Here is a 128,037-nt window from a genome sequence, read left to right as displayed (position 1 = left end):
GGGCTCGATCCCAGGACCCTGGGATCATGACCTGAGCCGAAGGCAGATGCTTAACGACTGAGCCACCCAGGCGCCCCTAAAGATAAAATTTTAAAATATATATTAAAATTGACCTCTCGATATCTTGACATCAGTTTTGAGCTCCGTTATTTGGGGTATTTGACTGGCCTAAATAGTAGAAGAGAATTTGAGAGAGTGGAGATAAGTTGTCTTGAATAACATAGAAAACATTTTATTATAAGGTGCAAAGGAAGAAAAGTAGAAGTACAAGGAACCCTTGCAGATTAGCCCATAACCAAGTTCCCCATTTATATGGCATTAGCCATGAAAACCAATCTGAAATTTCTGGGGTCTCTAACAGTATTTTGGTGGACTTGTAAAGTGTGTTAAAAGCCTAAGTTATATTTTTCACGACAATACTATCTTGGTGTATTCCTTGGGTCAAGGTGGGAGGTTCTGCAGTTATGTTGTTGAAGGGAATGAACTGATAGTTCAGTAAAATGTATTTAAATGTTAGTGGTATTTGTTGTAACCAAGGGGAAGGGGTATTTGTGGTGACCATTGATGGAGATGCAGGGTGAGAGGTCAGGTGGCAAGCCGGAGTTGGGGGTGGGGGAAGGATGCAGTGGGGAGCGTGAGGTCCTGTCCCCCGGGAGTTGAGGGGTAGACTAATAGGAGGCGGTTGCACACTGGGGAAAGCATTAATTTCCATTAATTTTTAGAATGGTACAGATGGTAGTAAGCTCTCCATAATTTCCCCTTAGGCATGGGAGTATGAGGGCAGAGAGCAGAGAGTACACTAGGATTGTGGGCTAAGTAAACAGCGAGATCAAGAAGCATAATGGAATCCCTCCTATTGAAGAGGAAAAGCAGTAAGTGACCTGTATCTCATCTGTCAGTACCTTAGCGGAGGTAGCCCATGGGCATTGCTTGCACTGGTCTGAGGGCCTGGAGTGCAGCCCTCGCCGGTGGGGGGATCTTGGACTGGGGTGATGGTATCAGTCCAAGGCAGTGTCTTCTGCATGGTGAACTCCTGGGCCAGAGCAGTGTGATCTGGGACATGGGACTGGTGTATCCTTTCCAAGTGGATACCCACTCAGATTGATATGGGTCATGGGTTTTTTTGTTTTTGTTTTTTGAGTGTTTTATTTCCTGAGAATAGAAATTACAAAATTGAACTGAGAGGAAAAAAGCAAACTAAAATCCTGAGAATCTGATGACCATTTAATCCTTTTAAAGTCACTAACTCTTTTTTTTTTTTTTTTAAAGATTTTATTTATTTATCTGAGAGAGAATGGGAGACAGAAAGCATGAGAGGGGGAGGATCAGAGGGAGAAGCAGACTCCCCGCCGAGCAGGGAGCCCGATGTGGGACTCGATCCCGCACATCGGGCTCCGATCCCGGGACTCCAGGATCATGACCTGAGCCGAAGGCAGTTGCTTAACCAACTGAGCCACCCAGGCGCCCTAAAGTCACCAACTCTTGGGGCGCCTGGGTGGCTCAGTGGGTTGAGCCTCGACTCTTCATTTTAGCTCAGGTCATGATCTCAGGGTCGTGGGATCGAGCCCCACGTCAGGTTTGCGCCAGGCCTGCGTCAGGCTTGCTTCCGCTCTGCGTTCAGTGAGGAGTCTGCTGGAGATTCTCCCTCTGCCTCTCCCCACCCTGTGCTCACTCTCTCTAAAATAAATAAATCTTTAAAGTCCCTAACAGTTTTAATAGAAGTGCCTTAATTTTACATTCACAAAGCTAATTACAATACACTATAATGAATTTGGGGTGTTTTTTTTTCTGTTTTTTCTTTCTTCCTTTCTTTCATCAGAGGGTATAAACGTCCCTCCTACAACCTATAATATAATAAGGCTGAGCTGCTTGTGGGATTTGAAGGCAGTGTTGCGCCCGCGAGCTTGACTCGCGAGTACCCGGTAAGTGCGGGGCTCTGGGCGTCCGGGCAGCCAGCGCGGTGGCTGGCGGCGCCCGTGAGCCTGGCGTGACTGGGCCGGAGGACGGGAACCCAGCGCCTCAGGGAGCGCGGCCAGACCTCCGGTCTCCCCAGCAGCCCAGGGGTTTGCCCGGATGGGTGATGAGGGGGGTTCTGCAGCAAATGGGTTTCAGGCCCCACGGCCTGACTCCGGGGCACGTCCGGCCCGTCCGATCTGTGCGGCGCAGGGGGTTGCAGCTGCAGCGTAGACCGTGTGCAGACCCTCCGACTCGGCCAGTCCCCACGGGCCCCGTGTCCGGGGTGTTGGTTTGATTGCTGGCAGGCAAGCTGGCAGGGCCTTCGGGCTGCAGAACTTGCGTTAGCCACGCCCCATGTCGCGTGGGCCCCAACGTTTGCCCTGTTTGAAACAGTGACCGACTCGGAGGGTTTGGGCCTCCGGGTCACGAACCAGTGAGAGCGCTCAGCCCGAAAGCAACCAGACCGACGGCCTGTGGGATGGTGCGCGGCTGCCCCTGGCAGGCTTTTGTAGCCCCGCGCCGGTTTTGCTCGAGCACGCAGGACTGTCACCAAGGAGGGGCTGTCTCGCTTCATCGGCGTGGGACATGGTGTTGATTTTATTATTATCTCTGAATGTGCTTTTCATTTGCAAAGTGGGATTTTCTGTCTTCCTTCTTGATAGTCCACACTGTCCTGTGGCAATGGCCCTGGACAACTCATTTTTATGTCCTTGAGGGGTTTGGGGGGAGATCCCAGAAGAATTATGCACCTATTTATAATCTGAATACTGAAGGTTTTCTGGGTGGTGGAAATGCAGGTTCAAATCCCATATGAGATGAGATGAGATGAACAAATGTCTGGCCTGACAGAAAATGTGTGGTTAACAGGTCCCAGAAGACAGTGCACCCTCAGTCTAGCTTCTTGCCCTTACGGGATGGAGGCAGGATTGAAAATCCTTAAAGACAGCGGAGGCATTATCCAAGGACCACATACATGAGTTTTCATACATACATAGAGGCTAGACATGCCCTCTTTAAAGATAGGAAAGGGCATTGGAAAGTTGTTTGTTTAGTTGGTGTAAGTTATGAGTTACCCAAGGAGTCTTAAATTAAGAGAGAATAGGCCTGGGGCAAGATAGAGACCCATTTATGGGTCCATTTGCAGACTAGAGTTTAAAGAGAAGTTATTTGAAGAGACCATTATAGGTCTCATTTAACTGGCTGGCTGGGACCTTTTGGGAAGGTCAAAGTTCAGTTGAATGCCTTTTCTAAGAGCCCACTGTTGTGTAGTCTGAGAAGTGAAATGTGTGTCTTGGTAGCTATCAGTAATTTCTAGAACTCTGAAGGGGATGAGGAGTGTCTGGTGAGGCGTTGTATTTTGGCCTTAGCATACAGAGAGGCATGTGTGACTTTGATTTATATCTTGGTTATCTGTGAGGCAAGAGATTTGGAGTTTTTTACCTTGAGGGGAGGGGACCAACTTTTAGGCAGTGGCCCCAAAGTTTGTAAAAATGTGCAGATGGTGCTAAGATGACTGCCTGAAATTCGGCCACATGTGCTTACTCTTGTGTCCTGTCCTTTATCAGGGACATCCTGGTTAAGGGCCGAAAGCAGCAACATCTCCCTGGGCTCCCTCCCGTATGGTGGTGGCCGTGCTCTCCGTACGCTGTGAGCTTGCACTGCTGTTCACTCAGTTAATCGCAGGCAGCCCCCCAGGTAGTCCAGGGTCCGGAGGAGAGGTGGCATCTGGCAAGGGGCTGAGAACACAGGAGGCCATTTCTCTTGCAATCGGAATAAGCCGCAGGGCCCCCGTTTGGCTCTGTCCTACAAGGAGGCCTCAGTAGCAGTGCTGAGCCTGTGGAGTGTCACTGCCATGAGCCAGGGCGTGATGGGCAGCTGGGTACAGAGAGTCATAGGCTCGGGGTCTGTGGGAGCCGCTCTTTCCAGGGCGTCTCAGGATGTGGCCAGCAATTGCTGCTCTGGTGGTATTACAGCATGAGACTGAGGAGGGTGCTTCCCGGCATCAGAGGTGGTCCAGAGACCGGGGTTAGGAGGGGAGGTTGTCATAGCCCCTCCAAGGAAGTGCCTGTTGATTTTCATTTGGACAGATTCTAGGGCCTTTTGTTGGAGGGAGCCCCATTTAAGATGGACTGATTTGTAAGTAGTAGCGTCAGTGAGATTAAGTAACACTTGAAATGAGGATTGTGTTGCCTCCAGAACCCAAAAAGGACTAAAAAATGTTGACTTGTATGTCCTTAATGAGTGTGTCAAATGAATCTCCTCGGAGATGGATGTCATCAAACTAAGGTAATACCTGTGCCCCCGGAGGAAGGTAAATGCAGTTAGGAGCTTTTCTGCAAACATTGTGCGTGATGGCAAAGCTGCCGAGGTGCCCCATGGGTGGTCTGGTCATGGTGTATTGTGTTCCTTCGAAGGTGAAGGCAAGCTGGCGGAGGGGCTGTGTGAATAGGCACTAAATTGAACATATTAGCCGGTTTCTGATTGGATGACGTTAGTAATTTCAGTAATACTGGGTATTGAGTGTGGGGGCCTTCATGGATGGGACCACAGCATTTAAGATTGCAGTGATCCAGGGGCACCTGGGTGGCTCAGTTGGTTACTTGTCTGCCTTCAGCTCAAGTCATGATCCCAGGGTCCTGGGATCGAGCCCCACATGGGGTTCCCTGCTCAGAGTCTGCTTCCCCCTCTCCTTCTGCCTGTGTCCCCAGCTTGTGCTCTCTCTCTGAAATAAATAAATAAAAATCTTAAAAAAAAGAAAAAAAAAAAAAAGATTGCAGCGATCCAGCATGAGGCATCATCTATTCTCCTAGATTTAAGAACAGGCAGAAGTGGGCTGTCAAGTGGAGAAGCAGTAGGTAATTGATGAATCACCCATTCATCAATTGGGTCATATATAAGTTCCCATACTTGAAGGACCTATTTTAACCCTCATTGGACCATATTAACTACTTTATTTTTTTTTTTTAATTTTATTTACTTATTTGAGAGAGAGTGCAAGTGAGCACAAGCAGGGGAAGGGGCAGAGGAAGAGGGAGAAGCAGACTCTCTGCTGAGCAGGGAGCCCAGGACCCTGGGATTATGACTCGAGCTGAAGGCAGACGCCTAACCGACTGAGCCCCCAAGGCGTCCCCGTATTAACTACTTTAACCAGAGATCTGTGGGGTTCTATTTTGTCAAACCAGTTTGTTCAGTGTCAAAGACTTAATTTAGGTTTAATTTATTACTCATGCTCACTGTGGAATGTTTTAGGGCAGTGGGTACTCGCTATGGGGAAGGCAAGGCTGTAGTTAAAGTGAGGCACACCTATGTTTTCTCCATATTTAGTTACTCTCCTCAAATTATCAGGCTACCATATTCAAATTTATCCTCAGGTATAACTGAAATTTGAGTCCCAATATTGAGTCCATGAAGTTTTACCAATTGGTGTATTTTATTATTTTTTATAAGATTTTATTTATTTGAAAGAGAGACGTGGGTAGGGGGGGAAGCAGAGGGAGAGGGACAAGCAGACTCTGCACTGAGCACAGAGCCGATGTGGGGGCTCGATCCCATGACCCTGAGATCATGACCTGAGCCGAAATCAAGAGTGGGACGCTTAACGGACTAAGCCACCCAGATGCCCCCAATTGGCATATTTTAGTACATATTAAGTTAATTCAGAACCTTTACATTATAGAGACATAAGACCTAATCAGTGCCCTTTTTATCTTTTTGTTATGTAAATTCTTTCAGTAAATTTTGGATTTCCAACTGGCTCAAATTATGAAACTTTGTTTCATTTTTTCTTTTTTAAGATTTTATTTGTTTATTTGACTGAGAGCCAGAGAGCACAAGCGGGGCTGGGGCGGTGGGGATGGCAGAGGGAGAAGGAGAAGCAGGCTCCCCGCTGAGCAGGGAGCCTGATGCGGGACTTGATCCCAGGACCCTGGGATCATGACCTGAGCCAAAGGCAGACACTTAACCAACTGAGCCAGGCAGGTGCCCCTGAAACTTTGTTTCAATTTAATAGTGTGTGTGTGTGTGTCCATGTCCATTTATTTTATTAGCTTTTCCTGTATCCAGGCTTTTTTCTTTCTGTCTTTCCTTTTACCGTTCTTTCCTTTTCTCCTTCCTCCTCCTGCCCCAGAAACCCCTTCTCCCTCCTTCCTTCCCTCCATCATTGGATATGGCGGGGGAGCGGGGAGAGGTTCTTTAGCCTGCTCATTCATCATTTTCCTCTGGAGAGCCTCAAATCAGTGTTGTTGTATTTAGGGACCTCCCTCATAGTGACAGTTGTATAAGGTCTAAGTACGTCAGGCTTCACGTAGATTTGCGCTGATGCCTTGGTCGTGCCACATGGGTACCATGGGTATTTTCTTCTATAACTGAAAATTAGATTTTTCATTGCAATGCAGCATAAGAGTGCTGGCCCCACAGCCCAGAGGTTGACGGATGGAAACTTCTTTGCTACAGATCTGCCATTTCCCGTATGGGGAAAGTCATGGTTTTCGGTTTCTCTATTTGGAAAATGGAGGAAAATGGAGGAGAGGGACATGGCCTGCTCCTAAGTGGCTATCTTTCATTCCAAGGCTTCCCAGTCCCCCTCCAAGGGATTTGGGTTGGGACTTAGAGCTCTAGGAGCCTCTCCTTGGGACAACGCAGTAAGCCCCTTATCTGAAGTATCAGTCCCTCGGCATTTGTTATGCAGTGAACCTTACTATAGCCCAAGCACGCTGTCTAGGAGTCTTGCATCATTCGAGCAATTGGGTAACCTTGGTAGGTTATGCTAGGTGGGGTGGCCTGAGGGTACAGCGATGGGAAATTCCTCCCCTAGCCCGTCCCTCGCTCTTCATGGTTGCTTTAAGATTTTCTACTTAATCACTGGTTACAGCAATTTGATTATGGTGTGTTTTGGTGTGTGTGTATTTTCTACTTGTGATTTGTTGTTTTAATCAAATTGGAAAATTCTGGCCATTTTTTTTCCTATGGCGTTTCTACACTCTCTTATTCTGACACTTCATTTACATGTAGTTTTGAACTCGATGTTCCCTTAGAAGTCATTGAACTTTTATTTTTTCCATTCATTTTATCTTTGTGCTTTCATGTTTACTAGTCTTTTCTACTGCAATGTCTAACCCACTGTTAATCTTATTGTGTGAAAATTTTATTTCATACATTGTTTTTTATCTCTAAAAGTTCTATGTGGGTTTTTAAAAATGAGTTTCTCTCTTCATTATGTCCTTATTTGCCTTTGAATATGTGGATACAGTTCCTCGTCTGCTAATTTAACATCTCTTACCATTCTTTTTGAATTTTCTCCTGCTTAGGGAGAAAATTCTTCTTGGGTCCTGGCATGTCTAATAACTTTTTATTGGATGCTGGGCATTATGATTACTGTATCGTTGAATGTTTGGATTTTGCTGTTTTCCTTCAAGGAGTATAAGGCATTTAAGTTATTTGTTGATCACTTTGACAGATTTGAGCTTTGTTTATAGATTGTTATGGTGAAGCTAGAATAGATTTCATTCAAGAGATAGTTCAGTCATAGTCCTGTGGGATAGCCTCGTTGTGGTTGACAGTGAATGCCCTAGTTACCACTCAGAGCTCAAGGCTTCAGTTCTTGCCCTGCATAACTCTGGGAATTGTTCAGTTTGAAACTGATACATATTTTTTTTGCTCAACCACATGAGTTTCATTTCATGCGTGTTTGGCCTCATACTAAGCACAGATTAAAGGGTACTTATATGGAGCTCCCTTTCTGCGTCACTCCCTTCTCTCTAGAGCTCTGTCCTGCAGCCGACATCTCTTTTCATACTCAGCATTCTGGGCTCTGATTAAGTTCCCCTCCCTGTACCACTGTTAGGAAAATGCATCCAGGCAAGAAGATGGAGCAATCCTAGAGCTCACTTCTTTCCTTCTCGTCTCTCAAGGATAACAGCCCTGCTATGTCTGTTGTCCATTGTTTGAAACAGTTCCTTTATGTATTTTGTCCAGTTTTCTAGTGATTTATGATAGAGCAAATGTGGCCTTTGTTATTTTATCCTTTATTGATAAATAGTGACACACAATAAATTACCCATAAACACTTGGTAAATATTGACATATACAAGTATATATCTCCATGAACTTCTACAATAATCAAAATAAAGAACATCCAGCGTTCCCAAGTTTCCTTTTGCCCCTTATCATCCATTCCCATTCCATCCCCATGCAACCACTGATCTACTTTAAGTCCAGTAGATTTATTTGTATTTTCTAGATCTTTATATAGAGAGTGGAATCATAAATACAGACTCATTTTTATCTGGCTGCTTTTACTTACCATACTTTGAGATTCATTCACATTGTTGCATGTATCAGTAGTTCATTCCTTTAAATTGATGACTAGTACTTCATTTAATGGATGAATTACAATCTGTTTATGTGTTTACCTGATAATGGATATTTGGGTTTTTCTCAGTTTTAGGCTCTTTCAAATGAAGTTACTCTGAATATTTGTGTAGAATTCTTTACGTGTACATATGCCTTCACATCTTGTGGGTAAATAAGAGTGTGATAGCTGGGTTGTATGGTAGGTGTATGTTTGACTTTTCAAAAATTGCCGAACAGTTATTCAAAGTTATTCATGTCAGCAGTTTAAGAGTTCCAGTTGTTTCACATCTTTGCCAACATTTGATATTATCAAGCTTTTTAATTTTAGTCATTCTAGTGTGTGTGTAGTGGTATCTCATTATGGTGTTAATTTGCATTTTCCTATGATTAAAGATGTTGAGCATCTTTTCATGTGTTTATTTACCTTCTGTATATTTTCTTGGTAAAGTGTTCACACTTCTGCAAATTTTTAATATTTTTCCTTATTGAGTTGTAAGATTTCTTGATATACAATACATGTCCTTTGTTAATATATATTTTGGAAATATTTTCTCTTCAGTCTTTAGCTTGCCTTTTCATTTTCTTAAGTGTCCTTAGAACAGAAGTTTTAAATATTGATGAAGTCTAATGTATTGGCAATCATGCTCATAGATTAAGAAATTAAAGACTAAGATGTCATTGGCAGGTTCATTTTTAAATTATATAGAAATGCACTTATATTTTAAAATTATATAAAAATGCAATTATATAGGACCTGTAATAGTCAAAACAACCTTGAAGTTTCAGAAAAAATTCTAATTACTCCTGCTACATGATTTCAAGACATTTTATTCAGCAACAAGAATCAAGATGTTATGGTACCGACATAAAGATAGAACAATAGATAAATAGTATCCAGAAAATAAAAACCTGAACATTTACAATTAATGATTTTGACAAAAGTGCCAATATAATTAAATGGGAAAATATAATCTTTTCAACAAATAGGACTGAACTAATGGAACAGCCATATACAAAAAATGAATTTGGATTTTCACCTCACACCATATAGAAAAATTAACTCGAGGGACATAAGCATCATAAGTCAGTGTGAGTCCTTTCCTTTTTCTCTCCCCTTGATTTACAACTCATCAGACATCCATAACTAGGGCAAAAAGCGCCTCTGGCCAGAAGGGAATGGCATTATATATTCAAAATGCTGAAAGAAATATTCCTGCAACCAAGAATACTCCATCCAACAAGGCGATATATCATTCAGAAGGAGAGAGAAAGAATTTCTCAAACAAAAGTTAAAGAATTTCATCACCAATAAACCAGTCTTACAGGAAATATTAAAGGGGACTCTTTGAGTAGAAAGGAAAGACCATAAGTAGAAGTAAGAAAAGTAGGACGCACAAAAGCAGTAAAATTAAGTATATCTATAAAAATTAGTCAAGGGATTCACAAAATAAAAGGATGTGAAGTGGGATGGAAGAGGAGTAAAGAATGGCTTCAAACTTAAGGGGCCATCAACCTTATACAGACTGCCATATGCATAAGATGTCATATATAATCCTAATGGTAACCACAAATCAAAAAAAACAGTAAGGGACATGCAAAACAAAAAAAATACAGAGAAAGGAGTCCAGGTATATCACTAAAGAAAGCCAGGAAACTATGAAAGCACAAGAGAAGAAACAAAGAACTATAAAAACCACCAGAAGACAAATAACAAAATGGCAATAAGTACATACCTAGAATAATTACTTTGAATGTAAATCGACTAAACACTCCAATCCAAAGACATAGAGTGACAAAATGGGTAAGAAAGCAAATTCCATCCATACACTGCATACAAGACACTCCTTTCAGAACTAAAGACACCTGCAGATAGAAAGTGAAGGGATGGAAAAGCGTTCATCATGCAAATGGAAGTGAAAAGAAAGCCGGGGTGGCAATATTTATATTGGACAGAATAGACTTTTTTTTAAATTAACATATAATGTATTATTTGCTTCAGGGGTACAGTTCTGTGATTCATCAGTCTTACACAATACCCAGCACTCACCACAACACATACCCTCCCCAATGTCCATCACCCAGCCACCCTGGACAGAATAAATTTTAAAACAAAGACTGTAATAGGAGACAAAGACGGGCACTATATAATCATAAAGGGAACAATTGAACAAGAAGATATGACACTTGTAAATATTTGTGCACCCAACATGGGAGCACCCAAATACATAAAGCAGCTTATAATAAACATAAAGGAACTAATCAATAGTACAATAATAGTAGGGGACTTTTATACCCCACTTACATCAATGGATAGATCAAACAAAATCAACAAGGAAACAGTGGCTTTGAATGATACATTGAAACAGATGAATCTAAAAGATATCACCAGAACATTCCATCATAAAACAGCAAAATACACATTCTGTTCAAGTGCATATGGAACATTCTCGAGAGTAGATCACATGCTAGGCTAAAAATCAAGTCTCAACAAATTAAAAAAGATGGAAGTCATACCATGCATATTTTCTGACCACAACACTATGGATCCAGAAAACAACCACAAGAAAAAGTCTGGGAAGAACACAAATACATGGAAGTTAAATAACATGCTACTAAGCAGTGAATGAGTCAACCAAGAAAGTAAAGAGGAGATCAAAAAAATACATGGAGACAAATAAAACTGAAAACACAATAGTCCAAAATCTTTGGGATGCAGCAAAAGAGGGAAGTTTGCAGCAATACAGACCTACCTCAAGAAACAGGAAAAATCTCAAAAAACCCGCCTCACACCAAAAGAAGGTAGAAAAAGAAGGGCAAAGAAAACCCAAAACAAGCAGAAGAAAGGAAATAATAAAGATTAAAGCAGAAATAAGTGAAATAGAAACTAAAAAAAAACCAGATCAATGAGACCAGGAGCTGATTCTTCGAAAAGATCAATAAAATTGATAAACTGTTTGCCAGACTAATTAAAAAAAAAAAGACACAAAATCAGAAATGAAACGAGAAATAACACCAAAGAAATAAAAAGAATGACAAGAAAATATGAAAAGCATATGCCAACAAACTGGACAACCTAGAAGAAATGGATAACTTACTAGAAACATACAACCTTCCAAAACTGAATCAGGAAGAAATAGAAAATTTGAACAGTGATGAAATTGAATCTGTAATAATAATAATAAAAAACTCCCAACAACAAAAATCCAGGACCAGACGGCCTTCCTAGGTGAATTCTACCAAACATTTAAAGAAGAGTTAGAGGGGAGGGGGGTGGGAGGATGGGTTAGCCTGGTGATGGGTATTGAGGAGGGCACGTTCTGCATGGAGCACTGGGTGTTATGCACAAACAATGAATCATGGAACACTATATCTAAAACTAATGACGTAATGTATGGGGATTAACATAACAATAAAAAATTAAAAAAATTAAAAAAATAAAGACAGGAAAAAAATAAAATAAAAAAAATAAAGAAGAGTTAATACCTATTCTTCTCAAACTATTCCAAAAAATAGAAAAGGAAGAAAAGCTTCCAAATTCATTCTATGAGGACTCTGATACCAAAACCAAATAAAGACACTACAAAAAGAACTACAGGCCAGTATCTCTGATGAATGTGGATACAAAAATCCTCAAAATACTAGCAAACTGAATCCAACAATACAATAAAAAAGTCATTCACCACAATCAAGTGGGATTTATTCCAGACATGTAAGGATGGTTCAATATTCTCAATGTGCTACATCACATCAACGAGAGAGAGGATAAAAACCATATGATAATTTCAATAGATGCAGAGAAAGATTAGACAGAGTACAATATCCATTCATGATAAAAACTCTCAACAAAATAGGTTTAGAAGGAAATTACCTCAGCATAATAAAGGCCATATGTAAAAAACCCACAGCTAACATCATGCTCAATGGTGAAAAACAGAACTTTTCCTCTAAGATTAGGGACAAGACAAGGATGTCCACCCTCACTGCTTTTATTCAACATAGTACTAGAAGTCCTAGCCACAGTAATCAGACAACAAAAAGAAATAAAAGGCATCCAAATTGGTAAGGAAGAAGTAAAACTTTCACTATTTGCAGATGGCATGATACTATATATAGAAAACCTGAAAGACTACCAAAAAACTTAGAACTGATAGATGAATTCAGTAAAGTCACAGATACAAAATCAATATACAGAAATCTGTTAAATTTCTATATACTAATAATGAAGAAGCAGAAAGAGAAATTAAGAAAATAGTCCCATTTACAATTGCACCAAAAATAATAAAATACTTAGGAATAAACTTAACCAAGGAGGTGAAAAACCTGTACTCTGACAACTATAAATCTGATGAAAGGAATTGAAGATGACACAAACAGAAAGATAATTCTATGCTCATGGATGGGAAGAACAAATATTGTTAAAATGTCCATACTACCCAAAGCAATCCACAGATTTAATGCAATCCCTATCAAAATACCAACAGCATTTTTTCCCAGAATGAGAATAAATAATCCTAAAATTTGTATGGAATCACAAAAGACCCTGAATGGCAAAGTAATCTTGACAAAGAAGAACAAAGCTGGAGGATTTCTCCTTTTTGGAGAACCCAAAAAGAAACTGATGATTATATGGTCAGTTAATCCTTGGCAAAGGAGGCAAGAACATACAATGGGAAAAAGACAGTCTCTTCAACAAATGGTGTTGGGAAAACTGAACCACTTTCTTACACCATACATAAACTCAAAATGAATTAAAAATCTAAATATGAGAACTGAAACAATAAAAATCCTAGAAGAGAGCACAAGCAGTAATTTCTCTGACATCAGCTGTAACATCTTTCTAGATATCCCTCTTGAGGCAGGGGAAGGCAAAAGCAAAAATAAACTTTTAGGACTACATCAAAATTAAAAGTTCTTGCACAGCAAAGAAAATGAAACTAAATGACAGTCTACTGAATGAGAGGAGATATGGGCAAATGACATATCTGATAAAGGCTTAGGATCCAAAATATATAAAGAACTTATAAAACTCAACATCCACAAAACCAAATAATCCAATTAAAAATGGGCAGAAGACATAAACAGACATTTCTCCAAAGAAGACATACAGGTGGCCAACAGACACATGAAAAGATGCTCAGTATACTCATTATAAAGGAAATGCAAATCAAAGCCATAATGGTATATCACCTTACACCTGCCAGAATGGCTAAATTCAAAAACACAAGAAATACCAAGTGTTGGTGAGGATGTGGAGAAAAAGGAACCCTCTTAAACTGTTCATGGGAATGCAGATTGGTACAGCCACTGTGGAATACAGTATGGAGGTTCCTTAAAAAATTAAAAATAGAATTACCATATGATCAGTAATTCCACTGCAGGGTATTTACCCAAAGAATACAAAAACACTAATTCAAAAAGATAGATGCACCTCTTTGTTTATTGCAGCATTATTTATAATAGCCAAATTATGGAAGTAACCCAAGTGTCCATCAATAGATGAATAGATAAAGAAGATGTGATATATATATATATATTTTTCCCCCTTGCCCAACTTGAGAATATACATATAAATATATACATTATATATATAAAAATATACATATATATTTATATTATATATTATATGTATATACATAATGGAATATAATTCAGCCATAAAAGGAATGAAATCTTGCCCTTTGCAACAACATGGATGGAGCTAGAGGGTCTAATGCTAAGTGAAATAAGTCAGAAAAAACAAATGCCATATGATTTCACATGTGGAATTTAAGAAACAAAGAAAAAAAGAGACAAACCAAAAAACAGACTCTTAACTATAGAGAACAAACTGGTGGTTGCCAGAGGGGAGATGGGTGGGGGTTGGGTGAAATAGGTGATGGGAATTAAGAGTACACTCAGCATGATGAGCATTGAGTAATGCATAGAATTGTTGAATTTACTATATTGTACACCTGAAACTAATATAACACTGTGTTAACTATACTGGAATTAAAACTTTTTAAAAATGCAAAAAATAATAATAATAATAACGTGCCTTTGCACAGCATACCGGGACACCTGTGAGATCCAAACATGCACCTGAAGGTGGGTGGATTGGACTGTGGAGGAAGTTGCAGGGAAACAGGTGTTGGCTGTAGAAGGCTGGGTCTGGCAGTGAGCCAGCATGAACTTTTTGGCAGAGGAGTTGAGGGTGAACGTGATGAGCGGGGGTCTCCCTGGCCACAAGTGCTGCAGCTGGGGGACCAGCTGTCTCTTCATTGAGTCTGTGGTGACTGAGAGGAGAGCAAGGAAAGGGTAGTAGGCAAGGGCAACTGAAGGAAAGCATCTCCTGTGTCTGCTCCAGGAGGCAAGATGACTATGCACGGACCTCTGGGAGCCCCTGCCCCCAACTTGAGAATTCCCCTACTGGGCTGTGGGCACAACCAAAGCTACAAGGACTGAGTACACACCTACCCCCACTGTGCTGCAACTCTTTGCCTTTTTTTCTTAATGCTGGACTCCCAACCTTAGTGGTGAGTCAGCTCTGGTGAAAGAAATTTAAAAATTTTGGGCTATAACACCACTTTCTGGAAAACACAAGGAAGGCTCCTAACTACCAACCTGCTGACCTGCAAAGTAAAAACAGCCTTACTTTATTAGGTACTTGCTACTTGAAATGCAGCAGCAGAGGCACTTTTCATAAAATACCATGAAAAAACACAAAGTGGCTGGATGTATTAAAAAAAAAAAGACCGAACTATATGCTGCCTAACAGGAGACTCATTTCAGCTTTAAAGACACACATAGGCTCAAAGTAAAAGGATGAAAGATGATATTCCAAGCAAACAAAAACAAAAAGAAGGCAAGCATAGCTATACTTAGACAAAATATATTTCAAGGCATAAAGGGTAACGAGACAAACGTCTCCTGTTTATATAATGGTAAAGGGGTCAATACTAGCAGGAATATATAACAGTCATAAGTATATATGCATATATAAGCATATATATGATCAAAATCATATCAAATATCTTTTCTGACCACAGTGCTATGCAACTAGAAATCAACAATAGGAAAGTGAGAAGATGTACAAATATGTGGAAACTAAATAACATTCTTCCAAGCAACCACTGGGTCAAATAAGAAATCAAAAAGCAAATTAAAAATTATCTTGAAACATATAAAAAGAAAACAAAACATCAAGTATTGTGGGATGCAGCAAAAACAGTTCTGAGAAAAAAGTTTATAGCAATAAATGCATATATTAAGAAATTAGAGGGGTGCCTAGCTGGCTCAGTAGAGCATGCAACTCTTAATCTCAGAGTTATGAATTCAAGTCCCATGTTGGGCATGGAGCCTACTTTAAAAAAATTTATATTTATCTATAAATTATTATACATTTACATATAATATATATTACATATAATATTAATATATATATTTAGAAATTAGATCTCAAATGACCTAACTTTACACCTCAATGAACTAGAAAAAAAACAAAACCAAAGTTAGCAGAAGGAAGATAATAATAAAAATCAGAGTGGAAACAAAGATCAGAAAAACAATAGAAGGATCAACAAAACTAAGAACTGGTTCTTCAGAAAGATGAACAAAACTGACAAACCTTTAGCTACAATAACTATAAAGAAATTAGGAATTAAAAAGAAGACTCAAAATTAAAAATGAAAGAGGAGACATTACAACTGATAATACAGAAATTAAATAGAGTCATTAGAGACTACTGTGAACAATGATATGCCAATGAATTACATAATCTAGAAGAAATGGATACATTTCTAGAAGCAACCTATCAAGATTGAATCAGGAAGAAATAGAAAGAGATTTAATCAGTAAGCCAAAATCTCTCATCATAGAAAAAGCTAGGACCAGATGGCTTCACTTGAGAGTTCTACCCAACATTTAAAGAATTAACACCAATCCTCTTCAAACTCTTTCAGAATATCAGGGAGGAGGAGGGAACACTTCCAAGCTCATTCTATGAGCCTGCATTACATTGATACCAAAACCAGATAAGGATATTGTAAGAAAAACTACAGATCAATATCCTTGATGAATATAGATGCAAAAATTCAGCAGTATTAGCAAACTGAATTCAAGAATACACTAAAAGCATTATACACCCTGACCAAATGGAATTTATCCCTGGGATGCAAGGATGGTTCAACACACAGAAATCAATAAATGTAATACATTCACAGCAATAAAGTGAAATACAAATACCATATGATCATCTCAATAGATACAGAAAAAGCATCTGACAAAATACAACATCCCTTCATGATAACAACCCTTAACAGTCTGGGCATGGAAGGAACATACCTCAACATAATAAATAGGCCACATACTACAGACCCACAGCTACCATTATACTTAATGGAGAAAAAAGTGAAAGCATTTCCTCTAAGATCAGGAACAATGGAAGGATGTCCACTCCCACCACTCCTATTTAATATAGTACTAGAAGTCTAGTTAGAGCAAGTAGGCAAGACAAAGAAATAGAAGGCCCAAATCAAAAAGGACTAAGTAAAGTTGTCATTATGTACTGATATTATCCTATGTATAGAAAAATCCCAAAGAATCAATCAAAAAACTGTTGGAATTAAGTGACAATTTCAGTAAAGTGACAGGATATAAGATCAACATACAGAAATCAATTGCATTCCTTTACATAATGATGAAGCATCTGAAAATGAATTAAAGAGAAACATCCCATTCACAGTAGCACCAAAAACAATAAAATACTTAGGAATAAATTCAACCAGGGAAGTGAAAGATCTATAAATAACCTTGCTGAAAGAAACTGAAGAAGACACAAACAAATGGAAAGACATTCTGTGTTCAGAACAATTAATGTTGTTAAAATGGCCATACTCAAAGCCATCTACAGATTGAACAAAATCTCTGTCAAATTTCCAAAGGCATTCTTCACAGAAATAGAAGAAACAATCCTAAAATTTATGTGGAACCACAAAAGATCCCAAATAGACAAAGAATTTTGGGAAAAAAAGAACAAAGCCAGAGGTATCATACTTCCAAATTTCAAAGTACAGTACAAAGTCATAGTAATAAAAACAGTATGGTACTGGCACAAAAATAGACACACTGACCAATAGAATAGAATAAAGAGCCCAGAATTAAATCATGTCATATGTAATATTCAACAAGGGAGCCAAGAATACCCAATAGGGGAAAGGATAGTCTCTTCAACAAATGGTGTGGGGAAAATGGGATTAACACTAGCAGAACAATGAAATTGGACCCCCGTTCTCATACCACTCACAAAAATTAACTTGAAATGGATCAAAGGGTTAAACCTAAGTCCTGATACCATAAAACCCCTAGAAGAAAATGTAGGGAAAGAACGTCATCAACATTTGTATCGGCAATAATTTGGGAGTGGGGAGTGAGGCCAAATGCAAACAACACAAAAATCAACAAATAGGATTACATCAAACTCAAAGCTTCTGTATAGCAAAAGAAACAATTAACATAATGAAAAGACAACCTACAGAATGGGAGAAATTTTTGCAAACCATATATTGGATAAGGGGTTACTATCTAAATATATAAAGAACTCCGTCAACTCAATAACAACAAAAAATCTGATTAAAAAATGGGCAGAACTATGTAGACATTTCTTCAAAAAATGACATCAAAATGGCCAACAGACACATATAAAGATGGCTAACATCACTAATCATCAGAGAAATGTAAATCAAAACTGCAAAGAGCTATCACCTCACACATGTTAGAATGGCTATCATCAAGGGGTGCCTGTATGGTGCAGTCAGTTAAGTGTCCCAGCCATGGTTTTGGCTCAGGTCGTGATCTCAAGGTCATGGGATCGAGCCCCATGTCAGGCTCAGCGCAGTCTGCTTGGGATTCTCTCTCCCTCTCCCCCTCTGCCCTTCCCCACTGCCCTCTCTCTCAAATCAATAAATCTTAAAAAGAAAAAGTTAAAAAAAAAGAATGGCCATCATTAAGAAGATAAGAGACAACAGTTGTTGGCAAGGATGTGGTGAAAGGGGAAGCCTTATACATTATTGGTGGGAATGTAAATTGGCCAACAACTATGGGAAACAATATGGAGGTTCTTCAAAAACTTAAAAATAGATCTACCATATAACCCAGCAATTCCACTTCTGGGTATATACCCAAAGGAAATGAAAAGAGGATTTTGACAACAGATATGTACTCCCATGTTTATCACACTATTATACACAACAGCCAAGCTATGGAAACAACCCAAATGCCCAACAACAGATGAATGGATAAAAAAGATGTGGTACATAAACACAATAAAATATTAATCAGCCATGAAGAAAGAAGGTATCCTTCTATTTTTGACAACATGGATGGACCTTGAGCACGTTATCCTAAGTGAAATAAGTCAAAGGATGACAAGTACTGTATGATATCACTTATATGTTTTATCTAAAAAAGTTAAACCTGTAAAAAACAGAAAGTAAAATGGTGGTTATCAGAGGATAGGGGTAAGAGTGATAGTCTTTAAGGGTACAAACTTTAACAAGTAGAAAATAAGCCTTATAGATCTAATACACAGTATGGCTATAGATAATACTATTATACTATAATTATGTAATGTGATAAATAGCACTACATCGGCAATCCTATAAATGTATCAACATGCTGCGCACTGTAAACTTACACAATGTTACGCATCAAATTTATTCAGTAAAAAAAAGAAAGTTTAACTTGAAATGGATTACAGACCTAACTGTAAGAATAAAACCATGACACATCTAGAAGAGAAATCTTATTGATCCCAGATTTAAATTTTTGATTGGATACCTGAAATGTAGATGAAAAATTTCAGAAATATAATAAGTGGCTTAAAAAGGAAGGAGGTTATTAGAATATGTTAGGTATGCAAAAGCTTACTGAATTTTGTGGAATGAAATCTTTATAAAGGGGCATAAATCTAAAAGGCAGTGATTAAATACAAACAAGGCACATTTTAATTTGGACTCCAAATCCTATCCGTAGAATAAACCACCTCTAGAAACCTGCAGTTTTTCAATTTGACTGAAACTATTCTTTTGGTAAATCAAAACCACAGAAAGAGAAGCTTCAGAAAATTTCAGGCCATACCTTTGACCTTTTAATGGATGATCTAGTACCCCAGTTCCACCCCAATGGAAAAAAAACAAAACACTGATGAGGCAAGGTTTCAAATGCTTAGTCCCAGAATGTGACTTTAAAGGATTTCCTGTAGCCTCCCTATGCTGAGACTCGGATTCTGTCAAGGGTAGTCTTAAACAAATACTTAAGTCTAGGAGGACTGATAACTACTCTCCACATTAAAGGAGTCAAGAATGGCATGCAAATGTGTGACTGCTTCCATAATTTTGAGGTAAGAGAACAGGCTTTGGAGTAGGACAGGTTTAGTTTTAAATTTCAACATTGCCAGTAGCAGTGACCTTTTGCAAGTTGCATAATCTTTCAAGTTTTGTTTCTTTAACTGTGACAGTATCGGTCTCCTAAAACTGTTATGAGGATTAAGAATAAGAAGATAAACAGTGCAATGTCTGATACATAGTAATAGCCTAATAAATGTAGAGTATGGTTGTTATAATAATTAGTAATAACCAGTGAGCTCCGTTCCAAGGACTAGGACATTCAGTGGAATGCCAGGATTCAGGGGCTACTATATTTCATTTACCTTATCACCTTTTATTTATAGTGACTTATTTAGCAATGTTGGCAGTCCAAAGAAAAGTCCTCCAAAGAATGAAGACTTCATTAGAGGCCTCTGGCTGGCTCAGTCAGTATAGCATGAGACTCTTGATCTTGGGGTCAAGAGTTCAAGCACTACAGTGGGCCTAGAGCTTACTTAAAAAAAAGAAGCAGCAGCAGCCTTCTTTAAAGGTGATGTGTCAGCCTTTGCCTGAGTTGCCTGAAGGGTAACAGAATATGCCACCCCAAAATATGCTTCTTTGTATTATTTTGAGCTGATTATTTTGAGAAACAGCAGACCCAGGAGTTCTGAAAACAGAATAGAAATTACCCTTTTGTAATGGAAATTTAAATTTATAAATCTTCATTTCAGAAAGAGAATGACTAAATCATGAGAATCTTGTCAGTAGAGAAGACACCAACTTAAAAATTTTAATATGCATAACAAACCTTACTTTCGTTTACTATACTTTTCCTGGTTACTTCCCCTGACCTGATCTCCCCCACACTCTTCTTTCATCTTTATCTGGAATGGTATTTAAGCCAGAATTCTAAGCAACCTCTGAGAGTTAATGCATCTTTCCCTATCTCCCACGTGTACATGAGGTACACATGTTAATAAATGTTTTATTCTTCTTAATCTGTCTTATGTTACAGGGGCCTCAAGCTAAGAACTTACAAGGGTAGAAGGAAAATTATTTTTTCTTCCCTGACCCTTTGTTGAAGGTGCTGACTTTGGTCTGGCTGACTCTTTGTCCTCTGCTCCTGACTTGTGCTTACTTTTAAAATGTAACGTCAGGGGCGCCTGGGTGGCTCAGTCGTTAAGCGTCTGCCTTCGGCTCAGGTCATGATCCCAGGGTCCTGGAATCGAGCCCTGCATCGGGCTCCCTGCTCAGCAGGAAGCCTGCTTCTCCCTCTCCCACTCCCCCTGCTTGTGTTCCCTCTCTCGCTGTGTCTCTCTGTCAAATGAATAAATAAAAATCTTTAAAAAAAAAAAAAAAAAAAGTAACGTCATAACTTTAGTCCAAATATGGTCCTTCCTATAAAGTCTAGGTGCCTGGGTGTCCTGGTATATTTTATTCTTGATAAATGCATAACCAAACTAGTCTTCAAGGAGAACATGCCACAATTTCCAGTTTTAGAATTCATTATTATATTATTCTATGTATTAAGTTTGCTTGTTGCACATTTTTCACTATGGGTCATTCTGAGTGCAGGTTGATTCCAGCCCTTATAGCAGGATCAGCATTATATCTGGAGGGGAAAGAAAAATGTTTGCTTTTATGGGGCTTAAGTAGCCTTCTTAAGCTCCTTAATCAAAGCCTTTCTTAAAGTTCTTGGCTTGGTTAAAAAAAAAAGAAGTTTCCCCTAGTCTGTTATTGTTACAATTTATTATTTGTTATATATCTCATACTTTATATGCAGTAACTTTAAACTTTGTAACAAGGTATAAATTATGACGTTTTAGAGATAAGAAAACAGGCTATGTAGTATTAACTTGCTCCAAGACTAGAGAGTACAAAAAAGGCCTGATTTTTCAGATCTCTGCAGGTTTGAAAAAGATGTGACTTCAAAAGTCCAGGGTCAGAATTTGAACACAGACCTGGCCTAGACCTGTATGTCCCCTTCCAGATGTATTTGTGAGCACAGCCTCTGGAGTCAGACTGCTTGGCTTCACATCTCAGCTCCAACAAATTCATAGGTGCCTACTTCATAGGCTAATATCGAGTGAGGAAAGAGACCCTGCAAGGGAAGGTATGAAACAGGGAAGAACAATGCTGCTTACTCTAGTTTTGTTGAAGCTGCTGATCCCTAAGCATTCTTCCATTGACTCTGGGAGAATGCAGGATGATGCCCAAGGAAAATCAGAGGCAGGGATAAAAGATTAGGAATTTTAGTTCCCTCTATCTACATAACTTTATGCTATAGGAGAAAACCAATTCAATAACTCGATTTACTTATTTTACTTAAAGGACAGGCAAGCAATAACTATATAATAGAGAGATCTTTAAAAATTCCTCTAAATAGATATTCAAGTTCATTTCAAGTGCCAATGATCATGTAATGTGCCAAGAAAATCAAGATGAGTAAAATTTGATTCCTGTTCTTAAAAGGCGCACAGTCTAGCTTAAGTGCTATAACAAGGGGAGGTCAACAAAACACTATGTGTAATGATTAATTCTGCTTAGAGGGCTGTGGTGTCTAAGAAAACTTTCACAGAAATGTCAGACATTAGCCAGTCTGGACATTAAATTGTTGGACAGAAACTTTACATTAGGGTTGGCTTGGTATAAAAATAAAGTGACCCCTTCTCAGCTCTAACTTAGTCTTCCAAGAGGATAAAAGTATCAGATATAATGAATCTACCATTGGGATCAGGTAGTTAACTAGTGTACGGTTTAGAGTTAATTGTGTGTGTGGTTTTTTAAAGATTTTATTTATTTATTTGACAGACAGACACAGCGAGAGAGGGAACACAAGCAGGGGGAGAGGGAGAGGGAGAAGCAGGCTTCCCGCTGAGCAGGGAGCCCGATGTGGGGCTCGATTCCAGGACCCTGGGATCACGACCTGAGCTGAAGGCAGACGCTCAACGACTGAGCCAACCAGGTGCCCCAAGTTAATTGTTTTTTTTTTCATTGCCTCGGGTGGGTAAAAATCTGTCTTTATCAAGAGATAGTCCAAATATTCTATCCTAGGTAAATGTGAATCAATATGTCAATTCCCCATCTCTCCATTTCCCCACTTTGTAAGAAGTACCGTAATGAGATGAATATACATAGCAGAAAGACTGTTTGGTCTAAATATCAAAGTTTATTGAAATAAAATATAATCTATAATAAAAAATACTAAGGGTGTTATCACTGGTTACAGTTTTAAGTACATTAACAAAAAAATCCAACATTTTAATCCAAGAATGACACTATCCTTGTGGTACAGTAACAAACATGAAATTAAATGTTGAATAATACTGAATAATTGTCAGAAATATTTTATACTTTCCCATCTATGTTCAATATGCGTTTTTTAGGAATATCCTCCAAAAGTGAAACTTTTGAAACTTGTTTAAGACATAGTTTTTAGAATTAAATAGTTTTAACATAATTAGCATTTAAAACAAGTAACTTTCTTTCATAGAAATTCAGTTCAATTCTAAGTTGCGTAGATGCTTTTAGGTGTCATTTGAAAAATGTATTTCAACGCTGTTTTGTATCAGTCTCTACAGTTGCTATTATTCTCACATTGCAATTAAAGCTGGTCATAAAGCAAAATGAATGAGTTAGAAGTAGAAAGGGCGTTAAGAGAGCAAAGAAAAGGAGGAGGATAGAACAAGCACTCATACCCTGTATATTTAAACTCTTTAAGAACTCTATTTCAATTGGCCACTCTTGGCCTAACCCAAGAGATCTATGATATGTCATAGCAACTTCCTGACCCAAGTAGTCGGACATTAAAGTGGAGGAAGAAAATTTGTTTCTTCTTACTACATTTCAAGATCACTTGCTCTGTAGTCATGATACTACTTCACTTGCTATTCCCCCCAAAATTGGCCACATCCAATTATTCTGCACAATTCAAGGAAAAAGACTCACATGCACTAACTTTAGGAAATGACTTTCAGGTACCTCTAAAGTGTCACAAGTGAAGATTATCCCTTTTGCTGACTGTTGTGTAGCTATCATGCATCAGTCTTCTATCATATTGTCCTACTTGTGATGTGTGGGCCTGTGAAAACAGTGGTTGTCATTTTACTAAGGAAAATTGCTTTTTAACAAAAACCATTTTTCAAATTCCCATCTTTAAAAATCTGTAGAGCTGTGATATCCTATGTACTCTGGGGAAAAAAAATGATTACCTCATACAACTAAGACTTAAAAGGAGGGCGCCTGGGTGGCTCAGCAGAGAGCCTGCTTCTCCCTCTCCCTCTGTCTGCTGCTCTGCCTACTTGTGCTCTCTCTCTCTGTGTTAAACAAATAAATAAAAATCTTAAAAAAAAAAAAAAAAAGACTTAAAAGGAATAAAAACTGACAAAATTGAGACACACCAGACAGATCTTCAAAGATTAAATGCCAATCTTAGTCTTTAAATATATTGTTAGTTAGAACTACTCTATAGTGGTATTTCAGCGATAATGCCCATTTGGACAGGTCACTGATTTGGGAATTTAAATGGGCATTTCAATTTCCTGACTTCCTATTTAAAGGTGTGACTACTAGATCCAAAGAAGCCAGCATCACCTTCAGAAGAATTTTGCTTTGTGCATCCTCTAATCTAGGAGGCATCTCTGCCTCTCAAAGCAGTATACTGCAGTGAGGAAGGATATAAAGTTTTTAAAGTTAATGACAAATTATCAAGTGACTTGAAAAAAATTCTTAAAATTAATATCAAATAAAGTAGATGCATTGTAGAATAATACTAGAATTTTGTCTTTTAAATCTACAGTGATTTATAGTTTAGGTTTTGTATTTCTGCCATGGTATTTCAATACCTTATCTGGGATAGTACCATGTTCTCAAAAATACCAGTTATAGGCAGAGAAGTCTAAATCTCAGGACAGTAGGACAAAGCTGAACTTGATAATAGTTCAGCTATTATTGAAGACTTAGACCCAATTTTTTGAGTTTAATTTTTTCAGATCAGAAAAGTGAAATTAGAAACTAGGATACTTTATGTAAAAATATATATGCATATTCACAGTGTATTAAACTCTAATTTCTAATAACAGAGACACTGGGATTAAGTAACAGACATGTGTGAACTAAAATTCAGACAGATCTTCAAAAGAAGTTAAAATTACCTGGGTCCTGCAGTCTGTCCCTCAGACTCCATTATCTCTATTTTGCAATTTTTTTGGCCAAGAAGGCTTCGATTTTAAACTTCAGTTTGTTTTAAAGTGTGACCTGAAAAAAGCTACCTCAGTTCTTCATAAGATTTTCTCAGCAGCTGTAGAAGTGTTGGATATCACAGTAAAACAAAACAAACACCACTATATTCCCAGAGAACCAAAGAACTCTGATTTTCAGTCACTTTCTAAAAGGAATTTATCTGCACATTATCAAATAACATTTTATACTAAAAAACAGATATAATTCAAATAGCTCTAAAAGTGACAGTACTTGACAGACCTAAATGAATTCCATCCATGCACAAAAGTTTACATATATGTATTAGTAACCTGATACCACTGTACTTTGGGCAAAGGGAATCTAAGTATTTAAATATATGAAAGATACTGGAAAAAATAGACTTTTAATGCTTCTTATACTCTCAAAATAATCTCAATTTTGATCAAAACACAAAAGCAACCACAAAATACATTTTGGGAAGAGATGATGCCATACTCAAAGACAAGATAATTCTACAAATTTTAACAGCATTAAAAAAACTGACTTTAAGAAATATTGTCATTGGGAAAAAGATCTGCACACTCAAGAACAAAAACTATAATATTTATGATTATTTAAGTCATATTCTGAGCTTATACTATGCCCTTTATTCAGGAGTATAAAGCACTAAAAAAATGAGCATCTTTTACATATTTAGAATAAACTGAGGCACAGAAAGTTTGCCCCTTTTGGAAAGATGAAAGCCAGATTTTTAGACCTAAGACAGTTCAGACTTCCAACATTTCCACATTTGTAGTTCCTTAAAATACAAATTATGTACTATCTTTAATGTCTCCATGTTATTTTATCAAGCATTAATAAGTTTACAATGATAGTTTAAGTCGTATGCCCAAGTATTGTATGATAGGTAAAGCCTGTTAATTTTTCCATCATATTTTAAAATAACTGGTATATTTAATAGGAAATTAAGTGAAATATAATAATCAATTTGCTTTTTTGCTTAAAAGAATTTTTTTTTTAATAAATGAGTTAGAGGACAGCCCTGGAAATTCTCGCCTTGATTATTTCTCCAGTAAGACTTGACAGATATCTTCTTCATATGCCAACATTAATATAGGGACTATAACAATTCTTTATTTAAATATCTATTTGACTTCTAGTCCTCTTTCCTCTCAAGATCTTTCTTAGTGACCTGAGCTGGTGATTCAGTAAAAACAAAGTATTAGGTTTTTGTGCAAGTACAAAATGGCATTTAATGTTGGGTTCAGTCAACTAATCTCTGATACTGATTTGCTTAATTAAGCTAAGATCAAGAAGTATGAGGAAGAATTTGAAATATAACATGGGATAAGTTGTCAAATACTAGAAATATGAGACACTAAAACAAAATATATTCCAAAACCTAATCCTAAATTTAAATCTATGCCTCATTCGATTGCTAAACTGTCACCTTGAAACATGGAAGAAGTTACATCACCTAAGCACATTGGACCAGCATATTACAGGAAGCAGCCAATGCAAATTTTAGCTGCCTTAAACTGCTTAGTGTATGTATGTACATATGTATGTGTGTGTATTCTTAAATGGTAATTCTTAAATTTGAGGGAAAGTTCCCAGATTCCTTTGATAATAGAAATCATGGATCCTTGCTTCAGAAACACACACACACACACACACATACTTTTAAGTGTTGATAATCTATTGTAAATCACAGCATTATTAATTCAATGGGATTACACATCAGGACAATTTTCATACTGGTAAGGAAGATTGGTCACTAAACTTAAGAAATAGCCTTTGAAAGTACAATAAAGTATAGTGACCATATCCACTCATTCGTATCTCTTTTGCTAAATCTAATAGTGATTAGTTGATGCAAATGTGTCCCTAATCTAGCCTATAAATATTAACAACAAAAATGTTTAAGTTCTAATCTAACTTCTGCTAGCAGTTCATGTAACAGTTTTCAAGTACTACAAAACACTGAAGGAAAGACTTGAATCTACCACTATCAAATTCCAATGTACCCAAACCAGCAATGAAATGTCTGAATATATAATTTGTTGCCTTGAGCAAAATATAAGAAAATAAAGACACAATGGCTCTAACCTTCAAGGATGGGAAAGCAGTATCTCCAAGAAGTTTGTTTTAATAGAACTGAACATTTAATTTTTTCCTCACAGTAATCAAAGCAAACATTTTATCATTATTACTCTTGGTATATTAAACTGAATTCCAGGAATGTAAGAAAGTCTGACTTGGAAATATTACATAGAAAAAAGGTTGAATTAACAAACACATGACATTTTTTAGTTATTTTTTATAAGTATACACTGACATCTACTTATCTGATAGCAGCACTGCTGGTTTTGAGTGAGTTTTTTTTTCTTCCAAAGGGAATGCAGAATGGCAGTATTATCTTTGGAACAAATTAAGAAGATAGTAACAAATAACAGAAGAATAACTTTTACACATATATTTTTCAAGGGTAATAAATAGATAAGTATATAATTATGGAAAAATATGCCTCAAATATGCTTTTTAAAATTTCTCAGGATTTACTGTTTTGCTTTTTCTTATTAAAATATAATACACTATCACTACTATCTGTTCTAGGAAAAACAAACCCTGAGGTTTGAGTTTCCTCCTTCAACCAATAGAGTGATATCAAGAGTAAACTTGGACTAAGGTCAACTTGCTTGAGCCAACAGAGAATTCTGTAGTACATTTGATTACTTTACCAATGTACACATATTGTAGGTTATTAACTAGAGACTCACCAAATATTTTGTATCAACGTTTTATACCCCAAACAGATTCTATGATGATTTATCATGCTAGCATAGGAAATCTGAAGGAATAAACAAATGGTATAACATAACCAGACATGCAATGCAGAAGGACATGACATAAAAGATATAGCTTGACCCTGGATTTTTCCCTTAGAATAATTCCTTCCATAAATAAGACTTTACTTTTTATTTTTACATATAGACTCATCCTATAAGTGGTCTTGGATCATGGAGAATGTTAAGGACATAGCTTAAGAACTCTAGACCACATGAACATTCTCCAAGTGGATGCTCAGGTTAGATTAAGATGCTCTTAAACAAATTTACTGAGGCTTAGAATGTGAATCACATAACTACTTGCAGCAGCAACAGTCTTTTCAAAAATAACTAAAACAAACTTTTAAATATAAAGCATATAAAAAGGACTATTAAGGATAGTAGAAATACAGGAAAATATGTGTTGCCTCATAATAAAGTTCAATAAATATTTCTTTCTGAATCCTATAAACACTACAAGATGTTATAGGTCTATTTGGTTCCCATAAGTTAAAAAAAAGTCTGATTGCTTTTACATAAATTCCTCCCAATTCTTATCTATTTTCAAACAGATTTTTATTAATGCTTTTTCACTAGACTCAGAGATTATTTCTCTTCCTTTCAGAAATGTGCTTTTTTGTTGGCTTTAATAAGTATACTTAATTTTCCAGCAAATAAACATGATTTAAATTTTAAGGTTCAAGGTAATTCTAGAAAAAGGTAGACATTGAACTATCTGCTTTTCTACATCCCATATTTACAAGGCCTAGCATCCACTCTGGTTTCCTTCTTATACTCGTTATCACACTGTCAATAAATAGTAACTGTAGTACAAGTTACCTATATTAAAGATTTCAAAATTCCTCAAAATTTCACAACACTACAAAGTCATTAATATCTGATTTTGATAGAATATGAGTATTAGTGTTATGCAATTTTTTGCTATTGGAAAAGAAATACAAATTATTTTTTTCTATCTAAATTAAACCCAAGCTCCGTTATCAGTTCTCAAGATAATATCTAAAATGTACATTCCTAAAGAAAGGTAAAGCTGTTCAAGGGCTGAACTAGTCCAATACAGGATGAAGGGTTATTTATTTGTTATTTTTTGTCTCGGTTCTTTTGTTGTTTTTGTTTTTGTTTTTGTTTCTTTTTACATCCCTATATTAAACCCCTGGTTTCTCTTGGATTAGATCATAATTTAACATTGTAAAAATTAATTTCAGAAACTATTGTGCTAATATTTAGATTTCAGGAAGGAATCAGACAAAATAAGTTACCTCCATTCATTGTTAGAACAGAAGATAAAATAGCTTACTAACTGATATGAGTTATGAATGTCACTATGACACAAAATTTGCTGTGATTTGCTTATTTGGCTACAAGTGCAGTATTTTTCATGAATAACACACAGCATTTCCAACTTGTAACATGAAACTCCAGCTCATAAAGAGTGTACTGTGTGACTTGAAAAAGTCTGATTGTAACTAAGTAACAACCTTTCCCCTGAAAAACATGAACAAAATCCATTGGGAAATCAGGCACAGACGGTATTTATCGGTTTTTCTTCCTTTCCTCCTGTGGTTTTGTTTCTCAAGACATATAGATGCATCCAACAGAATCCAACACTTGTTACAAAATGACACAGCTATTTTTGTCCTTTTCTTTCTCTTTATCTTTTTCTCGAGGTTCCTTTCGTTTACGTTCACTATTCCCAGGTTGTCTTCTACTTGGAGAGGCTTGTGCTGGCTGGCTTTGCTTTAAGAAAAATAAACAGGAAGAAATTACCTCAACTTTCTAAGGTGCTTAATCATAGTTATCTAGAAGGAAAAACCACAAGAGTGAAAGGAATCATTAATGGAAAAAAAAGTTATTTGTATACAGATTTGTTATGTTACATGGTATCTGAATAACTGCCCCTGTCATTTTAGATAGATCTAATTAATGTATCCATTATTCTAAGTAAATGGAATTTCAAACAATAAATAATATATAGGATTATATTCCCTGAAACCTCAAATTCAAGAAATATTTATGTTAAAGTTTAGAAAATGTTAAAGAAGGTGACATTTGGTAAATTAAGTTCCCTAAGATCTCATTAAACTATAATAAACCTCATTACTATAAAAAACAGATTTTAAAGGAGAAAAATGAAAATCCTGAGAACTCTGAGTGTGAAAAAGTGTATTCTGTGAAAAAAGAGAATGTAAGAGAACGTTTTTAATGAAAAGCTACTCATAATGTGGTAGGTTTTAACTTTTAAGCTTGGAATAGTCAATATTTGAATTAGGAATAGAAATACTTAGGTTAATGGAGACCTCTATGTTTAAAGTTTCGTCAGACCTTAGAGTGCACCTTGTTTTCTTAAATACCCAAGTCAAAGGAACCGTTCTGGCATGGTACAGTTAAACATAAAAGAAGGGAAATATTTTTTTCATTTAATAAAATGAGATTTAATATAAAGTAACCCACTTAATAGTCACATTTTCAGTGCTTAATACGTTTAGGAAAAGTGGAAAGGTACTAATAACCTTTGTTGAATACTTAGTACATGTCAGACATTGGGTTAAGTACTAACATTATTTGTTCTTACCCACAAACCTAAGAGTTAAGCATTATCTTTTATTTTCAAGATAGGGAAAATGGGGCTAAGAGAGGTAAAGGACTTTGTCCAAGGTGTTACAACTAGCAGGGGTAGACAGAAGCAGGAAATGCAATCCATTTCTATCTGGCTCTGAAGTCTACATTCTTCCCAGCAGTACTTCATACTGCCCTTTAATTGTTACAAAAGACTTTGTTCCCGTTGGTTTATATTCTTTGGATATACAATTTAAAAAATACATTTGATTCGATTGCACCAAAAATAATAAAATACTTAGAAAAAACTTAACCAAAGAGATGAAAGATGTGTACTCTGAAAACTATAAAGCACTGATGAAAGAAATTGAAGACAACACAAAGAAATGTAAAGACATTCCATGCTCATGGATTGGAAGAACAAATATTATTAAAATGTCTATACTACCCATAGCAATCTACAGATTTAATGCGATCCCTATCAAAATTCCAACAGCATTTTTCACAGAGCTAGAACAAACAATCCTAAAATTTGCATGAAACCACAAAAGACCCTGAATAGCCAAATCAATCTTGGAAAAGAAAAACAAAACTGGAGGTCTCATAATTCCAGACTTCAAGTTATATTACAGAGTTGTAGTAATCAACAGTATGCCTGGCTGGCTCAGTCAGAAGAGCATGCCACTCTTGATCTTAGGGTCATGAGTTTGAGCCACATGTTTGGTGTGGAGATTACTTAAATTAAAAAAAAAAACAAAAAACCAGTATGATACTGGCACAAAAATAGACACATACATCAATGGAACAGAACAGAAAACACAGAAATAAACCTACAGTTATATGGTCAAATAATCTTTGACAAAGGAGGAAAGAATATGCAACAGGAAAAAGTCTCTTCAACAAATGGTGTTGGGAAAACTGGACAACTGCGTGCAAAAGAATGAAACTGGACAACTTTCTTACACCATACATAAAAATAAACTCAAAACAGATTAAGGACCTAAATGTGAGACCCGAAACCATAAAAATACTAGAAGACAGCACAGGCAGTAATTTCTCTGACATCAGCCATAATAACATCTTTCTAGATATGTCTCCTGAGGCAAGGGAAACAAAAGTAAAAATAAACTATTGGGACTACATCAAAATAAAAAGCTCTGCACAGCAAAGGAAACAATCAATAAAACTGAAAGACAAGCTACTGAATGGGAAAAGGTATTTGTTAATGCCATATCTGATAAAGGGTTAGTATCCAAAATATATAAAGAACTTCTACAACTCAACACCAAGAAAACAAATAATCCAATTAAAAATGGGCAGAAGGGGTGCCTGGGTGGCTCAGTCGGTTGGGCGTTTGACTCTTGGTTCGGCTCGGGTTGTAGTCTCACAGTCGTGGGATAGAGCCCCACGTTGGGCTCTGCACTCAGGGCAGAGTCTGCTTCAGATCTTCTCTCCCTCTCCCTCCCACTTGCTCCCTCTCCTTTAAGTAAATAAATAATTAAAAAAGTTAAAAATGGGCAGAAGACATAAACAGGCATTTCTCCAAAGAAGACATACAGATGGCCAACAGACACATGAAAAGACACTCCACATCACTCATCATCAGGGAAATACAAATCAAAACCACAATGAGATATCACCTCATATCTGTCAGAATGGCTAAATTAAAAAACCTAAGAAACAACAAGTGTTGGTAAGGATGTGGAGAAAAAGGAACCCTCATGCACTGGTGGGAATGCAGACTGATGCAGCTACTGTGGAGGTTCCTCAAAAAATTAAGAATAGCACTACCATATGACCCAGCAATTACACTACTGGGCATTTACCCAAAGAATACAAAATACTAATTCAAAGGGATACATGCACTCCTATGTTTACTGCAGCATTATTTATAATAGCCAAATTATGGAAGCCTCCTAAGTGTCCATCAATAGGTAAATAGATAAAGAATATGTGGTATACACAATGGAATATTATTCAGCCATGAAAAAGAATGGAATCTTGCCATTTGCAACAACATGGATGGAGCTAAAGAGTATAATACTAAGTGAAATAAGCCAGTCAGAGAAAGACAAATACTGTATGATTTCACTCATATGTGGAATTTAAGAAACTAAATGAACAAAGGAAAAAAAAAAAGAGACAAACCCAAAAATAAACTCTTAACTATAGAGAACAGACAGATGCTTCCCAGAAGGGAGGTGGATGAAGAGGGGGGAATGGGGGGAATACATGAAGGGGATTAAAAGTACACTTAGCTTGACAAGCACTGAGTAATGTATAGAATTGTTAAATCACTATTTTGTACACCTGAAACTAATATAACACTGTATGTTAACTACACTGGAATTAAAATTAAAAACAAAAACAAAAACAACTGAAGGGGCGCCTGGGTGGCTCAGTCGGTTAAGCTTCGACTCTTGATCTCAGCTCAGGTCCTGATCTCAGGGTCGTGAGTTCAAGCCCCGCGTTGGGCTCCACACTGGGCGTGGAGCCTACTTAAAAAACAAAACAAACAAAACAAAAAACAAAAACTGAAAAATCTTGCCATCAGAAACTCAGGAAAAATAATTTCACTAAATGAGAAATATATTAAGATAATAAACTTATGACAATGCCATAAAACCATGGGTGCTAAAATGCTAACATAACTCAAGAGTCAATACCTAATTTAAAAATATTTATCTCAGTACAAATTTCTTTGTTGCTAAAGTGATCATTGTATTTAAGAATCAGAACAATAGTTTTTACCTGGGCCTGTGTAGAAGTAGAAGCAGCAGCTGCTGCTACTTGTTCCTGTTCCTGATAATATTGAGAAGCCCGTCTATCCTCTTCTTCTTGGAGTTTCTTTGCTAGTTCTAAATCACTGATTCCTTCAGGTATTTGTTCCCAATTGATCTCTTGGCTCTGCTGCTCTTGTTGTAGAGATAATGCCATAAGGTAGTCCTAAGAAATTAAATTATAACCATCTTTAGCTATGAGATTTTACTGAAGAACTGAGGAGTATAAATATAGAGGCTATACCTACAGAACTATGAGAAAGGTTTTTTAAAAACATACCAGAGTTTAAATATAAAAACTAAAGTTACCTAAGTATTTCTGTTTGAGAGCTATAATTTCAGTGATGCTGCCATTGTTCTAAATATTCTTGGAATTCATTTAAAATTATTTCTAGAACTAGAATATAAGGCATTCAAGAAAGCTTTAAAAACAACTCACCTGAAAAAACACCCCCCCCCCCCGCCCCCGGCAAAACTCTCCCTAGGGGCACCTGGCTGGCTTTGTCTATACAGCATGCAACTCTTGATCTTGGGGTCATGAGTTCAAGCCCCATGTTTGGCGTAGAGTCCACTTTAAAAACAAACAAACAAAAAAACCAAAATAAACCTCCCCCTATTTATGAAAGAAACATGTCTGTAGAAAATTGAGACAAAATTAAAAAGTGTAAATAAGAAAGTTAAAATTACCATATTATACAAAGATAACTATTGTTAACAACTAATATATACCCACGTAGTTTTTTCTACATTCACATACAAACTCAAACACATTTCCCAACCTCCATTTAATGTCAAAAAAGTCTTGTTTTTTTAAAAAAAATCTTAAGAATTTCCCAAATCATTTATTAAACGTTCTTCCAAAACATTATTTTTAAAACCAACACAGTTGCCCATCATACAGTGATATTCAATTACTTAACCACCTCCTGCTTCCTCCCACAAACACCCCCAAATTATTTCCTATGAGAAAATGTGATGCTTCTTTGGTTGAAGGTTATATTATCTAACTTCACACCCACATTTATTAAGAATTAGTACTGAATGGAACTTGACTATTCTGTGCATCTCCCCCAAACTATCCTCAAAGTAAGAGAATTTTAATTACCCACAGAGGATATCTAAAAAGTTGTTGCCTAAGAAGACTTTGTACTATCCAGCATGAATATCTTACCAATATGAAGAATTTGTCCTTCAAATTTTTCTCACTTCTTCAAACTGCTCTTTGCCACGTCCCATGGTCTTAAATCCACTTTCCTTGCAACTTCCACAGACACTATCCTATATCTTTTTTTCTCAGCATCTTACAACTTTACTACTGTAGCAACCAACTGCTTTACCTTCATTCCCTCTGCTCTAGTATTTTTTACATATAGTGTTAGAAAAATCTTGTATATTTCTCTCAAGTAATCTTTTTTTTAAATGCCCCTATAAAGCTTCTGAAAGAAAATGAGCATGTTATTATAACTATTTGTATACTTAACTTCCAAGAGTCCGAGAAAGATCAGCATTTGTTTGAATCAAGTAGTCTTCCGTACACTCACAGCTTACTATTCAAAGTGCCCTATAGAACTTAACATATAATTATTGGTTGGTCAAATATTCGCCTCTCTGTTAGACTGTAGAATTTTTGAGGACAGGACTAAATGATTTATCTTTGAGTCTCCAGGACCTTGTTAATAGTCCCAGGAACACAACTACTCAATGAATATTGGCTAAATGAACAGTCTCTATGTACTTAAATTATCAGTATCAGAAACATGTGCCAACTGTTCAACATAATCGTATTTCTGCCTCAGTAGGGGAAGAAGTCACATCACTGTTATACTTCTAGTAACAAATACACTTGTGGCTCCAAGACTGCCCACCTATAGCAGGTGAAGATCTTATCTGTCGCAGTTCTAAATGAGAATTCCACTCATTAGTGCAGTTCTTGCTCTAAGTGTCTGCTTACCCTGGACGCTAAGGCTTAGAACACCTACCTACTTTTTTACCCTCTCTTTTTTCTACTTTTTCTGACTAGCTAAATATATCTCTAATCTGTGCTCAGCTCATCTCTACCACCATGGCTAAGCCGTCATCACCTCTTGCTTGAATTGCTAGTCTCTGCTTATACCTGTGTCATCTGTTCATACCTATGCATTCTTCACATAGTAGCCTTTAAAAAAGGTAAAGCAAATCATCTCACTTCCATGTTTAACACTTGGCATATCTTTCCTATTACAGTTCAGAATAAAATTCAAACTGTACCATGGCCTTCACAGTTCAATATAATCTGGCCTTCTGAACCAAAGTGTATGATCAATGTATAACATGTAAATGATCACTTGCCGATTTAGGAAATGTCAGGAATATCTCACAATAAATCTTTAGTTCAGAAGTTTTAGATAACTGAATTCACATTTGAAAGGAATGAGCATTTTATTTTTTATTCTGTTAAAAAGATTTATTTATTTGAGAGAGCAAGCAAGAGCAGGGAGAGAGGCAGAGGGTCAAGCAGACTCCACACGGGGCTCGATCCCAGGACCCTAGATCATGACCCGAGCCAAAGTGAGACACTTAACTGACTGAGCCACCCAGGTGCCCCAAAAGCAAGAGCATTTTAAACTATATGAAGAAGACAAATTTACCTGATCTATCTGGTCTTGCTGTCCTCTGTACACGGTTTCAGGATCTGAAGGAGGCCGCAGATGAAATTCTGAGTCACAGAAATTTCCATCACCATCCACATTGTGTAGGCTTTCCCAAACAACTTTTTCTTCAGTAAGAAACCCCTGGTCTGTTACCAGCAAATACAGTAGACCCTTAATAAGAAAGAAAAAGGACTGTTAAATTGACCAAAACTAGTTAACACTTAAGGGAAATTTTATCACCTGTATGTTTAAAGCATATTAATTATTCCTACTAGTTAGATATAATAAATAGTAGACTAGATATCTTATTTGTTCAGTGAATTAGGTCTACCTGGCTTTGAATATAGTTTATAATTGGTGTACTGTAGTATAACGAGAGGTAGGAAGCTGCTGGTAGGCTCACCTACGAAATGACTTATCAATAAGCCTTTGGGGGTTTATAATCTCATTTCATAAAATAGAAATAGACTATACAAGTTCCTTAAAAACATACCAGGTAACAAGACACAGTCATAGTAAAATGATATCACACTGCCTGTTTATTTAAAATAAAAAATTAAGCCTATATGACTAACCCAATCCATACAAATTTTTTCTTTTTCTGCTAGCACCATTAGCTGCTGTTCTTTCATATACCAACAGTACTTTGTACTTATTTCTATTGGAGCATTGAATCACACTGTGCCATGATTATGTTTCCCTGCCTCATTCCCAGACTATATTTTTAAATCTGTTATCTCTTGGCCTAGTGTAGGGTGCATCATAAAGTTGAAGCCTAATATTTTTTGAATCAATTAATGAATTAAGTTATATTTACCATCACTACCACAGAATTTAGTACAGACATCTAATTTTTCATATGCATTAGTTCTAACTCCAATCATAGTAAAGCATCCCTACTATACCATGTAAGGTTTATAAGCCATTTTTTCTTCAGATCTGCCAAAGATAGGACTTTCATTTACTTACTCAGGGTTCCCACTGGTTAATATAGTATTTGTTGTTGCACAAGATTCGTGCTTCTCATGTTCTCTCACTACAATTAATCTTAATAATTAAGAACAAGAAATTCCTTTAGAGAGTTTGGTGGTGGGGTTAGACAAATTACTGAATAAGAACCACAACTATATGGTCAACTAATCTTTGACAATGCAGGAAAGAATATCCAATGGAAAAAAGATAGTCTCTTCAACAAATGGTGTTGGGAAAACTGGACAGCAACATGCAGAAGAATGAAACTGGACCACTTTCTTACACCATACACAAAAATAAATTCAAAATGGATGAGAGACCTAAATGTGAGACCTGAGTATTATGCTAAGCGAAAGAAAGACAATTATCATATGATCTCACTGATACCTGGAATTTGAGAAACAATGCAGAGGATCATAGGGGAAGAGAGGAAAAAATGAAACAAGAAAAAACCAGAGAGGGAGACAAATTGTAAGAGACTCTTAATCTCAGGAAACAAACTGAGGGTTGCTGGAGTGGTGGGGGGTGGGAGGGATGGGGTGGCTGGGTGATGGACATTGGGGAGGGTATGTGCTATGGTGAGCGCTGTGAATTATGTAAGACTGATGAATCACAGACCTGTACCCCTGAAACAAATAATACATTATATGTTAAAAAAATGAAAAAAAAGAAAACTGCTCCTGAAAGCTTTCATCTTCTAAAACAAACACACCCACACACACAAAAACACCCCTTAGGCCATCATTCCAAGCTGCTGGGAGTGTTTGGGGTTCAGACTAACTGTGACCCCATAATCACACCTGACAGTGCCAACTATGAAGCAACAGCTACTCTGTGTTCCTTGTAAAACCCCTCACTCCAGATGTTGTCCACACTTGTAAGGCTGAATGTCTGATATCATGGACAAGAAAAACTGAAACTGATGGCTACAGGCAGTCCTTCTAAAACCAAGAACTAAGCCGATATTTAATAAATAAATAAATGTGAGACCTGAAACCATAAAAATACTAGAGGAGAACACAGGCAGTAACCTCTTTGACATCGGCCATAGCAACTTCTTACTAGATACATCTCCCGAGGCAAGGGAAACAAAAGCAAAAATAAACTACTGGGACTTAAATCAAATAAAAAGCTTCTGCACAGCGAAGGAAACAATCAACAAAACTAAAGGCAACCTTTGGAACGGGTGAAGATATTTGTAAATGACATTTGGGATAAAGGGTTAGTATCCAAAATATATAAAGAACTTATACAACCCAACATCCAAAAAACAAATAATCCAGTTAAAATATGGGCAGAAGATATGAATAGACATTTTTCCAAAGAAGAAATACAGATGACTAACAGACACATGAAAAGACGCTCAACATCACTCATCATCAGGGAAATGCAAATCAAAACTATGATGAGGTATCACCTCACACCTGTAAGAATGGCTAAAATTAACAACACAGGAAACAACAGATGTTGGCGAGGATGCAGAGAAAGGGGGGAACCCTCTTACATTGTTGGTGGGAAAGCAAACTGGTGCAGCCACTCTGGAAAACAGTATGGAGGATGCTCAGAAAGTTAAAAATAGGACTACCCTATGACCCAGCAATTGCACTACTAGGTATTTACCCAAAGGGTACAAAAGTACTGATTTAAAGGGATACATGCACTCCGATGTTTATAGCAGCATTATCTGCAACAGCCAAATTATGGGAAGAGGCCAAATGTCCATCGACTGATGAATGGATAAAGAAGTTGTGGTATATATATATATATATATATATACACACATACATACATACATACATACACACACACACACACACACACACACACATACACAATGGAATATTATTCAGCCATAGAAAGGAATGAAATCTTGCCATTTACAATGACAAGAAATCATTGAATAAACTCTGAAGCTTTAAAAAACTAAGTAATTATTATTTTTGAACATTTACTATGTGTCCAGCACTGCGACACAGTTGTTCCTAAGCTAAAATAGGAAATCTTACCTATTGTCTACTACCAGTTACATCTAAGAATTAGCTGTAGATACTGATTAATTTATATGGTCATTGAAATTACTATAGCAACATGAGAAGTATTCATAAAGAAAAACATTTTGGCATATACAGTTTAAAGACATTGCTTTAAGCAAAAATTATGAGGTGATATCTCATTTTTTTTAATCAAGTAGGTTCCAGTTCCTCAAATATTTGAATACCTACCACATGCTCCGTACTATGCTAAGTGCTTGAGGATTCATATCATGGAAAGTAATGATCTTTCCTTACTTTGTATGAGGTACCCCTTTTATGTTATTCCATAGAATACTGCATTTACCACTATCATAGCACTTTATATATCTAACTGTAGTTGTGTGTCTATTTACTTATCTGTCTTAATGTATTTCAAGCTCCTTGAGGACAGAGCAATGTTTTATTCATCCATGCATCCTCATTACCTAAAATATTTTTAATACCCAGTCAGGGTCTACCTTGCCCTAAAATAATTTTAAAAGAAAACCTAAAAGTTCTTTCCAGCCAATTTTCCACTGAATAGATCTGACCCTTCTATGTATATCCTTACCAGGGTATATTTTAATACACCATTATATTATACAATATCTAGGTTTTACAATTTATTTATTTATTTATTTTTAAAAGATTTTATTTATTTGAGAGAGAGAGAGTGTGAGAGAGAGCACAAGCAGGGGGAGAGGCAGAGGTAGAGGGAGAGGTAGGCTCCCGGCTGAGCAGGGAGCCCGATGCGGGGCTCGATCCCAGGACCCCGAGATCATGACCTGAGCCGAAGGCAGACGCTTAACTGACTGAGCCACCCAGGCGCCCCTACAATTTATTTTATATAAATCATATATTAGAGTGGCTACTTACTGGGAGAGAAATCACAGTCTTATTCTCCAAATGACATTTTAAGATGGGTAAATTCTGGGAGGGTTTTGTTGAAAGCTATTACCATCCATAGCATATGAATACTTACAAGTTTAACTAAAAAGGTGTTTCTTTCTTGAAATAGCTGACCTGTCTTCTCACGGGCCATCAGTCTCAATTTCTTCCCCTTTTAGATCTTGACATTTATCAAAAAAGACTGTAACTAGTCCACTGTCAATAATGCTGGTTATTACTCAACAGTTCCTTTATATTGCATTGTAGAATTGCAAAGTATGTATTAATATAGTACTGAATAGTTTAGGCCCATTGGTTCCTGAGAGTCCACAATTAAATCACCATCAAGAATAGTTCTTGCTCGGGCACCTGGGTGGCTCAGTTGGTTAAGCGTCTGCCTTCAGCTCAGGTCATGATCCCAGGGTCCTGGGACTGAGTCCTGCATTGGGCTCCCTGCTCAGCAGGGAGTCTGCTTCTCCCTCTGCCCTCCCTCCCCAATTCGTGCGCATTCTCCCTGTCTCTCACACACAAAGTAAATAAAATCTTAAAAAAAAAAATAGTTCTTGCTTTTATATCCTAGCACTTTTGCTACATTATCTAGTCAAAGCATTCTTTTCTAAGCCTTGAATCTTCTTCCTAATCTTACCAGTCTCTAAATACTAATTTCAAAAAAATAACTAATAAAGGATGCATATATTAAATTCTTAAATTAGGTATTAATGTATAAAATGTATACAAATTATTTATTATTATATGAAAATAATAAATGATATTAGATAATTTTTATAAACTAAGCAATTGGATCACCAGACAGAATGAAAACCTATTCTATCTAAAATACGCTGATGGGGCAACCTGGGTGGCTCAGTCGGTTAAGCGTCTGCCTTTGGCTCAGGCCATGATCCTGGGGTCCTGCGATGGAGCCCTGTGTCAGGTTCCTTGCTCAGTGGGGAATCTGCTTCTCCCTCTCCCTCTGCCCCCTCCCCCTTGCTCATGCTCTCTTTCTCTCAAATAAATAAGTCTTTAAAAAATAAATAAAATACCCTGATAGATTAGTCCTATACATGTATAAGTATGAGTTACCTGTATTAACAACATACATGACAATATCATCACAATTTGTAAATTGTTAAAATAGAAGAAAACTTGTCAAATGTATAAAAAAATTAATTCTCTAATTCCAGCCTTTGAATATGGAGAAAAGCACTGCCCAAATATTTTTGGTTGATTAGCTTGGATTCAAATTACTTAATGTCTTTGGACCTTAGTTTTCTTTTCTTTATTATAAAGTGATATAGAGGCAGTTCAACCAGAGAATTTCTAAGATGTTTTATAAATTGGAAGATGAACTTTACTTCTACTTAACAAGCAAGCATAATTACAAATTATCTACAAATAGCTTTCTTATCCATCCAGAGAGGCAGAGCTGTTGAGTGTGGGCTTGAAAGTCAGACTGGAGCTGCTTACAAAGTGAATTGTGTTGGGCAAGTTACTTAGTGCCTGTAAGCCTGTTCATTCAGTTGTAAAGTGGGAGTAATAATATCCACTCCTCATAGGGAGTGAAAATTAAATGAGATAATGCATGTTAAGTGTTTAACACAATGCAAGGCACATAATGCTTAATGAATATAAGATATTACATTCATGAATATCACCTAAATCTATCTCAGTTTCTATATCGCCTTTTCCTGCCTCCTATTTAGAAGAAAAAGATGAATCTTTGCCTACACTATGGAATCTATCACTTGTCTTAGTCTGTTTCTACATTCCTCACCCCTGCCCCTGCTTAATGTGACAATTGTTTTTTAAAGATTATTTACTTGACAGAGAGAGAAAGAGACAGCAAGAGAGGGACTACACAAGAAGGGGGAGTGGGGGAGGCGGAAGCAGGCTCCCTGTGGAGCAGGGAGCCCAATGCGGGGCTCGATCCCAGGACCCTGGGACCATGACCTGAGCCAAAGGCAGACACCTAACGACTGAGCCACCCAGGTGCCCCTTAATGTGACAATTTTTGATGTACCCACCACCTTTTAAAAATAACTAGATTTAAAAAAACTAAAATAATTGAGCTTTTACTTAAACTGTATGTATCTCCTTCTAAACTACTTTTCACTTCTAATCCCTAAATGTAAAGTAAAAATGCAAACAAACAAAAGCCAACCTCAAAAACCCTGGTTTTGAATATACTCCAGAGAAATGTGAGTAATTAAAGCCAAGAGGTAGAAGAAACAGTTGTGACATGGATAGAAAGGCTGACATGGATAAGGGATGATTAAGAGGAAGTCATGAATAGAAACAAACAAAAAAAGAGGGTGTCATGATGGGGAAACAGCTACATAGATGTCATTATATAAACCAAAGTTAAACTAAGTGATCTACATAGGGGCCAAGGAATTTGTAGTTTACCTTACTAAAGAGAAAGCAGAAAGTACTGGAGAATGGAGAAGGACCATAAGAATAAAATGGAGTAACTAGATCTTAGATATAGAATTATATATATAAGAATCTAACAGTCATGATCATATAGATAATATGAGAAGCAAAAGAGACCTAGAAGGTCTTTCCTAGAAATAGACCTACAAGGGTAGTTTATTTACAACTCATTTTTATACTTTCAAATTTCCTGCCTGGATAAAAAAGTCACCTCACTAGCTGGAACCACAGGAATGGCACTGAAAGCATCTGCTCTCTCACTAGGATCTCCTCCTGCCGCTTTCAGATCCTAATCTAGTTATGTTGATGCACAGATCTTCAGAGGATCATGTATTCATCAGGGATTTGCCAAGATGATCTGCCCAGCTTAATTGTACAAGATTGAGTGGAAGTACACAGAGCAAGGTAACATAAGTGGCAGCAGAAATTGGTATATATATTTTTTCCTGATGGACAGACGAGGGATGAAGAGTTTAAAAAAGGATTCATGGAGGCTGCTATTACAACAAATCACTAGCAAGAGCTGGACTTGATTATTTTGCTAGTGATGAGAAGAAATAGCACAGGTACTTGTCTAGGGTTTAGTAACGGTAAATCACAAAACTAGGAATAATAAGAGGACTTTCCAATAAGTTAATCATTATCCTTGGTTAGGCAAAATATCATGAAAGGCTGTGCAATCAAAACCATAGATCATGCTATATTAAATAGTTGAGAAGTATGAGGTTGATTGGTAGATATTATTCAGGGAAAAACAAGTCAATTTGACTAACACAATCACTGTGACTCTGTAATGGTAGAAAGCCTAATAAAACGTCTATGAAGATGGAATCATGAAGTTAGTAAAGAGAATACTTTGTCCAGGTACAAGTTTTAGAAACATCTATAATCTTCAGTGCTTTATAGAGAGTCATAAAGAACTCTAACCTAACAGAGAATTTGCCTCTGCCTCTATTCAGTATCTAAAGAGAAGAGTTAGAACAAAGATGAGTACTGGAGAATGTTATAACAGACATATACCTCCCCTTTGGTCAAATATGAGTCCATAGCTCATATATCTTGAGTTTCAAAAGACTTTAAATGAAAAAAGATTTTTACACATAAATTAAGAGTTTAGAAGTTCCTAAAGAAATAATATAACCAATAAGGAAACTGGAAATGACCTTTCCTAGGTAATCCTTTGTCCTGCCAACATGGATTTCCTCCTTGTAGGTCTTGGTCCTGGGATGATAATAGCATATGATATGACATGGGTATCAGAAAGCATAAAGATCCTTTCTGCAAATCACAATAAAGATAAGCCCCACAAATAAAATAATCCAGCTACAGAGACGTATGACATTATCAATTTATTATTGACATTTATATAAATAAAATTTAACATTACATAATTTATTATTATGGTACTAGTTATAGACATCATTTATCTGTAGTAGAAAGTATTCTATCCCTATGTTAAATTTAATTTTTGTTGAAAGTATATCTGGAATTCTGTGGGATGAACTGTATTTATACTATAGGTATTCCAAAGAGTTCACAGGGGTAGGAAGATGTGAAATAAAGTAATCATTAAATATGAATGCATAAAATGGCCCTAAAATCTCAGGGGTCTTCAAAAGTGAAATGTTATGAAGACCTATTGTAGTATTAAAAGTAGCCATATCTTGTTTGAAAAAGCAGCTTTATAGTTTTTCCTTACTTTTATATCCTTATTAAATTATAGATTACTGGGGCTCAAATTTATAAAGAACTACAGAAACTCTTAACAACCCAGAAATTAATGGTAGAGAATAATAGCTTTAATGCTGAACAGGTTTAATAGAACAAGGGCACAATCTTATATCCTATTTCCTTACCAAGCAAATGGATACCATGTTGGAGGAATGCCGTCCCTAAACTTTATTAAGTATTCTTTTAGGGCTTCTAGCTCTACACCAACAGCCAAAGAAATATTATAGATTTTGCTGTAAATCAGCTAATCAGCCACTGGGTCATGAGGAGGGAAAGCGTCTCTGACTCTTATAAAAGAATGTACTCATTGGGGCACCTGGGTGGCTCAGTCTGTCAAGTGTCACACTCTTGGTTTCAGTTCAGGTCATGAACTCAGGGTCATGGGATCAAGCCCCCATGTGGCCGCCTCTATACTCAGTGGGGAGTCTGCTAGAAATTCTCTCTCCCTTTCCATCTCCCTCTATCCCTCCTCCTGCTCGTGCGTCTTCTCTCTAAAATAAATAAATAAATCTTAAAGGAAAAAACCCCCCAGAATATTCTTACATATAAAAAAAGAATGTAATCATTAAGTACTCTGCCAGATGTAAAGCAGTGTCTTATTTACAGACCCTCAGGATTGGATAGTTCAATGGGAATACAGGAAACAGGACTGGACTGAGAGGATTATAATGGGACATAAATAAATTGTTCACAGGCCTATAAGATCCCTGGAAAACACAAGATTTGCATCATATTAAAATGGAGTTACTTCACCAAATATAATGCATGTTCCTTGATTAGACCCTGGTTTGAACAAATCATCTATAAAACAATTTAGGGGACAAACGGGAAACTTGAATATGGCTTGGGTATTAGAAGATATTAAAAATTATAGTTAATTTTGTTAGATGTAGTAATGGTACTGTGATTTGAAAGGAAAATGTTCTTGTTTAGAGATGCATATTGAAGTATCAGCAAAAATACAAAAATGTTTTTCATAATAAAAAACAAAAACAGTGTTACTGTTTCAGTTTGGTGGTCACTACAGTAAACAAGGGAAACTAAGCATTTCCCTTAGTGACTGACCACCAAGATAGTTGTTCCCATTTATCCCTTCTATAAAAATAGGATTACCTTGGGGCTCCTGGGTGGCTCAGTTGTTAAACATCTGCCTTCGGCTCAGGTTATGATCCCAAGGTCCTGGGATTGAGCCCCCGCATCAGGCTCCCTGCTCAGCCAGGAGCCTGCTTCTCCCTCTCCCACTCCCCCTGCTTGTGTTCCCTCTCTAGCTGTCTCTCTCTCTCTGTCAAATAAATAAATAAAATCTTTAAAAAAAAATTGGAGTACCTTAGTGAAGAATGATGTTCCTAAACTCCTTTGGTTTTCTATTCTTTACTGCACCCACTTAACAAAGTCCCAAATTTAGAATAACTACCTTTGCCATGCCTATACCCTGAAGAATACTTCTGCAGAAAAATCACACAAGAGGTATATTCATGTAATAATTAGCATCCTCAATACTACCTTCTTAATTTCTCTAATTAGAACTTTCTCCCACATGCCGTAAAGACTATTTCAAACTACCTCCTTCAAATCTGTTACCAAACTTAACTACTCAATCTTAGTAAATGATCTTGCCTTCCAAATAGTAACAGAAACTAGAAGCATTCAAACAGTAGTTTTCTCTACTTCCTGCTATCAAATCTATAAATTAGCTGTACTCATAGTCTATTCCTTCTCTCGTTTAAAATAAAGGTCTCTTCTTCAATGAAGGGTTAATCCCCTTTGCCTGTGAAAATTTCTGTCCTTTCTCACCTTCTTAGGAGCCTTCTCTCATCAATTATCTCCTCTCCTGAACCTTCAACCTTTCTCTCTCTAGTGAGTCCTTCAATATCGAAACATGATCAAGTCTCTCATATTAAAAAACAAAACAAAAAAACCCTCTGGATTCCATACTCCACTACAGTTATGAGCCATTATGTCTATGCCCCCCTCACAGACAGTTTCAAACTAGTTTCCTATCATCTGTTTCTAGTTCCTGACATCCCAATCATTTCCTAACCAATTCAAACTGAGTTTTTTCTGCTGCCACCATTCTCTTAAAAGGTACCAACGAAATCCGTATCACGTTTTCCCCCCAGTGTTCTCATCTTACTCATCTTTTCAACAGCATTTAACAACGGAGATCTCCAGTCTTCTTGAAATACTCTCTCCCTGTTGTCTTACATGATACCATATTCTTTAGATTTTCCTTTTCTTTTTTTCTTTCTCAGTCTTCTTTGCTAGTTCATACTCCTTTAGTTGATCCTTAAATACTGGCACTCCTTAAATCTCTGTCCTATCGTCTCTTTTCTTCTCATTCTTTATTTTCCTTTTAAATCTCATCCTCTCCCCAGATTACCATTTATACATAAAAATTATTCAGTCTTGAACCATTTACCCAACATTTCCACTTGGAGGTATGCCTCAGAAGCAGCTCTAACAGTTCCAAGGCTGATTTCATGCTATTTGTCATCTTCTCTTCAGCATTCTTGGTGTCAATAAAGAGCACCACCATTTATCCAGTTCTTCGTGCTCAGAGCCCAGAAACCATTCTTTCTTAGTTTTTACATCCTAATCACCAAATCTGGTAGATTACCTCCTAAATGTCTATGGAATCTTTCTACTTTACACTTCTTTACCATCCTAGTCCAAGTCACTGTAACATCTTACTTGGCCCCTGCAATAGTCTCCTAACTAAATCCACATCCACATTTGCCCCAAAATCCAAAGCACCTTAATGTTGTACAAAGGGGACAGGGAGAGAACACAACACCTTGGATACACTGTTTAGCCACAGAATAAGGTTTACTGAGAAAAACGTGGAAGCAGAGAAACAGCAGAATGCACCCATTTTCTGAGTTATCATTATCTCACAGAAAGGTATCCTTCGTCCAGAAACAGACACATGGTAGAAAGTGCTTCAGGAGAGGTACCCCTTCCCCAACCACACAGGAACATTGGGAATCCCTAGCTGACTAGTAAAGGACTTCTGGTCAGGGATATGGCCTTGACAGAAAAGAGAACATCTACAGCTTAGTATGGGGAGGTTGCATACCAACCACCAATGACAGTCAGAGATCTTGTTTTCCCATTGACCGATCTCACCCCTGCTGAGCCAAAAAAAAGAAAGAAAACATAAAGAACCACTAGGCCATCAGGAGACCAAGGTGTTTCTCCTCTTAACTCAAGACTCTACAAGATCTGGTACCTGCCTATCTTTTTAGTCTTATATCATGCCTCTTAATTTCTATGCTTCAATCACACAGGACTTCTTTTAATTCCTTAAGGAGTTAAGTTCTTTCCCTTCTCAGGGCCTTTGCACACACATGTTCTATCTGCTTAGTTAATCCTTTTTTTGCTAACTGATTAAACTCCTAAAAGATTCATTTTTCAAGTGTCAGTTTATTTTTTAAATTTTTAAAAAAATTTTTATTTGAGATAGAGAGAGAGCACAAGCAGGGGGAGGAGCAGGCAAAGGGAGAGGGAGAAGCAGGCTCCCTGCTAAGCAAGGAGCTGGATGCGGAACTCGATCCCAGGGACCCTGGGATCATGACCTGAGCTGAAGGCAGACGTTTAACTGACTGAGCCACCCAGGTGTCCCACAGAGTATTTTTTTTAACTATTATTTTTTAAAATTTTAATTCCAGTATAGTTAACAGTGTTACATTAGCTTCAGGTGTACAATATAGCAATTCAACAATTCCATATATTGCTCAGTACTCAGAGTATTCTTATATAAGCAAACAAATCATTTTACACTGCTTTGTGCAATTCATTGATTAAAGTGTTGAAGGAAGTATGAAGATCCGATTTCTGACTTCAATCCACTTACTTTCATTTAGAGAAAAGAAGGCACATTTACATGAAAAGAAAACTGGTAACCAGGTACTCATCTGTAAGGGAAGTAAGAATGACAAGTCTCATAATAGCTAGAGGAGGATAGGTAAAGTAGTGATCCTCAGCCTTAGCTGCACATTTAAATCACTTGGGGAGCATTTAAAAAATACAGATGCTTAGGTCCTACCTCTAGACATTCTGATGTAACTGAGTTGGTGGTGGGCTCTGGGCATTAGTATTTTTTAAAAAGCTTCCGGGTAGTTCTAGTATACAACCTGGTTGAGAACTACTGGTTTTAGAAGAAAAGGAGTAGCTGTACTGGAGAGTTAGTATTTGAAATGCTTCTTAAAAGCTAGGTGAAATGTGGATAGGCTAAAAGGAGTGAGATCTTTTCAAATAGGAATTAAGGAGTAAGAAATGATGGTAAAAATGCAGAAATGGTAAAGCATAAAGTGTCTACGAAGATAGAGGACTATTAATGAGTAGGCAGGCTATATGGCTGAAGCAAAGTATTGGCATAGGAGAATAGTAGAAAATACCTTGCATTTTTATCCTCTAGGCACTGAGGATAGCAGTAGTGCTACTGAGCATTTTTGCTATATTATTGACATGATCAGAGCAGTATTCTACCACAGAAGCCTCCCTATAAGTTGAGAAACTCCTCAAATAGGTAGCAGCTGTAAAAATGGAAGAGATGGATGAAGAGATAACAAAAAGGATAAATCAGTAAGATTTTTGGCAGAGCCATAAATGGCATAAGAAGAATTTAAAGTCACACTGATAACTTTAATAATAGTAAACACTATCAGAGACAAATCCTGATTCTTTCTTCTAACTTCCCCTCAAATATACACATTCATCATTAGCAATCCTAGTTCTATCTCTAAGGTTTATCTTTATTTTTTTCTTAGAAAGGAAATAATACTTTTTAATGCAGTAATCTGTGAAAAGGGAGTTGAGACTTAAAACAAAAAGCTGATTTGAAGTAACACTTAAATTGCGAATCCATTGCATCCTAAGTATTTAATAATTACCTTCATAATCTGATGAATAAAGAATATTATGCTGAATTTTTTTATTTTGAAGTAGATCATAAGACATCTCTAAATCCAGCTCCTTTAATTTAGAATAACAATTAAAAAGCTATTTCTATATCATACCTTGTATTTGGTCATGGTGCTAAAATGATTATTCCGAAAGAACACACAAAGTTCTCCTTCCTGAACCGTTGAAGTTAGTTCACATAATCCATGGTATGTCAGTTGAGTGGCTGTGTTATTTAGAAACTGCTCAGCTACAAAGCCTATGGAACCAATGCATAATATTAGATGGAAGAATAATTTCAGAATTAAAAAGTTTTTCTATTTACATTGTGTTCCAAGTATGAAGAAAGGCCAACCAAAATAAGATTTTAACTACTATAACATGATGACTCCAAATTGAAGATTTTTCTAATTTTGCTATGGAAGATGTGTTTATAGACATTCTCCATCCTAAAGAAACAGTTAGGTGAAATTCTTTTTAACAATAAATGTATTTACTTATACTCCACCTACTTCCAAAAGGATTTCAGGTGCTATCAATAAAAGATACAGACACAATAAAACTAAAACCCATTAAAATAAATAAGAAGGCAAGAGTTAGCAATTTAAAAAGTAGGTAGGGATGAAAGATGTATGTCAACAGCTACTTTCCCAATGGAAAGGTGTTTAACAACTTGAGTTGCTTTAAGATGTTAACAAAGATCCCAGATAATTCTCAATTCACAAACTGTTCAGTTTTTGCCTTAAAAAACTAAAAGTAGGTGTGAGACCAAATAGAAAACAGTGGGATAACTGATGCCATTTTTATCCTAATGTCCTATCACATATACCACTCATTATGTAGATATATCAAGTTCAGAGACAGAAATGATCTGTTTTCAAATGAAATATAAAGAAGTTTTCTGGAGTTTAAAAGATAAATGTACAGTTGATACTCATTATTTGTGCACTTTCATATCATATTTTCGTATCTGCAAACTTGCCTAGTAACTAAAATTAAAAATCCAAAATCAATACTTGCTGTGCTTCAGGGTCAATCTTGGATTTGTACAAAGTGGCAAAAATTTTGAGTCACTCAATGCACACATTTCCCACTGAGGTCAAACAAGGCAACGTTCTGCCTTCTTGTTTCAGCTTTCTTACTATAAATAGACTTTCCACAGTCTATTAGGTATGTCTTTTTGGGTGTGTAAAATGGCCCCAAGCATACTGCTGAAGTGCTGGGGAGTCAAAGGCTGTGATGTGCCTTACAGAGAAAACACATATTTTTGCAGATTCATTCAGACATGAGTTATAGTTGCTGTTGGCCATGAATTTAATGTTAATGAATCAACAATATGTTTTAAATAAGAGGTCTCTAAACAGAAACACAAATAAAACAAGGTTATATACTGATCAGTTGATGAAAATCTTGTGACCAGAGGCTCATAGGAACCTAATCTTGTGTTTCCCCTAGGAATAGTGGTTCAGTATTCATGAATTTAATGTTCATAGCAACTTTACAGAACGTAACTACCAGGAATAATGAGAATCTGTATAAATAACTTAAAAGGCTGTATTTTTCTTCTTTCCTTCTTTTTCTTCCTTCATCCTTCTGCTCCCTTCCTTTAATAAGGAATGTCTCAGAAGCAGTGGGGGTAGGGGTGGGGCAGGGTGGAATAGAATGCTCTAAAAAGTTTTATAAGTGAGCAGAGAGGTGCAGATACAGGGAGGAAAGATAAACCTACATTAAGAAACTGACACCTCAACAAGAAATTGAAAAATAAACTTCGTAGGGCCAGAGGCAGCTGGATAACATAGCTTTATTCCACTCCCTCTCTATTCCTCACCCTTGGTGTCAAGCTATAGCACTTCAAGCTGCAAAGTGGTTGTAAAAAACTACCAATGTATCACACTATTCCAAGGAATTGGTTAAGATTGGAGGGGAAGTGCAAAAAAGTTATACAAAAGGCCCCTGCCAAAGGAAATTTATAGCCCATTTGCAACTTCTTGGGTTTATACATTTAGTAGAGCTCCCCCCTTCAGTTATTATCATTACTTTGCTAAGTACTAAGTTACTGAGTAGACTATATACTAAAGTACTTGCTATATAACAGTTTCAGTCTTAAGCACTATATCTATGCTGAGAAGTACCACTGTTCTACATAATATCCACGTTACTAAATGCTTCCTTCAGAAAGATGTTTCTAAATACCCCTCCCACATCTCACACAATATCCTCTCTAAAAATCCCTTTCAAAAAGATACAAAAAATGAGTGGAGATAACTGAATTCACAACATTATTTCATGTGTGTGAAATTCAAAAATGCTACACTAGAAAGGTCTTTCTCAGGTACTTCTTTCTAGAGAACAGGGTATCAGCTCAAGAGAGAATACATGACTTGCTCGAGGACATAAAACTAGTAACAGCAAAGTGAAGACTGGAACCCAGGAGAATTATTGGCATTAAGTTTAAAAATTTAGTGCTGATTACTATAAATGCAAACTGAATTGTATTTCTCCCAAGCCATAAAGCATATTCTAATTTAGACTGACAGAGAACAATGTTTCCTAATTCTTTTACCAACTCTTAAAATGACCCCTGTGATTTTCATGCACTGTTCAAAAGCCTAATCTAGTTTCAACTTTTCATAACTAATTAAACAAATTTTGGTAAACAATTCTAAGTGTTACATAGCAGTTTACTTATCTGCATTGCTTCAAATGACAGTTTATTTGCAACATTTAGCTTAAACTTCATTTTTTTTTTTAAATGGGTTCTACCCACCCAACGCGGGGCTTGAACTCATGACCCTGAGATCAAGACCTGAGCTGCGATCAAGAGTCGGATGCTTAACCAACTGAGCCACCCAGGTGCCCCTTAAATTTCAATTTTAATGTTATAGATACTGTTAGTAATGATACTAAAGTAAGGTTAAAATTAATATAATGGTAATAATAAAATTATATTACTAAACGTAAATTTAAATTAAAAATTATTTCTTGACATTATGTGTTTGAAAATATTTCTTTCAGAAATTCAATACTAAATTTATCAAATTACTTTCCTTCATTACTGAGGAGTTATTAGAGAACAGAAAGGTACTAAGTGCCTTAAAGAAACTGAAATAGAAACAGAGGCACTAAAATTAGGCAAAAAGGAACAAAAAGAGGATACAGGAAAAAAGGAAAACTTGGCTTATTTTTAAATGTTGGCTAGATTTGGCACTGCTTAAGATTTGCATTCAAATTTAAACTCAATCAGAACTTTGTCACTGTGATAGTTTTAAACAATGATTTTCTTTTTAATTTCATCTACTATCAATTTTCAAAAATCAAATACATTATATTAACATTTTTCCCCAAGAGGATGCAAGAAAACAATCCCTTTTAATATGACAAATACCCAGATTTTCTCTGAAATACAAGGGCTCATATAATTTGATTCCAGGGATGTAGTAGGGACCAGAACATTCCTATTGTGCCATAAAATAAGGAAGTAGTCAAAAAATGAAGACATGTTAAAAGAACATGGGATCCAGGCTGAGAGGATTCCACTGGATAAATCTGAGACAATTCTAAGCATTAAAAAGAGTCATGATAATAATGGATTATAACACACTGAATAAAAAAAATCTATGAGTCTACATTGATAAAAAAATTTTTTAATGGGGGAGGAGAAAACACTTTTTATTTTTACAGAAAACTGCCAACTAATAAATGTAGAAGGAATAGAAATATCCTAATCACCATAGTAACGGTTGATTCAGATGAATGCCAATTGTACTGGCCAAAAGATTATTAGGGAACAGGGTATTCCCGCAGTTTCAAAGCATGATATCAGAGATTACTAATTAATTACAAAAGGCAAAGGACATCTTTACAACAAAAAAATCTGGCAGATACCACCTTAATCATATCATATTTCAACATCACCAATAATGGGATAATCAGACATCTATCTTGTGCCACCTGATTTGATGCACTGGGAAAGACACAGTATCACCTATGTAGTATTCCCACCAAAAATATATGACCTATTCTATTCATGAGGAAACAGTCAAATGAATCCATATTGAGGACTATTCTACAAAAAAACTGGCCTGGATTATTAAGAAAAGTCAATATCAGAAAAGACCAAAAAGAAAAAAGGAAGAAGGAAAAAAGATTAAGGATCTGTTCTAGATTACAGGAAGCTAAACTGATATGACAATTAAATGATTCTTGATTGGAGCCTACATTGAAAAATCTTCAAAGCTAAAAGGGGCATTATTGGGACAACTGGAAAATTGAGAATATGAACAGTATATTAGATAAAAGTATTGTATTGATGCTAAATTTCCTGAGATAATTGTATTGTGACTACATAGGAGAATTCTTGTTTTTAGGAGACAACTGTTGAAGCATTAATGGGTAAAGTGCTATGATATTTGCAACTAATTCTCACATGACTTAGGAAATAGTGTGTGTGTGTGTAAACAGAGAAAGAAAGCAAAACTTCAATATGTTAATAATTGGTGAATTTAGGCAAAGTGCATAAATAATCACGGTACTATTCCAATTTTTTTATGGATTTGAGAGTTTTCAAAATAAAAGAAAAAAGAGAAAATCAGTATCATTTAATCAGAAATAACATGAATTCAAACTATAATCTTCAGTGTTGATAGCACATGATAAAGGCTCAATAAATATTTGAATGAATGAATATTCTGGAATTATTTAAGCTTTTTTTTTTTTTTTAACTTAGGAATAACCGTTAAAGAAGAAATTATTACTGAGAAAGCATCTGGAATTAAATGACCAGTCTGGCAGCTGGTACTGTGCTATTTTTTTTCCTTACTGATTTTTGCTGCCATGCCATACCCATCATTATAACTAGATTCAAAAAAGTACTGCCATCCAAAGACATAGCAAATAATACATACTCTCTATGTACATGTAAAAGTTCTGTACTTTTACTTACAAGGTATTGCCATCAAAAGAAAAAAAATGTTATCTGAAAGAAGGTGAAAGAATATCTAATTTTATTTAGCTAAATAACATTGTTTATTAAAAAAATGATAGTTAAAATATATCTTGTATTCTGCACCTTATGGAAATGAAATATTTGAATTAAAAAAATTAGTAATTATCACCTGAAATTAAAGCTTAACACTTTTTAATAAAGAAGGATTAGAAATAAACCACCTTTGGGATATTTTATTGATTCAGAAGGAAAGTTACAGTTGGGGGCTAAACAGAAAAAGAAAGCAGACTCCTTCATCTGAACATTATACCCAAGAAAATATGAGGAAGAAAACAATGGGGGGGGGGAGCTAAATTGCTACATTATAAGTAAAAATGTCCATTGTGGCCTTTTCTTTCCTATACCATTTCTTAGTGCCTATACAAGTAACCATTGGAACTGAGTAATTATTTCAAACAGACTACACATTTGTAGTTTCTTATAAACAAAAACGTTTTAATTGTACTAAATTCTACATATAATTATTCCTTGATATAAAAATCTGATATGCAGAATTCTACCATATAAAATTTATATACCAAGGAATTAATCAATTCTGGTACATATTACCCCAAAATTCTATAGCACTAAAGAGGATGATTCCTTCCTTGCTTTTATCAAGGAGTTCTTCTCAAGGTATCAATACTATATAAATTAGTTATAGTTTTTTGTTACCCTGGGGAATCAATGCTAGAGAAATAGTAACAATAGCTGTAACATCAGGTGAGAGAAAGAAGTGATGAAGGGGCTGGATTTTTGTTGTTGTTCACTTTGTTAATTAGCATACTGCCTAAGTACATTACCTTGTTACATTACAGCCTAGCTTGGGGAAAATGCTGTTACCAAGTGTTCCCTATAGCTTCCTACCCTATAAGCCTGTTCACCCAAATATCCCTAATATAGCTATTATTCCATCTGTTAACAATTGCTGAATCCTATTGTTCCCTCAATTACTACTGAATAGCATATTGGAAGTTATGGAGAAAGCTGGAACCTACACATGGAAATTTTCTTTATAGTCTGTTTTTTTAGGAATATATAGTAATAAGAGTTTGGGTAAGGAATGGAAAGTTCTAGTGAATGGAATTTTGTTAATTGAAAGTATTTTTAACAGCTTTTGTTGCTCCTCTCTCCCCTAAAATTAAACTTTGTTGCCTTGGGTTGCAGTGAAAGAGCTGTCATACAAATCAGTGATCAGTATCCCTGTATGCTTATGTATTTATTACAAGTAAAAACCTAGGATAAGTGTCCACTAAAATACTCTCTTTTCTTCCTACCTGCTTCTTGAATAAACATGTTAAACTTATGGATAACTGAATAATTACTTGGGTTCTGATTAATATAGTATGTGATTCATGTACATACCTTCTCATATGTTCTTATATACTCTTGTAGTCACTTAGTTTTATTTTTTTAAATGTGGTGATTATAATCAACTTTTATTATACCTCATGTAAAAGAACTGTGTCTGAGAGGATGATGAAGCCCATCCCCTACTTCTCACGATTTCTATCTCGTTTACCCTTCAAACAGAGGACAACAGCAGCCTAAGTTTTTGTACATATTTACAAGAAAGTGAAGTGGGTTGTAGGAAAGGTATATCCAAATACTATGGCTCCTGATAGCATTCTGGTTTCAAATGTGCTTTTCCCTTCATTGACCAGAACACAGCTGAAAAAACATGAAACTGCTTCTACGACGATAAATTTAGCAATTTAATTAGTTAGGGATTAGGAAATCTGATGATCAGAGGTATACTTTCATTTAGAATGGTGCTTTAATATACTATATTGTACTGAAACATAAGGCAGAGCTCTACTAAAATAAACACTCATTGAAATGAGTACATAATACTCATTTCAATCAATTAGAGGATGAATTATATAAAGTTCACTCAGTACTCCCAAATAATAATCCTTTTTTTAAAAAAAAGTAATTATCAATAACTCCTGGGTAATTGATCGTATCAAAGTTAACAAGTGATTCCAAAGACTTTTAGTAGAATCCAGGCCTGATTTTAGAAATCAAGTGAAAAGGGTTCTAAAAAAAACCTTTCACTGGTATCTTTATGAATAATTACTTCTTTTAATTCCTACAAGTAGCATCACTTGGATTTTTTAGAAGTCTTACTTATGACATTTAAAAGCTACTAAATTATAACACAGGTTATTTTGCCAAGAATAAATCAGGTAATAGCAGCACTCACCCACCTTCACTAACGAGCTCACTATTGTCTGACTGCTTACAAGAGATGATCTTCTCCACTAGTTGGTTGTAGCTGCAGTTACCAACAGCTTTTACAATGTCATCAATCTAGAAAACAAACGACTGTCTCACTAATCATGATAAGATTAAAAACAATAACAAAGAAACCCATTTCACTCTTTAGGGTTTTATTCTAATATTAAATGTAAAAATATGACTTCTGAAAAAGAAAATCAACACCCAACAGTTCCTAATTTTGTTTACAGCTCACTATAACACATTATGAAAAATATCGCTTAGCTGTATTTCAATTATGCAAAAAATAATGAAATGGGATTATTACATGCAACTTTATTTCTTTCTTAAGGTTGTAAAGATGCTAGTGATTAAAATAAAAAGTAAACTATTTCAGGAGGAAAAATAAGAACATTTCAGGTTTTTTTTTCTAAAAAACAAATATTTTGCATTTAAAGCAAGGCAAATCTAAAGATAATTTACGGGATTAACAAAGTTCTCCCATTTTATTTATTATTTAGTTCTCAGCAAAGTATAGTGGAGATGCAAGTAGACGTAACTATGTCATTTTCCTGAAAAAAAGTTTATATTAATCAGGGATAGTATTTGCCTCATGAGTCTTATTTAATCTTTGTCTTTGGCAGTAGAGTAGAAAAGTAAATGCAAAGTTTTAAGCTGAAGGAAAATGAAACTGGGCATCTCTACTCTCCTCCCATTACACTTTGCTTTGACTACTGAAGAAAAAATAGGTTTCTGGTGTCTAAACAACTTGTTTTGATTGCCATCCCAACTGTAAAATATATTTACTTATAAACTATTTACATGTACTACTGTATTGACATATACATAATTAAACAAATATAAATTAATACATAGATATAACATAAGAGGGCCAATGTTTTCTTTAAACATCCAAATGATCTTCTTGAATACTTACACTTTGAATACCACAAGTCTTCACATATATCTGTTCAAATAATACTCTGGACAATGGTTCTCAAACTAGGGAGCTTGTTAAAAAGATCTAAAAGAATTCCAGGCTCAAATTGCTTCTCAGCTGTCTAAATTTTCATTCCACTGCTGCATTGCAAAGTTTAGGAAAAACTGCTCTAGGCTATAATTTCTTTGTTCCTGCAAAATTCTAGAATGGGAAAAACCTCTGAACCATTGTGGGACCGACTGTTGAGAAGAGCAGTTAATTGAAAAAAGTCAAAGCAGGGAGTTGTGAAAAAATGTTATATACATATCTTGAACATTTCATGTTAAAATACACAAATGTATTCACTTGTCAATCTTTTGATGTAGAGCCAATAAGGCTTTTTCTTTGAAAGCAGACTCTTACGATTCTATGTAAACAACACAGAAGAGTATGACTTCCAGTTTCGATTTAAAGTGAAAACTTAGACCCTTAAGAAGCAATTTGAGGGCACAGTTCCTTTAGATTTTCATTATTTTTCTTAACACTTTTACTGTTTACAGCAATTTTCCTTAGTGACTTAACATTAACTCTTTCCAAAGGATCTGAATTTTCAATCCTAAGGAATCCACAAAATACAAATAAAAGATAAATATACAAAAATCAATTGTACTTCCATAGACCAGCAATAAACAATATAAAGATTTCAATACAGAGATTTCATAGGCCAAATCTCTACATTAGCATTTCATTCAATTAATTCATTTGGGAGCCTTTTATGCACAGCTGTGTACCAGGTGCTGTTAGAGAAACTGCAGACTCAGCAGTGAACAAAAGAGATGGTCTATGCTTTCATATAGTTTACATTCTAGAGTAAAGACAAACAACAAACCAAATAAGCAAATATATTATATGCTAGGTAGTTATACGTAGTGGTGTACAGCTGTTCTTTGTTCGTTTTCATTGTATTCCACAGTATGGATATACCATAATTTTTTTTCATTCATTTTTTGATGGCTAAGTTGCTTGCAGTTTTGGGCTATGACAAATAATACTGCCATGAATATGCTTATACATTTATCCTATTCTACACATAAAGAGTTTCTCTAGGAAAGATGTTTTGTCTAATTGCTAAGTCTTAACGTATGCTTATCCTCAACTTTGCTCTAGAACTCCAAACTGCTTTCCAAAACAGAAAGCCAATTTATTTTCTCATCAGTGGGAAATGAGAATTCTCTACATTGCGTATCTTCTCCAACATTTAGTACTGTCAGACTTTTAAATATTAATTGTTCTGTTCTAATGGGTGTATAATAGTGGTATCTTATTTTGGTTTTTATTTGCATTTCCCTGATGACTAGTTCATATGTTCACTAGTTGTTTGGATAACCATTTTTGTAAAGTGCTTGTTCAAGTCATTTGCTCCTTTTTTTTTTAAACTGGGTTGCCTATCTTAAAAAAAAAAAAAAAAATATATATATATATATATTTGTAGGAGCTCTTTATTCATTATATAAGTTGTAATCCTCTCAGGGGCTTGCTTTTACATTTTCTTCGGCATTTCTTTAAATAAATACAAGTTCTCAATTTTAATGTAGTCATGTTTACCAAAGTTCTTCACGGTTAATGTATTTGTTTAGAAATCCTTTCCTATCATTAAGGTCAGAAACATACTCTCAAACTTTGGCAGTTTTAGCTTTTACAGTTAAATATCAATGCATATGGAACAAATTTTATGCTGTGAGTTGGAGGAAATAATTTCATTCTTTTCCAATTGACTAATTAGAAATCCAAATTGGCTATCTAACTGGCTATCTAATTAAATATGTAATGGCTACCTAATTGCCTTAGCACCTTTTATTATAAGGACTGCCTTTCCCCTGTTGCTCTACAGTGCCTTCTGTCTATATATGCATGGTCTTTTTGGCTTCTCTATTCTGTCATTGGTCCAAATCTTAATTACAATATTTAAAGTATTTCCTATCTGGAAGAGCAAGTCCTCCCTGCTTGTTCTGCTTCAAGTATATCATGGCTTCTATTCCCAGCCCTTTGCATTTCCACATAAATTATAGAATCCACTTGTCTCATTCCAAAACTACTCCCCATAAATCTGTTGGGATTTTGTTTGGGGTCATACTGAAACTACTAATTTACTTTAGAGAGAATGGACATTTGTATAAATTGTCTTAAAATCTAAAATCTAAGAACAGAGACCTACATTTACATAGGTCTCTAATTTCTCTCAAATTTAAAATTGTGCACACAGAGATCTTGCACATCTTTTTGTCAGCTTTATTCTTAGGAACTTACGCTATGTAAATGACATATTTTTAAAATTTCATTTTCTGTCACTTTATTTATTTATTTAAAAGACTTTATTTTTAAGTAATCTCTATACCCAGTGTGGGGCTCGAACTCGCAACCCCAAGATCAAGAGTCGCATACTCTACCGACTGAGCCCGCCAGGCGCCCCTTCTGTTTGTCATTTTAAAATTCTTTTTGAAGGGGGCGCCTGGGTGGCCCAGTCGTTAAGCATCTGCCTTCAGCTCGGGTCATGATCGCAGCTCAGGTCATGATCCCGGGGTCTTGGGATCGAGCCCCATATAGGGCTCGCTGCTCAGAGGGAAGCCTGCTTCTCCCTCTCCCACTTCCCCTGCTTGTGTTCCCTCTCTCACTGTCTCTGTCAAAAAAAAAAAAAAATCTTTTTGAAGAATGTTTACTTGAAGAATTTTGAAGATTTTAGCTTTGTTAATCTTACTTTCTGCTTTTTAATACTTTCTGATCTTTTTTTTAAAACACTTTCTGCTCTTAAAATGGATATATAGTTTATTAGCTTTCAATCTTTTCTTATTCATTAATATATGAATTTAGGGCTTTAAAAATCCCTCTAAAAGCTGTTTTACCTAATCTCACAAGTTTTGATATGGATTTAGTTATTGTGCAGGTTAAAATATACTCTGACTTTCATTATCCAAATTTTTGGCCCAAACTATTTCTATTGTTTTTCTACTGATTTCTAGCTTAATTGCACTGTGGTCAGAGGATATTCTATACTCTATGTGATTTAAATCCTTAGAAATTTGCTGAAACTTGCTTTATAGCCCTGTCGTAGGTCAGTTTTTGTAAATTTCATGAATGTATAGTCAGGTTCAAGAAAAAAACCAGGAGAAAATGTCATGGACAGGAGACTAGGAAGATATGATGATTAAATGCAATGTATTATTCTAGATTAGATCATGGAACAACAACAACAAAAATTAGTAGAAAAATTGGTGAAGTGTGTGAGAACTGAAATCATAAAAATACTAGAGGGGAATACAGGCAATAACTTCTTTGATATCAGCTGCAGCAACTTCTTTCTCGATATGTCTCTGAGGCAAGGGAAACAAAAGCAAAAACAAACTACTGGAACTACATCAAAATAAAAGGCTTCTGCAGAGCAAAGGAAACAACCAACAAAACTAAAAAGCAGTCTATGGAATGGGAGAAGATATTTGCAAATGACAAATCCGATAAAGGGTTAGTATCCAAAATATAAAGAACTTATAAAACTCAACACCCAACAAAACCAAATAATCCAATTAAAAAATGGGCAGAAGACATGAACAGACATTTTTCCAAAGAAGACATATGGCTAACAGACACATGAAAAGATACTCAACATCACTCATTATCAGGGAAATACAAATCAAAAGTACAATGAGATTATCACCTCACACCTGTCAGAATGGCTAAAATCAACAACACAAAAAATAATAGGTGTTGGTGAGGATGTAGAGAAAGGGGAATCTTCTTGCACTGTTGATGGGAATGCAAACTGGTGCAGCTGCTCTGGAAAACAGTATGGAGGTTCCTGAAAAAGTTAAAAATACAACTATCCTACAACCCAGCAATTGCACTACTAGGTATTTACCCAAAGAATACAAAAATACTAATTCAAAGGGATACATGCACCCCAATGTTTATAGCAGCATTATCTACAACAGCCAAATTATGGAAAGAGCCCAAATGTCCATCGACTGATGAACAGATAAAGAAGATGTGGTGTATATATACAATGGAATCTTACCCAGCCATAAAAAAAGAATGAAATCTTGCCATTTGCAACGACATGGGTGGAGCTAGAGGGTATAATGCTAAATGAAATAAGCCAGTCAGAGAAAGACAAATACCATATGATTTCACTCATATGTGGAATTTAAAAAACAAAACAAACGAGCAAAGGAAAAAAAAAAAAGGGAGAGACAAACCAAGAAACAGACTCTTAACTGTAGAGAACAAACTGATGGTTACCAGAGAAAGGTGGGTAGGGGGTGAGATAGGTGACGGGGATTAAGGAGTGCACATGTCGTGATGAGCACCAGGTGATGCATGGAAGTGTTGAATCAATATATTATACACCTGAAACTAATATTACACTGTATGTTAACTGGAATTTAAGTAAAAACTTAAAAAAAATAAATTGGTGAAATGTGATTGAAGACTCTAATATAGCTAATAGTAATGTACCAATATTAAGTTTTGATATGTGTACCAAGGTCATGTAAGATTAAGAGAAATGGGGTGAAAAGTATGCAGGAATTCTCTGTAATATCTTTGTAAATTTCCTGTAAATCTGAAATTATTCAAAAATAAAAATTAATTTTTTTAAAGAATATATATTCATTAGGTTTTATTTTCTGCTTCTGTCAATTACAGACAAAGATATAACAATTTCCAGTATGGCAATCTATTTCTTTTTATAATTCTGTTAAATTTTGCTTTATGTACTTTGAGATTATATGATTAGATGCATACAAATTTTATTTTTTTAAAGATTTTATTTATTTATTTGACAGAGAGAGACACAGCGAGAAAGGGAACACAAGCAGGGGCATGGGAGAAGGAGAAGCAGGCTTCCCGCCGAGCAGGGAGCCCGATGTGGGTCTCGATCCCAGGACCTTGGGATCATGACCTGAGCCAAAGGTAGACGCTTAATGACTGAGCCACCCAGGCGCCCACAAATTTTATTTTTTATTGTCCAAAACTGACCTTTATTCTTTGTGACAGTTCCCATGGGTCCAAAGAATGAGCAATCAATCAGGTATTTACTTTCTAGGTGTCTCTGGGCACATACAAATCTAAAATAAATATATCTACTTGGCAAATTAAACATTAAGCAATTGTATGGCATCTTTTTTTCCCTCTCTTTACTTGCTACCTTTGTTTTTTATATCTCTTGTGAACAACAAATATGTATTATTTTAATCCAACCTCAGAACCACTTTTAACTAGAGCATTTAGTCCTATTTACACTTACTATAATTATTTACATACCTGAACTTATTAAATCTATTCTCTTTGTCCCATCAGTTCAACATTCTTTTACCTCTTCTTTCTTCCTTCTCTTTAGATTAATTTTTCTCTTTTCTACTAATCTAGAAGTTACCCACTATGTCTTCTATTCTTTTCATAGTTACTCTAAAAGAGCATTATCCAATAGCACATTCTGTAATAATGGAAATATTCCAAATCTGTATTGCTCAATAAGATATCCACTGGCCACATGCAATTGAAATATACCTAGTGCAACTCAGAAACTAAATTTTTAATTAAATTTAAATAGCTACACTTGGCTACCACATTGGACAAAGAAGTTACAGAAACTATAACATCTACCCCTACACAAAGTCAGAAGTTAATATTCTCTTCTTGAACAATTAATTCTAGGCCCTTAGAATACTTTACCTTCCTCCCAGCTTAGGTTATTATTTTTGTATTTGCTAATGTTCCTTTTTATAATCCCAAAAGATAGCATTATTATTTGATACAGTCCACATTTATATTTATCCACATATTTATCATGTTATTTTCTCTTCGTTCACTTTTCCCTCCAAGATCATTTTCCTTATTTCTAAAATCCTTGTTTAGAATTTCCACTAATGTTGGTCTATTGCCAGGAAGCTTTTTTTTTTTTTTGAGATTTAAAAAAATGTTTAAGTAATCTCTACACCCAATGTGGGACTTGAACTTACAACCCTGAGATCAAAAGTCACATGCTCTATTGACCGAGCCAGACAGGCACCCCAAGGAAGCTATCTTAATTTAATTAATCTACAAAATGATTTTGTTCCATTCTTGAAAGATAATTTTTCTGGGAACAGGATTATAGGTTAGCATTTGTCTTCTTTCAGCACACTCAATATATCATTTCCACTGTTATCTGGCTTCCAATGTTGCTTTTAAAGAGTTATTATCAATTAATAATGGAGAAATATCCTCTCAGTGGCTGAATTCTGGTGCTCACCATCAAGAGAAAAGCTGGAATTTATTTGCAAGATAATCATTTGCAGAATACATCATCAGAATACAAAGAACTAACCAGTTCTGAGAGGCAGTTCATATACACCTATAGATTACAAACTTTTGCATCGCTCCTTTTCCTTTCTCAGCAGCAGAATCATTCTGTCACAAAATAAGTAAGTAAAATAGATAAAAAGCACAGCCCGAACCCCTTCCAAGAGTTTGAAAATCACTGTGTATACCAGAAAAGTCTGATGAACAATTTCAGTTCTACACTTGAGTATATGTTTTTCTTTAAGCATATGAATTCAACTGTTTACCAGACAATATATAGTTCTATACAGACAGTCAGAGAGATGATCTGAGTAAAATTTTTAAGAACTCAGGCTTAAGTTCCTCAGGCGGTCAGCTCATTCTCCTCAAGAATCTAGGCAATCTGGCATTGTCATCTGCCAGGATGCGACATGGCTCACCTTGGATATGTAAAATGCTAGACATGGCTACACTTTTCAGTGATATTCTCAGAGACAGAATGCCAATAAAGATACAGATGCCCTGTTTACAGTAAGCCATGCTTTCCTTGCCCAGACTACCAGTTGCTTTTACCAACAGACAAGGATGGAGAAACCACTGCTATTATGATCTCTCCGTCCTTGTAGTTAACGCATGGAGACATGTATGCATGCTTCATGCCATCAATCAATATTTACTAAGAACCTACTATGTGCCAACCACTGTTCCAAACAATGAGATATAAGAGCTCAGCCCTCATAAAACATTCTAGAGGGAGATGAGAGCCAATCAAGTAAATAAATAAATAATAATTCCAGATAACGGTAAGTGGTAAAGAAAATCAAATAGGATTGTGGGAGAGGAAATGACTGAGGAAAAGGAGGGTGACTAATTTCAACAAGTTGTCAGAAAGGGTCTCTCTAACAAGGTGATATTTGACCTGAGATCTGAATAATGAGGTACCAGAAACGTGAAGATCTGGGAGAACAACACGTAGGGTAGTAAAACAATGTTCCACAGTAGGCAATCAGCCAGTAGAAGAACCTGAAATAGAAATGAACTTAACATGTCTGAAGAACAGAAGAGCAGTCAGCATTACTAGAGAGTAGTAAAAAAAAAAAAAAAAAAGGGATAATTATATGAGGTGAAGTTGGACAGATACAGAGTCTAGGTCATGCAGCATATCATAACTCTAATAAGGATTTTGTATCTTATTGGAGTTACAGTGGAGGTTTTTAAGGAAAGGAGGGGGGCACAGGCATCAAGGGGAGGGTTATTTTACAAAGATCACTCTGAGTGCCAAGACAACTCAATGGGGGAAAGAATAATCTTTTACAAAGAGTACAACAAATACTACTAGGACAACTGGATATCCACATGCAAAAGAATAAAAATGGATCCCTCGTCAAACTATATACAAAGATTAACTCAAAATTGATCAATCACACTCCTAAATATAAGCACTAAAACTTTATAAAACTCTTAGAAGAAGATACAGGAGTAAATCTTTGTGACTTTGGGTTAGGCAAAGCCTTCTTAGGACACCAAAAGCATAAGCAACAAAAGAAAAAAAAGAGATAAATTGGACATCATCAAAATTAAAAACTTTTTGGCTGCAAGAACACCATCAATAAAGTGAAAAGACTATCCACAGAATGGTAGAAAATATTTACAAATCATTTATCTAGTAAGAGACTTATACCTAGAATATATAAAGAACTCTTGCAACTCTATAACAAAAAGACAAATAGCCCAATTAAAAATGGAGAACGGATCTGCAGACATTTCTCCTAAGAAGATATACAAATGGCCAATAAGCACATGAAAAGACGTTCAACATTATTAGTCAAAAGAAATACAAACAAATCCACAATGAGATGCAATTTTATACCTATTAGTATGACTATAATCCAAATACCAGATAATAACAAGTGTTGGTGAGAATGGGGACTCAACTTCGTAGGTAACTCCTGACTCCTTGAAGTTATAGTCAGAAGTCTTGGACAAACTGAGCAGTCTGGAGGACAGTGCCCTTAACCTCACAATTTGGCTAATTTCAGGTAAAACCACAAAAATATAACAATCAGAGGGGCACATGCGTGGTTCAGTCGGTTAAGTGTCCGACTCTTGATTTCAGCTCAGGTCATGATCTCAGGGTCATGAGATCAAGCCCTGTGTTGGGCTCCATGCTGCGTGTGGAGCATGCTTAAGAGGCTGTCTCTCTCCCTCTGCCACTCATGCTCACTCTCTCTCTCAAAAAAAAAAAAAAAAAATTATATATATATATATATATATATATATATATATAAAACAATCAGAAAGTATAAATCTAGATTAAATTTCCAAATGAATAAAATTTTACTACATTTGTGTTTATATAATTTTAAATTTTCTACTTACCTGTGGATCCACTAACCACCCATGGTACAAAGGAATATCAAGAAGATCAAATACAATGCATTCTGGGGTATATTCAAATACTCGAACACCAGTGAATTTTACGTTTACATCCAAGCCTGTCTGTAGTTTGTGCAAGATTGCCATAGCATCACTCATATTCTGAAAATAGAAAGGAGAAAGGTAAAGATGAGAAAAATCAAAGGACAATGACAATGACAACAACAATTCAAGATACTTGAATGCAGGCACATTTACTTCTACTTTTCCATTTTATCCAATTTATTTGTCCCTTCAACCAATTTTTATTAAGTGCCTACTATGTACCAGGCACTAATTTGAGTTCTAATGAGGTAACAGTGAATAAAACAAAGTTCCTGATCTCCTGTAACTAATATTCTATTTTGAGAGACAAATATATATACAATATAATGTCAAGTATTTAAGGAAAATTGAACAGGATAATGACATACAGACTGACAGGGATGAGGGACCTATTTTAGACCAGAAAGACCAAAGACAAAGTTTCTAGTCAAAGAGTATTACCTCTCCCACTTTGGGGCATATATCCAAAAGAACTGAAAATAACATCTTGAAGAGATACTTGCATCCCCATGTTCATTGTAGCATTATTCATAATAGTCAAGAGGTGGAAACAGCCCAAATGTCCACTGACAGATAAATGGATAGAGACACTGTGGTATATACATACAATGGAATATTATTCAGCCTTAAAAAAAAAAAGGAAATTCTATTGGGGTGCCTGGGTGGCTCAGTCGTTGAGTATCTGCCTTCGGCTCGGGTCATGATCCCAGGGTCCTGGGATCGAGCCCCGCATCGGGCTCCCTGCTCTGCGGGAAGCCTGCTTCTCCCTCTCCCACTCCCCCTGCTTGTGTTCCCTCTCGCGCTGTGTCTCTCTGTCAAATAAATAAAATCTTAAAAAAAAAAAAAAAAAAGGAAATTCTATTACATGCTACAATATGGATGAAACTTGAGGACATTATGCTGAGTGAAGTAAGAAATCACAAAAGGACAAATGCTATGTGATTCCACTTACATGAAATATCTAGGTAGTCAAAATCCTGGAAACATAAAGTAGAACGGTGGTTGTCAGGGGATGGACAAAGGGAAAGCTGGGGAGTTGTTCAATGGGTTTAGAGTTTCAGTTTTACAAGATGAAATGTTCTAGAGATCTGTTATCAACGTGAATATAGTTAACACTACTGAACTATACACTTAAAAATATTAAGGGATTAAATTTTATATGTTTTTTTAAGATTCTATTTATTTATTTGAGAGAGAGAAGAGAGCATGAGCAGGGGAGGGTCAGAGAGAGAGGGAGAAGCAGACTCCCCACTGAGCAGGGAGCCCGCCTCGGGCAATCGATCCCAGGACCCTGGGAACATGACCTGAGCCGAAGGCAGATGCTTGACCAACGGAGTCACCCAGGCGCCCCTAAATTTTATATTGTTTTTAAATCACAATTTAAAAAGAAAAAGAGGGCGCCTGGGTGGCTCAGTTGTTAAGCGTCTGCCTTCGGCTCAGGTCATGGTCCCAGAGTCCTGGGATAGAGTCCCACATTGGGCTCCTTGCTCAGCGGGGAGTCCTGTTCTCCCTCTCCCTCTGCCCCTGCTTGTGTCCCCTCTCTCTCTGTGTCTCTCTCCGTCGAATAAATAAATAAAATCTTTAAAAAAATAAAAATAAAATATATAAAAAAAGAAATGAGCTATCAAGCTTGAAAAGACACAGGAAATTTAAATGTACATTGCTAAGTGAAAGAAGCCAACCTGAAATGGCTACATATTGTATGAGTCCAGATGATATTCTGGGAAAGGCAAAACAATGGAGGCAGTAGAAAGATCAGTGGCTGCCAGGGATTAGGAAGAGGGAGGGACGTATAGGCAGCGCACAGAGGATTTTTTAGGGCAATAAAACTACTCTGTAGGGAACTATAATGGTGGAAATTTGTCATTATACATTTTCAAAACCCACAGAACGTCTAACAAGAGTGAACTTTAATGTGAACTATGGACTCTGGGTGATAATTATGTATTGATGAATGGATATTGATAGTAGGGGAACATTTGTATGTGTGGGATGGGGAGGCAGGGAGGGACAGGAGGTATATGGCAACTCTGTTCTTTCCACTCAGTTTTGCTGTAAACTGCTTTAAAAAGGTGGGGGAGCTCTATAAAAATGGCACTTAAATATCAACCAAAGCAAAATATTGACTCTGTGAAGCTCAGGGAAAAAAAGCACTCCAAACAAAGTAGACACTAGTACAAAAACTCTGATGCAGAAATGATTTGATACTATGTCCATGGAACAGCAAGGAGTCCTGAATAGCTAGAACAAAATTAAGTAGAAAGTGTAGGAGATGAAGTCAGAGAAAGAAAAAGACAAATACAAAGACTTGTTGCCCAAATTAAGGAGTCACTCTGTCCACCTCTGTTTTCTCTGTAAATATGGTCACATAGATCTGTAAGGAATACTATTTTAAAACATGTTTTTCTTAACATTTTTAATACAGTCAATATGGTCATACTTATAGAGGATATATTTGATGAAACAAAAAACACCAATATATAATTCTTTTTTAGATTTTATTTATTTATTTGACACAGAGAGAGAGAGAGCGAGAGCAGGAACACAAGCAGGGGGGGAGAGGGAGAGGGAGAAGCAGGCTTCCCGCCGAGCAGGGAGCCTGATGCAGGGCTCAATCCCAGGACCCTGGGATCATGACCTGAGCTGAAGGCAGACGCTTAATGACTGAGCCACCCAGGCGCTCCCCAATATATAAAATTTAATACAATTTTTATTTAATCCCTACTGTTAATCAGACACTGTGCTACATATTGAAGATATAAAAAAATAGGAGGGGACTATAGCCTACCAGGGGTCTTATACTAGAAAGGGTGAACATGAAATAAATCCTTTTATATTAAAACTAGGGACTCTCTCTGAAATCTGAAAAAGACAAACTTAGGTCATAAGAACAAAATTCTGTTTTACCAGATAACATAAAACTCCATTTGAAGAGACTATACAGACTGAAAATAGAAATTACTCAAATCTTTTATTTTTTTTTTATTTTTATTTTTTTTAAAGATTTTATTTATTTATTTGAGAGAGAGAGAGAATGAGATAGAGAGAGCATGAGAGGGAGGAGGGTCAGAGGGAGAAGCAGACTCCCTGCTAAGCAGGGAGCCCGATGCGGGACTCGATCCAGGGACTCCAGGATCATGACCTGAGCCGAAGGCAGTCGCTTAACCAACTGAGCCACCCAGGCACCCAGAAATTACTCAAATCTTTTAAATTTATCAATGAAGAATTTATAATAGGATAACATTGTTATATCGTCTGGCTTTCATCAGTTTCACCTCTTCCTAATAACTATATTCTCCCAAAACAATATATTTCTTCAATCCAAAGTTGAACCCTTGAAAATAATCAGCTTACATTTTTTCCCTCAGTGTTATAAAACTTTTCCTAAGCCATAGCAATGATGAATCTGAAAAAATAGTAATAGTGGGCTATTGTAGGATTATAGTTCTACTGCTACTAGTTTTTCTTCTACATTTGTTAAATTCTTGGTTGCCAGTCACCCAATTTCCTTTAGGGTAGGTATAATTTCTAATAGCTCCTGGGCTCATGCTAACACTTTTATACATCTTTTATATTTCTTTATAAATTATGTAATATTAAAATATCTATGGGCGCCTGGGTGGCTCAGTCAGTTAAGCGTCTGCCTTCGGCTCAGGTCATGATCCCAGCGTCCTGGGATCGAGCCCCGCATCAGGCTTCCTTCTCAGAGGGAAGCCTGCTTCTCCCTCTCCCACTCCTCTGCTTATGTTCCCTCTTTCGCTGTATGTCTCCCTGTCAAATAAATAAATAAAATCTTAAAAATAAAATATCTAAATTGACAGCATTTGATAATCTCCATAAATATTACTAACACTGATAAAAAAATGAACATTTGTAAACAAAGAACTAAAGGATAAGCATTTTGCCATTTTGTTCCTAAACCCAAATTATGATATTAATAATATCAAATATAAATCCTTGGGATGGTTGCTTATATCCCAAGAAAGAATTACTATTGATTCCTTTAAGTCAGTGGTTAAACTGTTTTTTAGAATTTTTCACAAAGGTACTTCTGACATGGTGAAATATTTTTAATTTAAATATAAAATATACTTTAAAAATATATTTGCAGTCATTTAATAACCTGTCATACATACACACACACACAGTGCTTTCTTGTGTTGTCAGGGTATCTATCATTAAACAAAACTGGAAAAAATACGCTTTTTGTTTATATTACTACTTCTGGCAAAGAAGTTTAATTAAGAAGATTTCAGCTCTACATTGGTCTTTCCTAAATTTAAGGCTTAAAACTTTCTGTTCACATAAAATTATACAAAGAAGAACACTATTAAATCACACCTGTATAACATTAAACACCAGCTTAAACTCAGCCTTATCAGTTTGGTACGTGTTATCCTCACAACTAATGGTAATGTAATCATAATACCTTATAAACAGTTTTAAGAGTGCATCTTATATGTAGGGTATTTTTTATCTGACATGTATTTCTCTTAAGAAATATAAGTGGTTGTTAGATACTGTTTCAACTTGAAACAAAACTTTACTTCCAATCATTTTCCAAGAGTCTAGATCACCTTAATGGAAGTATTTCCTGAGACTGCAAGATGGACTTGAAAAAACAAACAAAATGCTGATATCATTGGCAAATACTACTCATCAATCAAGATTTTCTCAAGACTGTGCAACAAAAATAAACAAATGTTGAGGGTGATATGAAACTGCAACTATCATCTATAATTCCTAATTTCAAGTTTTTGTATTAAGCAAAACAGCCTCACTAATTTCAATAAGAGATGATATAAATTTGATAAATAATATAAATTGAATCTTATCACTTTATACTTATATCATTTACCGCTTTTCTATATTAGAGGTTAGCATGAGATTTCATTTGAAAAGACTTCCTAACGCAAAAAATATTTGGAAATTACTGCTTTAAGCTACAAATGCCAATAGAATTTAAATGACAGCATACCAATTTGGCTTTAGCTACACATTTCCTACCTTACAGAGTGAAGCAATGCAATACGTTTGGTTTTTCAATTCTATTAGGACTAGATTATCTGATCATTCAAATTCAAAAAAATTTGCAATACTGAAATGAGTTTTGCTTCCTAAGCCAATTTGATACTGCTAAAAGTATTTAAAAATGTTGCTTTGAAAGTAAATATAAAGGTTCCAATGATGTTTGTTTCTTCCCTGATACTTCCTTTCACTATAAGAACCTGATTCCGTCTTGCCTTTTACTGTCAAATAGAAGAACAATACTGAAGAAAATGAAGTTCCCCTTGTTTCCTTCCAGCTCCAATAGTTTTGAGCTTCTCCTATTTTACAGAATAGAATCTCTAAAAAACATGCAAGAAATGTGGATACATTGAAACTACAAAGGAAAAGATTTTGTCCTAGTGACACACAACAGACATCATTTACTCAACTTCCTCTCAAATATAATTATAAAATATAAATAAAACGAGGAAAGATGAATCAATGACAAATTCAATTGAAAGTCAATTTTTCAAGAAAAATACCAGGTTATCATTCTACATAGATCTGTAGATCCGTGTTTCATTCCATATAGCATATACGTTCATATAAAGCAGAGACGGAAAAGTATGCCCTGTGGGCCAAAACTTGCTGAAGCTAAGAATGGTTTTTACATTTTTAAAGGGTTGTAAAATAAGAAAACAAATATGCCTACAAGCCACTGACAGAGACCAATGAATACAACCATTAAGTTAAAAATTACACATTTTAATATAACAAAAATTGTGTCTATTACCTGCTCATAGTTTAAACGTTGAATTTCTGAAATTTCTTTAGGCTTTGCATCAAGCATGTAATCTCCTGTAAAAAGAAATTGTGAAATTGCCTTTTTAAAATATTACTTTTTCATTACAAAGGTAATGATTTTAATTATAAATTGTAGAAGTAAGTGACACAAAATTGACCCCCAGTTCTACTCAGAGAAAAATCGGTGTTAACTAATTGCTATAATCTCAAATATTTTTTCAATGTACATACTATAATGCTTTTGAACTTACTTCTACTTTCCAATATATTTGAGCATTTTTCCATGTCACTACAATAAAGCTCTAAAAGGCTGTACCAAGTCTCATTGCTATCAACAATATAAACTGCTACCTCATTACTTTCTCAAGAATGGGTGTTATTGGGTCACCTGGGTGGCTCAGTTGGTGAAGCAACTGCCTTCGGCTCAGGTCATGATCCCAGGGTCCTGGGATTGAGCCCCGTAGGCTCCCTGCCCTGCGGGGAGCCTGCTTCTCCCTCTCCCTCTGCCTGACACTCCCCCTACTTGTGCTTTCTCTCTCTCTCTGTCAAATAAATAATAAAAAATCTAAAAAAAACCCAAAAAACCAACAGCTGTTATCAGTGTTTTAAATGTTTCCCATTATAAGAAGTACACAAAATATTTTTTGCCCTTGAGAAATCGGTATATATGTATTTTTGTTATCACCCTTCCCCCCCATCTTTTTAATATATGTATGACTTTTAGTATATGTGGCACCTTTTTAACGTATGTAATACCATTTTAATATACGCAGTAACTTTTTTAAATTTTTTTTTTAAGATTTTATTTATTTATTTGACAGAGAGAGACACAGCGAGAGAGGGAACACAGGCAGGGGGAGTGGGAGAGGGAGAAGCAGGCTTCCCGCCGAGCAGGGAGCCAGATGCGGGGCTCGATCCCAGGACCCTGGGATCATGACCCGAGCCGAAGGCAGATACTCAACGACTGAGCCACCCAGGCGCCCCATGCAGTAACTTTTTTATCTACGTTTTGCCTTTTTACTTTTTTATTTTATTTTTAAAAAGATTTTATTGATTATTTTAGAGAGAGGAAGAGCACATGCAAGCAGGGGAAGGAGCAGAGAGGGAGGGTGGGGGATAGAATCTCAGGCCGCCTCCACACTAAGCGTGGAGCCCAATGTGGGACTCGATCTCACAACCCATAAGATCATGACCTGTGCCAAAACCAAGAGTCAGATGCTTAACTGACTGAGCCACCTGGGCGCCCCTATGTTTTGCCTTTTTAATTATATATTAACTATATATACTTTCCTTTTTTTAAAGATTTATTTATTTGAAAGAGAGAGCGAGGAAGTGGGAGGAGGGGCAGAGGGAGAGAATCTTTAAGCAGACCCCATGCTGAGCAGGGAACCTGAGAGGGGTGGGCTCAATTTCACAACCCATGAAATCAATACCTGAGCAGAAACCAAGAGTCAGACACTTAACCAACTGAGCCACCCAGGCACCCCTACACTTTTCTTTTAATTGCCTGTCTATATAAGTATCATTTTTCCTTATTGAACTATAGAAGTTTTTTTAGTAAAATGACTTTTTAAAAGATTTTATTTTTAAGTAATCTCTACACCCAACATGGGGCTCAAACTCATAACCCAGAGACCAAGAGTTGCATGCTCCACTAACTGAGCCAGCCAGGCACCCCACCCCTCTCTTTTTTTAAGATTTTTTTTATTAAAGATTTTTATTTATTTATTTGAGAGAGAGAGAGCACGAGCGGGGAGGAGGGGCAGAGGGAGAGGGCGAAGCAGACTCCCCACTGAGCAGGGAGCCCACCTCAGGCAATTGATCCCAGGACTCTGGGATCATGACTTGAGCTGAAGGCAGACGCTTAATTGACTGAGCCACCCAGGTGCCCTTAAGATTTTTAAAATGCTCTTTTTTAAAAATGGAAGTATAGTTGATACACAATGTTATATTAGTTTCAGGTATACAATATAGTGACTCAACAACTCTATATGTTATGCTATGCTCACAAGTGTAGCTACCATCTGTCATCATACAGCACTATTACAACATTAATGACTATATTTCCTATGCTGTAACTTTCATCTCCATGACTTATTCATTCCATAACTGGAAGCCTGTACCCTCCCACTCCCCTTCACCCATTTTGCCCATCTCCTCACGCACCTCCCCTCTGGCAACTACCAGTTTGTTCTCTATATTTATGGGTCTATTTCTGTAAAAACTCCTTTTCAATCGGAAGAATTAGAACACTTCCTGTTATACTGTGTGGTAAATATTTTTTCCCCTATATTGTATTCTGACTTTATGGTGATGCTTTTTGTCTATTTTTTTTTTTTTACCATACAGAAATATTTAGTTTTAATAAAGTCAAATTCTTCTATTATGGTTTCTGGTTGGATGTCATGTTTAGAAAGATCTTTACCTCTTAAGCATATACAAACATTCACATGTGCTTTCTTCATGTAATTTTTTGTTTACCTTTTTAATGTTTAAATCTTTAATTTATCTGGAATTTATTTTGATATAAATAGTGATATATGGAACTAACTTCTCGCCTAGCCTCCCAAATCACTAAATTGATAAAACTGTATGGGTTTTGTTTTGTTTTTTAAGATTTTATTTTTAAATAATCTCTGCACTCAACCTGGGTCTTGAACTCACAACCCAGAGATCAAGAGTTGCATGCCCCACTGACTGAATCAGCCAGGCAACCAAAAATTGTTTTTAATATAACTTTTATTTTTCTAATTCAAAATAAACCTCTAAAGAGTGCATCAAGTGTTTTCTTAAGCTTTTCAACAAGAGATTTCTGATAACATCAAGAATCTCTGATAACAAAAGATTCCTATGAACATCAATATATTATTACTTGTGCTTTTTGTGTGTGTGTGTGTGTGTGTCTGTGTGTGTGTCTGTGTGTGTGTTTTAAGATTTTATTTAGGGGCGCCTGGGTGGCTCAGTCGTTAAGCGTCCGCCTTCGGCTCAGGTCATGACCCTGCTCCACGGGAAGCCTGCTTCTCCCTCTCACACTCCCTCTGCTATGTTCCCTCTCTCACTGTGTCTCTCTCTGTCAAATAAATAAATAAAATCTTTAAAAAAAAAAGATTTTATTTATTTATCTGAGAGCGAGCATGAGTGGGGCAGTGCAGAGAGAGGGAGCAGCAGACTCCCCACTGAGCCAGGAGCCCGAGGTGGGGCTTGATCCCAGGACCCCGGGATCATGACCTGAGCCAAAGTTGGACACTCAACCAACTGAGCCACCCAGGTGCCGCCTGTGTATTCTTTTAATTAGAACTTTTTTTAAAAAAGATTTTATTTATTTATTTGACAGAGAGAGAGAGATAGCGAGAGCAGGAACACAAACAGGGGGAGTGGGAGACAGAGAAGCAGGCCTCCCGCTGAGCAGGGAGCCCGATGTGGGGCTTGATCCCAGGACCCTGGGATCATGACCTGAGCTGAAGGCAGACACTTAATGACTGAGCCACCCAGGCGCCCCTAATTAGAACTTTAAGTTATCAAATCTAACTAGTAATGATTTTATTCCACATAGGCACAAGAACTCCCAAAGCACTAAATTAACTGATCATAAAAATTTATGAGCAAGTCTACTTACCATTTTTGAGTCCTCTCCATACACGGCACATTGTATATTTGTATGTTGAGGCTTTCATATAGCATTTAACTGAAAACTATGCTTTAAGTGAACTTTATATACCACTTATTCAAATAACTGAGGACACAATTACTATACTTGTATCTTATACTTAGGTTCTGTATTTATCCTGATAAAAGACTGTACTTGCTCTCCTCACTAAAACCTTAGTGGAGTCAGGATGCAGAACATTCTAGAATTCAATATTAAATGACCCTGATTATGCTATCATAGATAAAACTTAAATGCTAAGGGGCGCCTGGGTGGCTCAGCCGGTTAAGCGGCTGCCTTCAGCTCAGGTCATGATCCCAGGGTCCTGGGATCGAGTCCCACATCAGGCTCCCTGCTCAGCGGGGAGCCTGCTTCTCCCTTTCCCTCTGCCTGCCTCTCTGTCTACTTGTTCTCTCTCTCTCTATGTCAAATAAATAAATAAAATCTTTTAAAAAAAACACTAAATGCTAAGAGTAGAATAATTATTGCGAAAGACTCAAATACACAACTCCTCTTTTCCTGAAACCAGAAAAGGTTTCTGCACAAGAGAATAACCTGGCTAAGGTAGGCAGCTTCTTAGATGGACCTCAACAGGGGCACCTGGGTGGTTCAGTTGGTTGGGCATCCAACTCTTGATCTCAGCTAGGGTCTTGATCTCAGGGTCGTGAGTTCGAGCCCCACATGGGGCTCCACACTTGGCATGGAGCCTACTTTTAGATGGACCTCAATAATTCCCATCTTCTGGTATTCATATCTTTGTATAATCCCCTTCCCTTGAGTATGGGTTGGACTTATTAATTCACTTCTAGTGAATCAAAAAATGGCATAAATAATGAAATGTCACTTCTGAAATTAGAATACAGAATTATTGTGGCTTTTGTCATGATGCTCTCCCACTTGCTCACTCTGAGGAAAGCCAGGTGGCATGTTCTGAACTGCCTTATGGAGAGGCCTGCATGGCATGGAACTAAAGGAGGACTCTGGCTATGGTTAGTGAGGAACTGAGGACCTCAGTCCAACAACCTATGAGGAACTCAATCCTGCCAACAACCATGTGAATAACCTTAAAGCAGATCCTCCTGAGTTGGGTCCGGGGATGAGACTGCAGCCCCAGCTGACACCCTGACTGCAGCCTCATGAGAGACCTTGAGCCAGTCACTTAGCTGAGCCATGCCTAGATTCCTGATGTACAGACACCGTTAGATAATAAATGGTCATTATTAAACCAGTGAATTTTGGGATGATGTGTTATGCAGCAATAGGTATCTATATTTTTAGGAAAGTTTGTAATAAAAGAATCAGGTATTTTTAAAAGACTAAGTTTGAGTTTCTAAGAAAGATTTATTTATCTAAATAAATCATCTCTTAAGAGTGTTGTTTTATCTAGCTTATCTAACCTGTATATCTGAATTTGCTTAACAATACTATTTCAGGGGCTCAGTTGGTTAAGCGTCTGACTCTTGATTTTGGCTCAGGTTGTGATCTTAGGGTTATGAGATCAAGCCCCACGTTGGGCTCTGCACTAGGCGTGAAGCCTGCTTAAGATTCTCTCTCTCCCTCTGCACCTCCCCCACATCTCTCTCTCCCTCTCAAAAAACAAACAAATGAAAACAATACTAGTACAATAAAAAAATAGAGTCTAGAGAGTCTACTATGAGTATTTAATAATAGGCTAAAACAAATGTTTCTCTTAAAAAACTAATAATTTGGTTGGGAAAAGAACATACAAGAAACAGAATGAGATGATGTAAAGTATAATATAGCATAACATGTAATAAATGCCTGAAGTACCAATTGATTTTGAAAAGAGATACTGATAAAACCTATAGCACCTAGAAATATCCTTTAGAGGGGGTCATATCTAAACTGGATTCAGAAAAAGGGCAGAACTTGGCAAGGCAGTGAGGGAAAATGCATTCTTTGAGGGAGAAACAGTGACAGAAAAGCACATAAAAGAAACATCATGCCGTGGGGTGCCTGGCTAGCTCAGTCAGTAGAGCATGCAAACTCTTGGATCTCAGGGTTGTGAGTTCCAGCCCCATGTTGGGTGTAGAGGTTACTTAAAAAAAAATCTTTGAAAAAAAAAAAAAACAGAAAGAAAGAAACATCATGCCATATGGGCAGCTCATAAGAAGGTTTATATATAAGATTTATGTTGTAGGGGTGCCTGGGTGCCTCAGTTGGTTAAGCAACTGACTCTGGATTTTGGCTCCGGTCATGATCCTGGGGTCCTGGAATCCAGCCCTTTGTCGGGCTCCACACTCAGCAGGGAGTCTGCTTGAGGATTTTCTCTCTCTCCCTCTCCCTTTGCCCCTCCCCCCACTTATGTATGCACTCTCTCTCTCTAAAATAAATAAATCTTAAAAAAAGAAAGGAAAGGCAGAGACGATGCCATTTATTTAAAAAAAAAGCTTTATGTTGTAGAGTGGTCGGAAATACAGCTGGACAAGTAAACTGGATCAGATAATAGAAAATCATAAATAATATGTTGGTAAGTTTGGCTGCTTGTGAAAGATCATAAGGGATCTTTACCTTTATCAGTAGACAAGTGAAGTATGAAATTGATGCTTTAGGAAGATAACACTGTTATGTACGCTAATTTGAAGGGGAGAGGAAACAACAGAGTTTGTAATAATTCACATCGTGAAATACACACAGAGAGAGGAAAGAATTTCAGAAAAAGAACCCATAAGACTTTGCTACTAATGGGACATTCCAGACAAACAGAAATCAAGAAACAAAAACCTGACAGCTACACTAGGCCAAAAACTGGAAGAGAGGGTTTGGCAGTAGTTAGCTTATCCCAAGTAAGCATTAGGAAAAGAGAGACAGGTCAACTCTGGGCAAAATTAAAATGCTTCAACAGTGACCTCCCTATCCTAGCTTGCAACGTTCCTTTCTCAATGCCAAAACCCTCCAACAGGCCACGTCCATGTTTGGCCCTGCTCTAATACTCTAGTAACAGAAATTTTCAAATTAAAATTTACTCCTCCTCTAACTTTTGCCAATCGAAATTCCCATTCCCTGTGGTCTAGCTAGGTGCTAAGAAAGCAATTAATGGTTTGTCTTACAATCTTTCTACTAGCATTTGCTTATTAATTTAAAAGCATCTCTGGTTCCTCCAGAGAACGGAAGTAATCTCGAGAGGAGAAAATCCAAATAGCTTAGAAAATTAAACCACTTGTTCTGGCAGGGTTGGCCCTTGAATAAAGTTCACTTTTGGCAAGACAGGGTCTTCAGAATCCCTTTTCTCACCTCATTCTTGCTTACTTCTCCCACCTCCCATTAGGATCATATTACTTTCTTTTTTTAATTTTTTAATTTTTTTAAAGATATTTATTTATTTGACAGAGACAGCAGTGGGGAGTTGGAGAGGGAGAAGCAGGCTCCCCACTGAGCAGGGAGCCCGATGTGGGGCTTGATCCCAGAACCCTGGGATCATGGCCTGAGCTGAAAGCAGACGCTTAACAACTAAGCCACCCAGGTGCCCCAGGATACTACTTTCATGCTGCCCCTAGTAGTTCAGTCCCCCTAACCCAGGACTTCCAAACCTCTTTTATCTACCCAGATTTAGATATTTCTTCCTCAATTTTTCTTTTTCCCTATTAAAATTCTCTACCCTATGTCCTGCTTCCTCACGGCTTTGCTAGCTAACAAATTATACAAAGACATGCTAATTATTTTCTCCCAAGAAAAATACCATGTTAACATTTTCATAGTAGAATACACTTATGCCGCCACATTCACTGCATTGTTGACACCTCCAAATAACTTGCCTGCAGTATGTGCTCAGTCAGTATTTGCTGGATAAGAAAAATAAAAGAAAGAAAAAGACAAGTAGTGGGAATTTCAAATATTATATAAAAAATACTTTTGAGTGGTAAAGGGGGAGAAGGGACATACTTTTGAGTATATGAGCCTTTCAGGGAGGAGGTTAGGTAAATGGCATCAACCTATGACAGTAGAGAGCACAGCCTGAATGAAGTTAGAAGCTGTGGAGTAGCAGTGTAGTTTAGGCTAACACTGTCCAAGAGAAATATAATGCAAGCCACAAATTTAAGCCCATACGTAACTTTAAATTTTGGAGTAGTCACATTGAAAAAAGTAAAAATAGGTGAAATTAATTTAAATAATTTATTTAGCCCAGTATATTAAAAATATTATCATTTCAACAGTATAAGACTCCTGATACTTTATTTTTTTTGCATTAAGTCTTTGAAATCCAGTGTATATTTTATACTTACAGAACATCTCAATCCACATTGGCAAAATTTTAAGTGCTCAACAGCCACATGTGGCTAGTGATTACTGTACTAGTGTAGGTTTAGGTGATTATGGTCATGATCTGAGAACAAAGAAAGTAGGGTGGACAGTAATTAGATATGGAAGAGATGGATAGGAAACTGGGCTCAGAAACATGTTCTCATCACTTAAATTATATATATTAAACATTCAAATATCTGTTGATATTTGACCATATCTGAGCTACTATTACTATTTCCTAATTGGTCTCAATCAGACCATCTTGAAAACTACACTTAACATGTTATTAGCTGCATTTAAGAAACTAAAATAGATTAAATGGCCTAGTATAGTAAACCCAAACTCCTCAACCTGGCTCCCAAAAGACTCTGCAGTTTAGCTGTAACCCACCTAATCCAAGCTCCATTCCAACAACAATACGATATGCAGACTTGCCAACTACAGTCAAATTGTACTCACTCACCATTTCTCCAAATATGCCTTATATATTTTTACCTCTAGCTTGAGCTTAAAATAGTTTCCACCTAGCCCTGTAACATTGTTTTTCTTCTTTACAAGGGTTTAGATTTAACTATACTTAAAACCCAATACAAGTCATACGTTCTCTATTAAACCTTTTCCTACTTCTCACCCACTTCTCATACCCATTGCTGCCAAATTTCTCAAAAGTTATCTGCACTTGAGGTCTCCACTTACTCACCTCTTAAATGCTCTTCAACTCACCACTTCATTTCCAGCCCATCACTGTACTGACATTGTTTCTGTAAAGATCACAATAGCCTCCATGTTGCCAAATCACTTGGAGAGTACTCTCCAGTATTCTATACCCCATCTCCTTCCTTCTAACACTCCTCTTGGTTTCACTATACTACCCTCTGTTGGCTCTTCTCCTATCTTACTGGCTACTTCTTCTCTTACTTCTCTGTCCTCTACCCCATGCATTTCAGCAGGGGCTATGTTGCCCCAGGAGGACAAAAACTGATTCCCTGGGGGAGTGGCCAAAAATATTTTAGCTAGTATAATGGTTTGTGGCCTTCAAAGGGCACAGTACATGAAGAAACATATAGTATGTCTGTGGTATTAAAATTTCCTGGAGTGGGTGATTAGGATAAAATGTCTACAAAGGCTCCTTAGGGGGCAATAATTAAAAAAAGATTGAGAAACACTGCTCTAACCCAACTCTCCAGGCTGGGAAACTTCAGGGACAATCCTGACCCTCTTCTCATCTCTCTTTATGCTGTCTCTCTGAATGCCCTCATTAATTTCCACAGATTTAAATGCCATTTTTATACTGCTGACTCCTAAATTCTTATCTTGAATTTCAGTGTCCGCTGGAACTCATGGACCCTCCTGAGCAAAATCTTCCAGGTATTTTCTTCTCTTAATGTTCCCTTCACCTTCATGCCTAAAGGAAATTTGGCTCTGCCTAATGACACTGCAGCCTTCTCAAATGACAGTTCTCTCTCATGCTTCTTTACCAGTGAGCCTGGAGGTGGAGCAGATATCTACTTGCTCCTTGTTGTCATGTTGTCATTCTCTCTCCCCTTCCTCCCTAAAACTCCTCAGTTTTAAAACTCACGCCACCGAATAATACTACCCATCATCCACCCACCTGGTTGCAGTCCTCTATTAACTTCCAGGTCAATCCTTCTCATTCCTAGCTTACTATCTCTCTCGAACACAAATCCTAACATAATTTTTTGGTAATTCCAATATTAATAGAGATAATCCATCCAATAACCTAGTCTTTCTCTTCCTTGACCTCTTCTTCAACAAGAATCTTATATTCTACCTTACCTTAGAAACTCATTCCCCATGGTCATACAGCTTTGTCATTACCAGGTTCCAAAAATTCTAAAGTTCCATCAGAACCCCTACAATCCTTTAACTCCATCACATTTTTTTTTTTCAGCACATTTATATCTTCGTTTCCTCTTTATGCAACTCAAATCCTTGGCCCATCATTATAATCACTCTCGACACACATCTTCAATTCTCTAGACTCTTTCTTCAACTTACTGACTTGGCAAAAACCCAACTCTGGTTAAATCCTGCCCCCCCACTATGTAGGCCTATACTCATGCAGCTAAATGTGAGTAGAGAAATCATACCACCATGCTCGCTGCTCTCACTAACTTCAGAGGTAATGCCCAGGAACATATCACATCTCCCATTCACTCTCCTATTCTTCTATAGGCAACTATTTCATACCTTCCCTCTCACATCCAGCAACTCTTTCTTCATTCTCACTCTCAGCTGATGATCTGGTTCCCTATTTCACTGAGAAAATAAAAGTACTCAAAAGACCTTCTACAAGCTACCACAACCACATCTACCCACCTACCTGCATCTATTTTTAATACATTCTGTCTCACCTCTTATTGCTACCGAGGAGCTATCTATACTATCTAAGACTAATTCTACTATTTGTCAAAAGTACTCTTTTCAATTTCTTTCCTCCAGTTTTCTTTTTTTAAATAGCTTTGAGATGTAATTCACATATCATACAATAAACCCATTTAAAGTATACAATTCAATATTTTGCAAGTATATTAACAGGATTATGAAATCATCATGATTTAATTTTAGAACATTTTTGTCCCCCCAAAAGAAATTCTGTACCCATTAGCAGTCAATCCCTATTTGCCCCCTTATCCTCTTCACCAGTCCCAAGCAACCACTATTCTACTTTCTGTCTCTATAAATGGGATCATAAAATGTATGGTCTTTTGTAACTTGACTTCTTTAACTTAGCATAATGTCTAAGTTTTAGCCACATTAAAGTGTGTATCAGTACATTCCTTTTTGTGGTCAATATTTCACTGTATGGATATATCACATTTTGTTTATCCACTCATCAGTGGATGGACATTTGAGTTGTTTCCATTTTTTTGGTTATTAAGAATAAAAAAGTTTCTGTATAGATGTGTGTTTTTACAAATTCCCTTGGGTAAAATTATGGGTCATACTAAGTTTAACTTTTTAAGGAACTGACAAACTATTTTCCAAAGTGGCTGTGTTATGTTACATTGCTACTGGCTACGTATAAAGGTTTCCAATTTTCTCTTGTACCCACCCTGTCTGGTTTCCTCCCATGCAATGGTGAGGTTACCAGTGACCTCCTATGGTTCAGTCAATAGTCAATTTTTAGTCTTCACACTGCTTGACCTATTAGCTGCATTTGGTTCAGTTAATCTCTTACTTTTCATTGAAACTTCATTTGGATTCTAGGAAATCAGTCTCCTGTTTTTCTTCTACCTGGCTTGAACATACCTGTTCTTCCTTCTTCCACAGCTTCTAATCATTGGCATGTCTCACATTCAGTCCATTGATCTTCCCCCTTCTCTATCTACATTCATTCTCGTTGTGATTTCACTCAGTCTACCATTTATATATGTTGTCTGCTCCCAAATGTATATTTCTAGGCTAGATCTGCATTGCCCAATACGTTAGCCAGTAGCAACATATGGCTATATAATTTTAATTAATTAAAACAATTTAATATTCAGGTCCCCAGGCACATTAGCTATATGTTAAGAGCTCAAGAGCCACATGTTGCTAGTAGCTACCAAACTAGATAGCAGAGATATCGAACATTTCTATCATCACAGAAATTTCTATTGTACAGCACTGATCTAGACCTCTCCTCTGAACTCTAGATTTATATATCCAACAGCCATCCTGAAATTTCCACTTGGATGTCAATAAACATTCCAAAACCAAAATCCTGTTATTCCTCCCTAAACATGTTCCTTCCATTTTTTTTCCCTGTTTCAGCTGATGTTAACGCCATCCTTCCAGTTGTGCAAGCCAAAAACCATGGGGTGAACCACTCTCACTCTACATTCAACTGATCAGCAAATTCTGTCAGCTCTATATCCAGAATCTGACCACATTTTACAATCTCCACTTCTACTACCTTGTTTGAAGCCACCACCATCTTTTGCCGGTTGTAATAGCATCTTCTGTTGTAATAGCTTCCTGATATCCCTGCTTGTCCTTTCCTTCCTAAATTCTAGTTTCAGCCAGAGAATTCTTGTTATACTCAAAGTCAGATCACATCAGTCCTCTGTTCAAATCCTCTAATGGCTTCCAAGCTCACTCACAGCAAACATCAGGCTATAATAGCCTACAGGGCCCGATATGACCTGACCCCATTACCTCTCAAATGTCATCTCCTTTGTACACTTCTTGGAAGTCATACTGGCTATTCATAAAGCACCAAGCATATTTCAGCCTTCCCCATGAAACATAATTCCCAATTATGTTCCCAATTATGAAACATAATTTAGAAATCACAAAGTTTAAGAATCACTAAGCTAGACTAAAAGAGGTATAAACAGAAATTCTATTTCCAGATACATGGGTATTCAAAGTAATCTACCCTTAACTATGAAATTTCCCTAGCCAGTGAATAGGATTAAATGATAGTAATTACATAAAGAAAAGGGTCTTCCAAAAGTTACAGTCTCCATTACTTCACTAAGCCTATATTTCATTAAAAATCAGTTAGCTTGTAGTCTGGAATGGCGTAGACAAACTAACCAGCTGACCAAAAAAAAATTTTTTATTTTTCTTAAAATAAACATTTAATTACTAAAAAAACTAAAAATGTGGATTAAGATTTCCTATTTGGTAACAGTATAAATATATAAATTCCTATTTGTTAAATTGTAAAAGACCTCAGTGTGATATACTGCTATCTGTTCTGTAAACAAGTTCTACTGAAAGCAGCTGGTCTGCAAACTGTGTATTACTAGTCTGTTTTGAAATAAGAAGCTTGCATAAGAATGCAACTTAAGACACTGCCTCCTTCGTCAAGAAAATTTTGCTATGAAAAATTTCAGATGAACCAAACAGTGTGCTTACGTAAATGTTTTACATTTTGGCACAAGCCCCTATATCACTGCAGATTGGTAACTAACACTTCATAGACTGGTATAAGTCCATGAATCATACTTTGGATACTGGTGCTCTAAATCACCTCCTGGGTCTTTAATCCAGTCTACTCAATATTTTTTTTTTTAACACTTTCTACATGCAATGTCAGAATTTCTGTACCATTTCCCATTCTGCAATTTATTAGGAATTAGTATGTAACTTGTTCTTTTCTGGAAGTTATCAGTCTCCTTATTTATATTATAGAATTTTAACGCTGGTTAGAAAAAGCCTTCAAAAAGGTTTAACACCCAAGAACAGTAACATACTGATACAAATTTTTAATTAAGAGATTCAAAATTATAATTTTAAAGTAGATTATATAATAGCACTTCAGAAAGATGCAATTTGGTAATATATTGCTTTGGAGACTTTATTTTGAAAGAGATATAAAATCATCCACTTTTCAACACTAACCTAAATATTCCATCAGCTGTTCAGCAGTTATGATTTCCATCATCGGTGGAAGTTTCACCTGAAAAACAAAGTATTTTTTCTATAAAATCAAACGTTTTAGGTAATTAAAGTGTTTCTTCAGTCAGAAACATAAGTATGTATGTGTACATATGTATCTACTATATGTATACATTAATGTTTGTTATTAAATTCTTTACAACTAATCTTTATAAAATATGGCAAAGTCAATCTTATCACCATAAAATTTACAGGGTGATATAAGATCTCATAGAGACATTGAGAAATCTGTTTTCAAAACCAAGTGCTACCCCTTTCACCACCGACTACGATTGTCACTAGGCACTTCCAACAATGTCCTACATGTTAGAGCAGTTGAAGGGCAGGAAGAGGCACCAAACATGTGACAGGTCACCCACGGAGCAGTTTTACTGAAGACAAGTTTGAATATAGCTCAATATCCCATTACTTCAGTTTACCTTGGCCATTTTTATTGAATGACTATAATGAATACAGTATTAAAGTATTAGTCAGGGGTGCCTGGGTAGCTCAGCTAAGCATCTGCCCTTGGCTCAGGTCATAATCCCAGAATCCTGGGATTGAGCCCCACATTGGGCTCCCTGCTTGGTGGGGGATCTGCTTCTCCCTCTCCCTTTGCCCCTACCCCTGCTCATGCTGTCACTCTCTCTCTCAAATAAATAGATAAAATCTTAAAAAAAAAAAGTATCCGTCATATACTGAAGAATTCACACTGTATGATTCCACTTGCAAAGTTTAAAAGCAGGCAAGATTAAACTATATTGTTTACTGCTGCACACATGGTGATAAAATTATAATGAAAAGTAAGGAAATGGATACTATAAAAATCAGAATATGGTTGGCCCTAGGGGTAAGGGAAGGAGTTATAGTTGGAAAGAGGCATATAAGAGCCTTCTGGGGGCGCCCAGGGGGCACAGTTGGTTGAGTGTCTAACTCGTTTCAGCTAAGATCATCATCTCAGGGTCGTGGGATCAAACCCTGCGTCAGGCTCTGTGCTCAGCCTGAGATTCTCTCTCCCTCTCTACCTCCCCACTGGGCTCGCTCGCTCACTCTCTCAAATAAATAAATAAATCTTTAAAAAAAATAAGAGCCTCTGGGACACTGGTAATGCTCTATTTCTGGACTTGCATGGTAGTTCCACTGACATTTTTTTTTACAGTAACTTGTTAAACTATACATCTCTGTTTATGTATTCTATGTGTTATAGTTTACAATAAAAAGGTTAAAAGTAGATACATACGTTACAATCATATTTAAGTTTCTAAAGTTAATTCAGCTGCAACACATTAGTCTACATTAACGTTTCAATTGAATTGTCAGATGAGTTACACACAGATATTACAGCCAATGGTTATAAATATTTTAACTGACTTATTCAAAAGCATACTCTGTGGTATATTCATAGGAGAGAAGAAAAATAAATACTGTAGGATGGAAACTCGAAGTAATTAAGTATCAATGACAGGAGAACAGTAATGTAATTTAAAATTCTCCAGGAGTTATTTTTTGGGAATTATTTTCTGTTCAACCAAGGAAATCATTTAAATCATCAATTTTTCCAACAATTCCTCCAAGTGTTGAAGAAGGTGCTCTGGTGTTTATGTTAGCAAATGTGGTAATAGCATGTCACAATATTTTGTTTGTTTTAATCAATGAATAAAATAAGTTCCAAAACAGATCTCTGTAAAACAGAACAGTTTGGTACCCTCTGAGAGCATACATGACAATTAATGCTTACAATTTTGTCATCCAGGGGATTTATCACTCAGTGAAAACTAAGAGATGCCATGGAGGTTTTGATCATCACTTGATTCTAAATCATTTTTTTTCCTGTGTCATATTTCTCAAAAAATTTTAATAGATTTTTTTTTTTTTTTAAGCAGCTTTAGGTTTACAGAAAATTGAGCAGAAAGTAGAGAGTTCCCCTATATGGTATATTTTTAAACTGAAATTCATTGGCAAATTATGGTCTCCTGCCTGCTTTTCTAAATAAAGTTCTATTGCAACACTCTCATTGCTTATGTATAGTTTTGGCTGTTTTTGCACAACAATAATAGAGTTGAATCTTTACGAGAGATCAAAGAGCCCACAAAGCCTAAAATATTTACTTACTCTCTGATCCTTTATGGGAAAAGTTTGTTGATTCCTGCTTTAGATTATTTAAACTGTTTACTATAGAATATTTTATCACTATAGACTATTTTATCAAGCTATTTCAGTAGCACTATTAAAAGTCTGATATTTAAACCAGTAGTTTATATTCACTGTGAATGTTTATATTCTGAATAATTGTCAGAACAATCTAAAAGTCCCACTTACACCTAAAAATGTTTCTTAAATAAGACCTATATATTCTTTTATTCCAGACAGGTTCAGTCAGAATAATATTCAGCAGAAAATTCCACAAACAGATAGCTTATCCTCTGCTTTGGTTAAAGTAGCAATCCTCTTATAAAATTGTCAAAATAAGAATTAGCAGAATTGTCAATTGTGGCGTTTCTGTCAAAATAAGAAACAAAGGCACTAACAAGTATATGTACTTGGGAAAAACATAGTATAATTCTAGATTTCTACAAACATGATTTCAGGGTTTAGCCTTGAAATTTCCAAATAACAACAACTGCCTACCATGTGTTGTTTCAAACATTTGAAAAAGAAAATGACACCTCTATACTGATTAAGAAGTGGGACAACAGTATACAAATATTTTAACTGACTTATTCACAAGCAGACTCAGTGAAATACTCATTTCCTGAATCCTAGCCAATAACATATTCCGGATAGTCATTAAAACTAAGGACAAATAAACAGAATTGAGAAGGAACACCTACTTCTCACTAATACTGTGAAGCTGTCAACAGATCTTTTTTTTTCTAAACCACAAAATGATCTTCCTGAAAGCTTGATTCTCTTTTTGCTTTCCTCTACCACCATCACCTCAAAAACAAGTGCCAAAGGTTTTGTTAATGATCCAATGACTTTCACTCCTTTGTCTCTTTAGATTTTATAAAAGAAAAAACAGGTTAGGGAATAACTAGCTAAGAATATAGAATTAACAAGTACGGTATTTTGTCTGAATCTCTAAATTTTAAATTTTACAATGAAACAACTCAAATGAAGTATGACCTAGGTTCTTAGGTGGTCTTCTTTTAGTAATAATCTATAACATATTGTTCTTAAGTACATGAGTACTTTAATGTATATAAAGGTAGTTGAAAGGTACTCTCTTAAGCAGTTTAAATATTCTTCCTAAAACATGAGCAAAGCTTCTCAGCATATAGTAATACATAGCTCCAAATTAAGAGTCCAAATAGAGTCTAGGAAAATAAATTATGTCCTCTCCTAGAACTAACATTTTACTGAATTAACTGGATTTCCTGAGCAAATTAATAATGTAACCACAGCAATAATATTTAAGTTAACAAAAGGAAATAGCTACTCCAACTCCAAATATTCAACTATACGGTAAAACCTCATTAATTCAGCCAAATTATTCTGTAATTCTTACTCATCTGAAGAGTGAAGTGTATTTGAGAATAGACTCAAGCAAGATCAAAAATTTAATTTAAAAAAATTAAAAATAAATTAAAAAAATAAAAACAAATCTTCCATGTACAGTATTAATAAAATCTTAAACAAGAATGCAAAAATCCCAAAAATGATATGCCAAGATTTTGATACCTATGATTTTGATATTCTGAGGGGAGTAGAGAAATGCAGGAGACCCAGTAATAACTAAGAAATAAGCAGTTTATATAGGTGATGGTAAGTACAAAAGTGACCAAAGAATATTATTAAATGTTTAACTGGAATACCAATAAAAAGTCAGAAATATACAGTTTGAATTATAACACCTCTATAAGTTGGGGAGTTACTTGAGAAGATAAAAAATTGAGTATTTGCCAATCTCTGCTCTTTAGGAAAGTTAGAAAAAAATTTTAATATATTGAACTAATTGTCATTCAATTTGCATGTTATCCTTAATCCACAACAATCCTATGAAGAAGATTTTATTACCTTCATTCAAAGAATAAACTAATGCACTGAAAAGTTAATTTGTCCAAAGTAGCAAAGCTATGATGTAAACTGAGACTGAACTCCAAAGCCAGTTACCCTTTCCATTATACCAGTATTTACAGACTTTACAGCAAAACACTTCCTTTCAACACAAATCTTATGTAAAACATCATCTGAAATATATTTTAAATGAAGAACTGACAGAACTTTGTGAAGTGAAGGATGAGGGGTGCCTGGATGGCTCAGTAGGTTAAGCGTCCAACTCTTGATTTTGGCTCAGGTCATGATCTCATGGGTCATGAGATAGAGTGTGATGGGATCTGCGTTCAGGGAGGAGCCTGCTTGAAGATTCTCTCTCTCCCTCTCTCTCTCTAATAAATAAATAAATCTTAAAAAAAAAAAAGAAAGAAAAGTAGAGGACGATGGGGAAAGAATAACTGAGGTTAACTCTAAGATTCAGGAGATTCTAAAAATTAAGATCCATATAATCAATATGAATGAGAAATCTGGTAAGGGAAGTTAAGTTTGTAGAAGGAAACAATGCTCAAGCAGAGAGCCTGCTTCTCTCTCTCTCTCTCTGCCCCCCCCCCACTTGTGTGCCCTCTCTCTCACTCTGCTCTCAAATAAATAAATAAAATCTTTAAAAAAAAAAGAAAAAGAAAACAAAAGTATGACAAAGTAGGGATTCCCTCTATTATTAAAGTAATATGGGGTGCCTGGGTGGCTCAGTCTGTTGAGCGTCTGACTCTTGGTTGTGGCTCAGGTCGTGATTCCAGTGTCCTAGGACAGAGCCCTGCGCCAGGTTCCCTGATCAGCAGAGAGTCTGCTTGGGATTCTCTCTCCCTCTCCCTCTGCCCTACCCCTGCTTGCTCTCTCTCTCTCAAATGAATAAAGAAAAAAAAATCATCATTGTTTTAATCAATGATAATCAATGAATATGTGTACATATGTATCTACTATATGTATACATTAATATTTGTTATTAAATATTTTCTAATATTTATATTAAATATAAAAAATACTTTTTAGAAAAGATTTTATTTATTTATTTAGAGATTTTTGAGATATTTTCTTTATTCATTTGAGAGAGAGTGCACAAGCGAGAGCACAAGCAGGGGGGAGGGTCGGAGGGAGAGAGAAAAGCAGACTCCCCACTGAGCAGGGAGCCCCATGGGGGGGACAGTGCTTGATCCCAGGACCCAGGGATCATGACATGAGCTGAAGGCAATGCTTAACCAACTGAGCCACCCAGGCACCCCAAAGTAATACTTTCATAAACATAAAGATATTAAGGCAGAAACTTTAAAAAATGTTACATAATGCAATATTTAAGTTACACAAAATAGAAAAATAATAGTGATCTCTTTACTATATGTGGGGCTTGAACTCACAACCCCAAGATCAAGAGTCGCATTACCTACAGACTGAGCCAGCCAGGCACCCCTAAACACATCTAAATAAATGGGTCACAGCCTTCAAATATACCATATAGATGGCATTGTTTTTGATAGATAAAATGAAAGATTAAAGAAAAACTATAAAAAACACCAAGTATAGTCTAAAGTAAAGAAGCAAAATGAAAATGTATTCCAAAGCATAAATTTAGGTAAATTTACCTGGTGTCAGTTAAACAGAATTAGAAATTTGAGCTTGAATTAAATTTAACAAATAGGTTTCCTTCTTTCTTGATTTGTTGGATTATTACAGCTCAACTATTTCAGAGATTATGAATGATCATCTACTCTTCATCAGTCCTAAAGCAACACTTATAATTAAAACTCCAATATTTCCAACACAGTCTGTTTGATAATTTTAACTGTCATCTCTCACCCAGAACCACGGCACTTACTTTCTTTGAATCACTCAAATCCTCCCAAGATGTTTAGTTTATTGATTTTTCCCATTACTTCACCTCCCCCAAAAGAAACAATCAACTGTTTCATTTTTCAACTCTAATTCCATTGGCTCTCCATAAATCAGTTTTTGAAAAGCCCAATCCCTGATATAACTCTAATGAGCCATTCTTCCTGCTCCTATTTCTAGGTATTAGAGAACTACTGGGGGGAAAAAAACAAAAACAAAGCAAAATTGATATTCTAAAAGTTTTTAAAGAGTACCCCCAATTTATCCATTACTACTTACTACTTTCTATTTATGCCTCAAATTCCTAGACATAACCTCCATGAGATTAGAATTTCTTTAAAATACAACGTACCTTTCTCACAAAATCCTCCCCTCCATGTTTTACAACCTCTCCTTGCTAATTACTGACAAGTTCGATAGTTATTACTGACCAGGTCAATTGTTATTCTGCCAAAATGGGAGAATGAGGCCTCAATTTCCATCTGCCTCTCTCTCTATCTCTCTCTTTTTTTTAAGATTTATTTATTTTATATATAGAGAGCGCATGTGAGCAAGCTGGGCAAGGAGGCAAAGGGAGAGGGAGAGAGAGAATCCACAGACAGACTCCCTGCTGAGCGTGGAGCTCAATGATGCAGGGCCTTGCAGGGCCTGGATCCCAGTACCCTGAAATCATGACGAATACCAAGAGTCAGCTGCTCAACTGACTGAGTCACGCAGGCTCCCCCTGCCTCACTACCTTAACATGACCTTGTCTATCTTCCTTGTCCCATTTCTTCCATTACTTCAGAAAATGAGATTGTTGTTCCTTTCCTCTGAAGAGAACTTTACCACCTATTATGAGGAGTCATATTATCCTGACTTTCGGCAACCTTGTCCTCACACCTGTCCTTTTTTTGGAAAAGTCTTTCCTCCTCCAATAGCTCCTTGATGCTGTTGCACTTGACAGTAACTGACCACTTTATGACAGTCTCTCTCTCCAAGACTACTATCATGACATTGTCCTATTTCCAGTTCTCAATATCTTAAATTATGCCTATACTAGTTTCTTTTACACTCTCTCACCCTTAATGCTTAGCATGCCTTTTTCCCCACTAAGTTTAATCTTTGTTTCTCTGTTTTCTCTATGTCCACTGAAGATGGCATGGGGAATTACAGGGTGGAATTACAGGGAGGAATTAAGCTGGCAATTTGTAGTTCCCCACATATATTGGGATGGAAAAAAGCTGAGAATTACTGTTCACCACTCCCTATGGAGTATTCATTTATTCTCACACTTATGGCAAGTAAGCTACCACACTTACATCTATTCAGTAACTCCCCTATTCAGTTTTTCTCTATAATTTGACCTCTTCCCAGAGACCCACTCCATGCTTTCAGAGGCATGATGAATATTTATATCATCATGTCCCCCTATCAGACATTTCCAACTTGACACAACCAAACTTTGACATCTCCCACCTAAAACATATTCTCTATCTTTTGAATGACCCAATTAATCTCCATTACCCAGAGCAGAAAAGGTGGGGTTGGTCTCCTTCATTTCCTATGTCCAGTTAGTGATCAGTTCATCATTTAGGCTGCAACATTATCCTCATCAAAGAGAAGGGGCAGAGAATTCCCCATCCAAAAGGGTTATCCTCATCCATTCTTCCTGCTACACTCACTACAATCTTACCCTTAGTCTAATCTCAAGCGAACAAGACCACTTTTATCACGTTATTCCTCTGTCCAGTAATTTTTAATAGTTCCCTATTATCAGCTAAATATAAAGTGTAAACATCACTAGTGATGGGTCTTCTGAAATCTGACTGCTACTTTCATAACATATTTACTATTTTTCTTTACTGTAGCATTTCTCAAACCTTTTAGTGTCAGGACCATTATAGTCCTAAAAATTACAGTCCTCCGAAGAGCTTTTGTCTATGTAGGTTATATCTACTCATATTGACCATACTAGAAATGAAAATTGAGAAAATTTTTAAACAGAAGAATACGTAAGCACACATTCCTGTCAGAGGAATGATGTCACCACACATCACATAGCCTGGGAAACTCCACTGACACTTGTGAAAGAATGAGAATGAAAAGGCAAATAACATCTTAGTATTATGAAAATATTTCTGACATCTAGCACCCCTGGCTCACTTAGAGAACACCGCTTTATCAGACCTTTCATCTCTTTACCTGTCTCCCTATTGATGATTACTGATGAGTATTATTTGTGTGTAGCCATAGCCTGGAGGCAGAAAGAAGGCTAAAAGCCACAGATTTATAAAATATCCTCCAAATTAATTATCACGCCTGCTCTTTAACAGTCTAACCCAACCTATCAATTTTATGTTCTGCTATTACCATTTCCTTCCCCTCTTCCTCTGCACTCCCGACCAAGGTTGGAATCAGGAAAAAAAAACAAATCTTTTTCTGCTTCACCATCTTTTTTTTTTTTTTTTAAGATTTTATTTATTTATTTGACAGAGAGAGAGATAGCGAGAGCAGGAACACAAGCAGGGGGAGTGGGAGAGGGAGAAGCAGGCCTCCTGCCGAGCAGGGAGCCCGATGTGGGACTCGATCCCACCTGAGCCGAAGGCAGACACTTAACGACTGAGCCACCCAGGCACCCTCTGCTTCACCATCTTTGAAGACACTATTCCTTCTGCCTGAAAGGCCTTCTCTCACTCATCCTTCAGACCCAGTTCGTAGGTTACCTCTTCTAGAAAGCTTTCCCTTGATATATCCCATCCCCAGTTACCCTTCCCTCTATAATCCCAAGGCACATTAGAACTTATCACATTACACTGTAATTATTTATACATCTGTCTCCTAATAGTGAGCTACATGAGGGCAGACTTGCATCTTGTTTTTGTATTTCTAGTACCTCACCCCTAGTGGGAATTCAAACGTTTGATCATTCAATCAAAGCCATGTCTCTGAAAGAGACAATTAAATGCTCATTTATCTCCCAAAATTCCAGACCAGAGGAAGGAGCAACTCTGAACTTCTGCAGTACTGTATGGAAACTAAGAGAAGAGAAAAGCCTAAAGGAAACTGTTATTCCTTCCTACAAAAAAACCTGGGGATTTCGGCCCATATATCAAGTCTAACTCCCGACTCTGACCCTAAAGGGCCTTCATCAAGTGGCTCTTCACCTTTTCAATCTTATTTTTTATTATTCACCAGTATGAACTTAAATACTTCTTTCATCCAAACACACACACACACACACACACACACACACACACACTATCCATTCTATTTTCATCCCTTCTGTTTACACCCTTCCCTCTCCCAGAATTCCATTTCCCTATTATTTTATTTTTTTAAAGATTTTATTTATTTATTTGACAGAGAGAGACACAGTAAAAGAGGCAACACAAGCAGGAGGAGTGGGAGAGGGAGAAGCAGGCTTCCCGCTGAGCAGGGAGCCCGATGCGGGGCTCGATCCCAGGACCCTGGGATCATGACCTGAGCCGAAGGCAGACGCTTAACGACTGAGCCACCCAGGCGCCCCTTCCCTATTATTTTAAATTCTACTTTTCCTTAAAAGCTTGGTTCAAGACCACAAATTCCATGAAGCTCTCTGGGACTATGCCAAAACAAAGAAAAATTTCCCCTTTTGGAATATCTAATACATTTCCATCTGTTTTCTATAACCTAAAAATTTGTATTTATATAAACATATTTATATTTATAGTGCTTTGTCTTGCATTGTCCTTTAATAATTTCAAGTAAATCAATGATGCAACCCCAAATAGCTCAACAGCTTTTCAAAAGCAGGCAGTCTTCAACAAACATTTGAGTGCCCTTATGTACCAGATACTCCCAAGGTTTCTAATTTTATTTCTTTTGCATCAGCCCTTGCTAGTAACAGGAAAATGAAGGCACATAAGAAATACTATTCTCTTTACTTGATTTTCTTCCTAACTGGTCAGAATAATCCAGGATATTTTTTTCTAGGAAACATTTTATCAACAGATATAATTATCAATTTGGAAATAAAATGTGTGCTATAAGATGCTTCTTCTCAGCACCCTAAAACTGCAAGCTTGAGTAAGACACTTCAATTATACATAACTGAGTCCTGGATATACTTAAGTTTTGAAGAGCCCTTCCTTTTTTTGTTCCTTTACCTTGACTATGTCTTTTCTTATTTTAGTCATTACAGTTTTAGTTCCCTTAACATATTCTGATGCGAGGTTACTAGTAATAATGCCAAACTATCTAAATAGAGCCAAAGAAACAAGGCAAGTAAAAATCAGGCATAGAATGAAAACATAATCTTTGAAAACTAAGAAGTTATGGTATTTGGGCTCAGACCAATGCTTTCCCTTAAATGGAATTTGTCAAAGGGGCCACATCTTCCCTGTCACCATTTCCTTAAATATCTACACCCAATGGCACAAGTATTAGTTGGAAAATCGACTAAACATAACCATCAAAACTTGCTCCTTGATAACACGGATTGATATTAACTTCTGAAGATCATTTTCCCCAATTCTTCACTCTTTTGCATATGTGACAAGGTCAGTAAGAAGGAAACGTAGAAAAATATAGTTAAAAAAATATTCCTAGGGTTTAGGATGTTTTTTTGTTTGTTTGTTTGTTTGTTTGTTTTTTAAAGATTTTATTTATTTATTTGAGAGAGAGAGAATGAGAGAGACAGCACATGAGAGGGGGGAGGGTCAGAGGGAGAAGCAGACTCCCTGCCGAGCAGGGAGCCCGATGCGGGACTCGATCCCGGGACTCCAGGATCATGACCTGAGCCGAAGGCAGTCGCTTAACCAACTGAGCCACCCAGGCGCCCCAAGGATGTTTAAGTCCTAGTTGTTTTTAAGTACATCAGCCTGAACTCTTATTTAAACACTTGAGAGACCTGGGGTTGCCGGCAATTCTTTAGGAAATACATATAAGAATATTCTTTGGACAAAGGAGTCCCATAATGAATTTCAAGAGAACAGAGTACTGATGAATGAGGAAAGAAGAAGCCGTCAGCTGACATGCAGCAGCTTCTTCACCCCGTCCCCCCCCCCCAAAAAAAGCGGTAGGAAATAGAAAGCTGCAGAATGTACCTTCCAGGCCAGAAGCAAAACATTGAGGATGGCCAGCAAAGGGCAGGGTCCATTCTCATTCTGAGTGATGATGGGTGTGTTCTCTTCCTTCCACTGGATCCACTTGATGTGATAGACAGACTGTCCCGGGAAGCGTTCCTTGGAAGCGGCCAATACCTGAGCTTCCTCCCCCTCCTCCTCCTCCTCTTCTCGGCACAGAGGCACAGCCCCGGGCAACACCGCCGCGCCCGCGCCCTCCTCCTCCTCCTCCCCAGGGACCCTGTTCTCCACTCCCTCCTCACTATTAAACTCAGAGCTACTGGGGAAAGAATGCAGGTTAGAGAACGACTCCAGGGAGTCCAGGCTCGGCGATTCCCCAGGAGGGCTCGGGTCGCTGCAACTGCTGCTGAGGCCGCCAGCGCTGCTGGGCTCCTCGGACCCGGCGGCCGCCAACTCTGCCCGGCAGGTGCCGGCGGCATCCGGGCGGGGGCCGGCGTCTCCGGCCGGACCCGATCCATGGTCCGCTCCGGCCTCGGCTGTCTCCGGAGAGGCGGTCACCTTCTGCTGCCCTCTCGGAGGCGTCTTCTGGGCGGAAGGATTCTTCAAATCGCTCTCCTTTAAGTCCAAGCCCGGGAAGGAGCTGCAGGGTCCGGGAACCTGAGGAGAGCCGGCGGGAGAAACCGAGTCCGAGAGGCTCCTTCCGGCGGCCGCCGCCCCCTGCCCATTCCCGTCGCTGCTCTCCGCCGCCCATACTCCAGGACCATCCCCAGCGGCGAGCCTGGTCTCCGGTTGCCCTTCCTGCGGAGAACCTGTCTCTGGCGCTGGCTCGGCGGCCACCCCGTGTTCTAGCGGCTGCAGGCTCCCGGGGCCGCTCTCCATACCCAGCCGCCAGCCCCTCACTCTAAAGAGACCGCGGCGGGTTCTCTTCAGCCAGCGCCTCAGACGCCATGACAGCGGCACTGGCAGCAATAGCGCCCTTGCGCGGCCTCGGCCAGGCACGTCACGGGGAGGGCACCGGCGCGCGCGCGCGCGCCACCGCGCTAACCGCTGGCTCCGGGCGAGCCTGCGCGCCGCCGGGTGAGGCCGAACCGCGCAGCGGCCCCCATGCGGCCCCGCCCCTCCTGCGCGCCCGCCTGCCAGAGCTCGGACTCGGAAGGCGGGGCGTGGCGGGCGTGGCTAGGAGGGCGTGACCAGAAGGAAAACATCCTTTCACTATGTGGCCGGAAGTTGAACTCTGGGGCAGCCCGGCCGCGCGCGGCTTCTTTAAAGGCGAGGCGGGCGGTGTCTAGTTTGTTGTGACCCTTCTGATCTGGGTTGTGTGTGGCCCAGCCTAGGGCTCAAGAATGGGGAGTTGGTGGTGTTTGTGTTATTTGGAAAAGAGCTCGTCCCCGAAGAGCTCAGGAGATTTGTTTCCTCGGCTTGTAATATGGAAAATTGAAGGAATTTTTTACGAGACGCAGATTTTTAAAGGCTGGAATCTACTCGAGGTGTTTGGATTACTACACCACATAAATCCCAATCTCCCAGGGTTTTGGCTGAGAAACACTGGGCTCCCCACCAGCTACTGGTGAAAACGTTCGCCCTACTTGAGGCGTCAGTGCGGTTGTGGATATTGGCCTGCACAGCAAAAAAAAAAAAAAAAAAAAAAAAAAAAAAAAAAAAACCGGGGTAATTTGGGCCAGTAATAATAAATTAGCTTGTGCCTGAATTAGCCAAGTCTTTGCGGTTTTGTTAACTTGGCCTCACTTTGGATAGAGTGGGAAGTGCCTGTTCTTGAAAGAGTTTTCTAATTAGAATTGATTCGTCTTAAAGCCATGCAATTTTCAGAGAGGACGGAGTAGCCTGGACGTTTTGTTGGTGACACAATGGGATTTGGATTCTATTATGACCTGTTCTCGACAAGGAGCACCCCCCCCCGGCCTTTTTTTTTAGTGTTTCATCATTTTTTTAGGCCCAAGAGATACAATTGACAAGACAGGTCTTACTTTGTAGTTAGGCATATAAATACCTGACACCTAATGGAATGGTATCTGTCTCTTTTAGTTAGAAAAGGTAGACAAAATTACAAACTAGTTTCATTCACTCATTTAACACATTTCAGGACCAAGTACATTGCTGGATACTGTGGCACTGGGGATGCTCTGGTGAATAAGACAGAGAGCTTATATCTTCTTTGGGTTTACGTCTAGTAATTTTTTTTTATTGCTATATTTTTAATACTTGCTTGGGAAGTATGGTTTCCTGAGAATACAGAAGATGGAGCTTTTTCCACCTTTTTGCATTAACACAATATTGTGATACTTATCCAACTCTTGGAAAAGAAGAAAATTAAAAAGATAATAGCATCTTCAGAATGTTGAATTTAGAAGTTTTGTGTGTTTTTGGTCTCCATATCAATTTATAAGCAATAAATACTATTGTTCAAATCAGGAGTTTGCCCTGAAAAAAGATTGCAAATGTTAACAGATTAAGATACATGCTGCTAGGGGCACCTGGGTGGCTCAGTCGTTAAGCATCTGCCTTCGGCTCAGGTCATGATCCCAGGGTCCTGGGATCGGGCCCTGCATCAGGCTCCCTGCTCGGCCAGGAGCCTGCTTCTCCCTCTCCCACTCCCCCTGCTTGTGTTCCCTCTCTAGCTGTCTCTCTCTCTCTCTCTCTCTGTCAAATAAATAAATAAAATCTTTAAAAAAAAAAAAAAAAAGATACATGCTGCTAGGGGTGCCTGGCTGGCTCAGTCCACAGAGCATGTGGCTCTTGATCTTGGGGTCAGGAGTTCGAGGGTCGTTTTGCCTGTAGAGTTTACAAGATATACGCTGCTGGATTAAGCGTTTTATGGTATTTAAGGCCATTAAGTGCAAATGAGAATATTCAAGATTTCAGGAAATTCAGAATTTAGCGCGATGCCTTGAATATAAATAGATTTATAAGGGTGTATTATAGGAGTACCTGGCTGGCTCAGTCAGTAGAGCATGCAACTCAGTCTCAGGGTGGTAAATTCCACATTGGGCATGGAGCCTACTTAAAATAAATAAATAAATAAATAAATAAATAAATAAATAACTGAAGGTATATTAGATGAATAAATTGAATGACTGGATCATTTACAGGCCAGAAACCACAGAGCCAAAACGTATGGAACACATGTCTTAATAGCCTTTCACTATTTAAAAAAAAAAACCTGCTTAGATAGGAGAGTACTTGCTCTGGTAGTTTTCACTGGTATATGTTTCAAATGCTCACATGCATAATTTAATAATTTATTTATAATAGAAAGAAACAGAACCAATTTTTGTTTTTATATGTTGTCAGCAATTACATAAGCCAATATGAACAGTGGTGAAAATGTACATGTGTAATTATTTAAGTTTGTGAAAACGTACATAGTTATTTTTCTAAGGAGGTGGGGAGTGGTATCTAGGGAGAAATGCCAGAAGACAATAAACTGAAAAATGTCTCATTCTTTTTTGCATATATGTATATATATATATATATATATATATATATATATATATATATATATATATATATATATAATTTGAGGTAAAATATACCATTTTAAAATACAATAGTTACTATCCAAACTTTTTACATTATTTTCCAAAGTTACAGATATAACAGTCTTAAAGTCCAATAGTTTATATAAAAACAAAGCAGTTCCCTGCTCCATTCCTCTACATTTTTGAGTCCTGTTCTTTAGAAGCAGTCTTATTCAACGCCTAGATATTCTTTAGCTCCTTATACCTGAATTTTTGAGTAACATAATTACACTCTGATTTCTTCATTAAAAATCATAGATTTTGTTTATTGATTTATTCTTATGGGAGCTGAGGATTTAGTTCTTTTCTCTCATACCATTCTTCCTCCTCTTGCTCCAGCCTCCCAATTACTTCAAAAATTTTGATTAAATAAGGTATTCAAAGTTTAAAGGATCAGAGTTATGTGAATATTTTTTACCATTTAAGTCGGGTATTTTACTATGACTGTGGGTACATTTATTTTTTGTTAAAGTTTTTGCTTTTCCTGGAATTAACAATTACCTCATTGTTTCATTTGTTTGCTTAACTCTTCACCTATCACTAGCTCAACCATAGACTTACCAGAACAGTCAAACCTATCAGGTTACCGCTCAGATCCATTTTAATCTTGGGTATATCCCTCCTCAAACACTTACTTCTCTTACTCTGATCTAAATTTACTGTTTACAGGGCTGCTGCCCAGCTGTCATCCTGGGACTTCTCTTCACTATTGTCTTAGGAGTTCCTTCCTCCTCATTTCCATGTTGATTCCTTTCTTTCTTGGATCTCCTGTCTTCTTCTTTCTTTGATTTGGTGGAACATATTCTTATTTAGCTTCCTGAGAAAGAGTGCATAGGAAGCACGTTTTTGTAGATTGTGTATGTCTGAAAAAAGACCTCTATTTTACCTTTCCGTTTATGGTTTGGCTAGATATAAAATTCAATGTTGGAAATACTTTTTCTTCATATTGAAGTCATTGATCATCGTCTTTTAGCTTCCAGATGATTATAATAGTCTGAGACTCCAGAACCTTTGTATATAACCCATGTCTTCTCTCTGAAGTTTATTTGATTGTCTCTTTCTTCTTGGTGTTCTGACATTTCAGTATTTGATATACTTTTGGGTGGGTCTTGCTTTATTCATTGGGCTGCATACTTGGTGATCACATTCAATGTAGAAACTTATGTTCTTCAGTTCTGGAAAATTTTCTTTTTTCATTTCTTTTGTAATTCTTATTTATTCTTTCATCTTATTTATCTTTTTGTTTTACTTTCTGAGAGATTTTCTCAACTTTATCTTTCAATTCTTTTTTTTTTAATTCTTTTTAAATGCATTGTTTACTGGTACTATTGTATATTTAACTTCCAAGAATTCTTTCTAGTTCCTTTTTATTGCTTAAAGGCACCTGACCTTTCATCTCTTAGAATATTGATCACAGTTTTTAATGTATCCTTTACATTTTTCAAAGGGTGTCTGAACAATATGCTATAAAAAGTATACTTAGTATGGAGTTACTGATAGTGTCAGAGAGTGAGATATGGGGGATACAAGTATAAAACATTGATTTTACTTTTTGGAAGGGCAAAATTTGTTTTGGGAAATAAGATATAGTCACATGAAATGTTGAGAATATGTCAGTTAATAATTAATACTAAGTGAGTGGTGGGGCACCTGGGTGGCCCAGTCAGTTAAGTGTCTAACTCTTGATCTCAGCTCAGGTCTTGATCTCAGGGTTGTGAGTTCAAGCCCCATGTTGGGCTCCACATTGGTGTGGAGTCTACCTAAAACAAAAAATACTGAGTGGTACAAGCAATAACATAAAAATTCAGATGAGGAAAATCTTTTAGTATGAGATAATTGAGGAATGAAGCTACATTATCCTAATTAAAATCACAGACCAATTGTTATTTCAGGCTTAAGAAACCCGAAAAATATATCTCTAACTCTCAAAATTATTATTCTTTTAAAGTTCTCTGCTTTTTAAAGTTGGATCGTGGCTTTTTTAGCTACCATGACAGAAAACTTGGTATTATCTTTGACTTTTACCCTAATTTATTTACTGATTATTATCTCATCTATCAAGTCTTACTGACATTATACACCCCTTTTCTCTCTATTTCATTCATCTATAGCCTCCACCCTTGCTGAGTCTTTATCATCTTACTACTAATGTGTATCAGCATTCTAATTATTCTCTGGCCTATGATTTTTTCTTCCTAAATCCTCATCTCCCATAGGAATAAATCAATGAACACTATCTACAGTTTTTAAATGAAGAAATCAGAGTGTTATCATGTTACTCAGAAATTGGAGGTAAGGAACTAAAGAATATCTGGGAGTTAAATGAGACTGCTTCTAAAGAACAGCACTCAAAAGTGTGAGGGGAGAGGGCAGAGAACTGCTTTGTTTTTATATAAGCTATTTGACTCTTTAGACTATTACATCCTGCTTTTATTTTGGTTGATAGTTCTACTAGAAATAATTTGAAGATTCTTTATTATCAGCTGAACCAAAATTGGGTCAGAGCAGATCGCACAGGAATGGGGCATATATACCTTTACTTCTTTTCTCTTAGTTTCCTACTCAAGACATGGTGGTAAAATTGTGAGTTAAAATCAAGTGTTTCCATGTAACTCAAATTGCACTGGCTCTGGCCCTCAACCGCTTATGCAGAAATTCCAGCCTCCTGCAAAGTACATCCCCTATTTAATTATTTCTGAGAGCCCCCATGAGGAGTCCCACACCTGTTCAGAAACAAATCCAATCCTATGATATTCTACCAGGTGCTGCTTCTACTCCATGCTGCTTTACCAGATGCTAGTCTGTCCTGGTGGTATTAAAGATGCATGATGGTGAATGGAGGAAAGTGACCTTCTTTTCCCTTCATTATAGCTCTAATATGCTAAGTATTGGTGAAAGAGTTTTTTAAAAAATTTTACTTATGTAGTTCTTTTTAAGAGTCGGACCTAAATTTGGGTCTAGATAGGCTGATCAGGAATGAATTCAAGCATTATATTCCATCACCTTCAACTCAAAATCCCTATTCTGCTGGTCTTATGACAATGGTTAAGGTTTTATTATTGGATCAAGTATACCATGCCTTAAGACACCTCTCCTCAAACATACTCCTACTGGTTTGCTAGATTTCTCTCAACTTTAGTACAATTATTCTCAAAGTGTGATTTTTGGATTAGTAGTATTAACAGCACCTGGGAACTTATTAAAAATGATAATTCTCTAAGCCCACCCCAGATCTACAGAAGCAGGAACTCTGTGTGTAGAGCCCAGCGACACAGAGGACTGTGTTTTAACCAGACCTTTAGGTGATTCTGATTCACAATAAAGTTTGAGAATTACTATTCTAGCACTAGGGGAAGCCTCTCTTCCCCATCCCAATGGCAAATAAATAAATCTTAGCAAGACTAAAAGGCTTCTATAGCCAATTTTGTTTTTCATTACACACCCAAAACTCTCCAAAGTTGTTTTTTTGGCCATTTTTTCCATATATTCTCCCTTGGGGTGTGGGGGGTGAATACGTGTGTGTGCGCGTGTTTGTGTGTATACCTTCAAAATCATGTTGAAAACCATCTTTTGAAAACAAACAAACAAACAAAAACAACCAAACATCTTTTGCTATCCTGATCTCAAAATGCTTCTTTGTTCTTGTCTTTCCCACATTTTTCTACCTTAATATCGGTCTCTGCCACCCAGGCTTAAAACATTCAAGTACTTTTGTTTGGCTTCCTCATGGTCAACAAGTCCTATTTTTTAATTTAAAATGTTTAATGTGAGTAAATATTTAATTGGGTTTCCTTAATACAGAAGATATTCATTTTAGAAAAATTAACAAACACATATAAGCAAAAAAAGAAAGGAAAAACCACTCTTCATCATATTATGTGGAATGAAATATTAGAGATAACACTAGTGATACTTCCCAGTATGTATGTCCTCCTCAAATTTTCAAGACATCTGAACACATACATATTTTTGTAAACAAAAATGGGACGATTCTGAACACATTTTTTTTTTTAAGTTATCAATATATTGTGAACATCTTAGGGTGTAGCTAGCTCAGTTGGTACAGCATGCAATTCTTGATCTTGGAGTTGTGAGTTCAAGCCCCACGTTGGGCGTGAGCTCACTTAAAAAAATTAAATCTTAAAAAATATATATATATTGTGAACATCTTTATGCATTAATATACATTCATCTGCAACATTTCTAGTGAACTAATAATATTCTGTTATGTGGCTGAACCAATCCCTGCTTCTTGGACATTTAGATTGTTTAACTGTTATGAACTTCACAATCAATGTCTTTGTAACTGAATCTCTACTCCTTTAATAGATTTCCAAATGTTTAAGTCCAATTAGGATTTGACTCTTCCTTCAATATTTTACCCATGGCTTGCTCTCCATTCTCTCTGGTGCTGTCCTAGGTCAGTGAGTATGCTGGAGTAAACCCGCTAACTGATTTCTCTATAGTTTATTTTCTTTGGAGTACATTGTGTATATTACCAGATTAAACAATGCTTTCATTATTTCCATCTACCACTGAAAACCTTTAAAGACACTCCTTTAACTACTAAATATCATGAGTTGGTCTAGCATTCAAAGCTTTTCTTATCTATCCTCATTCTATATAACAGCCTTATCAACTACTAAAATGTAATAATAACCCTCTTTCTATAAGATTTGGTTTGCTCACTCACTGAACTAATTATACCTATGCAAATTATTGGCTCATTTTGTTTCCCTAATTCAAAAAGTCCTCTCCCTTTTTCTCTTAATTCCAGTTTAGCTTTTAAAGTCTACTCAGATTATGTCCAACTTCCCATTTCAAACTCCCCTCTTTTTACTACACCATTTAAAATATAATTATTAAGAAAAATACAATTATTGAATTTCCTCAGGTCTAAGTTTCACTTTCTTAATATTTAAAATTTTCTAGATTCAGAATTAAACATTTTTTTAATTTAACCTTTTCTTTTTTTTTTTAATTTATTTATTTGACACAGAGAGATACAGCGAGAGAGGGAACACAAGCAGGGGAAGTGGGAGAGGGAGAAGCAGGCTTCCCGCGGAGCAGGGAGCCCAATGTGGGGCTCGATCCCAGGACCCCGGGATCATGACCTGAGCCGAAGGCAGACGCTTAACGACTGAGCTGCTCTGGCACCTCCTTTTTCTTTTTTTTTTAAGGTTTTTTATTTATTCGTTTGTCAGAGAGAGAGCACAAGCGGGGGGAATGGTAGAGGGAGAGGGAGAAACAGACTCCCAGCTGAGCAAGGAGCCTGATGCGGGGCTCTATCCCAGGACTGTGGGACCATGACCTGAGCCGAAGGCAGATGCTTAACCAACTGAGCCACCCAGGCGTCCCCAGAATTAAACATTTTTAAGAAAAAGATTTTATTTATTTGAGAGAGAGCATGAGTGGGGGTGAGGGGCAGAGGGAAAGGAAGAATCAGAGTCCCGTCTAAGCATGGAGCCCAATACGGGGCTTGATCCCAGGCCGCTGAGATCATGACCTGAGCCCAAGTCAGACACTTAACCGAGTGAGCCACCCAGGCACCCCCAGAATTAAACATTTGGTGAACATTTAATGCTCTTCTCTTCAAAAGCTATTATTAAATCAATGGCATACCTTACAATTGAGGGTATCTGAGAATCAAGGAAATATACCCTCTTCTCTATTATTTTTATATGCTGACATTGACTTTCCAAGAGAACCTCGTCTTTTATGTTCACTCTATCTCTCATGTTTATTTAGATCAGTGATTGTCAAACTTCAGTGTGTTTAACACTTACATGAGAAGCCTGTTAAAATGCATGTTTCTGGAGGCACCTAGGTGTCTCACTCGGTTAGGTGTCTCACTCTTGATTTGGGCTCATGTCATGATCTCAGTCATGAGACCAAGCCTCATGGGCTGTCTCAGCCCTCAATGGGGAATCCACTTGGGATTCTCTCTCTCCTTCTGCCCACCCCCTCAAATAAATAAATCTTTTTTTTGAAAAAAAATGCATGTTTCTGCGCTCTAAGCCCAGGAATTCAACTCAACAGAATTGGAGAAAAGCCCAGGACTCTGTAGCTTTGACAGGCATCCTAAGTAACTCTGATGCAGGTATTCCACAGGCCATACATTGAGAAACACTCATCTAGAACAATAATCAGATAATAACCACTTGCATTGTTGAGAAGTAAAGTATAGTTGGTAATTGTTAATATGCATATAGTAGGAATTATGACTCATTTAGCTTCTAATTACAATAATGAACCTCTGTAATTATTTATTGAATATCTACAACATGGTGCTTTGGGGCATGGAAGGGAATATTAAGCATGATCACACGGAAGCAGACTAGTGTGGTAGGAATTGTGATGAATGGAGACCACAAGACCTGGGACCAAAACCTGGTCCTGCGTTGACTAATTTTACAAGCTTGGGTAAATCAATTTACTTCTCTTAACATGAGATTTCACCTTTTGTAAAAGAAAAAAAGGGAAAAATATTAGTGTGGATGATTTTGCTATGTGGCTTTGCAAATAAAATGGGAACATACAGCAAAGCTCTTCAAATATATTATTATTGTCATTGCCCTCAAATTGGTTACAATCTGGTTAGGAAGACAAGACATAAACATCTACAAATGAAATAAAAATATGACACTCAAGGCAGTATAGAAGGCCTACCATGAAGTGCTTCCCAGAAAGATGAGAATGAAATAACCAAATCAATATAAAATGAATCAGATTCACTACTTGTTATAGTTCTTTCCAGTTCCAAAAGAAGCAAAAGTAAGGCTTAGCAATCAAATCAAAATCTGAATAAATGTAAAAAAGTTGTGGCCTAATCAATTATATTATTCTTGAAAAAAAATAACAGAAAGGGAGATGGTGGTCTGTGTGGAGTCTAGAGAATATCTCAAAATATAGGGGTTTGTCATCATGTGCTTCAATCACCATCTAGGGTAGAGGTCACCTGAACAGCTGGATGGCCTGATACCTGTCTGGTCCCTTGACAGTTTCTAATGTGGCATAGTAAATTGTAGTTGGATGAACTAGCCAGTAAAATCATTTCATTAACTTCTTCTGCAGTGATGCCTTGCTTACTAAGCTGCTTTCATTGATGACTAGCAGCTCACATGTTAAAAGATAAAAAAGAGAATGCAGTGACTTGTTAACATGAATATCTAACTTGTAGCGTAATAAGGTGATGTTTTGATCAAGATGTCCCTCAAGAATTTAGCTCTTATGAATTAGTCTTTGTTGGCTTGATCAACACAGGTTGCACTATGAAAAATCAAGCTTCTGGACCTTCCAGATAGTAGGTTCTGGACCATGGCAGTGATAATACAAATGGATTCACCCAGTAATTTAAAAAAACAGACTATAATATTTGGAGTCAAACTTAAGTTAGAAGCCTGGTCCTCCTCTGTTTCCTCATTTGTAAAACGGGTATGTCTACTTCATAGCATTGTTTTGAATAGTAAATGGGATCATGTATGTCAAGTGCTTATTATGGTGCCTGGCACTATGTCAGCAATATTGTCTTGGTAGTCTGGAAATCCCCAAATTAGGAGCAGAACAAATATTTGTTGAATGGATGATCAATAATTACCATTGTCACCCTGTAAGGTTTTTTTGGGTGCTCTCTGCTTTGCCTCAAAACCTTTCTCTCTCTGTCCTCTATAATATCCAAATAGTAATATGAGAGTTTCCATAAAGTAATACAGGATTAATTACAGATGAGTGATATAAATAATAGGTGTTTTGTGCTAAAGTGTGATTGTGATTTGTGGGGCCCCTGGGGTCTAGGAAAACACTTCAGGATGATTTGGAAGTTGGTCTAGTTCTCAACACAGAGGTCACAAGCTAAAATTGTGACAGGAATAACACAGGCTGGGGTGACATTAGACGAGCCCATCCAAGGAGGGCAGCCTCTACTCAGTTTCAGCCAATTGAGGTTTTGTAGGAACTTAAGTTGGCTTAACCTCTCAGTTTTCACAGAAAATCTGTTACCTAGGTTTTAATTAAAAAGCTCCTGATTGCTGAATATTGAGATTTAATTAAGAAAAAAATTTAACTACAAGTCAAACCAAACATGTCTGTGAGTCTAATTTGGTTTATGAACTACCAGGTTGTGATCAGAGCTTTAAAGGCTATGTAATCCTTGTTAAAAGATAAACTGAGGCATATTTAAAAATTTAAAAGTCTCTTTGAGCAAGAATCAATTCAAATCGGGCAACAGATAATAATAATCTAGTAGATAGAAAAGCTTGGAAGAACTCCACAAAATGACAGACTTTAAGAGGCAAATGGGAGTGGGAATAAGGAAGTTATACTAGGCAAAAAAAGTAGGTTGGTTATTGCAAAGTTAATTCCTTCAGGAGATGGCAAGAGCCTATCTGGCAAATTACCTAAGTAGGGCTGATCAGACATTTCCTGATTGACTGATTGGCTTAAGATTCCATTTCTGAGAGAGTGGAAATTGTAATTGAGTCTCAGTTTGGTGATGTGGGGTTTAGCATTAATGACTCCATTTGGACCTGTTGTCTTTTTTTTTTTTAAGATTTTATTTATTTATTTGAGAGAGAGAGAGAGATAGCAAGAGAGAGCACGAGCAAGGGGAGGGAGGGGGGAGAGGCAGAGAGAGAGGGAGAAGCAGGCTCCCTGCTCAGCACGGAGCCCAATGTGGGGCTTGATCCCAGGACCCTGGGATCACGACCTGAGCTGAGGGCAGATGCTTAACCCACTGAGCCACCCAGGCGCCCCTGTTGTCTTGTTTTTTTGTATTTGTTTTTGTTTTTGTTTTTGTTTTTTTACATACTGTATAAGAGGAAAAGAGATAAAGGGAAGAAAAAACGTAGGAGGGGGAAAGTTTTTGATGCTTTGGGGTTCTGAAGGGTAGACCAGTCTGACTGGATGGAGCAGGGAGTTCATTTCAAAGGCAAGAGAGAAAAGATTGGACAAGTGAGTTTGTTTTTGTGGAGCACCTTGAATGTTAGATCAAGATACCAGGGCTTTAGTCAGTGAGGTACCACTCCTAGTTTTTTAATAAATTAGTGAAATACATCTTATTCTAGTATTAACGTTCAATAAATGTTTGTTGGGTATATATTTGCTAAACTCCCTGAGGCCCTGTGTTTAAAACCTCTATAACATGTGATTCATTCCTATCTTCAAGAATTAGGGAAGATATTAGGGATGCCTCGGTGGCTCAGTCAGTTAAGTAGGTCGTGATCTCAGGGTCCTGGGATGGAGCCCTGCATCAGGCTCCCTGCTCAGCGGGGAGTCTGCTTCTCCCTCTCCCTCTACTACTCCCCACTGGTCATGAGAATGCATGTGGGCACTCTCTCCCTCTCTGAAATAAATAAATTCTTAAAAAAAAGAATTAGGGAAGATATTAAATAAACAAATACAATACAGTTTAATAAAGCTTTACTTATTTTAGAGAGAGAGAGAGAGCATGAGCATGGTGGGGAGGGACAGAGAGAGAGGGAAAGAGACAGAAGACGACTCCCCCTGAGCAAGGAATCCCACCAGGGCTCCATCCCAGGACTCTGAGATCATGACCCAAGCTGAAACCACAAGTCCAATGCTCAACCGACTGAGCCGCCCAGATGCCCCTATAATACAGTTGAATAAAGCTACATTAGAAGTATGTAAATGGTAGATACTAAATTTTGTCAAGAGATGAAATTAGTGGAGATTTTACAGAAAAGTAGCCTGAGCCGTATCTTTAAAAGCGATTTTTTGGGCGCCTGGGTGGCTCAGTTGGTTAAGCGACTGCCTTCGGCTCAGGTCATGATCCTGGAGTCCCAGGATCGAGTCCCGCATCGGGCTCCCTGCTCAGCGGGGAGTCTGCTTCTCCCTCTGACCCTCCCCCCTCTCATGTGCTCTCTCTCTCAAATAAATAAATAAAATCTATTAAAAAAAAAAAAAAAGCGATTTTTTTTTTTTTAAGATTGATTTATTTATTTGACAGAGAGAGACACAACGAGAGAGGGAACACAAGCAAGGGGAGTGTGAGAGGGAGAAGCAGGCTTCCCGCGGAGCAGGGAGCCTGATGTGGGGCTCGATCCCAGGACCTGGCATCATGACCTGAGCCAAAGGCAGATGCTTAACGACTGAGCCACCCAGGTGCCCCTAAATGCCTTCCGTTTTAAATACCATTTTTCACTGTTCTCTTTCCCCAAAAGTCAATTTTCTAAGTCCTTTTCTTCTCTGATCCCTTACACAGAAAGGAAAATCCTAGCAAAAAGATGTCTTAAAATTAATTATTGAAAGGGTCTTTTGAGACTAATTTTATAGACTATATAAGATAAATGGGAGAGGCATTCCTCATGGAGGGAATAAAATGTGCAAAGGTGTCAAAGAGGGAAATGATATGTGTGTTTGGGAAGACAACTGCAGCTGAACAGCGGCATAATGTAGTGATTAAAGCACATGCTTTGGAGGAAAATTTAACTTTGGATGTTGACTCCGCCTCATACCTGCTTTGTGACTTTGGGCAACCTGTTTAAGTTCTTTTTTTCTTTTTCCTACACTTTTTTTTTTTTTTTTACCATAATCTCTACACCGAATGCAGGGCTTGAATTTACAACCCCAAGATCAAGAGTTGCATGCTCTACCGACTGAGCCAGCCAGGTGTCCCACTTTTTTTTTTTCCTAGATGACAACTTATTTAAGTTCTTTAAGCTTTCATTTCCTTACTAACTGCCAGCTGTTACTGTTATTCTGGGTTTTGTCCTTGATGTTTTTAGAAGATAAAGTAAGAAAAGAGAGCCATGAAAGAAAAATCTGGCAAGGAAGGCAACAACCAGATCATGAAGGCTTTGTGTTTTACCTTGAGGATAAAAGGATATATATATACATATATATATATTTTGAAGATTTTATTTATTTATTTGAGAGAGAGAGATAGTAAGAGAGAACACGAGTGGGGAGGAGAGGGAGAAGAAGATTCCCCGCGGAGCAGGGAGCCTGACGCAGGGCTCCATCCCGGGACCCTGGGATCATGACCTGAGCCGGAGACGCTTAACGACTGAGCCTCCCAGGTGCCCCAGGATATATATATTTTAAAAAGATCACTCCGGCAGCAGTGGGGGCAAAAGGTCAAGGAGTGGGTAACGTGAGACAGAGAGACGAGAACTTGGGCTCTGGCCATAGAGATGGGGGAGTAGTTCATAGGATGGAGATTAAAGATGACTTGACCTACTTGAATGGGAGAGGAGTTAGGTAATTGCTTCCATGGGGTTGTCATTAACCAAGATGGAAAAAGTGGTTTGAGTAGGGTGATGTAGGGGTTTGTTCGGTTTGGGACATGTTGCATTTGGTGTACTGGGAGGAGTTGGTTAGTAAATGTTAGATACGCAATAATAACAGCACCTAAAATTTTATAATTACATGTGCAATGTAATATTCTCAGTGCTTTACAAGCACTTTACTTAACTGACATAACAGCAGTCTGAGGTAGGTCTTATATTCTCCCCACTGTAAAAATTACCAAAGTGTGGCACAGGTGCCTTAACTTATTCAAGGCTACAGCTGGTACACGGAGCGACTAGGATATAGGTCTGGGACTTGGGACACAAGTATAGGAAAAGTGCTGACTGTGTGCTGGGCACTGGGGTAGAATTGAGAACAAGAGAGATCTAGGCTTTGTTTTAATGGAGTTTACAGGCTAGTGGGTCATAGACGTTCAAGAGTAATAAAAACTAACCATGCAAATGAAGAATGGAAAGACAAGAGAGCCAAGGATAAAGACCCGAGGAACACCAATATTTAAAGGATAAAGAGAAGAAAAAGCCCCAGGGAAGAGATGCAGAAGGAGGTGCGGTTAAAAGTAGGGAGGAAAATCAGGAAAATAAGCAAGGTCTTGCAAAACTGGAGGAGGGAATTTTGAGGAGTGTTAATTGACCAAGAGATCTAGTTAGATAAGGATTGTGGGTGTACAGTGGCATTGATAACTAACAGATCTTTGATGACGCTGACAAGAGTAGCTTCTTAGGAATGACGGGGTGGAAGCAAATTGCATTGCATTGAGTGAGGACCAATGGTGAGAGACCATTGCACTGCAATGCTCTCCAGTGGGAGACTGAAGTGAGATGGATTAGAAGTCCTGCAGCAGTGTAAGCAAAAGAAATTTTGTGAATTGGAGTGACAGTAGTGGGAAGGGAAAGATTAAAGGCTCAAGAAAGAAGTTTTTAAGGGAAGAATTAACACATGGTGACTGGTTATGAATAGACAAGGGAAGAAGAGTCTATGATGATTCCACTCTCCATGTCAGGTTACTGGGGAGAGTGATGGTGCCATTATTAGAGATAGGAAGTTAAACATATTGAATTTGGCATGACAGTGAGACATCGAGAAGGCAGTTTATTAGGAGTTGGAAATTTAAAATGTAATTGTTGAAACTTTTATCAGGATTGGCTTAAGTTGTGCAACAAGCATTTTCATGTAGTATTACTTGTGTAATATTCTGTATACAAGCTTATATTCCTAGCCAAATTTCTCATTATTGTTGCATGAGGATAACTTTTATTATACTGGTAGTATCAAAGCTGTGTATTGTTGCTAAGGAAATAATCCTATTAATTGCTGCTTTTTAAATTTTTAAATTTTATTTATTTAACAGACAGAGAGAGACAGTGAGAGAGGGAACATAAGTAGGGGGAGTGGGAGAGGGAGAAGCAGGCTTCCCACTGAGCAGGGAGCCTGATGTGGGACTCGATCCCAGGACCCCGGGATCATGACCTGAGCCGAAGGTAGACGCTTAATGACTGAGCCACCTAGGCGCTCCTAATTGCTGCTTTTGAATGGATATTTGAGTATTCATGAAAGGACAGTGATATTTATATATTTTTACAAACACTTATATAGCAATTATTACCTGCCACCTTACAATGTTAACCTAATTTAAATTTAATCATCAAAACAATCCCGTGAGGCAAATATTTTATCATTCTTATCTTATAAAGAAATATTGAGGTTAGAAAGGTGAAATAATTTGGCCAAAGCTACACAGCTTATACATGGGAGAGCTGGGAGCCAACCCCATGCAATCTATGATGGTATAAACCATCAGTTTCCCATACATCGGCAAAATACCCAGAATGTGGTAAGTTAAATTTTCAAACAAAATAGCGGTCCAAACTTGACATTTTAATACCATCCATTATGAAGCTGGTATGTTATGTATTTATGTTTTAAAATAAAAAGGTGGGGTGCTTGGTGGGCCCAGTTGGTGGAGTGTGCAACTCTTGATCTCGTGGTTGTGGGTTCAAGCCTCAGCTTGGCTACAGAGATTACTCAAAAAAAATCTTAAAAAAATAAAATAAAATAAAACGAAATACAATCTTAAGTGTAATTTTCCCATGATCATCCTGGTGATTTTTTCAGTTGAATTTATTTTTATTTACTTATTTATTTATACAAAGATTTTATTTATTTTTTATTTATAGAGAGAGATCACGTGTAGGGCAGAAGGGTAGAGGGAGAAGCAGAGTTCCCACTGAGCAGGGAGCCTGACGTGGGACTTGATCCCAGGACTCTGGGATCATGACCTGAGCCAAAGGCAGATGCTTAATCGACTGAGCCGCCGAGGGGCCCTCCAGCTGAATTTAAAGAGAAAGTGTCATTTGCCTCTAACCATTATAAATAAATTTAAAATATAATTATAAAAATTAATTAATCATATAAAATTAACTTTATATAATTATAAAAATACTGTGCTACACAAAACATGCCACAAGGTCGTCTAATAGCTAGAAATCAAAATATAATTTGTTGACTACACCACCAAAAGAGAACAGTAACAAGCACAGGTGATACGCAATGTAATGTTTGCATATAACTCTTTCTTTTAAGAAAGGAAAAAAAAATTCATGAGAATCTGCCATCTTTTAATAATCCCATACATCTCATTATAAATGGATGCTTTTAATGATGGTTTTGGAACTACTGACTGTATTTTTGAGCTTATTAATGTTGGAGCAAAACTATAATAATTCATTTGTCAAACTGACAAAGAAGCATACTCTTGGCTTATGTAAAGGGTAATAAATTTAAAAAATATACAGAATAAAAAGTATAGGAATTCCAATTTATTAGTAATGATACTATTAATACTTATATTCCCTAACTCAGCCTATTCAAACAGGATGCCAAATAGATAAAGAATATCTAGTTAAATGCCACCAGGAGGTTCTAGTTAATGAAATACAAGTTTTTTCCTCCCTTATTTGCCATATGAATATGTTCTGGAAGTAGATAGTGGTGATGGTTGTACAGCAATGTGCATTTACTAAATGCTACTGAATCGTGTACTTTTATTTATTTAATTTCAATTTTTTCCAGCTTCATCAAGGTATAAGTTTAAGTTGCATAATGTGTTGATTTGATACACATACACTGCAAAATGATTATCACAGTGGGGTTAATTAACACCTCCATCACCTCACATAATTACCATTTCTTTTTTGTGGTGATAACATTTAAAGTCCACTCTCTTAGCAACTTTCAAGTATATAATAGAGTATTATTAACTATAGTCACCATGCTGTTCATTAGAGCTCCAGAACTTATTCATCTTATAACTGGAAGTTTGTACCTTTTTTTTTTTTTTTTAAAGATTTTATTTATTTATTTGACAGAGAGAGACACAGCGAGAGAGGAAACATAAGCAGGGAGAGTGGGAGAGGGAGAAGCAGACGCCCCGCGGAGCAGGGAGCCCGATGCGGGGCTCAATCCCAGGACCCTGGGATCATAACCTGAGCCGAAGGCAGACGCTTAACGACTGAGCCACCCAGGCGCCCCTGGAAGTTTGTACCTTTTGATGAACATTTCCCTCCCACACACCCCAGCCCCTGATAACCATCATTTTACTCTTTGTTTCTAAGCATTTAGCTTTTTTTAGATTCTGTATATAAGCAAGATCACATGGTATCAGATCTCTGTCTGACTTATTTCATTTAGCATAATGTCCTCAGGGTTCACCCATGATGTGGCGAATGGCAGGATTTCCTTCTTTCTCATGGCTGAATAATATTCTGTTGTATATATAGACATACATACATACATATGTATGTATATATATCACATCTTCTTTATCCATTCATCCATGGAGGGACACTTATCTTGTTTCCATGTTGTGGCTGTTGTGAATAATGCTGCAGTGAACATGGGAGTGAAGTTATCTCTTCAAGATCCTGATTTCATTTCCTGTGGATGCATACCCAGAAGTGAGGTTGCTGGATCATATGGTAGTTCTATTTTTAATTTTTTGAGGAACTTCCATACTATTTTCCACAGTGGCTGCACTAATTTACCTTCCTGCCAACAGTGCATATGGGTTCCCTTTTCTTCACATCCTTGCCAACACTTATATCTCCTGTCTTTTTGATGATAGCCATTCTAATAGTGAAGATTATGGTTTGGATTTGCATTTTCTTGATGGTTAGTGTCGTACTGTTGGCCATTTGGATATCTTCTTTGGAAAAGTGTCTATTTAGTTCCTCTGCCTATTCAAAAATATTTTTAAAATTTATTTTTTATTCAAGTATAATTAACATACAGTGTTATATTAGTTTCGGGTATACAATATAATGATTCAACAATTCTATACATTTCTAGTATAATTAGTGGATCATATGGTAATTCTATTCTTAACTTTTTTTAAAGATTTTTAAAAATTTTAAGTGATTTCTACAGCCAACATGGGGCTCGAACTTACAACCCCTAAGATCAAGAGCTGCATGCTCTACTGACTGAACTAGCCAGGCACCCTGACTTTTAACTTCTTGAGGAACCTCCATACTGTTTTCCACAGTGGCTGCACCAGCTTGCATTCCTACCAACAGTGCAGAAGGGTTCCTTTTTCTCCACAACCTCACCAACACTTGTTATTTCTTATGTTTTTATTTTAGCCATTCTGATATAAAGTGATATATCATTGTGGTTTTTATTTGCATTTCCCTGATGATTAGTGATGATAACTTTTCATGTGATTGTTGGCCATCTGTATGTCTTCTCTGGAAAAATGTCTATTCAGGTCCTCTGCCTATTTTTAAATTGGATAGTTTGTTTCTTTGCTGTTGAGTTGTGTAAGTTCTTTATATATTTTGGATACTAACCCCTTATCATATATATGATTTACAAATATCTTCTCTCCTTGTGTATGTTGCCTTTTCATTCTGCTGATTGCTTCTTTCCTTGTGCAGCTCTCGGTTTGATGTAGTCCCACTTATTTGGCTTTTGTTGCTTGTGCTTTTGGTGTCATATTAAAAAAAACACTGGCAAGACCAATGTCAAGGAGCTTTCTCCTGTTGGGACTTTGCTTTCGTTTATTTGGTTGCGGTCGTGCACCACCAGAGACAGAAAAGGAAGAAATAAAAATCTCCCTTACTTGTGAAGTTAAGAAGAAAGCGGCCTCTTAACATCTTTTCTCTCTCCCATTTTCGTCTTAGGGACGGTCCTCACCAGTCGTTAAGAACTAGCCGGCGAGCCGTCGCTGCTCTGCGGAGAAGCGCTCCCGTTTCGGGGCGGGACCAGGGGAAACCCCGCCTCCTAAACCCAATCCCAGCTCTCCGCCAGCGGACAGGAAGCGGCGGCGGGCCTAACAGCCCGGGAACCGGACCCCGCGCGCATGCGCGCGCCCCTGGGGTGCCTGGGGGAGGGGGAGGGGCGGGAGGAAGGGGTGCGGCTGGGCCTGCGGGTTGGGCGCCGCGCATCACGTGGTGAGGAAGGAGGCGGAGGTCCGGGGCTCGGGGGAGGGAGGTAGAGAAGAGGGAAGGAGCGAGGGAAGGAACGCGGGGAAGGGAGGAAGGAAACGAACGAGGGGGAGGGAGGTCCCTGTTTTGGAGGAGCTGGGAGCTTTGCCGGCCCCTGAAGTGGAGCGAGAGGGAGGTGCTTCGCCGTTTCTCCTGCCGGGGGAGGTCCCTGCTTCCCGTGGAGACTCCGGACCAAGCCCCTTCAGCTTCTCCCTCCGGATCGATGTGCTGCTGTTAACCCGTGAGGAGGCGGCGGCCGCGGAAGATGGTGTTGCTGAGAGTGTTAATTCCGCTCCTCTCCTGGGCGGCGGGGCTGGGAGGTGAGGCACGACCCCGAGCGCCGGGGACGCCTTGACCACGGCGGACCGCGCGGCGGCAGCGGCGGCCGGGTCGAGCGGAGCCCAGTCGCGCCGCGCGGCAGGCGCGTCAGTCAGCCCGGCCGGCCGGCGGCGCCACTCCGGCGCGCGGCGCTCCCCGCTCCCTATTGTCCCCCGCGCCCCAACCGCGTTCCCTTCCGTGGCGGGCCAAGGAGGCTGCGAGCCTCTGCCGAGGCCTTCCCCGCCCCCCACTGCCCCGGCGGCAGGGGAGGCGGGGGTCGCCTTCCAGAGAAGCAGTCGGGAGATCCGAGTTGCCGGGCGTGAGCCGTGGAGCCCGGGTCGGTGGCTCCATACCTCCAGCCTGCTCGCCGGGTGCCGGGACGGGCTGCCGCCGCGGGGCTGGCGGTCTTTACCTCCCTCCTTCCGCCCCCAGCCTCTGCCCGGTGGCGGATTCCGGAGTCCGCTGCACCGCGGGGAACGGCCGCGCAGGCTCGTGGGAAGTTGAGATGTGTGCGGCGGGGCTGGTGTATTGTTCTTTACCGGGCGCGGCGATCCAGACTGACCCGGTTCTGCAGAGGGGCCGCCCGTGGAGGGGTAGCAGTGGTCCTCTGCTGTCTGAGACGAGTCGCTTCCGCTCGCTATAGTGCCCTGCCTCTGCCCGAGTGTTTGGAGAGAGCTCTCAGGAGGGTGTGTTTATGTTCAGTGAAAACATTCTGTTGCCCAGGGGAATGGGTTTGGTGGGGAGAAAAGTAAGCCGTTTCGGATGTTTGATCTGTTTGGATTGGGTCTCTTATTGGGACAAGTCCCTGGGTGACCCAACTTTTTTCTTAAGCTCTCAGGTGGAGTAGACGTACAGCGTAGTGGGTTGTCAGACGGTGGCAACTCCCTCACCCCGCAAATTGGAGTTAAATTTACTGTAAGCAGATAATTTCTTGATTACTCGGGTTTTGAAGACGATTTTTTTATGATCCTAGGACCAGCTGCATAATTTTGTTGTGTAAAGTGCTTTATTTTAGGTAAAGTTTTTGTCTTGCCCAAAGTATACTTAAAAACCTCAAAGTTTGTTTAAAGTCATTGAATTGAAAAAATTACCGGAATGCTTCCGATGAGGATAGTGTAATTTGATAATTTAGAGAATACTGTATATTTTATGTAGTGTATTGTTTCTGTTCTTCTTTGTCACTTTAACTTATGATTGCAGAGCCAAGCGTATTTTTGTCCTGAGTTCTACTTAGTCCGAGAATGATGCTTTGTAGGTACACTTTTGTTGTAGTTTGTGGTGTTCATTTGCTAGATGTACATTTTAGATTAAGAGTTTCTAGTAGATGTTTAGTTTTAAGAAGTATCGTGTGCTAGAGACCCTTTATAAGGGCCTTTTATAACATTTGTATTTATGTTCAGAATGTGGCTTCCGACAAATCATTTTTTCCGTCTCTTATCACTATTTATGATTATAGTCAGGTGTTAGACTCTTGATTTCTATGAGGTGGTACAAACTAAGACAAACACATGAGGTACTGTAAATTACTGAGGAGTGGTAGTATATAAAATGACCGTTGTTTTTAAGTGTGAAACAGTAAGAATATAAATTGGTGTAACCTGATGGTTGAAGAAAAAGTAAATTAACAGCATCATTTTTGTGGGTTAAGACCGTTGGTACACAAAAATCTAAATTCAGAACTTTGGAGTCATTTATAAAGTATCATTTTGCATTAAACATTAAAAGGCTACTTACTTTTTCATGTTTAAGCAGAACTTTAAAAAAAAGACACTAAGAAACTTTCATTTTAAAATTAGCATCAAGATTGTAGCCTTTGGGTACTTGGAGATATTTGTAATTTTATTGTAATATATACTATTTTTAAATATGAGCCTGAGCTATTTATATTTATGGTCAAGTTTGTAAGAAGTTTATATGATGATGATATGTAGAATAGAATACGCTCAAATTGAATATAATTTGTTTAACATATGAAAGAAATGAATATGTTTATGTAGACAAGAAGTTGTAGTGGAAATACGGATTTAACTTTGAAGTATAGATTTTTATGTACTTAATAAATGATTTTAGTTGCCTTAGTTGCTTCCTGAAACTTAAACTTTCCTAATGCACATGCATTAAACTTTCATTTCTAGCACATGCCCCAGTCTGTTGTATATGTAGGAAGATACCATAAAATTTGCAGAGTTCAGTAAGTGTTTATATAGATATGTATACATAAAATTGCTTTTATTATTTGTAACCACATTAGAAATTTATTGGAACTATTCTAAGTAAATATAGCCCAAATATTTTTTATGTACGTGTGCATAGTACTTTTTAACACAAATATTTTGGAGAGTTGTCTTTTCTCTTTTTAAAAATTAATTGGTATGTTTGAGAGGTCAAAGATATTTTAGCTCTAGTAGTAAATTCAATCCGACAGTACTTGGATTTGATGAAATCATACATAAAATTAAGTTTAGAGTCTGTCATGTTTTGTATGTTTAAAAATCTGGCGTAAATCCTTTGTTTTGTACCATGCATTCTTTAGAAATAAGTTTTCTGGAAGTTTGGCCAAAAGTATTAAAATTATTAAAGCTTAAGCTTAAACGATTTCTCTCACTTCTACCAGCAAATAAGGGTCTATGAAGTTAATAAGAGAGATTTGTCTCTATCTTTAAGGAGTTCTGCCTGTTCATCTTTTTAATTTGAGATTGATAATCCAGTTAATTGTATCATTTTAAGGTCCATTCAAGCCATGCCCTACATTAACTGTATCTTTTCTGTATACACAGAACCTCTCTGAGTAGCAGGGGTGAGGGAAATGGGCACAGCAGGCACCTCTGTTTTCTGATTTTTTTTTTTAATAACTTGTTTAAGATCTTCAAGGGTGTCTATTTATTATCTGATCTCTTAAATTTTCCAAAGGACTTGCAGGGTTAAGGAGGGGCAGTAAGGGACATTTCTATGATGTCTATTGTGTATCTGATACTGTGTTAGGAGTTTCACTTTTCAACATTTATGAGAGAGTGGTGGTATTTTACAGTTGAAGAAATAGGCTTGAAGAAATAATTTCTTTCATTATCCACCTGCTAAGTGGTGAATTAGACATTCAATCCCAGGCCAGCTTGACCTCAAGGCCTGAACTTTACCCATTGCCCCCTCATAACCTTTTTGAAAGCAGTTCACACATTAGGTTAAAGGTGGCCCCTGGGCTGAGCCACCTTAGAGATGTATTGTTTGTTTCGCAATGTCTTTAGGTTTCAACTAGTTATCAACATTGAAAAATGAAATTCATAGACTTCTAAATTTTTTTATTTTTTTGGAAGAATTGGAAACCCAGGCTCTTCTGGGCTGCATTCCTATTGTCTGTAGCAGAGTGGTAGAGCAGTAGCTGCCCTCTTTAGACTGGGCATGTGCTTACCGGTCAGTGCAGTTACTATCATTCCTACTGGTAATACACTTGGCCTGCTTCACTCATTTTTGTCACCTGTGTGGATCTTGCGACTATGTTATTTGCATCTCTACCTTGGCTTCATCTTACATAGATGAATCCAGTCTTTTAGAAATGTTTTTTTGACTGTGACCTCTTATCCAACTTTTAATATGTGTTTTAATTATTTTTACAGTCGTCTTAAACCTTTGTTAATAAAAGCTGTGGCATACCTGTTCTTTTTATTTAGCATAAGATTATTAAATATTAAAAATCCTGTTTTCATAATAACAATTTGAAGTTCTTAAAGAATGATGGTTCTAATTTTTCCAGATCACTTTATCTCAACAAGCAAATAAGAAACCATTTCTTTTTCTACTTGGATGAAACTCACAGGAAAAAATGGTTGAGGGTCATGCGAGTAAAAACTTAGGCTTTTTTTCTTTTAAGAACAGGTCATAAACATAAACTCTGCCTTTGAAATTCATAAAATGAAATGAAATAATACATTGAACAATAAGGTACACTTTCCCGCGTTGTTGGGAAATGACAATGACAGGTTCAGATATGAGAAGATTCCCAAATAAGTCTCTGGGACCAGACTTGTAAAATTTTGGCAATTTTTGATGGAAGTTTTTCTAGGATACATTACACATTTACTGTGCCCTTAAAATGGGCTGACTTCAATCTTCTCTTAAATGATTGAGGTTTAGTATAGAGAACAGCTGTTACTGTTCCGGGCTCTATTGTAGTTTCTGTCCCCCCTCCCCTGCCCCGCCCCCCCCAAACAATTGGGTATTCTAAATTTATTCTAGGTGATTGTGCTTTTTATTCTTGTATCTGGTTTCAATAGTTTTTCCAACTTTTTGGTTAAAATTCCTGGCTTTCTTGCAAACCTTGAGGATATCACCTTCTAATTAGTTGTTTCTAATACATTTTCTGTGGGGAAACTAAATAATCATACTTGATATGCTTGCATGCAAAGTGGAATAAATAAGTTCTGCATCTTTTTGGAATAAAGTACATGAACTTTAGATACATATATATTTTAAAATTTATTTTTTAAAGTGATGTGTTCTTTTTAAAAGATTTTATTCATTTATTAGAGAGCACTCACAAGCGGGGGGGGGGGGCGGGGGCAGGGGGAGGGGCAGAGGGAAAGCTGGCTTCCTGCTGAGTTGGGAGCCAGAAACGGGGCTTGGTCCCAGGACCCCAAGATCATGACCCGAGCCGAAGGCAGATTCTTAACTGATTGAGCCACCCAGGCGCCCCTAAAAGTTTATTTTTAATGTATATGTTTTGGCTTGTGGAGTTTAGTGTTGAGGTTCCCTGTTCTGAACAATTAGGATAATGTTGTATTAATGTATTTTGGTAGTTAAAGTGAGGAAAGGTGGAATGGAGAGAAAAAAACTGATAGATAACCAGGAAGACACACCAAATAAAACGCACACTCATTTGGTTGCAGGTAGATCATTTCCCAGATCTGAATCATGAGTACTTTGGTTCCAAACTAGTATACTAGATTATTGATATTAAACATACCTTAAATGCAAATTGTAAGTTAAGAAAAATATTCTCTGTATTTAAAGGAGCAATTAGGTAAAAGGTAGATGACAGAGGCTCCGGATACTGTGATACTGTGTTTTATTGTTAGTTTGAAGTAAGGTAACTGTTGTGTGTTACAGATTTGGTGAGTTTGTGATTTGCATAAAGTTAAATTTGTCTGTCTTTGAATTGTATCACATTCTAATGGTTAGAAAACTTTTGCCAAAGTTGGAGGTATATTTTTGGGAGGGCCTAACTTAAAATATATACATGGAGTAACAAAAATGGAATTTGTGTGTGTGGAGAAGTTGGGGGGCAGGGCAAGTAGTCATTGGATATAGCTGCTAACACAAGTTTCCATGAGAGGCCTGTGTGGTTACTAACTGGGGGAGACGAATTGTAGATACAAAAGGCTGTGAACAGAAAAACACAGTGGTTTCAGATCGGAGCCCCAAGTCACAGGGCAGATGCTCCAAATTCTAGGAATTGATTTGCATTTGGTTTATTTGCACATGGGCAACTCTATGTGACATGCTTGGATAAGGAGCCCCAGGTTTGTTTTTTTTTGGAGGAATTGATTTATTTAACGATTGTTAGTGATTCTTCCAAGCAACTCTAAAATGCCTGCTTTTGTGAATAAAAATCCGGTAGTGGTAATTCTAACTAGTTTAACTGTCAATCTTTATACTAGGAAAAGAAAGCAATGTTAATAAGAATAAATGGGAAAACTGTAATAATCCTACCAGTTCAATCCCTATGAGGGCAGTAACATTGCTATCTAGCAGTGTGAAGGCTTTCCCTTGGTACTAGTGGAGACAGTCCTGTCTCACTAGGTTGCAGGAAACAGTAATACTGAGAATAGTTCTTAGAGAATGTAGACTCCCTTTGAAACTGGGTGAATTCATTCTGAAGCTATTACAATTCCAAGTAAACAGTGTGAGAACGTGTACAGCGAGAACATTGCTGTTTTAGTCACCAGTTTATTGTATGTCTGTGGTTAGTAGGAGTCATGAGCTACAGTCTTGAGTGAGAAGTAAAAAATACTGAGTTTGTCAGCATAGACAGAAATGCCAAGATATAAAAATACAGTTCCAATTATGTATTGTAGTTGCAGATAAAATGAGGATTTATTTCCCCAGTTGGGGAAAGCCTTTTGAGGAAAGAGAATGGCATAATAGTCTAGTAAGGTGCTTGTAGGTTTTCTTGCCTGGAATGGAGAGTCCATGGCAGGAAATAAGAAGTGCTAGCTGGGCCATGTTAGCCAGGACTCCAATTATTCATATTCTAGGCCATTATAGCTGCAAGGTAGAGTGTTACGGAATGTTGGTTGGAGTCCATGTTGAGGAGTTGGAATATGATACAGTAAGGAATAAATTAGTTGCTTGATGAATTGTGTGTTTAAGTTCTATATTTATTTCTGTATTGTAGAAATAAATAAGGATAGAAAAGAAATCTCACGGAAGAAAACTGATACAACTTGGCAGAAGTTTAACATGAAACTAACAAAATTTTTGAAGACTCACTCTGTGTTGAATTTAGATCTCAGAGGCTGTTGCATTGGAGAGAGGGTGTTTTCATAAAACTTAGAGGGCCTCAGTCTTTGAAGTTGAAAATAAGACATCTTAAGATTTTGAATCTAGGTAGGTTCTAGTTTGGGATGTGTGTCATAGTCTGGGATTTTATCTGACTTGCAATCTAATATTTTTGTTGGGGATTGGCTGAAACTTTGCAGTCTTCCAGAAATATTTGGCTTGTCATTTGGGAAGCATTGCTCCAGAGTGGTGAGGTAGAAGTTTGGTGAATTTGGAGTGGAGGGGAGGGGTTCGATTTTTTTTTTTTTTTTTTTTAAGACTTTATTTTCAACAGAGAGAGAGAGACAGCGAGAGAGGGAACACAAGCAGGGGGAGTGGGAGAGGGAGAAGCAGGCTTCCCGCTGAGCAGGAAGCCCGATGTGGGACTCGATCCCAGGACTCTGGGATCATGACCTGAGCTGAAGGCAGACGCTTAACGACTGAGCCACCCAGGCGCCCCCGATTTTTTTTTTTTTTTAAGTAGGTTCTACACCCAGTGTGGAGCCTAATGCGGGGCTTGAACTCATGACCCTGAGATCAAGACATGAGCTGAGATCAAGAGTCAGATGCTTAACTGACTGAGCCACCCAGGCGCCTGGGAGAGGTTAGAATTAAAGATACATTAACAAGTATATTTTTGCAGGTATATATTTGTTATCAAGTTGGAATTAGGCTCTTTGGCAAATGTACATATATGATTTTTGAAGCAGAATTTTCTATTTGTCTTTGCTTGCATAGATGATGGCAAGGGATACAATACACATATTTGAACTTTGGATTTAGTTTTCATAAGAATACAGATAGAATCCTATACTTATGAATCGAATGGGATATTAATTTGCTACCTCTTTTCCTAAGAATTAATTGGGATAAGTTTGTAAAAATGCTGGAGACTGTAAAATGTTATACAAATATTATAAAAATTATATTGTTTCCAGGCCTACTTTCATTTGGAATCTATTAGTTTCAAAATAAAGATGGATAAAATGTATTTCTAGAAGTTGAAATGCTAGAAAGTTGATACCAAGCATTAGAAAATAGAATTTATTTATTTATTTTTTTAAAGATTTTATTTATTTGACAGAGAGAGAGATAGCGAGAGAGGGAACACAAGCAGGGAGAGTGGGAGAGAGAGAGAAGCAGGCCTCCCGCCGAGCAGGAAGCCCAGTACGGGCTCGATACCAGGACCCTGAGATCATGACCCAAGCTAAAGGCAGTCGCTTAACTGACTGAGCCACCCAGGCACCCCTAGAAAACAGAATTTAAGAAAATCCATAATTCCTTCACAATTTTATCACTTTTAAATATTAATCATTCAATCTTTTAAAATGCTTATTATTATGAATTTGCATTGTAATATTTATGCAGTTTTGTATCCTTCAAAAAATTAGTGTGTAGTTAAAGTGTATATGCATGCAGAGCAGACACTGAAACATTTATAGACTAGAGACAGTTTTGGTTGTCATACCTGGAGGGATGCTACTGGCATCTAGTGAGTAGAGGCCAGAGATGCTGCTAACTATCTTACAATGCACAGGACAGTCCCCCACAACAAAGAATTGTCTGGCCAAAATGTTAGTAGTGCTGAGAGTGAGAAACCCTGCTCTAAGGAAATTTGAGTCTTTTTACCTTTTTTTTTTTTAAATTTCTGATAGCTTGCTATCTTAATTGATTACTCAAGTTTCGTAAGCTTCCATATTTCTATCCTGTTCAAACCTTTTTCCTCCTAGTGTTCTATGTGCTGCAGCTCTGAAAAATTTACTTTTATCATTTATCTTCCAGCATTTCCCATTCTTCATCTTCCAGTTTATGGTTGGAAAGTAAATCTGATTCTGTTTATTTATAATAGCAATTGAATGACTGATAACTGATGAGGATTATTTAGAAACCAAACCAAACCAGTTGCTTATTAACCGAGAAGAGCCATAGATTAGTAGGATTTTAGTTTCTGTGGGGTAGTTTTGAGAGACTCAGTCAGCAGCTTCTGCAGCTCTATCTTCAGAATTTGTTCTACTCAGTTTCAACTTTTCACAAAATATTCTCTTCAAAATTTTAATGCATAAGTTCTCAAAAACTTTCATTATCTTTTTTATAACTCTATTCCCCCTTCCTCTTATTATCATCATTAACACCTTTGGCAGAATTATTTTATTTGCACATCCAAATTTCCTGGAAGGAGGTAGAGGTAGATGCTTTGGGGTGTCATATGGGAGAAGGGTGAAGTAATGAGAGTGGGCTTAGGATGAAATGTGGGTGTGGGGTAGATATACACCAACTGGGGAGTTGTGGCTGAGCCCATTGTGTGTGTGTTTTATTTAGGTAGGTTGAAAGTCACAGTCCCTTACATGGGTTACTGTCTGTACTTGTGTCTGCGCTTATTGAAATGGTATAAAGTCATTTCAGATGAGCACAGAAATCTAAATTATGTACATGTTCCATTTTTGAATTTGTAAGTTGTATTTCATACATTAGTGGTAGAAATTTAATACATTCAGTATGTTTTAATCATTGATGTTTCGTGTCCTTTGTGATTGATTTAGTTTATAATTTAAAAAGAGCTACTTATCTTAATTTCTGAGCCAGCTAGCTTTATTATTTTTAATTTTTAGAAACCAGTTCATCTCAAAAAGTGGATGTGTTGAAATATGCTTATAATTGTAGGACACACCCTACTATCTTGAACTTTCACTGGAACTGTTAGGTGTAGATATTTACTTGTAGAAAATGATCTAATTCATTTCTAGTGAAGAAATTGATACTGTGACTTAAGTTTGAAGTCACATTGTAGAAGTAACTTTTTCTTTTTTTTTTTTTTTTAAAGATTTTTATTTATTGTTAGAGAGACCATGAGAGGGGGAACACAAGCGGGGGGGTGGGAGAGGGAGAAGCGGGTGCCCCGCTGTGCAGGGAGCCCAGGACCCTGGGATCATGACCTGAGCTGAAGGCAGATGCTTAAATGACTGAGCCACCCAGGCCCCCCCCAGAAGTAACTTTTCTAGGAGTACAGTAAAGGTACTTACATATATTGCTGAAATGTAGGACATGATAGTTCCTGGAAGTCTACCTTTGTCATACAAGAGAACAATTTTGTTAGTGGTATTTAGTGCTTCAAGATCAGAGTGAATATATATCAAATATAAGAAGCATTGGTCAACACAGTGTGATGTCTAAGACATAGTTGATGACTCAAGTTTCTCAGGAAGGAAATACACTTTTCTGTTGGGGAAAAATGCTCTTGATACTTAATTTTAGAATTATACAAGTGAAAAGTCTGTTGAAAACAACTTGATTACAAGTAATTTTTCTGAGGAATGGAAATGTGCCAGCCTTAGCTTCTTCTTAAACATCCTCTCATTTATTGTAATTGAGTTTTTCTGTAAATAGGAAGCTCTGTAATGTCAAAACATGTTTGCCAATTTTTCTTCCCCCATTCTTAAAATTGTAGAATAAAGTTTCTTTGATATAGATAGAAAAAAAAGTTTGTTATGTAATATTGCTGTCCCACACAAAGATGATGATATTGATGATATGTGATGATATATCAGCAAGATATATTCTGATTATTTTTTCATCTGGATGTTAATGAAATTTTCATTCTATGTTTTTTGCCCTATTATATTTAATTTAGATTGGAACAGAAGATTGTAGGTTTTGGATTCAGAAGCTGGGAAGGAAGCTTTTGTTTGCAGCATTCCTAGAAAGTAAGATGCTAACTACCCATGAAATATGGAAAATATTCATAATGTTTAGCATTTATGGAATTGTTATTATATGCCAGGCACTGTTGTTAGGGCATTTTGTGTATTAACCCAGTCTTTACAACATCTCTGTAAGATAGGTTCTGTTATTTTCATTTCACAAATGAGGGAGCAGGATCAGGGAGGATAACATCTTCAATGTCAGAGAAGTCATATACTTATTGGGGAAAACTGGGATTTGAATCTGGTCAGTCTGGCTCCAGAATTCATGCTCTTAAATACTATACTGCCTCTAAGAAACATATCTTGTGCTTTGAAAGGCATTGTATAGTGAGGTTGTTAGATTCTGCCTTTGTACAAAGACAGTTATTTTGCCATCAGTTTAGGCTCTTTATACTTATTTGAGCCATTTGGCTTTTGGTCAGTCAAGTTCTTTACAAGGTTTTTCTTTTACATTAGAAAATGTTTAGAATTAAGGAGTGGAAAGCACCTTTTAGTTTTTTTTTTCTTTTACAGTAGAAAATGTTTACAATTAAGGAGAGGAAAGCAGCTTATAGGACATTTTATTCATAATACCATATCAGTTTTGTCATAAATTTGTGTATGTTCATTTTTTAAAAGCTTGAGGATACACAATAAATCTCTGGATGGTGAGATATAAGTTAATGTGTTTCTACAGTAATCAGGAAACAAATATTTTTTTAAAGCAGATTGCCTTTAGTAAGAACCAGTATCCAAAGTCACCAGACTTTGAAAAAAATTACAGGAAATAAAAATACTATTCTCAAACTGTAAAAAGGGAGACACTTTCTAAGCTCTCCAGTGGCAAGGAGACCAAGTTATGTTTTTTTTTTTCTATTTTTTAGAACTTGCTGGCCATTTTTCTACTACTCCTGCATGTAGGTGATTTTCTGGTATTGCTTTACTTTTTCCCCAGTTTTTTTTTTTTTAATAAGTTTTGAAAATTAGTTATGTTTTCTCCATCTAATAGATCCAATCCAGTTATCCTTTACCAATTTTACACATAGGCATTTACTCAGTATATACTATATTTTTTTCCTAACTTTGTATCTTAAAAGCTTCTATACTTTCTGAGAGGTTGAAAGTATAAATAGTCCAATTAACATTTGTATACCTTTGATCTACATTTATTAATGGTTATCTTTTGCCGTGCTTGCTTTATCGCTCAAGAAATATAAGTAAAAAATATGTATTTATTTATATATTTTTTCCTCTGAACCATTTGAAAGTAAGTTGTAACACTAAAGACTTCATTATGCATCTCATGAGATTAATGACATTGTCTTACATAACTAATAAGATTACTTTCTCTTTTCTTGCCATTTGCAACGACGTGGATGGAACTGGAGGGTATTATGCTGAGCGAAATAAGTCAAACAGAGAAAGACATGTATCATATGACCTCACTAATATGAGGAATTCTTAATCTCAGGAAACAAACTGAGGGTTGCTGGAGTGGGGGGTGGGGTGGGAGGGATGGGGTGACTGGGTGATGGACACTGGGGAGGGTATGTGTTCTGGTAAGCGCTGTGAATTGTGCAAGACTGTTGAATCTCAGATCTGTACCTCTGAAACAAATAATGCAATATATGTTAAGAAAGAAAAAAAGAAGAAGAAGAATGTAGCAGGAGGGGAAGAATGAAGGGGGGG

General features: G+C 37.2%; 2 protein-coding genes across 4 annotated transcripts in view; one reads left to right on the top strand and one right to left on the bottom strand.

Annotated features, from left to right (window-relative positions):
* Window positions 1-23,959: 23,959 nt before the first annotated feature.
* On the bottom strand, window positions 23,960-96,569 carry MINDY2 (MINDY lysine 48 deubiquitinase 2). 2 transcript variants are annotated; one of them, XM_032417036.1, is made up of 9 exons: window positions 95,557-96,567; window positions 84,575-84,632; window positions 71,300-71,364; window positions 65,416-65,574; window positions 55,796-55,898; window positions 48,718-48,860; window positions 35,661-35,834; window positions 33,005-33,199; window positions 23,960-29,434 (listed from the first exon to the last, which is right to left on the bottom strand). In XM_032417036.1, the coding sequence occupies exons 1-9, from the start codon at window positions 96,412-96,414 to the stop codon at window positions 29,309-29,311; spliced, it is 1,881 nt and encodes a 626-aa protein (XP_032272927.1). In that variant the 5' UTR covers window positions 96,415-96,567; the 3' UTR covers window positions 23,960-29,308. The 2 variants fall into 2 exon arrangements, with proteins under 2 accessions (XP_032272927.1, XP_032272928.1); XM_032417037.1 differs by lacking the exons at window positions 48,718-48,860; window positions 55,796-55,898 and having other exon boundaries at window positions 95,557-96,569.
* Window positions 96,570-115,816: 19,247 nt separating this feature from the next.
* Window positions 115,817-128,037, top strand: part of ADAM10 (ADAM metallopeptidase domain 10) — a 136,037-nt gene continuing 123,816 nt past the window's right edge. The window contains exon 1 of one of the 2 annotated variants that reach the window (XM_032418012.1): window positions 115,817-116,139. In XM_032418012.1, the coding sequence (XP_032273903.1) occupies window positions 116,085-116,139 (55 nt within the window). In that variant the 5' untranslated portion in view covers window positions 115,817-116,084. Of the gene's footprint in view, window positions 116,140-126,329; window positions 126,370-128,037 lie in introns of those variants that run through there. The other variant, XM_032418015.1, reaches the window with a different exon arrangement.

Source organism: Phoca vitulina, unplaced genomic scaffold, assembly GCF_004348235.1.
Source record: "Phoca vitulina isolate PV1807 unplaced genomic scaffold, GSC_HSeal_1.0 scaffold20, whole genome shotgun sequence".
Taxonomy (NCBI): Eukaryota; Metazoa; Chordata; class Mammalia; order Carnivora; family Phocidae; genus Phoca; species Phoca vitulina.
Note: the sequence above shows the minus strand (reverse complement) of the source record. Positions and strands in the feature narration are given on the sequence as shown.

Coding starts and splice junctions, on each gene's coding strand:
- MINDY2 (XM_032417036.1), bottom strand. CDS start 96,414: ATGGAGAGCGGCCCCGGGAGCCTGCAGCCGCTAGAACACGGGGTGGCC. Junction 35,835..48,717: donor GCACCATGACCAAATACAAG/GTATGATATAGA, acceptor TTTCTTATTAAG/GGTCTACTGTATTTGCTGGT. Junction 33,200..35,660: donor AGCAAGACCAGATAGATCAG/GTAAATTTGTCT, acceptor TTAATTTCTTAG/GACTACCTTATGGCATTATC.